The 144,179-nt window shown below is 44.1% G+C and overlaps 1 protein-coding gene across 1 annotated transcript; it reads right to left on the bottom strand.

Annotated features, from left to right (window-relative positions):
- Positions 1–2,001: 2,001 nt before the first annotated feature.
- SPOPL (speckle type BTB/POZ protein like) lies at positions 2,002–78,644 on the bottom strand. Its single transcript, XM_073634244.1, has 10 exons — positions 78,300–78,644; positions 56,190–56,311; positions 55,935–56,086; positions 46,008–46,135; positions 25,602–25,779; positions 25,457–25,512; positions 22,890–23,012; positions 19,221–19,363; positions 13,061–13,114; positions 2,002–7,330 (listed from the first exon to the last, which is right to left on the bottom strand). The coding sequence occupies exons 1-10, from the start codon at positions 78,378–78,380 to the stop codon at positions 7,186–7,188; spliced, it is 1,182 nt and encodes a 393-aa protein (XP_073490345.1). The 5' UTR covers positions 78,381–78,644; the 3' UTR covers positions 2,002–7,185.
- Positions 78,645–144,179: the final 65,535 nt, after the last annotated feature.

Genomic DNA, 144,179 nt, shown 5'->3' on the forward strand with positions numbered 1-144,179 from the left:
GATATACTTTAAACATAATACTTAAATAACTGGAAGAACCAGTTGCAGTAGCTACCTCTCCTACTCTTTTTTCAAAGCATTTCTTTACTACTTTAGTAAAGGTTCACTGTAACCACCAGCAAGAACAGTTTTGCAGTAATACACAAAATAGTGTTCACCTGCTTGCAGCATAAAGTTGTAGCTTGTCACATATGGTCATTCTATCAGACTGAGAACACTTCGTGTCATTTGAAATGCTGCACACAAGCTAAAACATTTCACAAAATGCAGAAATTCAATACCATCCAACAAGCCATATATGTACATATGCCTCGTACAGCACATATTAACATCATATTGCACCAAAGCAAGTATATTTTCAATATCAATAAAAAGCTCCATGTTTTTTTCTATCATTTAAAGTGCTTCAAGTAGAACTTCAGCCAAGCTATGGACATTCAAGTGGTTACACATTCTTCACAAGCAGAAAAACTTTAGAACAAGTCCTTATTGACTTCTGTAGCTACATCCTCAAAGTTTGCAGCCAAAGCTTCTAAGGTTAACTTTCACTTTTTCTCTATAGACCAGATCCCTGCTGCCAGCAGCGAGTTGGTAATTTGTCAACAGAGCACAGCAGAGCAAAGTGATCCAACCTGGACAACTTCATTGCTTCTGTTGTGAATTTTGAGCATGAATTGCTTAACAGTAGCTGTAATTACAGAGGTTAGTGAAAGATTTCTTTAAAAAGACAATTGTACCTTTGTTACAAGATGTAAGGCATGGCACCACTGCCACCTGCTGCACTCCACCTGGTCTGATACCTACCTCTATCTCTGTGCCAGGCGGTATCGCTTTTCTTCACAAAGCATCCTTGCCAGATTCTCTTCATCCTGCTCATGCATGTTGCAGCCCCATTTATTCTTATGGAAAAAGCAAGGCTGTTGACAGCAGGAGGCAAACACAAGAATTGCTTCCCATAGGAATAGATAGGGCAGTGGGATGCATGTAGGGGGGAAGGGCCATTCAGGATAAAGGCTGTGCAGCTCTTAAATCATGGGTGCTCAACCTGGGGCCCTCCAGCTGTGGTGGAACTAAAAGTTCCACAAGGCATTGCAAGGCTGACAGTTACAAGCATGACTCCCAAAGGCAGAGGCACAAGGGGACTTCTTGTTCTGCAACAGCTGGAGGGTCACAGGTTGAGCACCCATGTCTTAAAGGATATGTTAATTTAAAAAAAAAAAAAAAATCACTTTTTGCAGGAAAAAAAAAAAAAAATAAAAAAAAAATGTGCATTTATTTTTTATATTATTATTAGGAGCCTGTAAGGCATTACACCTGTGATCAGTAGATTGCAGGTGCAATTTCAGGCTCCTGCAGACAGTCAGTGTAGCTGTCCAAGATACGGGGAGGCAGCTAATGAATGACAAGAAGGAGCAATGAACTACCTAGGAGCACTCATCAGCGTCCTGGTAGTTCATTGAGAACTAAAAGTCGTCAGCCGCAATGGCTGACGGTAGTTGTAGTCCTCTTATTCACAGAACTTAGTGAATGAATGAATGACACAGCCGGGTGGACAGAGCCCCACACGGCCATGCTTTTTTAGAATTGTGACAGCAGGTGCATGGACTCGGGGGCTGCTCAGTAACAGGTTAAATCCTAAATATAGTTTAACATGTAATACTAAAAGTGAACTGATCCTTAAACAGGGCTGCACCCTGGAAACTGCTGAACAGGGGCAGAAATAAGTACCAGACCAGGTAGGCGGCACTCACGGTGTAGTCATGCCTTTAAAATGACAACCTGCACTAAATCTACAGTTGCCCTGTTAAGCTCATTTACTACTGATTAAGACTATGTAAATACTTGAATGTCCATAGCCTATCCAGAGTTCTACAATAATGTTGCTTGGCCTTGGGGAAAAATGTGACTTGGTAGTTTTGAGACTACAGAAAAGAAGAATGAATAAAATGAAACACTGGCATAAAGCTCAGTTTGTAAACAAAACAAAGAACCAAAAAAAAAAAAAAAAAATAATATGTCTTTATTGTGTGTTTCTTTTAAAGAAGTTTTTAAAAACAACTTGTACACAAACAATCCTGCTATAAATAATAGAACGCTGGCCTACTCATTGCGCTTTGGACCAGGGTCTTGTGCGTTATCACCTTCTAGGCCATCAGCAGCACCTGTGCACAGATTTTCTCTCTACGAAAAAAAGGTTTCAAGTGCTCTCTTACATCTTAGGTCAAGCCTTGAAATGTGAATGTACTTGGGTACCACAGGTCTAACAAAAAAAAAAACTAAATATACAACTGTATGACCCAATAGCAACCATTAAAGCAGAACTAAACTTGGTTTGTTAAAAAGTGCATCATTCGTCAGATGCTTCTACCTGTCAGCACTTTTCTCTGTTACTGTACACTGAGCAGTGCATGTGCAGTTTCAATATTTTGTTCCTGGGATGTTCCAGTTAAGCCATGTGGTCCAGGGCAATCAGGATGGCTGAACCCAGAAAAAAGACCGGGTCAAGATAGAAGCACCAGCCATGGAGGGAAGCGTTGAAGGGGTTAGCGTTGCTAGGCAAGTCTGCTATAATGTGCAAATATGAGGTACATACTTGCACATCATGTCAAAAGGCTGCTGCTGGCCCAAATTTTTTTGATTTGGTCTGGAAGTTTAGTTCAGCTTTAAAAATGGTTCTTATAGGGCACCAAGGCATTATCGATCTTTTTGCTGGCTGTAACATACTTGAGGTCCCAAGTGACTCCACAGATGTTGCCCCGCTATTATCTCAGCGTGCATTGCCTCCCAGGACCTCTGTTCTACTGTGTTGTACACACCAACCATGTTTTAGAAACCATGTTTCTAGTGCAGATTGTAGAATCAAAAGGAGAATCTACTTGCTGGGGTAACACAGAATAAGCTTCTCTTGAGGCCTACTAAGAGGGGGGTTCATTAAAATGAAGCCAAAATCAAGCAGTTATTCATGACAACCAGAACACTACGTATTTTATACAGGAAGTCTTTCACCTTTGGTAGGTCCAAAAGCAGTCCAACTGAAAGGTGCGCAACAATCAGGCCAAAGAAAAAAGCAGAACTGGGGAATGCACATACCACCTGTTAGACTTTAAAGGATGTGTGTACAAAACACCACATGTCAGCCTTTCAATTCTGAGGTATAGTTGCTTGATGCCAAAGAGTCCATGCAGCACCCATAGATCTATTAGGGTGCATCTGCTTGATTGACAAGAATGGGTGGAACCCAATCCTTGGCTATAGCTTAGATGATTGTTCTAAATCATCTAGAGCTGGTGTACCTCTACGGAGACCATCCGCTATAACAAGGGAATTGGTCTTCCTGAAAAAAAGAAGCAGTGGCTGAGAGATACTCTCACAGCCTGAACCAAACCCAAAGAAGTGAAAATTTCCTTTGTCGAACTGGAGCCAGATAGAAGGACAGAGGAAAAATGTCCTGGTTTAGGTGAAAGGCAGAAACTAGATAAGGCAAAAAGGAAGTCCTGGGCCTAAACACCACCTTGACCGTATGCAACCAGAAAGGGTTATTTGCAGGATAAAGCTGGCCATAAAATAGTTTTTTTTTTTGGGTTCCACCAGCAGGTTTAAGGAAAAAAAAAAAAGCTGACCTGATTTGCCCACCCACACATTCAAAGTGATGGGGTATCCTCCCTGCTGTGTCTTTATATTCTCACAGTGGGGAAGAGTTCCCTGCTGTCAGAATACACTAATCAGTGCTTGACACGCTTTAATCCTTAATGTGGGTCTTCTACAAGTATTCCCTGATTTCAGAGATGGATATTTTTGAGCCACCTGGTCAGGGACAATCTGGTCCTCTGTGCCAAATGAATCTGCCTGTCCAGGGACTTGACTGACTTGGCCATGACAGAATAATGGGCTGTGGAGGGGGTCTGAAGAAAAACTGCCCCACAGAAGCAAGAAAATATCTCTGGTGATGGAGGCAATGACAGACCCGGTGGATTCCATGTGGAACTTCTGAGGTTGAATGAAGACCTTTGGGATCAAAAATGGAACCTATGTCCCCCTATAGGTTTGAAAAGTGAACAGGTTGGAGTACAATCCTTGAAACCATCCTGCCACATGAATTAGGGCAATAAACACATTTTCCAGAAAATCCAAAAGGGCTTGAGCAGATCTGCTAGTTTGTGCGGTGACACAGACACAGGAAAGTTGAAGTTGAGAAACAGAGGAGTGGGAGTGAAACTTCAGCTTGTAGCTCTTGGATACCACCTCCTGCATTCGAGTGTCTGATGCAAGCTGCCCAAGTGTCCACAAAGATTAAACACAGCTTCACTCTGGAAAGTGGAGATGATTCTCCATGCCAATGAAGGCTCATCTGAGGATTTGGCAGACTTTGAGATCCAGACTTTGTGGGTGGGCTGGGAGCCAAGCTTGAGGGATCTCTACACAGAGGGCAAAAAAGCAATGAAAATAAAAAGCTATTTAATGGATAAAGGGAGAAGACTTTGCAGTCTGTCCCTAAGCTCTTGCCAACAGTAGCCGGGAAGCCTCCAGCAGCCTGTTTATGTGCACTGCATCTATAAGAACTGAAAACAGTCTCTTCATTTGGGAGTAATAGCAGTGGACTGACTCCTCATGGGCACGCTCATAAGCCAAAGACTAGAATGGCTCATAATCAAACAGTTTCAGTGTCTGATGGCTCAGAAGCCGCCAAGGCCACAAGTAAATGAGAAACGTTTTAAATGGAAGGCACAGGAGAGCGCTTGTGGCTTCTGCTGTCAAGAGTCCACAAATTACTGAGAGATTTAGTCAATAAAGCCTTGCATGATTGTAGTAAACGCCTAAGTTGACAGGGCAGAGGGAACAGCCACACCTGGCAGAGCTAATGAGGATTCTGATGATAGAATAAACTATAGGAGCAGAGGGCAAAAGGATTCCAGGTTGCAAATGTTGGCATTCCTAATAGGCATGCTGCAAGCAGCCCTGGAGCCTTTAGTAGAGTGTGAGCTGAGGCATCTATTACAGCTGCGACTGTGTGGCAATAAGGAAGGCTCAGGGCAAGAGGCAAGACCTTGGGTACCCACAAAACCCAGAGGCTGTTAGCAGGTGGGGGTAAGTTGGCTGAAGGTGACCATAGTCACTCTACATGGGCAACAGGAATGGATCAATGTAGCTTTTTTGCAAGCAAGAGCAGCAGCGGGGGAGACGCTGCTTCCTTGATGCTGTATAGCAGGAAAGAGTACAAAACACATAGGGAAAATAGGGAAGTTCACTGGCTTACTTACAAAGTAAGTCTTCAGAGGTACAGCAAGACCTGAGACTGTGCCTGGGGCTCTGGACCTGAAGTTAATTTTACCAAAATGGAGTCCCTTCACAAAAACAGTGCCCGAAGGTAATTTCCATTTCTATACAATGTCAAGCCAGGTCTTGAAGCAGCATTTCAAAAGCCGGGTTGAGGATGGCCATGCCGGATAAAGTGACTAGCTCTAGCAACATTGTAGAGAATAGTCTTGATTGAACAAAAAAAAAAAAAATCTTGAAGACTAAGAAATAAAAAGGTGCAGTAAAAAATATATTTACACAGCGCAGCTGAAAAAAAAAATTCTATCCTGTTAGGATAATAGGTAAAAAAAATGGAGGCATTCTGGTAGTAAATCGGGTTATCCTGGGCTGGCCCTGCATTATCCAATCCTTCTGTAGGGAGTATAACCCAAAAGGGTAAATTGTTCCTGTATCCCTCGAGAGAGGAGGGAAAAAAAAAAAACGTAGTTAATTTTCTAATTTTTTTTGGCTCCAGTTTTAAAGTAATCCTGTCACTACAACCCAACTCCCAACTCTTAAATGTTTATTGCCCTGCAATTTAAATAAAAAAAAAAAAAAAAAAGAGAAAGGGGAGCTTTAATTGCCGTACTCGACTTCTAACCAGCGTCACCCCCCCCAAAGACTTACTACTCTATGGTCTATCGTTGGATCTCTTCTGGGCTGATTGTTGCCCAGCATCAATCAACCCACTTCCTGTGGGCCACTGGGAAGGAGGGGAGGGAGTTATCCCATCGCCTTGCAGGAAACAGTGCTGATGATTTAGGTCAGTGCTGCCTCATTAATGAGCATGCGTCCCTTGTCAAAAAAAGATAGGCGAAAGAGTACCGCAATGTGTCTTTTGACCAGCCAAAAGACAACCAAAAAAGCAGGTTAAACCATCAAAAAAAAAAAAAAAAATCATATTATATTTTCCTTTATATCTTGACAAAATTGCTTCTGCATCCTTTCAGGATCTACCAAACCTGGGTGTAAGCTATACATAAATCCCAACTTCTGGACTGAGATGCAAACTAGGTTCCCACCCACAGAAGGATGTGTATCGCAGCTCTATGCTTAGGTTGAAATAAAGTTAAGAGATTAACATGCGCGCCAAAAGGTCTCAGGTATACAGATGCACCGTTGTCAAAAAAAGGAAGGTATGTGCAAACAGCCTGAAGTGTGCTAGACCAATGACAAAAAGTATACCAGAGATCGTGAATTCAACCAGTAGCATGTCCAATTAAATAATTGTCTCAGACATTCTGTGCTGACCCACAGCTCTAATCACATTCTTTCAAAGCTCAAGTCACATTTTCAGCCTCCCCTTTTCTTAGTGCAGTATGGGAGTGCAATATAAAGCAACCCACTGATGGCTAAAGGCAATGCAACATGCTGGTTTTTGTAGTCTCACAACATCTGGAGAGCCAAAAGGTTTCCATCTATGACACGGAACATGGACAAAGCCAAACAATTTTTTTCTCCACAGAACAAAAAAAACAAAAAAAACAACAACTATCCTTCTGAAAAAACAGAATTCAGTTATTACCGCATTATAGAGTTAGTGCAATCCTGCATAGCCTGGTCACACGACAAGGCACAGTTTATTTATAAAAACAAAGAAAAAAAAAAAACAAAAAAAAACACGTAAACTGCCATACGCAACAAAACATAGATGGGACCTGCTGAGGGTAATTTAAGGCCATTCAGTGAGTCGGAGATCAACCAGTCCAATTTAAAGCTGTGGATTAGATCACATCATCCATCCACAACGATAGCGATGTCCTCAGTCCCCCGTGGGCACGTAAAGTTGAAGTGGGAGAGAACGGATGCCTCAGCTTGTGTGGTACAACAGTTTGGAACACTGAGTGTCCTATCCTTTATTGGTGGAAATACGCAGTTCGTGAGCATGTTTCAGGACTGTTTTAGTCGCTTTCTGGGAATTCCAAAGGGCGGACATTGTGCGGACGCCAGTGCTCGGAAGGCCTCGGCCACTAAATGTGGGTGGGACTGGATCATAGATTTCCAGCCTGCAGTCTCCATTATGTCGGTTGCTTGACTGAAAAAGGAATACACCAAAAGAGCTTAGTGTGGGCATTGAATAATGATGTCATTTAGTATAAGTCCAGCCCCCCCCCCGCGGGTCAGTGCCTTGAAATTTTCCATATTTTGTCATGTTACAAACAAAAACATGAATGTACCGTATTTTATTGGGATTTTATGTGATAGACCAACACAAAGTGGCACATAATTGTGAAGTGGAAGGAAAAGGATATTCAATTTTTTTTTTACAAATAAATATCTAAAAAACAAATATGTGAAACGTGTGGTGTGCATTTGTATTCCGCCCCCTGAAAGTCAATACTTTGTAGAACCACCTTTCACTGCAATTACAGCTGCAAGTCTTTTTGGGGATGTCTCTACCAGCTTTGCACATCTAAAGAGTGACATTTTTGCCCATTCTTCTCTGCAAAATAGCTCAAGCTCTGTCAGATTGGATGGAGAGCGTCTGTGAACAGCAATTTTCAAGTCTTGCCACAGATTCTCAATTGGATTTAGGTCTGGACTTTGACTGGGCCATTCTAACACATGAATACGCTTTGATCTAAACCATTCCATTGTAGCTCTGCCTGTAGGTTTAGGGTTGTTGTCCTGCTGGAAGGTGAACCTCCGCCCCAGTCTCAAGTCTTTTGCAGACTCTAGCAAGTTTTCTTCTAAGATTGCCCTGTATTTGGCTCCATCCATCTTCCCATCAACTCTGACCAGCTTTCCTGTCCCTGCTGAAGAAAAGCATCCCCACAACATGATGCTGCCACCGCCATGTTACACGGTGGGGATGATGTGTTCAGGGTGATGTGCAGTGTTAGTTTGCCACCACACACGTGTTTTGCTTTTAGGCTAATAAGTTCAAATTTGGTCTCCTGTTAGTTTTCTGCCGCACATAGCGTTTGGCCTTCTTACACAGTGCTCTGTGAGATGTTCAAAGCTTGGGATATTTTTTATAACCTAACCCTGCTTTAAACGTCTCCACAACTTCATCCCTGACCTGTCTGGTTCCTTGGCCTTCATGATGCTGTTTGTTGACCAAGGTTCTCTAACAAACCTCTGAGGGCTTCAAAGAACAGCTGTATTAATACCGAGATTAAATTACACACAGGTGGACCATTTACTAGTTAGGGGACTTCTAAAGGCAATTGGTTTGGCTAGATTTTAGTTAGGGGTATCCGATTAAAGGGGGCTTAATACAAATGCAGGCCACACTTTTCAGATATTTGTAAAAAAAAATTGAAAACCATTTCTCATTTTCCTTCCACTTCACAATTATGTGCCACTTTGTGTTGGTCTATCACACAAAATCCTAATAAAATACATTTACCTTTTTGGTTGTAGCATGACAAAATGTGGAAAATGTCAAGGGGTATGAATACTTTTTAAAAGGCACTGTACAAATTGCCCTCTGAACCCATGAACCATCTTTCCCAACATTTCTCTAGTTGCATTGTTAGCCATAATAGGTCACAAGAGGTGAACAAAATAAGAAAAAAAAAATTGTAAATGTTGAGGCTTGGTGCTTCCTGCTGTAAGCCTGTTGCTCTAGCCCAGTGGTCTCCAAACTGTGGCCCGGGTGCTGGCTGCTAGCCTTTATCCAGCCCTTGGGGCACTATTCCGCCTGTCATGAGCCACTATGCCTGCCACTGACAGCAACAGTGGGGCATAATTCCTGCCACTGACATTAATGATTGGGCGCCGCTCTTACCACTACTATCAATGATGGAACACTATTCCTCCCACTGGCACCAATGATGGGGCATTATTCTTCCCACTGGTGCCAATGATGGGGCATTATTCCTCCCACTGATACCAATGACGGGGCATTATTCCTCCCACTGATACCAATGATGGGGCATTATTCCTCCCACTGATACCAATGACGGGGCATTATTCCTCCCACTAATACCAATGACGTGGCATTATTCTTCCCACTAATACCAATGACGGGGCACTATTCCTCCCACTAATACCAATGACGGGGCACTATTCCTCCCACAGATTCCAATGACGGGGCATTACTCCTCCCACTGATACCAATGACGGGACAATATTCCTCCCACTGATACCAATGACGAGGGAAATAATCCTCCCACTGATACCAATGACAGGACATTATTTCTCCCACTGACACCGATGATGGGGTACTAGTCCTCCTCCTATTGACCACCAACCCGTAGGCCATGTTTAATTTTCACTGATTCTGGGCCTATTTTCGGCTCCCCTAAAGCTGGAAGGGCAGTAAACTGGCCCTTTGTTTTAGTTTGGAGACCCCTGCTCTAGACACTGGCTTTTATTGGCCATTACAGTTAATACAGTTCTGCTTGTTCCCGTCACACTATAAAGACAGCCCTAGGAAATTAAACAAGATGTCACATACTCCAAGAGAACCAGTAGGTGGAATACTGAAGAAGCATCCAAAGCAGCTAAGGCCTTGTACAAATGGACAAAAAAAGGTGTTTGGAACGGCAGATTATGTTTTGGAGCAAAAGGGTACATTGAACAGAATGGCATAGCACACAACCCTAAAGGAAGAAAAGCTTGATCGTACTAAACAGTATCATGCTGAAACAAGGCTTGCAGGATTTGCTGGAACCGTTTCTGTATCCCCTGCTTTCAAATGTCCAAGCCTCAGTGCAGCAGTCTTGCCAATGAAGGAGCCGCATTGTTTTTGCCTACAGAATACTGTGAAGGTAAGCTCTGAGTCCACTAGCCACCTGTGCAGAAGAGAAGGGTTCTGGATTCTGGTGTACAAGATGGCCCATGCCAAAAAATTTAGAGTAAGACATCACTTTTTTTTTTTAACAAGCTGTTTGAGATGATATATGCATGTCCAATGTTGCTTTGGGTCTTTTTTTTTTTCCTCGATTTGTTATTTGAAATGCACACCATTGGAATTAAGCAACTAAGCTATGCTTTTTTTCAAAATAACAATTCAGCATTAGCACCCTCCAGGAAAGATTTACTTTTAGATGGTTAATGATGAACTGTGTATTATGTTGTTGCAGTTTTGTATGTATGCCCGTACAATGAGCAATGTATTTCCATTGCTATATTACTATTTTCTATTACTATACCACATACAGTGCTGTGAAAAAGTATTCACCTCCTTCCAGATTTTTTTTTTTTTTTTTAGATCTTTTAGCATGCTTTACTTTGTCAGAAAGCTTCTATTGAAGGGATTTCTTTATTCAACAGGTCTGGCAGTAATCAGGCCTGGGTGTGCAAGTGAAATTGAATTCAGCTTTCCAAAAAATGTGGTTAAGCATAGTCCTTTCACGATTTAGCACAGTGGGGGCAATTACTTTATTAATTACACACAGGGCCAGGCAGATTTGGACAGCTTTTTGCCCCTTAATATAGTTTAAAAACTGCATTTTGTATTTACTTGGGTTATCTTTGTGCACTGGGTTCACGCTATTGTGAATTGGATGCAGATTTCTCCGCATCCAATCTGGATCAGCTCTCTAAGAAGCTATTTTACACATCTCTGGAGCGACTCCGGTGCAAATTGCACAGGAGTCCTGTGCGTCTTTTGGTCCGTTTTTGGTTCAAATTCAGCCAAAAATTGACCCGGCTCTGTCATAACATAACAGAGTGGCTGTTCCCAGTTGCTGCCACTTTGCTATAATACCACCATGGAATATTTAGTAGCAAGGAAATTTCACGGATTGACTTATTGCACAGGTGGCAACCTATCACGGTACCACGCTTGAATTCACTGAGCTCCTGAGAGCGACCCATTCTTTTCACAAATGTTTGTGGAAGCCGTCTGCATGCCTAGGTGCTCGATTTTATACATCTGAATCCAATGATTTGGGGGTGTACCAATACTTTTGGCAATATACCGTAAGTACCTGTAATAAAAAACTTACTAGCCCTCCCTTGGCTCAAGTACTCCCTGCACCTCTCTGTTCCTACACCACCACTTAAGGAGCATGCCTATTTTTGACACCGTTTACAAGTTAAAATCTTTTTTTTTTTTTTCTAGAAAATTACTTCGAACCCCCAAACATTCAATTTTTTTTCAGTCACACCGTATTTGTGCAGCGGTCTTACAAACACAATTTGTTGAATAAAAAAAAAAATAAATAAAAATAGTAAAGTTGGCCCAATTTTTTTTTTTATATTGTAAAAGATAACATTACACCAAGTAAATTGATGCCCAACATGTCGCGCTTCAAAATTGCGCCTGCTCGTGGAATAGCGACAAACTTCGGCACTTAAAAATCTCCACAGGCGACATTTAAAAATTTCTACCAGGTTATCAGTTTTGAGTTGGAGGTCCTCCTGTGCTAGAAATATTGTTCTTGCTGTAAAGATCGCTGCGATACCTCACGTGTGGATTGAACACCGTTTTCATATGTGGGCGCAACTTACGTATGTGTTCGCTTCTGCGCACGAGCTTAGAGGGGCGCTTTAAAAAAATTTTTACTTTTACTACTCTTTTTTTTTTTTCCACTGTCCTTTTAAAAAAAAATAATAACTTTGGATCACTTTTACTCCTATTACAAGGAATGTAAACATCTCTTGGTATAGAAAAAAAGCATGACAGGACCTCAGATCTCACATTTACACTTAAAAGCAATAAAAAAAATTAGAATAAAAAGGCCGTTGGGCCGAAGTGACGTTTGACGTCGCTGCCATCATCCAATGGCATAGAGTCGAGTGGGGGGGCCATCATTCCCTCACTCGACTTAGTGGCAAGCAGGGTAAAGGATCGGATCGTCTCCGCTGCTACCGACGGATCTGGTAAGCGGTGGAGACGAGCGGGACGCAGCAGGGGGGGGGGACGACACACACACACACCTCTCCCACCGCCGATAAAAGGAATCTCATGGTGAATCCACCGCAGAGACTACTTTTATCTTAAAGCGGACCGCCTGCCTTTGAAGAAAATACCGGGGTAATGGCAGCGATCTGTTGCCATAAGCCAGGTATTTAACGTCAAAGGACAGACGTATAGTGGCGGCGGGCGGTCCGGAAGCGGTTAAACTACTTTAAATTAGTTATTTCCTAATCCCACAGGTCTCTAGCAAGTATTTAGGACCTGACAGAGCCTTGTGGTGCAGACATGCCACAGGGTGCTTTGTCAGGTCCTAAACACTGTGATGCTTTATTCCTGACTAAAAAAAAAATGCCTATCAAGAGGTGGGATCTGAACATCGCAGGTGGGTGGGTGGCTGACACTACACCTCCGTGCTTAATGCACAAAATCTATTTGATGCTGTGTAGGGGGGGGGCGTGCAGATGAGAAGTACTTCAGTTTGTGGGTGAAGGTCCGCTTTGAAGATTACCTTCAGAGAACTTTGCAATTATCTTGAATGAGTACACCATGATTTCCTAATCGAGACGCAAAATGCATCAGCACAGGGTATCTGGAGGAGTCAGGGCTACCCGTAACCTATTCACACAGACATGAAATGTGTTATAGCAACTTATAATCGTGTTTAGTGAGGGGGCAGCTACACTGATTACCAGGGGCTGTTTGTTCAAGCACGACCAGAGTGACGCTAGGCGGAAATATTTCAAGTAAATGCATCACTCTGCCATGTACAGTATGTACATATCCACCCTCCGTGTTTAATGCCAAGTACTCTGCTTCATCTACATGATATATATATATATTTTTTTAAATGAAGCTCTTAGATGCACACAGGCGCAGCTGCTTTGTTTACTTTTCAGAAAGAAGCGGATTTCTGTACCAGAGACACAAGACAATGAAATTATAAGCACTTACCTGCCATTCCAGTTTTTGCCGTCCTTGCAACCTAGTTGCCTGAGAAGACTACATCTGTAAATAAAGAGTGTTTAGAAGCAATGTCAACAGGATAATGCACAATATAGAAGAAGATATATACAATTACTAGATGGATTTTAAAATGAAAGGAAAAACAGAATTTTTTTTTTTTGGTGACAGCCGAGGTGGCGTCCCCGTACACCATTATACAGCACGATGATGCACTTTTAGCCCTTAATTAGGCTTTAAGTCGGCGAGAAGATATCTTGTTTGAACAGAAACACTTTTTATGCAATGTATTGGAATTCCGTCTATCCCATAACTATTTCTGGTACAAAAGCGATTTCTACTTACAAATTAAAGGCGTAGCTATGGGCGCCAAATTTGCACTGAGCATAGCAAATCTTCTTATGGCCGAATGGGAAGACAAAAATATATACGGTAAGGAATATAAAGGGCTTCTATTTTACAAAAGATTTATTGATGACCTGTTTTTAATCTGGGAGGGGTCCTTATCTTTAGAAATATTCATGGAGACATTAATAACAATATCAGATTAGATTGTTTTTGTTTGTGTGCAAAATCGTCATCAAATGCAGCCTGATTAGTGCCCATCAGTGCATTAGTGACCAGCGGCAATAAAACCCTTTGTGCTGCATTTGTGGCACCAGTGTCAGTGTTTATTAACCCTTTCATGCTGCATCATAAAGGGGTTAATTAGCACTGCCACTAATGCAGCACGAAGGGGTTAATTAGTTGCCACTGGTCACTAATGCATCAGTGACCAATGGCAATACATTAACCCCCTCCATGCTGCATATTACAAATAGCACTGTAGATTAATTAAACCCCCCCCCCCTAAAATAAAAAAAAAAAAAGTTAAGCACTGCAGCCTGCCACCATGTCACTTGCCATCGCAGCCTGCCACCATGTCACCTGCAGCCATGTCTCTTGCCACCCACAGTCTGCCACCATGTCACTTGCCATCGCAGCCTGCCACCATGTCACCTGCAACCATGTCACTTTCTACCGCAGCCTGCCATCTGCAGCCATGTCACTTGCCACCGCAGCCTGCCACCCACAGCCTGCCAAATGCAGCCATGTCACTTGCCACCGCAGCCTGCCAGCCACAGCCTGCCACCGCAGCCATGTCACTTACCACCCATGTTCCCCTGTGTAACCTTCCCCTCACTAACTTCACTTGTCACCTTCATCGGTGTCCACCTGTGTGACTGTCACCTTCATCTTCCTTTACCTTCCAAGTTCCAATATCCCCTCTGGTGAGTGGTTTCTGCGAGTCGGGCCATGGGTGGGAGGAGGAGAAGAAGTAGGGCACTAGGGTAGCCGTTGATCTGATCCAGCAGCACACAGAACAGACACCAGACGACCATGTCCCTGTTGCTGTCACTCCCTCTCCATGCCGCCGGGTGGTGGGCCACGGGTGCCAGAGAAGGAGGTGGGTGAAGAGGAGACACTGGAGAGTCAAGATCACATCAGTCCCTGATGCTTGCGCCAGAGAAGGAGATGGTGCCGATGTGGGTGAAGACAACTGCAGCACTAAGCAGGGCCTCGCTCCCAGCTTCACTGAGTGAGTGAGAGTTTGTGATGTCACTGGTTGCTAGACGCCAGGTAGAGGAGGCCCTAGCAACCAGTTCTGGAAGTGTAGGGAAATGGTGACTGTGTCCTAAATTTACCCGGCATCAGAGCAGTGCGCACAGCGGCACAGGCGGTGTAACCCCTGCCCTTGGTGCACGTACCCCCAGGGGGACAGGGTAAGTGCAGGGGCCCTAGATGCACCTGGGGTCCCTGGAGAGTGCCCGGCACCCCCCCAATGTGTGTCACCCAGGGCGGTCCTTTAGTTGATATTACTCATTGTGCACTCAGGTCATTACAAGTGTAGTTCAAGGTAAAGCTGTCACTATTCAAAATGACAAACATGAGTAATCCCCGTGGTTAAGCTACAGGTCTCCGAGTTGTCGGATAATACCAAAGAATGCCTTAGTAATCCATAAAGTTGTGTGTATATAGTACTCATGGGGGGCAGGCTTTAAACCCAAATTCAGATTTTGCCACCATGCAAAGTTTCCATCAGACCAGTGTCATATTTACACCAATCAGCCATAGCATTATGACCACTCTCAGGTAAAGTGAATAACATGGATTGTCTCGTTAGAATTGCATTTGAAGTGGGTGGGATATATTAGGCAGCAAGTGAACGTGTTATCCCTGAAGTCGATGTGTTGAAAGCAGGAAAAAACGGGCAAGCGCAAGGATTTGAGCAACTATGACAAGGGCCAAATTGTAATGGCTAGACGACTAGGCCAAAGGAACTCCAAAACTGCAGCTCTTATGGGACGTTTCCGGTCTGCAGAGGTCAGGACCTGCCCAAAGAGGTGCCCTATGTTGACCCGTGTCCACAGCCAAATGCATATAAAATGGGAATGTGAGTATCAGAAGTGGACCTATATATACACATAGTTGCTCATAAGTTTACATACCCTGGCAGAATTTATGATTTCGTGGCCATTTTTCAGAGGATATGAATGATAACACAAACTTTTCTTTCACTCATGGTTAGTGTTTGGCTGAAGCCATTTATTATCAATCAACTGTGTTTACTTTTTTTAAATCATAATCACAACAGAACCTACCCAAATGACCCTGATCAAAAGTTTACATAACCTGGTGATTTTGGCCTGATAACATGCACACAAGTTGACACAAAGGGGTTTGAATGGCTATTAAAAGGTAACCATCCTCACCTGTGATCTGTTTGCTTGTAATTAGTGTGTGTGTACAAAAGGTCAATTAGTTTCTGGACTCCTGACAGACCCTTGCATTTCTCATCCAGTGCTGCACTGACAATTCTGGATTCTGAGTCATGGGGAAAGTAAAAGAATTGTCAAAGGATCTGTGGGAAAAGGTAGTTGAACTGTATAAAATAGAAAAGGGATATAAAAGGATATCCAAAGAACTGAGAATGCCAATCAGCAGTGTTCAAACTCGAATCAAGAAGTGGAAAATGAGGGGTTCTGTTGAAACCAAACCATGGTCATGTAGACCAACTAAAATTTCAGCCACAGCTGCCAGGAAAATTGTTTGGGATGTAAAGAAAAACCCACAAATAACTTCAGGTGAAATACAGGACTCTCTGAAAACATGTGGTGTGGCGGTTTCAAGATGCACAATAAGGAGGCACTTGAAGAAAGATGGGCTGCGTGGTCGAGTCGTCAGAAGAAAGCCATTACTACGAAAATGCCACAAAGTATCCCGCTTATAATACGCCAAACAGCACAGAGACAAGCCTCAAACCTTCTGGCACAAAGTCATTTGGAGTGATGAGACCAAAATTGAGCTTTTTGGCCACAACCAAAAATGCTTCATTTGGAGAGGAGTCAACAAGGCCTATGATGAAAGGTACACCATTCCTACTGTGAAACACGGGGGTGGATCACTGATGTTTTGGGGATATGTGAGCCACAAAGGCACAGGAAATTTGGTCAAAATTGATGAATGCAGTATGTTATCAAAAAATACTGGAGGAACATTTGCATTCATCAGCCAGAAAGCTGCGCATGGGATGTACTTGGGCATTCCAACATGACAATGATCCAAAACACAAGACCAAGTCGACCTGTCTTTGGCCAGCAGGATAAAGTTAAGGTTCTGGAGTGGTCATCTCAGTCTCCTGACCTCAATATCATTGAGCCACAATAGGGAGATCTCAAACACTGTTCACGCAAGACAGTCCAAGAATTTACAGGGACTGGAGGATTTTTGCCAGGAGGAATGGGCAGCTTTACCATATGAGAAGATAAAGTGCCTCATCCACAAATACCACAAAAGACTTCAAGCTGTCATTGATGTTAAAGGGGGCAATACACGGTACAGGCGGTCCCCAGGTTACAAACAAGAGGTTTGTTCTTAAGTTAAATCCGTTTTAAAGTCGGAACAGGTACATTGTTTAAGTGTACCTCCAGCCAAAAAAAAAATTTTTAAGCTTTTTGGATAGCATAGGGAAGGGTTAACACCCCTGTAATGTTTGTTATCTGTCTGTGCCCCTGTTCAGAAGATTTCACCTCATTTTCTGTCCCGGTGATAACTGGATTTTGAAAATTTTGGGTTGATGTGCAAACAAGCCTTGGTGATAAAGCATGAGTGGAGGTACCTTTTTCCCATAATAACTCTTACAGGAGTGAATTTCCTTCCCTAGATTTCCTCTCACTTCTTGACGTCTCCCCTTATTTGTAAGTAGGAGCCGTTTGTAAGTCGGATGTATGTAACTAGGGGACCGCCTGTATTAACAACTGGGGTATGTAAACTTTTGATCAGGGTCATTTGGGTAGTTTCTGTTGTGATTAGTAAATGGCTTCAGCCAAACACTAACCATGAGTGAAAGAAAAGTTTGTGCTATTCATATTCTCTGGAAAATGGGTAAGAAATCAAATTCTGCCAGGGTATGTAAACTTATGAGCACAACACACACATATATATATATATATATATATATATATATATATATATATATATATATATATATATATATATATATATATATATATATCACACATACATACACAAGCAGATCAGCCACATAACATTAAGACTGACAGGTAGAGTGAAAAACATTGATTATCTCATTACAATGATATCTGAAAGTGGGTGGGAAATATTAGGCAGCGTGTGAACACATAGTCCCTGAAGTTGATGTGTTGAAAGCAATAAAAAAAAAAAAAAAAAAAAAGAAAAATATAAAAAAAAAAAGATAAAGCTTAAAAAAAGTAACTAAACCCAAATCATAAAAAAAAAAAAAAAAAAAAAATGTATTCCATGTGGTTCATACTCAGTTACTATGAGATTTGTTTTCTATATTTTGCGAAAAAACCTGGTTGATCCTGCTGTTCTGTCTCCACATTCTGTCCATATCTCCAATTCAGCTGTGTTTTGCATCTGTGGTGGCAGCTCTGCACATGCTCAGTTTTCAGTGAGTTTCTATGTTGAGCATTTCCTCCTTATCACATCTGAGCAGCCCATGTGACTATAGAGTCACACATGTGGGTGTATACACAGTGGTAAATTACAGCCCTACAGCAAAGGGAACCCACTCAATATTAGGTGGTTGGTCATAAAGTTAAGGCTGATCAATATCTGTGTGTATTAAATACGTCACACACATACGTACACACAAACTCGTACAGGTGACTGGTAATAACTATAAAGGGCATACATTGTGTATTACATTTGAAAAACACCGCTGTAGGGTAACATTCAGAGACTCTAGCAGGCTTAAAATGGTTGTAAAGCCTTAAATATGGCCTCAGGTGATACTCAGATGAAACAAATCCTCCTACATAAGTTGTACCTGTTTATCTGCAGACTTCTCTATATCTGTGTAGAATTATAAAGCTTGTCTGAGAGTGCAGAAAAAAAACAAAGCAATGGAGATCGGAAGTTACACTCTGCAGAGCTCTGAGAGCTAATTATAGGAAAGGAACACACCCCTTCACACAGGAACAGAGCTGAGGCTGTCAATCAGCTGGAGGTCCCTCCTCTGTCACCATTTTTCTCTTGGTGTCAGGAAAACTTGTCAGAAGTGATTCATACTGATAGCAGAGGAACAAAGCAGCAGACAAAAGTAACACTTAGTGCTCTTAATTGAGACAAGTACCCACTATAGAGGGATATGCTGTTTATATTTCATATCTTTACAACCACTCTTGAAGTAAACCCCGCTAAGCAATTCTTCCACTAAAACTGGTAACACAGCACAAAACCAAAGCAATCCTAAGTAAACAGCCACCTTTTCTAATACCATACTGTTTATGGTATTCCCACTGTTACCAGTCAGACATATAATAACATTTCATACAAATGGAGTTGTTAGCTCTTCACCAGCATGGACACAAGGCAACTCTCACCGACTTCCAAAAATTGAATTACTGTAGGGGTCTACTTTAGGCAATTAGCCATCTCCCCAGCTTGAGGAACAAAAATAAAAATGTTTAATAAGTTTACATCTGAAGATCTCTGCTATTAGGTTCCTGGAAGAAAAAGAAAGAAAGCTTTTGTTTTAAACTACCGGTAGGTGTTTGACTTCAGTCGTGCATCAAAAGCCCCAAAGCTGCATCTTGTGGTGAACGCAGCACACAATTGTACTTGCCTGTTAATAAAGTCTATTGCTTGTGCTTTCAGCTGCTCGGCACTGTGCAAATCTGCCAAGATAAGGACATCAGCAACATTTTCCGCTGAAAGGTTACTGCATAAAGCCTCTTCACACAGGACTTTTAATCGCTCTAATGCATACTGTCAAAACAAAGACCATATCAATGACAAAGTGTTAGGGGAAAAAAAAAAAAAGAATTAAAAAAAAAAAAATGCAGCAAAGAAAAAAAGCGTGCAAGCTCCGAACATGGTACATGAGATGGAGAACAGTGATGTGGACAAAACCCACAGCAATCAGGAGTCATTTTTCATCAATTAAGGGTTGGTTCACACCACAAAAACGCACTCCAGATTTTTTTCATCATGCTTGTCTTTAACGCGTTCCGGTGCGTTTGTGATGCGTTTCCGGATGCATTCCAGATGCTTTTTTTCACTCTACAGGCAGTCCCTGGGTTACAAAGAAGATTTATTTGCAAGTCGAAAGAGGTACATTTTTTAAGTGCAACTCCAGCCAAAAAAAAAAATCATTGTGGATAGCACAGGGAAGGGTTATCACCCCTGTATCATTTGTTTTGCTGTCTGTGCCCCATGTTCAGAAGATTTCACTTTCTGTCCCGGTGACAAGTGGATTTAGAAAATTTTGGGTTGTTGTGGAAACAAGGATTGATAAGGCTTCAAGTGGAGACAACTTATTCCCATGACAATTCTTTTAGGAGCGATTTCCCCTTCCTAGGGGTAGATTTCCTCTCACTTCCTGAGGTCTCCCTCTGCAAGTACGAGTCGTTTGTAAGTTGATGTTTGTAACCCGGGGACCATCTGTACTGGGATTGTGCGTTTTTGATGCGTTCCATTACAGTCCAGTGCAGGAAAAATGCAGCATGTTCTACTTTTTTTTTCTCTGGAACTAGAAAGCCCTGGAACTGACTGCACATGTGTTAGCTACACCATTGCAAACCATATAACCTACCTTCCATGCGTTTTTGATGCAGAAAAACAAACAAAAAAACTCTCTGGACTGTATTTGGGTGTGAACTGGCCCTTAGAGCAGTCAGAAGAAAGAAGAGCTTTGACCCATTTTTGTGGATGAAACCACAAAAATGAGTATGGAATACAGCCCCGGGGAAGTATACAAGTAAAATCGTGGACTCGTTCACATAGGTATAATTAAGTATACACCTGCGCAAAGGCAGTGTTTACCTGCACGGGGATGCATGGCTTTCCCATGCATCTGCACACAGGCAGTCCTATTGATGTCAAATGGGACACAAAGGCTGCACAGACACTGTTCTCGATTTGATATTGGTGCAGGCGCGAGTTCAGGAGGGACCCACCTGTACATATGTCAAAGTGGGAGCAGCAGCTGCACAGACACATGAATAGGACTGTCTGCATACAGATGCAAACCTGTACGCCCCCCCTCTAGCAAACACGGTCCTCGCACACGTGTACACTTAAAAGGGGTTGTAAACCCTCATGGTTTACATGGACAAGGTCGAGGATGGGGAGGGGGAGGGACAAGGTCGAGGATGGGGAGGGGGAGGGACAAGGTCGAGGATGGGGAGGGGGAGGGACAAGGTCGAGGATGGGGAGGGGGAGGGACAAGGTCGAGGATGGGGAGGGGGAGGGACAAGGTCGAGGATGGGGAGGGGGAGGGACAAGGTCGAGGATGGGGAGGGGGAGGGACAAGGTCGAGGATGGGGAGGGGGAGGGACAAGGTCGAGGATGGGGAGGGGGAGGGACAAGGTCGAGGATGGGGAGGGGGAGGGACAAGGTCGAGGATGGGGAGGGGGAGGGACAAGGTCGAGGATGGGGAGGGGGAGGGACAAGGTCGAGGATGGGGAGGGGGAGGGACAAGGTCGAGGATGGGGAGGGGGAGGGACAAGGTCGAGGATGGGGAGGGGGAGGGACAAGGTCGAGGATGGGGAGGGGGAGGGACAAGGTCGAGGAGGGGGAGGGACAAGGTCGAGGATGGGGAGGGGGAGGGACAAGGTCGAGGATGGGGAGGGGGAGGGACAAGGTCGAGGATGGGGAGGGGGAGGGACAAGGTCGAGGATGGGGAGGGGGAGGGACAAGGTCGAGGATGGGGAGGGGGAGGGACAAGGGCGAGGATGGGGAGGGGGAGGGACAAGGGCGAGGATGGGGAGGGGGAGGGACAAGGGCGAGGATGGGGAGGGGGAGGGACAAGGGCGAGGATGGGGAGGGGGAGGGACAAGGGCGAGGATGGGGAGGGGGAGGGACAAGGGCGAGGATGGGGAGGGGGAGGGACAAGGGCGAGGATGGGGAGGGGGAGGGACAAGGGCGAGGATGGGGAGGGGGAGGGACAAGGGCGAGGATGGGGAGGGGGAGGGACAAGGGCGAGGATGGGGAGGGGGAGGGACAAGGGCGAGGATGGGGAGGGGGACAAGGGCAGGGAGGGGGATGGGGCGAGGATGGGGATAAGGGCGAGGACAGGGAGTCGGATAAGGGCGAGGATGAGGAGGGGGAAAAGGGCGAGGATGGGGAGCGGGATAAGGGTGAGGATGGGAGGTGATAAGGTGAACCCAGTATAGAAAGGGAAGTGCCATCTAGTGGCAGTTTATTAAAAATAATATAACTCACATTAAAGTACATATCTGGTCAAATCCAACTCTGCATAGTGACCCCGTCCCACCGATGATAGAAAACCACGGCCGCTGGAGGTGCTCATAGGGCTGGAGGAGAAAGGCGCCCCCCCCCACCAAGCTGACATCACTTACGCCCTATGGATCCCTGAACTTATACTCTAGGCCTGTGAGCACCACCGTAGCCGTGGTTTTCTATTATCAGCGGGATGAGACTGTTCCATAGTGGAGCAGAGATTTTTTTTAGAGCTCAACCAATAAATCAAAGAACATATACCCAGCACACTTTCAGGTGTGCATACACTTCCTTGCTGGTCACTGGGTGCTGCTGACTTTAGCTGTGCAATCTGCTGATCAGTTGCTTGATTACACTCAAACCTGCCTCTGTAACAGATTGCACAGCTAAAGTCTGCAACACCCAGTGGCCAGCAGGGAGATACATGCACGGTTAAAGGAATGCCATGAACGGGTTCTTTCAGATAAGGCCGAAGCCAATGAGGAGGGTCATGTGCGGCTGCTTCATGGGGAGAAAAAAAAAAGTACATGGCTTCCTCTCAGAGTAAAACTGGAGCAAGCACCGTGAGTAACAACCTCTAAGATGGAAAATCAGTGGGAGCACACAGAAGGAGAAATCATCACTGCCGGCTATTGTATTTCGACAGCTACAGCACCTTCTGAATATCCACACAGTGACTGCATGTGATGGGATGCATTTATTGTTGAGCCGACAATTTTATCTCCTCCTGCAGCCCAGACAGTGTCAATTATCAGCTCTGCACTCAGACAGGTCAGCTTTTATAGGGGTCTTACCATCCTGACCATTCTGCCCTGATATGGAAATAATACAACAACACACAATTCTAGACCTGAGGCAAGACTAAAATATTAATCAACCACCATGTAACAGTGTAACCTTGCGGCTTCCTCTTTAATATATGAGATTGTGGTGTTGGGAAGACTTGCTTGTAAATGACACTATATAAATGACACTATATGAAGAGGCAGTTCAACCAGTTTAGTAAACGGTGTGAAAAAACACAAACACTTTTAATTGGCGAAGGACTTACTTTATCTGCTGCTGCCAACAAGTTATCAGCCATCGTGTCTAGATTGGGGGCTTTTCCTGTATAGATAAATCTCAGTATTTCTTTAAATACTTCAGGTTCCACATCGTGAATGTCTACTCTATTCTGTACAAGAAAAAAAAAAAGAGCAAATACACAAAGTAGGAAAGCAGTGCAAGCTTAGTGAATAACCAAGACTCTCAAAGAAACCAAGAAAGAAAACAAAAAAAAGACAGTCAAAAAAACATAAAAAAATTATTAGTCCAGCTGAGCATACAGTTTAAATCTACTAAATATATTCCAGGTGCATAAAAACAAAAATATATACAAATTCTTACAGCAGAAAAAAAAAAAAAAAAAAGGCGGAGTAGAAAAACCGGTCCCCCGCCAGCACACTGCGGAAGCAGCAGTCTCCCTTCCGCAATCTGTACACATATATGCAGCCTCACTAAAGTGGGTCTTTTTCCATGAGACCGCATATATGGGTACATGTGTTTCTGCTGGAAGCGCACTTTACAGAGTCCTCCCAGCCTTGGGTCACGTACTCACAATCGGGAACTGGGGGGGGGGGGGTGGGAGCTAGTTCCCAATCACCTGATCACTGTGCTAGCCTCTGACAGTGATCAGTCACTGTACAGCCTCTGTATGTATGCTCCCCCTGAATGAACGATACATTGTATGCTTTTATCCTTGCTAGAGGAGAAAAATGTAAAACAAAGAAAAGTATGTGTAAAAAAGAAATAAAATAAAAAATAGAATAGCTAGATCACAAAAAAAAAAAAAAAAAAGATGTCTTTACTATACCTTACTTTATTATTTGCAAAAATCCCTGTAACCTAGGATTGTGGGCCCCTACTTCATTGCTATGTATTGTTTGCTACTTTGCAAAGTTAAAACCAATAAATTGAGGTTAAAAAAATAATCTAAATCAGGGTTCAAAGTTAGGGTCAAGGTCAATGTATTTTAGGTAGGATAAAAAAAATTATATATATATATATATATATATATATATATATATATATATATATATATATATATATATATCTATCTTAAATTTGTATGAGTGTCAGTGTGTTTTAGGCAAGATAAAGCAAAAAAAATGCACACCATTGTTTCTTGTCCCTACTGCAGGTAAAAACAAACACACACATATGCCATATTCCTACGATCATTAGGTGCTGGGGAATTTATTTTGAGTTGTTCTTTGGCAGAAGGTTATGGTCATAGCAAGAAATATACAGTTACATTTAAAATATATATATTTTTTACTTTTTTTGGGCCAGTTTTTTTGTGAATAATAACGAATGATTGATTTAAAAAAAAAAAAAAAATTACGATAACCCACCTGGATACACCAAGTTATGGGTGCTCAACCAGTGGACCTCCATCTGTTGCGGAACTTCAACTCCCATCATGCCTCTGCCTTTAGGAGTAATGCTTGTAAATGTCAGCCTTGCAATGTCTCATGGGACTTGTAGTTCCGTAACAGCTGGAGGGCCACAGGTTGAGCACCCATGCACCAAGTAGTTGTGATGAAATGTACAGTTTTACTAACACATGTCAAAGTTGCAAAATTGAGCTCAGGCGTTGGGATTTGTTTTACCTTCATCATGGAGTTAAACTGTAAGCCTTTACACATGTTTCTCAGCAAGCCAAATACCATAGGGGAAACCAGGGAAAAAAAAAAAAAAAAATTTCCTTTGCTAAGGAAAGGGACCTATGTACTTCCGCTAGCAGCTGGTCACATGACCAATGTCACAGAGCTGGTCACATGACCAATGCCACAGAGCTGGTCACATGCGTTCTGCCATATTGCCCGATGCTCTCATGGTGTAGGGGACTGCTGAATCTGCCAACTTCTAAGAAGGGCGGGCTGAATGACAAGTTTCATTTCACATGGTTCCTGCTGCTCCTGAACTTAGGAAGATAATGAAGCACTTGCCAATTTATACACACAACCCATGCACCCCCTTAAAAAAAAAAAAAAAAAAAATCAAGTGCATATACCCCAACATAAATTGTACATATAAGCCATATAATAAGCCATTGTTACAACCTTTTGTACCACCTGCCCCACCCCATTAGATTGTAAGCTCTTCTGAGCAGGGCCCTCTTAATCCTCTTGTATTTTATTGTATTATAACTGTATTGTCTCTCTTTTATATTGTAAAGCGCTGTGTAAACTGTTGGCGCTATATAAATCCTGTATAATAATAATAATATTATAATAACATTGCCGTTACTATTTTTCACTGTAAGTGGAGTTAACTCCTTTTAAACTCACACAATCTGACTTTGGTAGATACCAAAAGCCTATAAATATATCACTGCAATGATCCAAAAAGCAGAAGATATTTCACAGCACCAATGAAAACATGTCTGGTGTTATGTAACAGGAGAAGCAATAGAGAAAGTACAACAACAATGAAAGTGGAAGCACAGCTGTAAATAACACAGGATGCTGACTGTAAAAGGTTTTCCAGTGAAATATTAGGAAACAAAACCAAAACAGAACTAGAGATAAAAAGACAGATTTATCACCCTGCTTGGAAACAGTAAAACATTAATACCTTTTTATTTTCCTCCATCTCGTGTTCAAACATTGCACTGAATACGGGGGAGCGAGCTGGAACAAAGCAGGAGAGAGCAGTCAGGACGGCGGCAATGTTTTCAGGGAAAGCAGAAGAGATATGGGAATGATTATGGAGCAATTACCTGCTAGGATAGATTTATGAGCTTTAAATTCCTGACCTCCTACAAAGAGGCTGCAATCTGTGAATCGGGTCGTCTCCCAGAGATACCCCAAGTCTTCCGCTAGACGACATTCTGGAACCTTCAAGTTGTTGTTACAGAACTGGCCTGACATGTTCACAGAATCCTGAACCACACTCACCTAAAAAAGGGGGGAAAAAAAAGAAAGAAAGGTAAATACATTTCTTAGAGCAGAGGTCTCCAAAGGTCTCAGTATGAGAGCCACTTTGTATTTTGTACCACATCAGTCTTGGCTCCCAACACCCCCCCCCAACATTAAATCAGGGTCCACATTAGATTCCATTTTGCATTATAGTCTCCCCCCCCCCATACATCAGCAGGGTCCCCATCAGTCTCCCCCCCATACATCAGCAGGGTCCCCATCAGTCTCCCCCCCATACATCAGCAGGGTCCCCATCATAGTCTTACATTAGGGTCCCCATCATAGTCCCCCCTTATGTCAGGGTACTCATTCTAGTTCCCCCCTTACATCTGGGTCCCCATCACCATCATAGTCCCCCTTTACATCTGGGTCCCCATCAGAGCTCTCCACCCTTAAAGTCTAGGTGTAGGTTGTGGGGATGGTGAAGACGAGGCCATAAGCAGCTTCTGCTGACCTTAATCCTCAATCTGTGCACACTGAGGATACGTCAATGACCGTAGCTATGCCCAGGATAAAATCTTATAGTAAGCCAGATATGGACGGCGGGACATATAGTTTGGAGTGCCCTGCCTTCAAGATAAAAATTTACATGACATAATTGGAACATGTCCTCATGCACAATCAAGATCCAATTCCATCCTCAACAGTGATAAAATGCCCAATACAAATCTATTACAACGGTTATGAAAGATGATGATTCCTTATGGAATAAAGTTTAAAAAAAGGATTGTACCCATTTACATTGACAGTAGCTGACAAGACAGTGCAGTCTACCATACACAATCAATTGCCTGGGAGGAGGGGCAGGGGGTGGATTAGTGTCCGGGTCTCAGGGTTGTCTGTGCCAAGCTCACTGGTTAGAATGTAGTCCCGGGAAGGGAGCATGAACAGAAGGCGTCACTTAGAAGTGCTTTGAAATTCTGCATACCATGACCAACCATAGCGTAAAGATACACTGACGCGTTTTGACACATCTACATCACTTTTAATAAAGTTTTCCAGGCTCCTCCTGGTGTATTTTTCTATTGTATGGATTCTTTTACTATCATCTCGGCTAGTAACACTTGCATCACAAATTATTTGTAAATGACATAGGGGCGTTTAGGAGGCATCTGTGATTAGTTTGCAACATGTTTACTTTGATATGAGGCAAGGCATTTAGAAAGCAGTAAAGCCAGTTGCAATGCACATATTTTTTTAATTTTTTATTACAAAGTACTTACAGTGGATATAAAAAGTCTACACACCTCTGTTAAAATGTCAGGTTTCTTTGATGTTAAAAAAAAAATGACAAAAATAATTTCAGAACTTTTTCCACCTTTAGTCTGCATTCACACCTAAGCATAGCGCCTTTGAGTGTTTTTCTGGCGTTTATTTGCGCATTTCTATGTGCAATTTTGGCACGTTTTTATGCGCTACATGCGCGTATTTATGCAGCGTTTGAGCTTTGGCAATTTTTCATTAGCCAATAGAGAAAACTATCATCTGTTGCATCATTTGTTGCTAGGTATTTCAGCTTTTTTAGCTTTTCCCTTAGCTTTCATTTTTTTTAATGATTATTATTATTAATTTATTTAGTTAGGGTAAGGGGTTATGATTAGGCGTTGGGGTTAAAGTGTCACATATCCTGGTTGCAGGCTGAGTAGACTTCCTTGCGGCTATGGTTCAAGTACCCCTGAATGTGGTGACTGAGGTACAAGGCTGAAAGAAGCACGGGTGCCAGTAGCTTTATGGCAGGTGACTGCCGCAGTTAGAGACGTAGTGAAGGTGAGCCGGGGTCATACACAGTAAGGGACCTTTCACACTGGGGCGGTTTGCAGGCGCTATTGCGCTAATAATAGCGCCTGCAAACCGACCCGAAAGTGCCGCTGCTTTCACACTGCAGCGATGCGCTGGCAGAACGGTAAAAAAAGTCCTGCCAGCCGCATCTTTGGAGCAGTGAAGAAGCGGAGTGTATACCGCTCCTTCACCGCTCCTGTCCATTGAAATCAATAGGACGGCGCTGCTATACCGCCGGCAAAGCGCCTCTGCAGAGGCGCTTTGCGGTGGTTTTAACCCTTTCTCGGCCGCTAGCAGGGGGGTAAAACCGCCCCTGCTAGCGGCCGCATACCGACGGTAAAGCGCCGCTTACAATAGCGGCGCTTTACCGCCGACAACGCCCCCGCCCCAGTGTGAAAGGACTCTAAGACAACAAAGTGGTCAGGAGGTGCCTACGTGTCAGTGCACACTGGATATTAGCCAGAGCTCGTCTGTGTGCTGGTACACATACATACATTACATTACACACAAGCATTAGCTGTATGGGAATGAGCAGTAGTTGCAGAAGAATTTGCATTCGCTGTATGAGAATTTGTATTAGCTAAACTAGCTTCCTGACATTGGGTTATTTAAAAAAAAAAAAAAAAAGGTTTGTTAGGCTCTTAATACTACTATTACTGATAATGATAATAATAAACATAAATAAAAATAATCAAATAAATAAAATGAATACTAAGGAATAGTAAATAATTAACCCCTTACCCTAACCCTTAAATAAAATATTAATATTTTAACTAAACAATCTAACACAAAACAATTATTATTAATATAAAAACAATTTCTTTGTTCAGGTTTTGGAGTTTATTTATAATAATTTCATATATATTTTTTTTAAGGTTAAGGGTTAATCATTTATGTATTACATATTAATTATACCGATTTATGATGATTTTTAGTTGTGTATTTAGTTTACATTTATTTATTCAATTATTATTGCTATTTTATTAACATTTTTTTCATTTGAGCAGGGAAAAAAAAAAAAAAAATTGCACGAATGCGCACATAAACGCGTGAATTGCGTGTTTCCATTCATTTCTATGGAAATAAAAAACGCACAAATCTGCCCAATATGAGCGACAAAAAAAGCTCCAGAACTTGTTTAAGCTTCAGGCGATTTGGAGTGGCGATGGTGAACAATCTCCATAGAGAATAGATTTTTTTTCTCTTCCAGCATTTTTTAGCTTCAAGCAGAAAATCGCTCAGGTGTGAATGGGGCCTTAATGTGACCTATAAACTGTACAACTCAGTTGAACAAACTGAAATATTTTAGGTGGAGGGAAGTAAAAATAAAAAAAAACACTAAAATATGGTTGCATAAATGTGCACACCCTTAGACCCCATTCACACGGAGGCGTTTTTCAGGCACTTTTGGGATAAAAATAGCATCTGAAAAACACCTCACCTGCAGTCCCAGTGTGAAAGCCAGAGTGTTTTCATACTGGGGCGATGCGCTGGCAGGACGGTAAAAAAAAAAAGTCCTGCAGGCAGCATCTCCTGCCCATTGAAATGAATGGGCACCGCTGCCAAAGCACCTGCAAAGCGATTCGGCAGCTGCGCTACACGGGCGCACTTAACCCTTTATTCGGCTGCTAGTGGGGGTTAAAAGCAACCCGCTAGCGGCCGAATAGCTTCGCTAAAACAAGCGTCGTTTTACCGTCAGCGCTCATCCGTCCCAGTGTGAAAGCAGCCTAAAACTAATACTTTGCTGAAGCACCTTTTGGATTTTATTACAGCACTCAGTCTTTTTGGGTATGAGTATCAGCATGGCAAATCTTGACTTGGCAATATTTGCCCACTCTTCTTTGCAAAAACACTTCAAATCCATTTCGGATTGCAAGGGCATCTCCTGTGCACAGCCCTCATCAGATTACCCCACAGATTTTCAATGGGATTCAGGTCTGGGCTCTGGCTAGGCCATTCCAAAACTTTAATCTCCTTCTGGTGAAGCCATTCCTTTGTTGATTTGGATGTATGCTTTGGGTCGTTGTCATGCTGAAAGATGAAGTTCCTCTTCATGTTCGGCTTTCTAACAGAAACCTGAAGGTTATGTGCCAATATTGACTGGTATTTGGAACTGTTCATAATTCCCCCTACCTTGACTAAGGCCCCTAATTCCAGCTAAAGAAAAACAGCCCCAAAGCATGATGCTGCCACCGCCATGCTTCACAGTGGCTTTGGTGTTCTTTTGGTGATGTGCAGTGTTGTTTTTGCACCAAACATATCTTTTGGAATTAAGGCCAATAAGTCCAACCTTGGTTTCATCAGACCATAACACATTGTCCCACATACTTTTGGGAGACTTCAGATGTGTTTCTGCAAAATTTAGCCAGGCTTGGATGTTTTTCTTGGTAAGAAAAGGCTTCCGTCTTGCCAGACATATGAAGAATACGGAAGATTGTTGTCACATGTACCACACAGCCAGTACTTGTCAGATATTCCTGCAGCTCCTTTAATGTTGCTGTAGGCCTCTTGGCAGCCACCCAGATCCAGTTTTCTTCAGGGACATCCAGTTCTTGGTAATGTCACTGTTGTGCCATATTTTCTCCACTTGATGAGGACTGTATTCACCGTGTTCCATGGTATATCTAATGCCTTAGAAATTCTTTTGTACCCCTCTCCTGATGGATACCTTTTAACAATGAGATCCCTCTGATGCTTTGGAAGCTCTCTGCGGACGATGGCTTTCGCTTTAGGATGCAACTTAATACATTTCAGGAAAGACCTACTAAAACAGCTGAACTTTATTTGGGGTTAATCAGAGGCACTTTAAATAATGACAGGTGTGTACTGACTCCTTTTTACACGAGTTTGAATTTGATTGTCTAATTCTGAACACAGCTACATCCCCAGTTATAAGAGGGTGTGCACACTTATGCAACATTATTTTATTTTTTTATTTTTTACTTCGCCTCCTCTAAAAGATTTCAGTTTGCTTTTCAATTGAGTTGTACAGTTTATAGGTGACATTCAAAAAAAAAAAAAAAAAAAAAGGTGGAAAAAGTTCTAAAATTATTTTTGTCTTTTTTTTTACATCACAGAAACCTGACATTTTAAAACAGGGGTATGTAGAGTTTTTATATCCATTGTATATGGCACCATCAATGTGCGCAGTGCTTTACATATATATTGGACATTTACATCAGTCCCTGCCCTCAAGGAGCTTACAAACTAAGGTCCCGAACTTACAGTCATACATATACTAGGGCCAACGTAGAGTCCAACCTACCAGCATGTCTTTGGAGTGTGGGCGTAAACTGGAATACCCTGAAGAAACCCACGCAGGCACAGGGAAAACATGCAAACTCCAGGCAGGTAGTGGCATGGTTGGAATTCGAATGGATGGCCCTAGTGCTGCTAGGCAGAAGTGCCAACCACATAGCCACACAGAGCGCATTGAAAGGTGTTTGTGAGGCTTCAAAAAAACGCAGCTGAAATACCTGCTTGACACTAGTGTAATCGAAGCCTAAGGGCAGCTATTTTTGGGGTTCCAGGGCACCCTTCATTATAGCGTAACAACCCTCTAGTTGGAAATGCGGAAGAGAGAAATTATGAAAGCTGAAGGTAAAGAAATGAAGGGCTGCAATCAAAATGCACTAAGCAATGTAAGAGATGAGGTATGCTGCTATAGGTCTCCTTTTACCAGGAAGGTTTAAGAATACTCTAAAGTTGATGGAGACCCAATCAAATTTAATTTGAGCTTCAGCAATGTTACTGTCATTTCAAAAATCATTTTCAAAAATGTACAAATGCAGTTATTTATTAGAAGAAAACTTGGCAAAACCTGCCATTAAGGTCCTTATTCAGGCACTTCCTGTCATAAAATGACATAGTTGTGACCACCGTCTCCTACTTGTGCTGCTGAATGTCACTCTGTCACATGGACTTCGGTTAGAGAAGACAACATTTCACAGACAACGTTTATTGTTGTCACTATTGGGATAACCAGCCTGGAAAATGGCAAAACACACATCAACTTTTCCTGCTTTTCACCTGAATGGCTCTTTCATGCTGGTAGCCGAGGGAGGCAGTAAAAATATGGGGCTGAGCTGCATTTTTATATCCCCCACCTGACGCCCACCAACATTACAGCTCGTAAGGGCTATACACGAGTTTGACAGGCTGCATAGCTGTCAAACTTACTCATTGAGATCAATGGGGCCGCATCGTAACCGTGACCCAATATCTTGACTCGCAGTTGCAGCTCAGTTTGGCAAAAAAAAAAAAAAAAACACACACACACCAACTGGTTTCGGTAGCGCCACTGAAATGCCTACCAGCCGCTGATATATCGCCCTCTGAAAAGCATTGCCGCCTGTCTGAAAGAGCCCTGAAGGCTGTGCTGGAATCTCTGCCTGCCCGGCCGATGCCTGGGTAAAGCTTTCAGCACACAAATACAGGATTTCCATAAACAAAGCATGCTAGTTTGCCCAGTTTTCCTATTAAACAATAGATGTGGTTTTGTGTATTACAATTTTTCCTAGGCCCGGACACATCAGCACAAGCGACCTGCACCACATACAACAAAAATACCGATGCACAGCGATCATAAACTACCTCTGCTTATTTCAAATCATTTTTTCAGTGTCCTGCGATTGATCTACAGAGGGATGTGTATATGAAGACAGAAACCGGCCCTTACAAATCCCTCTGAAGGTAATGATGGGGAGAATCATATCTACAGCTTGCCTCAAACCATAGAGGACCAATCTGGATGCATAAAAGAAAAATCAGAAGGCAATGATATTTTCACAATGGATACAATCTGAATTCTGCTAGAGAAAAACGCATAACATGAGGGTCAAAGGGATCTTTCTTCTGACTTTTCTAATCTTCACATGTGTTACAAGTCAGTATTTCTGTAAGTATTGAAGCCAGCAATCCCCTGTCATTGCCGGACATTTCCCACCGACACCACCATCGATGGGGCGCTACTCTTCCCACCGACACCACCACCGATGGGGCGCTACTCTTCCCACCGACACCACCACCGATGGGGCGCTACTCTTCCCACCGACACCACCACCGATGGGGTGCTACTCTTCCCACCGACACCACCACCGATGGGGCGCTACTCTTCCCACCGACACCACCACCGATGGGGCACTACTCTTCCCACCGACACCACCACCGATGGGGCGCTACTCTTCCCACCGACACCACCACCGATGGGGCACTACTCTTCCCACCGAAACCATCACCGATGGGGCGCCACTCTTCCCACCGACACCATCACCGATGGGGCGCTACTCTTCCCACCGACACCATCACCGATGGGGCGCTACTCTTCCCATCGACACCATCACCGATGGGGCACTACTCTTCCCACCGAAACCACCACCGATGGGGCACTACTCTTCCCACCGAAACCATCACCGATGGGGCGCTACTCTTCCCACCGACACCATCACCGATGGGGCGCTACTCTTCCCACCGAAACCACCACCGACGGGGCACTACTCTTCCCACCGCACCACCACCGATGGGGCGCTACTCTTCCCACCAACACCATCACCGATTGGGCGCTACTCTTCCCACCAACACCATCACCGATGGGGCGCTACTCTTCCCACCGACACCACCACCGATGGGGCGCTACTCTTCCCACCGACACCATCACCGATGGGGCGCTACTCTTCCCACCGAAACCACCACCGATGGGGCACTACTCCTCCCACCGACACCATCACCGATGGGGCGCTACTCTTCCCACCGAAACCACCACCGATGGGGCACTACTCCTCCCACCGACACCATCACCGATAGGGCACTTACTATTCCTACACCAAATGATGGGGAACCAACTCTTTCCACTGACATCAATGATGGGGCACTATTCCTCCCACTACCAATGATTGGGTACTATTGCTCCCACTGACACCAATAATGGGACACAGCCCACCTCCGGATTGTGGGGAGTGCCATTTGCCAGGGGAGCGGAGGATCAGGCAGCTAAAACGTTTTTTCCTCTACCTTAAACAAAACCAGCTATTAACTCTTGCAGTGGGGCTGTGCCTGCGCTACAAGTGGTACTTTCTAAATTGCCAGAAGTTGAGCTTTAAATGAAAATCTTTCCGCTTGGTTTGAAAGATGCCGCCATCAGATGCTCCACCAAACACCACCATCTTTTCTGTCAGCTGCTATGGACAAAGGCTGTTCAGCAGGGTTCTCACTCATGCGTGAAATGATCCTTCCCATTTCGTGCATGCATGGTACAATCCTGGTTGGTTGCACAACATACCCAGACACACTTTTACAAGGAGGGGGATGGTAGTAGAAAAGCAAAAATGAAGGCTGTAGATAGACCCACTGCTTTGCCATGGAAAAAAAAAAACACCATACACACGACTAGCAAATCGATTGTGCTTTGTTATGTTGTAATTTGTCCAAGAACTGGAAGGTGGACACAGGGTCAAGGTGACAAAATTGTCAAAACGGACAATAGCTGTCAATACACCTATACTTTACATAAAGCCATCAGACACATGCACAGAGAAGCATTTCTAGCGTCTTCCCCTTTGCCATGAATATCCTCAGTCTATATACAATGCCTTGAAAAAGTATTCAAACCCCTTGAAATTCTCCACATTTTGTCATGTTACAATCAAAAACGTAAATATATTTTATTGGGATTTTATGTGATAGACCAGTGTTTCTCAACTGCAGTCCTAAAGGCACCCCAACAGGTCATGTTTTCAGGATCTCCCTCATATGAAACGGTTGTGATAATTACTAAGGCACTGAAACTAATCAAATCAATCGTGCAAAATAATGGAAAGCCTGAAAACATGACCTGTTGGGGCACCTTGAGGACTGGAGTTGAGAAACGCTGATAGACCAACACAAAGTGGCACATAATTGTGAAGTGGAAGGAAAATGATAAATTGGATTCAAACCATTTTACAAATAAATATGTGAAAAGTGTGGCGTGCATTTGTATTCAGCCCCCTGGAGTCAATACTTCATAGAACCTGAAAGTTATTTTGGGGATGTCTCTAGGAGAGTGACATTTTTGCCCATTCTTCTTTGTAAAATAGCTCAGGCACTGTCAGATTGGATGAAGAGCGTCTGAACAGCAATTTTCAAGTCTTGCCACAGATTCTCAATTGGATTTTGGTCTGGACTTTGACTGGGCCATTCTAATACATGAATGGGCTTTGATCTAAAGCATTCCATTGTAGCTCTGGCTGTATGTTTAGGGTCGTTGTCCTGCTGGAAGGTGAACCTCCGCCCCAGTCTCAAGTCTTTTGCAGACTCTAACAGGTTTTCTTATAAGATTGTCCTGTATTTGGCGCCATCCATCTTCCCATCAACTCTGACCAGCTTCCCTGTCCCCTACAACATGCTGCTGCCACCACCACCATGTTTCACGGTGGGGATGGTGTGTTTAGGTTGATGTGCAGTGTTAGTTTTCCGCCACACACAGCATTTTGCTTTTAGGCCAAAAAGTTCAATTTTGGTCTCATCTGATCAGAGCACCTTCTTCCACATGTTTGCTGTGTCCTCCACATGGCTTCTCGCAAACTGCAAACGGACTTCTTATGACTTTCTTTTAGAGGTGCACTGAATGTAAATGGTGCCGAAACTGAAAATGTAGGATGCACTTGGCCGAAAATGATATTTTTTAAAAAACTATTTATACTTTTATTTACAAATTGGATTATCTTTGACTTTTTAATATCAATTTAAAATGAATATGAATTTATTGTCTGCCATTATTGGCACCTTTTAGCACTAGAAAAGTATAAGAAAAATGAATGTCTTAAGGCCCGTACACACAATACGAAAATCAGATGGAAAAATTCGTATGACGAGCTGCCTGCCGATTTTCGGATTGTTAGTACGGTGCTTTTGACAGCCGATTTGATTTCTCGTCTGACAAAAGCTGGATGTGCAGACTATAAAATTGTCCGATGTGAACTCAACGATTTTCGTTTCATTAGTACAGTTTTCGTATGAAAAAAATCTTAAGAGCAAGACTACGCATGCTCGGAAACGAAAGAACACATACAAAACTATTCAGCACATCACTTCTGACATTGTATTCTGTCGTACAAAAATATTCGTATTGTAAGTAACCCCTTCGCTTTTGACATGTGACTAACATGCCACAAAAAAAAAAAAAAAAAAAAAAAAATAAGACGCTCAGATGTCCAAAAATCTAAGCGAGGCTTTACACACTGGTCCGTTGCACTTCCGCTGTGGTGTTAAAAAGCCTGTGTGCTGCATTTTTGGTCAGGAAAAAAAAAAAAAAAACACCAAAAATGCACCTCCCTGTTGAAATGCATTGAAAACGCAGTAAGAACGCACCATTAATGCACCCGTGTTACGTTTTGATGCAGTTTTTGAGTCACATTACCTATGAAAAACCAACCATAAGCACAGTAAAATAGGATTTTAAAACAGCTTACCTGTAAAAAAAAAAAAAATCCTTTTCTTTGAAGTACATCACGGGACACAGAGCCATAGTTGTTACTATGTGGTTTATAGGCCACCTTCAGGTGCTGGGCACTGGCACACCCTAAGACAAGAAGTCCACTCCCTATATAACCCCTCCCACTACTGGGAGTACCTCAGTTTTGTAGCAAAGCAATACACATGTACACCAAAAAGGGAGGGGCCTGTGTGTCCCGTGATGCTTCCCCTTGGAATCCCCTTGGGATTTCTTGCTGGTCCACAGTTATTGTCTCTTTTTCAAGCGCCTGTATTCCTATTGGCAAATGTAAGTGTAATACCTATGATTTTTTCTGGAATAAATATCTTATACAGTATTACGCTATGTGCCCTATCGCTTTCCTTTATCTATGGTTTGGCTGATTTGCATCTGCATGTAAGCTGTGTCTACTCTGCTGAATTCCACGGAACTTCCATCCAGACGCTGTATTCCATACATTGAATTGGTGCCTCATTGGTTACCTTCCAAGCTTGATTGGCTTGTCAGGTGTACACCTGTACAAGTCCAATCTTTCTGGTAAGAGAATAGTACTTTTGGTGGTGGTCTTTTCATGGTTATTCACCATTCACTTTGATGTCCGCTCAAGATTTTAATGATCGTCACATGCTTGTTTTGGATTACTCACCACAGGGATTCACCATTATATGTGGTCCCTTTTCATCAAATATGGACATTTATTTCTATTGATCTTTATACTGGTCATATGTCACTTTGTTTACTGTATATTTATGTCACTGTTCACATATTATTATACTTCTTTTATTGTGATATCATTGTCGACAATTACATTTTTGGTATTTATTTGTTTATAGCGCTGCACCCCCCCTCCTTTTTTTGGCCATTTTATTTACATTGTCATGTTGGCTGCTTTTTCACGTTTTTTTTTGACAGGGCGGTACTCGTGATTTTTTTGGATCCTTTTTGAGATGGTTCTAGGCTTCCTTGTGGCTGTAGAAGTCTTTTTTATAGCCCTTTTTTGAGGTTTTTTTACCCCCCCCCCCCGACCATAGCCCAATGCACAAAGCAGAGGTACTACCAGAAGGAACGCATCCACTGCTTGAGAAGTCCAGTCCAGCCCTGCCGCAGCTATTAATGCTCAGCCTGATGCAATAGTAAATGTGTCAAAAGGAATGCCTGTGTCCCCAAACCTCTTTCATGCCCCTGTTTGCTCTTGTGTCCCTCCATCAGCTTGCAGCAGCAGCAATGGAGCTTTTTAAAAAAGCACATTCCCGCACTGGACGTTGGAGGACGCCAACGCTGCGCTAAGCCCCACCCCCCCTTTTTTAAAAAAGTTTTCCCACGCGACGCGGGCCTCTGATCCTACAGGATCATTCTGTAAGGGGAAAAATGGCAAGGAGGGAACCTGGAAGCCGCTGAGTAGGGCGGCATGCTGATCTTTTTTTTTTGTTCTCTCCTATTGCTCTTCCTCATGAGGAGGGGGAGAGTACAGCCCAGGTGGGGGTGTCTGGGGAAGAGGAAAACCCCCCCAGACTTACCGGAGGTCTGCTGCTAGCTGGAGAAAAAAAAAAAGAAGCCTGCTGTTCCAGACACAGCATGATCTCTTGAAGAAGAATGAGAAGGTATGTGCTCCATACAGCCCACAGTGGTGACACTTAGGCATGACAATATTTACCAACCAAAGGAGACATTTCATAAGAAAATTAAAAAATTTCTTAGAAAACACCACATACCTTTCTCGCCGCAGGGTTTTCTGTGGTAAAAACCAACAGACCCAATCTTCACCCTTCACAGTGGGTTCCGTTAACAAACCTTCAGGAGACGGGGAACCCACAATCCTGGACCTGTAATAGCATCCCGCCAGTAAAACTTTATGGCCTTAATACCAAAAGTACTGGATCTCGGGATCCAGCTCTCTAAAAAGAGAAGAGTTTACAGGCAAAACCTCATTTCTTCGGACACGAGGCCCGGGTACCATTCAATTCGGCCTAAAAGACACTTTGAATGGATCCAGCTGCATAGCTAGCCCCAGCAAGGATTGCTCCAGTGAAGCACCTTAGGCTTGAAGTGCCTTAGACACTGGCGAAAAAACGGAGGTACTCCCAGTGATGGGAGGGGTTATATAGGGAGTGGACTTCTTGTCTTGGGTGTGCCAGTGTCCATCACCTGAAGGTGGCCTATAACCACATAGTAACTACTATGGCTCTGTGTCCCGTGATGAACGATAAGAAATTAGCGGTAAAATCACAGCGAATTCACACTAAAATCGATGTGAATTTGCGTTCATAATCACATGCATCTTCAGCGCCATGATTGGCACCCTTTTCGCCAACAACACCATTTTCGGCCAATATGTTTTGGCAGCCGAAATTTCGGTGCATCTGTCTTTCAACAATGGCTTTCTTCTTGCCACTCTTCCATAAAGGTCAGATTTGTGGAGTGCACGACTAATAGTTGTCCTGTGGACAGATTCTCCCACCTGAGCTGTGGATCTCTGCAGCTCCTCCAGAGTTACCATGGGCCTCTTGGCTCTTCTCTGATTAATGCTCTCCTTGCCCAGCCTGTCAGTTTAGGTGGACAGCCATGTCTTGGTAGGTTTGCAGCAGGGTAGATTTGATTTAAATTACTAGTAAAAAGGCTTGATTTAAATCATAATTTTTAAAAAGCCACTGTCATCCTTGTCCCGCAGCTGCTCCTCCTCTGACCCGCTGTTGACTCACCAACAGTCCCATTCACTTTAATGGGACGGCTGGTGATGCGGCAGTGACACCAAGGTGAGGGATGTGACGGCAGCAGGTGAGTGGATTCCCGCTAACAGGCGCTGCCATGATGGATCTGAAATGACAGGTGCTCTTTAAAAGTAAAGACTTATTCTTGCTGGTAGTTAGAATCTTTAATATTTGCAAACAAAATGAAGGCTTCCCATTTAGAATAATAAGCTGTCAGGTTAGTAAAACAGCGATATCAGAATGGATTCAATCATACAATTTGTAGTGTACATAGATTTGCAAAACAATGGGATAAAGGAATATTCCTGAACTCTGTTTTATCTCATGGTTACTGTGAAATTGGGTTAATGCAGTAATGCAGTGCATGTTATCTCAGCTTGCATTCATTGAATGAGTTTACCAAAAATGCAAATATTGCAGAATATACAGCCTCATGCTACATAACTAAGCTTCAATTCATGCTGAATAAAATTATTAAATATATCATTATTAAATAGATGTTTACTCCAAAAGCATTTTCTTAAAATAAATTTGATAAAAAAAAAAAAAAAGATTTTTGTGATATAAAAAAAAAAATTCTTCATTTATATCCACCCTGGTTTGCAGTTGTGCCATACTCTTTCCATTTTCGGATGATGGATTTAACAGTGCTCTGTGAGATTTTCAAAGTTTGGGATATTTTTTAATAACCTAAACCTGCTTTAAACATCTCCACAACTTTATCCCTGGCCTGTCTGGGTCTTGACCTTCATGATGCGGTTTGTTCACTAATGTTCTCTAAGGGTCGGTTCACACATGGGCAACACGACTTTAGCGCGACTTTGTACCGCGACTTCAACGCGGCTTCAGCGCGACTTTAGCGCGACTTCAGCGCGACTTCGGCAAATTACGAGGCGACTTGAAGTCGCCTCCATGACAGGCGACTTTGCCTGTGGCCAATCACCTCTCTGGGAGGGAGGGGGGGAGGGAGGGGTTTTCTCTGCAAAGTCGCTTGACTTTACAGAGAGATCCGACTTGCAGGCGACTTACATTGAGTTGAATGGGTACAAGTCGCCTACAAGTCGGATAGAAGTAGTACAGGAACCTTTTCTGAAGTCGGAGCGACTTCAGTAGTGTCAATTAAGACGCTCCCATTGCCTACCATGTTAATCTAAATACAAAGCGACTTGGGGCGACTTGGGGCGACTTGAGGGCGTACAAGTCGGATCCCAAGTCGCCCCAGTGTGAACCGACCCTAACAAACCTCTCAGGGCTTCACAGAACAGCTGTATGTATACTGAGATTAAATTATACACAGGTGGACTAATTAAGTGAGTTCTGAAGGCAATTGGTTCCACCAGATTTTAGTTGGGGCTATCAGAGTAAAGGGGGCTGAATACAAATGCACGCCACACTTTTCAGATATTTGTATAAAAAAATGGAACACCATTTATCATTTTCCTTCCACTTCACAAATATGTGCCACTTTGTGTTGGTCTATCACATAAATCCGAATGAAATACATTTTTGGTTTCTAACATGACAAAAATTTGGAAAATTTCAAAGGCACTGTAAGCAGGTAACATTACCAATATTTCAGGCAATATAAATATTGTACCTTTTAAAATACATGTCACGTTTGTCTTCCTATTTTGATACATGCAACAATGGACTGCGTAAAATCCACAAATGCCCAGCTCCCTCTGCATCTGCTAATAACATCCTAAAGATTACCAAAATTACCAAACGGTTAGGCCATTAAGGGGAGAGAGCGGCCGTCAGCTCAGATTGTGCTCATTCCGAGACAGACAGACGCTACATCCTCTTTGTCAGCCCCTTAATTGTATTCATAACAAATTCATTGTACAGCTCATTTCACTTGTCTAAATGGAAATCGGATGTGCTATATTTGCACCATGTGGTCTCAGGGGCTGTATATCAATTATTCCCTTGCACACAATAATATCATATAATTAAGTTGCAATCTTGCCAATTTTACACATTTTCAGGAGGAGACGCAGACCACAAGGAAGTGTATTAACCATTAACACGTTCACAAGCCACGCAAGCTACTAATCAAGCTGAGCTGGAAGATGGGAAGATGGCGGGGGGGGGGATTCAACTTCTGAATCTGCCCCTCCGCTTATGATGGGGTTACAAAACATTCTGCAAGTCACATCCATGGCGGAGTATTGCTGAGCTTGTACTGAACACAGCACAGCATACAACCAAGAAATTACAATCACCGTATACTGTATTCCCTATAAAGCCAAAGCTATCATTTAGCTTTATAGGGAAACTTCAGTATATATATTCAGTATATAGGCCCAAATTATTAAATTATTATAAACCTCTGATGTGAAAAACAAAGCATATCCTTCCACAGTGTGTACTTCAATGCCTCAATCTAAAGCACAGAGTGTGATTTCTGTCTGCTGTCTTGTTCCTCTGCTATCTGCAGGAGTCACTTCTAACAGGTTGTGCTGACTCCAAGGGATCAAGAAGGGATGAATGGGGGGGAGGCATGCGCTCCAGCACACAATCTGCGATTGACAGCCTTAGCTGTGTATGATTCCCAATGAGAGACTGTGGGGTTCATTTACTAAAGGCAAATCGACCATGCACTCTGCAAATGCAGTTGCTCCAGAGCCTAGTAAATAAGGTAAACCTTCACTTTGCAAAGAATACCCAATCAAGTGTAAGGATAATTAAAAAAAAAAAAATTACCCAAAACACACGACCAAGGCAACAAAAGAGTGGCTCAAGAAGAAGCACATTAAAGGTCTTGGAGTGGTCTAGCCAGTCTTCATCCTATAGAAAATATATGGGAGGAGCTGAAGGTTTCAAGTTACCAAAAGTCAGCCTAGATACCTTAATGACTTGGAGAGGATCTTCAAAGAGGAGTGGGACAAAATCCCTCCCGAGATGTGTGCAAACCTGGTGGCCAACTGCAAGAAATGTCTGACCTCTGATTGCCAACAAGGGTTTTGCCACAAAGTACCAAGTCGTGTTTTGTGAAGGGGTCAAACACTTATTTCACTCATTAAAATGCAAATCAATTTATAACTTTTGAAATGTGTTTTTCTGGATATTTTTGTTATTCTGTCTCTCACTGTTAAAATAAACCTACCATTAAAGTTATAGACTGATCATTTCTTTGTCAGTGGGCAAACGTACAAAATCAGCAGGGGATCAAATACTGTATGTATGTATGTATGTATGTATGTATGTATGTATGTATACGTTTACAGATGCACACTCATGAAGGGATAAGAGGAAACTTCGCCACTACCTACAACATGAACAGCACTAAAGTACTATCACCACACTTAAAAAAAAAAAAAAAAAAAAAAGTTTTTATACACATACAATAATAAAATTAAAAAGGTTTCATTCTAAAAGTCCATTCCAATTTGAATGAAAAAAAATGAACATTTTAATAATGTCCGGTGCACAAAATATATCACGTGTCCAAATCTTCTAGAAGATCACACATGTCCTCCATGAGAACCCCTTCAAAGTGCTCATCAAAAATTGATTGACCTCTTAATAAGCAGGTCTAAGCACGCTCAAAGCAGAATGGAATCTTCAGCTCTCCTCCTCCCCCTATTCAACCTTCCGAGATGGTAAAAATATGGAAACAAGCATTCCCTGTTGGTCACCTCATACAGTGCATCTGGAAAGTATTCACAGCACTTCTTTTTCCACATTTTGTTATGTTACAGACTTATTCCAAAATGGATTATGTTCATTATTTTCCTCAAAATTCGACAAACAATACCCCATAATGACAACGTGAATTTGTTTGAAATTTTTTTTTTTTTTTAATAAGCAAGCCCATGTACATAAGTATTTACAGCCTTTGCTCAATATTTTTTGAAGCACCTTTGGCACCAATTATAGCCTCAAGTCTTTTTGAGTATAAAGCTACAAGCTTGGCACACCTATTTTTGGGCAGTTTCTCCCATTCTTCTTTGCAGGACCTCTCAAGCTCCATCAAGTTGGATGGGGAGCGTTGGTGCACAGCCATTTTCTTCTCCAGAGATGTTCAATCGGGTTCAAGTCTCCACCCTGGCTGGGCTACTAAAGTACATTCACAGAGTTGTCCCGTAGCCACTTCTTTGTTATCTTGGTTGTGTGCTTAGGGTCGTTGTCCTGTTGGAAGATAACCCTTCGCCCTAGTCTGAAGCCCAGAGAGCTCTGGAGCATGTTTTCATCAAGGATCTACATTGCTGCATTCATCATCTTTCCCTCAATCCTGGCTAGTCTCCCAGTTCCGGTCACTGAAAAACATCCCCACAGCATGATGCCATCACCACCACGTTTCACTGTAGTGATGTTATTGGCCAGGTGATGAGCGGTGCCTTGTTTCCTCCAGACATGATGCTTGCCATTCAGGCCAAAGATTTCAATCTTTGTTTCATCAGACCAGAGAATTGTGTTTCTCATCGTCAGAGTCCTTCAGGTGCCTTTTACTGAGGAGTGGCTTCCATCTGGCCTCTCTACCATACAGGCCTGATTGGTGGAGTGCTTCAGAGAAGGTTGTTCTTCTGGAAGGTTCTTCCCTCTGCACAGAGAAACGCTGCAGCTCTGTCAGAGTGACCATCGGTTCTTGGTCACCTCCCTGACTAAGGCCCTTCTCCCCCAATTGGGCTGTTTGGCTGGGCAGCCCTCTCTAGGAAGAGTCCTGGTGGTTCCAAACTTCTTACATTTACGGATGATGGAGGCCACTGTACTCATTGGGATCTTCAATGCTGCAGAACTGTTTCTGTATCCTTCCCCAGATCTGTGCCTTGATACAATCCTGTCTCCGAGGTCTACAGACAATTCCTTGGATTTCATGGCATGGTTTGTGCTCTGACATGCACTGTTAAATGTGGGACCTTATATAGACAGGTGTTTGCCTTTCCAAACCATGTCCTATCAACTTAATTTACCACAGGTGGACTCCAATCAAGTTGAGGAAACATCTTAAGGATGATCAGTGGAAACAGGATGCACCTGAGCTTAAATTTTGCGTGTCATGGCAAAGGCTGTGAATACTTGTGTACATGGGATCTTTTTTTTCATTTATTTTTGAAAAATTTGAAAGGTTTAAAATAAAACTTCTTTCACATTGTCATTATGAGATATTGTTTGTAGAATTTTGAGGAAAATTAATTAAATTTAAGCCATCCAGCCTTGGAACAAGGCTGTAACAAATGTGGAAAAAGTGAAGCACTGTGAATACTTTCTGGACGCACTGTATGCTCAAATGATGCAGAGGACACAGACCAGAAATATCATCACATACCTCTTTATTAAAAATAACCCACAAGACAAAAAGAATTGCACTTACAATATATTGTGTTAGTCTGGCACCAGAAGAAACCAGGTAACCAAATGTATTTTCAGTGACCACCGCTGCTCCTCTACATCCTGTATACTTTGCTATAAAACATACAAAATACTTACTCCTCATTAGCTCCAACTAGAGGTCATCTGGGACTTGTAAAGTAGAACTTTCATTTTCAGGGGGTGATCGCCCTTCCCCACCAGAGCTTCCTCTGTGCAGATTTTTCAAGGTTCGATTCCCCTTCTCCACCAGAGTTTCTTTTGTGTGGATGTGATGTCAGAACTGTAAGCTCCACCTCTACGCATTGTCATACACCAGGTGTCTTCCTGTATGACGAAATGCGCAGAGGTGGGACTTCCGGTTCTCACGTCACATCCACACAAAGGAAGCTCTGGTGGAGAAGAGGAATCACACCTTGGAAAAAAAAAAAAAAAAAAACGCAGAGATGAAGCTCTGGTGGAGAAGGGGGAAATCACACCCTAAAAAAAAAGTTCCACTTTACAACAAGTCCCAGATGTCAGCTACAGAGGAGTAATTGAATCTTCTATTTATAGCAGAGAATTCTTTCAGTTCTATCACGTCAGGTCCTCTTACTCCCCCCTCTAATCAGTGACTTGACAGACTTCCAGTCACTAAGCATAAAGTGGAATTCTGACCAGTAATAAATTGATGGATGCCCCGCTTTACATTTATAGCTTAGGGTGGCTCTCAGAGTGCACAGAGTGCCTCATTCTACAGTTCCACATGCTTCCTTTCTGCCGTACAACTGGTCTCCCGTATCTGCTTCTCTTCACTGATCATGTGTCTGCACCACCACCAAGTACGTTTGTGACAATGCTGAGGGCACACCCACATTGATGGCTGGACGAAGAAACAAATCTGCTGACCCAGGATCAAGGTTTTTAAGGTATTTGTCTTTATTGTACCCCCACATTAAATGAGCAATATATTATGTATATGTGGGGTGGGGGCTATCAAACATTTTTAGTGAAAGTCAACTGTTGGCCTTTAAAGAGGAAGCAAAGTCTTCCTGTTTAATTGTACCTACAGATAAGCCTATAATAAGGCTTACCTGTAGGTACTGTAAATATCCCCTAACATTGCACCGTTTAGGAAATATTTAATATTTACACGCCGCCATCAGCACATGCGCACTGAAGGAGCGGTCGATCATGCCGTTTCTTCGGGACCCTGTGCCGTGATCGGTGGCACCCGCACGCAAGTGACGTCATCGCGTCCAATTGCAGCGCCGGAGCCCATGAACCCGGAAGAAACTCCGGGAAAAATGTCAGCCGTCTCATGTTCGTTCTAAGGTATTTCATAAATCAGCTAGTATGCAATGCATACTAGCTAATTATGCCTTTGTCTTGCAGTTTTTTTTTTTTCTTTTTTTTTTAGGGTTCACAACCTCTTTAAACACACAGCAGGTACACAAGACGAGAGAGGGAGAGAGCAGAGTGCACAGCCAGTGAGGGTTTGGTTAAACTTTATGTACTCCATGTTAAGAACCATGTTATGTCCATAGCCTGGCCACAGTTTTACTTTGGGCTGCATTCACACCTGAGCGTATTAAAGTCGCACGTTTTTACCACGTTTATTGCCTCGATTTTTACGCTTTTTTGGCATGATCTTGTACATGTCAAAAGGTCACCAATGTAAAAAGCACAAAAAAACACCTGTAATTCGCCCCCAAGAAGCTCATGTACTTTTTTGAGCTTCAGGTGTTTTGCTTCAGGTGACAAAATGCTCAGATGTGAACCGGTGCCATTGAAATGAATGGGATTTTGCTTGTTGGGCATTTTTCAGACGAGCTGAAAACGCTCAGGTGTGAATGCAGCCTCAAGATCTACTGAATTTCATTAGCCATGGAACCATTTCACATTACATTACAATTGCAAGCAGTGAAAACATTGAGGAAAGAAAGAATTCCACCTACCTCACAGAACAAGGTAAGTTTATCATCCGGTAAGAGACCATTAGCTTCATCAAGTAAAAAATCTCGCCGAATAAATTTCTTAAAGCCCCAGTCTTTGCCTTGAACAAACCGGTAAGCTCTTTGACTTTCTGAATAAAACACCAAAATAAATAGAAGTGAATTTTAAAGCTTTCATAAGTGCAAAGGTACTGCAAGAAAAGCATTCGAGCAAAAAGAAACAGAAAAAAATAAAATAATAATAAATTGGTTCACCTAAGGGGGTCGCTGTGAATTGTGGCTCCATAAATATTAATAAACTCAGGCTTCATGCTATTGAAGTTCGGGAGGAACATTAAAGCGTTTTTTTTTTTTTGGGTGAACAAACACCCTGAATCTGGCACTTCCTGTATCCCCTTCTCTAAACAGAACACGAAAATCAGAGCAGCTCCGCCCTGATCACAGTGGTCTAATTGCGGGCCTCCGTCATGCGCTGCTGTCCCGTCTCCCCTCTCACCCCCTTCCTTCCTGCATGTCAGCTTGTGTCTGGGTCTCAGTCTCTGCCCCTTCTAGTAATATTACAAATCTTTTCTGCTCACTGCCAGATACTCCTTCATATCCTGGCAGAGAACACTGTACCTTTCTTTTAGAAAAACGCGTGCTGTAAATACAGTTTTAGCGCCCTCTTCAGGCCGGTCATGTGAGATTCGGCCAGTTTCCATGGGTACTGCAGGAGAGACTGAGCGACCATGTGATCTCCCCGGCTGCCGTCAGAGGGAGATCATGATCCCTCCTGCAGTATGCTTCCATCGGAGCTGTACAGCGACCGGGAGTCATGTGACTGGCCTGAAGACAGCTCAAAAGCGGTATTTACAACACTTGTTTTTCTATAAGAAAGGTACAGTGTGCTCTGCCAGGCTGTAATAGGAGAGTCTGGCAGAGTTTGAGTTATATGGGTTAACAAACCCTTTAAGGGTTTCTCCTTAACCAGTTACCAACCGGCCCATAGCCAAATGACGGCTGCAGGGCGGTTGGATAACTCTGGGAGGGCGTACAGTGACGTCCTCCCAGAATCCTGCTCTCGCGCGCACCAGAGAACATCCACTGGACCCGGCGCATCACAGATCACGCTCATCGGGGCCGTTTATCATGTGATCGCTCCGTCAAATGATGGAGCGATCACATGTAAACAAACCGGCGTCATGTCATGACGCCGGTTCCTCCCTCCACTCTGTGTACCGATCGGTACAGAGGGGGAGGGATTGGATGGCAACAGCGCTGTGGGCTGGATGTGTAGTGCCCACAGCGTTGCTCTGTGACAATTGCTGTCACATCCATGGATCCATCCATCCATGCTCAGCCATCCCTCCATACTCTGCAATACTCTGCATTACCCTGCCATACCCAACCATACTCTGCCATACCCAACCATACCATACCCAGCCATACTCGGCAATACCCAGCTATACTCTGCCATGCTCAGCCATACTCAGCTGTACTCGGCCTCTGTGGCCAGGCTGTGGAAGTCTCACACATGTGGTAACACCGTACTCAGGAGGAGTAGGAGAATCTATTTTGGGGGGTAATTTTTAGTATGTACATGCTATGTGTTCGAAATATTGTATAAATGGACAACTTTGTGTTTAAAAAAAAAAAATTTTAAAAATCCGTTTTAACCACTTCCCGCCCGCCGGCCGTCATATGACGTCCTTGACTTTGTGCGGGGATATCTGAATGATGGGTGCAGCTACAGGCATCATTCAGATATCAGCTTTTTCAGCTGGCGATTCCCTACACCATAAGAATGATCATAGCGGCTGTTCCACTGCTTGATCATTCTTACAGGAGGCGAGAGGGGATGTCCCCCCCCTCCCGCCGCCCTCAGGTGCTTCTACCGACTCACCACTATGATCGAAGCCGGGATCGTTTTTTTATTTTTTATTTTTTTTTTTAATTCCAGGCTTCCCAGCCTAGAGGTGAGATGTGGGGTCTTATTGACCCCATATCTCACTGTAAAGAGGACCTGTCATGCCATATTCCTATTACAAGGTATGTTTACATTCCTTGTAATAGGAGTAAAAAAGTGATCAAAAAATGTATTCTTTGGAAAAAAAAGCGTCAAATTAAAATAAAGTAAAATGAACAATAAAAAAAAACAAACATTTTTTTTTTCCCCCCGTGTGCTCGCATGCAGAAGCCAATGCCGCCCACACATGAAAATGGTGTTCAAACCACACATGTGAGGTATCGCTGCGATCGGTAGATCGAGAGCAATAATTTTGGCCATAGACCTCCTCTGTACCTCAAAACATGTAACCAGTAAAAAATTTTAAAGCGTCGCCTATGGGGATTTTTAAGTAGCGAAGTTTGGCACCATTCCACGAGCGTGTGCAATTTTGAAGGGTGACATGTTAGGTATCTATTTACTCGGCATAACTTCATCTTTCACATTATGCAAAAACACTGGGCTAACTTTACTTTTTTTTGTTTTTTTTTTTAAAGCAAAAAACTTCCTAAAGAAACGCATTCGAAAAATTGCTGTGCAAATACCGTGCGAGATAAAAAGTTGCAACGACCGCCATTGTATTCTCTAGGGTCTTTGCTAAAAAAAAAAAAAAAAAAAAAACATATATAATGTTTTGGGGTTCTATGTAATTTTCTAGCAAATAAATGATGATTTTTACATGCAGGAGAGAAATGTCAGAATTGGCCTGGGTGCTCCGTGCATGTTGGGCCTCTGTATGTGGCCACGCTGTGTAAAAGTCTTACACATGTGGTATCGCCATACTCGGGAGTAATAGCAGAATGTGTTCTGGGGTGTAATTTGTGGTATGCATATGCTGTGTGTGAGAAATAACCTGCTAATATGACAATTTTGTGAAAAAAAAAAATAAAAAAAAAAATCTTGATTTTGCAAAGGATTGTGGGAAAAAAATGACAACTTCAAAAAACTCATCATGCATCTTTCTAAATACCTTGGAATGTCTTTTTTCCAAAAAGGGGGCATTTGGGGGGGTACTTTTACTTTTGTACTTTTCTGGCATGTTAGGGTCTCAAGAAATTACATAGGCCGTCAGTACTTCAGGTGTGATCAATTTTCAGATATTTGCACGATAGCTTTTGGACTCTAACTTTCACAAAGACCAAATAATATACACCGATTTGGGTTATTTTTTACCAAAGATAGGTAGCGGTATGAATTTTGGCCAAAATATATGAAGAAAAATTACTAATGTGCAAAATTTTATAACAGAAACGAAGAAAAATGCATTTTTTTTTTTTTACAGAATTTTCGGTCTTTTTTCTTTTATAGCGCAAAAAATAAAGAACCCAGCGGTGATTAAATACCACCAAAAGAAAGCTCTATTTGTGTGAAAAAAAGGACAAAAATTTCATATAGGTACAGTGTTGCATGACTGAGTAATTGTCATTCAAAATGTGAGAGCACTGAAAGCTGAAAATTGGTCTGGTTTTAAGGGGGTTTAAGTGCCCAGAGGTCAAGTGGTTAACAGAAGGATGTCACGAGAGAAACCAGGAGGTTGCCTTTGCTCAGCTCCACATCTGAAAATACTAGTTTCCTGGCTGCCATGCAGAACTTCCTCCTTTAAAGCCAAACTCCAGGAAAACAGAAAAAAAAAATACACAGATGAATAAGTCCAGTCACAGCTCTGCCAAACCACACAGATCTTTCTAGCAGGGCAGGAGATCTGATTTCCCCTGCTGCAGTTCAGTAACACTTACAAGGTCTTGTCCTTTCCCCCGGCCTGTGACTGGGCAGAGAAAAGGAAATATAGCAGACTGACAAAATCATGTCTCTCTGCTCTCTGATTATTTCAGCATGCCCTATGCACTGTAGCACGACTGAGTGGTTTCTTGTGGTGCTACCCCCCCCCCATCCCATTTGAGCTCGGCTGCACAGGTATTACAAGAGCCTGGTACCTGGTATATTAGATTCAGGTACTTACAATAGTGGCTTTAAAAAAAATAAATTAAGAATGGATTAATACTTACGTTATCTGATCTTTTATATTTTCCTGGAGTTAAACTTTATTAGGGCACTTGCACACAGTAGTGATGTATTAATATTAGACATTCCTGGCAGAGAAAAAAAAAACCTTAGACTTACCGGTGACAGCATTTCTACGAGCCTTTCAGGACAGCACCTTGGAGAGAGCGTAGCTCCACCACTTAACAGGAAACACTGCGTGACAACACCCCTTTAAAAACAGCTGCTTCCACCATGCCATAAATTGTTCCTGAGAATTCCTCAAACATGCTGGAAGATATAAACAATTACCGAGCCCAACGATTATAAACTATACAGAATAACCTAGGGAGGGAAGTGGGCTGCTGTCCTGAAAGGCTTGTTGAAATACAGTCACTGGTAAGTCTAAGGTTTTCTCCCTCGCCTTTCAGGACAGCACCTTGGAAATAACTGAGAACTTACTTCAGGGTGGGACCACTGCTTGTAAAACCTTCCTGCCGAAGGACTGGTCTGAGGCTGACAGTAGATTCAACCTGTAGTGCCTTATGAAGGTTGAAAAACTGCACCACGTGGCAGCTTTGCATCCCTGCTCTGGTGATGCCCTGGTCCTCTCTGCCCACGAAGCCGCCACTGCCCGTGTAGAGAGAGGCAATATTCCCTCCGGAGGTTCTAACCCCAAGGACAGGTAAGCTTCTTTATTAGCCCGTTTTAACCACCTTCCTAGGGTACTTTTGGAAGCTTTATCCCCTTTGTGACTTCCTTCCATTAGGACAAAAAGAGAAGATGACTTTCTGAGATTCTCTTTTACTTCCAAATACTTTAGGAAGCACCTTCTGATGTCCAGAGTATGGAAGGCTTCTTCTCCTGGAGCAGAGGACATGGGAAAGAATGTAGGGAGTATGATCTCCTGTGTGCGGTGAAAAAACAAAGACATCTTAGGTAGGAAGGCTTGATCTGTCCTCAGCACTATCCTGTCCGGCAGACATCTCATAAAGGGTTCCTTGATTGATAATGCCTGTATTTCTCTGATTCTACGTGCAGGGGCAATTAGGATCAGATCTGTGGACTCTTGTCTGAACTTTGCCAACACTCTTGGTATTAAGTCAAACGGGGGGGAAAGCGTAAGACGGGGGGGGGGGGGGGGGGGGGGGAGTCCCATTTGTGAGCTAATGTGTTCACTCTAAGTGCTTGATCCTGTCTCTGGAGAGAGAAAAGGGCTGTTTTTGCACTTATTTGGTTTGCAACGAGGTCTACCTGAGGAAGGCTCCAACTCTCGGTGATCGTCTCAAACAACTCTTGGTTTAACGGCCATTACGCCTTCCTTACTTCACTTCTACTAAGAAGGTCTGCCAGGGTGTTTTCCGTGCCTTTCAGATGGACTGCGGACAGCGAGGCCAAATTGTCATCTGCCAAAATGAGTATTTGATGAGCTAGGTCCATCAGGGTCTTGCTCCTTGTGCCCCCCTGCTTTGTTGTTAGGTATAATACTGCCGTCGTAATGTTGTCCGACAACACCTGGACACGCTGTTCTTTTAGGGCCTGCTGGAAGAATAGGAGGCCAAGATGGACAGCCTTTAACTCCCTCTAATTTGTGGACCTTCTTGCCTCTTGCTTGGACTAAGCTCCCTGTGTTGTCTGCTCCTCTAGGTGAGCTCCCCATCCCCATGAGCTTGCATCTGTCGTTACTCTCCTCGTTACTGGAGAAGTCCAGGGGAGTCCTTTTGAGATGTTCCTTTGGTCTCTCCACCACCAAAAGTAACCTTTTTGCCCTTGTTCCTATTTTGAACTTCTTTTCCAGAGGTTCCTGGTGTGTTCAATTCAGTAGAATGTCTGCCTGCAGACGCCAAGCATATGGCCTGGCCCACTGCACTGAAAGGATTGCTGCGGTTAACAGACCTAAAACTGACACGGCTTCCTTTACTGAAACCTCCGTGTTGGTTTGAAGTGTTCTTAGAGCCAACTGCATTTTTACTACCTTCTCCTCTGAGAAGAAGATTCTTTGTTCTACTGAATCTATTTCAAATCCCAGAAACCTCACTCGTTGAGATGGTATCAGATTTGATTTCTGGAGATTCAGAAGCCGACCTAGGCTGTTTAGATGTCCCTGGGTTACTTGCAGATTGACCACTACCTGATCTTTTGTTTCTGCAAAACAGAAGTTAATCGTCCAGATAAGGATATGGAGATCCCCCCTTCAGTCTCAGGGACTTCAGAGCCTTTGCCATCACTTTCGTGAACACTCTGGGAGAGGAGGAGAGGAGAAAAGGCCGAAGGGCAGCGCCCTGAACTGAAGGTGCCAAATCCCCCCTCCAATTGACTGCTAGTCGCAGGAATTTCTGCAATGTAGCTGCAATTGGTATATGGAGATAAGCATCCCTTGGGTAGATGGATGCCATGTAACAGTTAGGGGTGAGTAAATTCTTCACAGAGAAAATAGTGTCCATCTGGAATCTTTTGTACTTTAGATCGGTTCAGAATCAGACAAAATTTCCCAGATGGTTTCTTGATCAAGAAAACGTGGGAGTAAAAACCCCTCCCTTCTTGGTCCTTCGGGACTTGTGAACTAACGCCCTGATGCATCAGTTCTCTCAGAAGAGGGCTTTTTCCTGATCCTGAACCCTCGGAATGCTTGTAATGTAAAACCTCCCGCCTACTGGTAGATGATTGTCATTGCTTTTTTGAGGATTCTAGGGTATTTTCTGGGTCTGATCTTTCTTTATGGGCTTGCTGAAAAGGATGAAAAGTCTTCCTTTGCTGCACCCCTTTCTTTTTCTGCGGAAAAGCTTTCTTCTTGTCTGCCATTCTATCAAGGACTCTAATTCTGGCCCAAACATCAGATCTCCTGTAAAAGGGAATTCCGCACAACTTTACCTTTGAAGCGGAGTCCCCTGACCAGGTCTTAAGCCAAAGAGCTCTGCTGGCTGAATTAACTAGGGCTGAAGATCTGGCCGACCTCCTGATGGATTCTGCCGAGGCATCTGCCATGTATTTGACAGCTTTTAAAAGGGTAGGGAAGGACGCTAGCCAATCTTTCCTAGAGGTGCCTGCTACCACATGGCCTTTAAGCTGTTCCAGCCAGCATTCCATGTTTCTGGCTAGTACTGTAGTGGCCATCGCCAGCTTTAGGTTAGGAAAGGATGAGTCTCAGGCTTTCCCAAATAGTGCATCTGCTCTTTTGTCCATGGCGTCTTTAAGTACGCCCATGTCCTCAAATGCCAGATTGGTCTGTCTAGACACTTGGGAAAAAGTGGCATCAATGTTTGGTCTTTTATTTCACACGCTTCATCCTCCTCAAAAAGGAAACATCCTTTTGAGGGCTCTAGGGGAAGAAAAAAAAAAAAAAAAAGTCCTTTTTCTGGATCCTTCCATTCTTTCTTAAAAATTGTATCAGTCAGAACTTTATGGACGGGAAAAGCTCTGTGTTTTGTCTCCTCTAACCCCCAAAAGATTTTGTCATGTAATGACAGCTAGGCTTTCTCTTCTGGAATTTCCAAAGTGGTATAGACCGCTTTTAGTAAGTCATCCACCTCTTCTAGCATTAGTTTATATCTAGACATTTTCGTCTCCTCTTCCCCTCCATCTTCCTTAGAGTCAATTGTTGACTCACTTTCAATTAGTCTTGAAGTGGTAGGAGGAAGACTGGACTGGGAGCTCTGTTCCTGGCTGGAACTCTGGCCTTGTTTCTACATAAGGAAACGCACTGTTCCTAGGGTCTCTGCTAATTCCTTTCTCATTGAAAAAAAGAGCTCCTTACATGCCTGTGTGGACTCTTCCTTTACTAAACCAGTGATGCAGGATCTGCAAAGCGGTTTGGCCCATGAGTCCCTTAATGGGTTTTTGCATGAAGGGCATTTTCTTCCCGCAGTTCTGTCTGTTTTGGCAGGGCTTTCTGTAAGACAGGAAAAACCCCATACCTCTATTAGGGCGAGATACTAGTGCAACAGGGAGACAAAGAAACACAGTGCCCAAAGCATACTCCCCCACCATGCCCCAGAGTCTCCCTCCATGCTGAACTGCTAACAAGACGTGTCATCCAAGCAGGGAGCTGCAGGCTCTAACCATCACACAAACAATCACCCAGTGAAGAAAGCAAAGAGGTGCCCCTGTCCCTCTCCTACCTGGGCCTGACTAGGAACCTGGGTGCCTGCATTCGCCATTGCTGCCGATGACTGTCTCCTTCATCACGAGCACCGCAGCAGCCACCTATGTGTTCCTTAAATGAAGCTCCTCTGGCGTCCATCGCTCAGGAGTGGAAGGAAGTCCCAGCCAGATGACCCTGCGCTCCAGCAGCCAGAACCATGTGCTGCTATGCCCCGCCAGAAGTCTCCACCCCCCCCCCCCCCCGGAAATGACATCGCCTGCCATCTGGGACTCGGCGCAGACATGTAGAGACCTGGAACGGATGCTCCAGCTGAGCACACCTGCGGGCCCCGAGCACCCAGGGTGGATGACCAGCGAACCCTTACTCCTGCGAAGGAACGGGCACTGGAGCAACCCCCCTGTGTGAGAGAGAGCTGGGCTGGTCTGATGACAGAAAAAAAAAAAAAATAGTTACTGCCAAAACCCCCTCCTTGGAGAGCGCGCAGCCCCTCTGATTCCCCAGCAGTGCTTCCACCATGGCTGAGGAAACACTAAAACTGATGACATGGTGGAAACAGCTGATTTTAAAGGGGCGTTGTCACGCAGTGTTTCCTGTTAAGAGGTGGAGCTACGCTCTCTCCAAGGTGCTGTCCTGAAAGGCGAAGGGAGAAACACGAGAATGGGCTGTAAAGCACCTGCGTGTATTTGTGCGTATGCATGCACACGTGTAAAATTTATTCTAGCCTTATTTTAGGCTCCATTCAAATTAGCCCGCCTCCAAAGTTGCATGATTTCCAGTGCGACTTTTGGTGTGACTTTGATCAGACTTTACATTCTCTGGACCAAAGTAGCATCAAAAAGTCTCAAAGTAGTGCAGGCACCTTTTCAAAAATCGCTGTGACTTTAAAGCGGGGGTTCACCCACACCGCCAAAAAAAAAAAAAATATTAAAAGCCAGCAGCTACAAATACTGCAGCTGCTGACTTTTAATACATGGCCACTTACCTGTCCCGGGGTCCAGCGATGTCGGCAGGGGACGCAGAGAACCCGCTCGGTTCTCGGCAGCTGCCGCCGCCATCCTAGGTGAGGGAATCAGGAAGTGAAGCGTTGCGGCTTCACTTCCCGGTTCCCTACTGCGCATGCTCGAGTCGCGCTGCGCGTCCCAAGTGGTCCCCGCTTTCTCCTGGGAGCTGTGTGTTCCCAGCAGACAGTGCGGTGGGGACGGGAAGAGTCATAGACTCCCATGGGAGTCTATGCCGGAAGTGGGTGCAAATACCTGTCTTAGACAGGTATCTGCACCCCCCTCTCCCCTGAAAGGTGCCAAATGTGACACCGGAGGGGGGGAGGGTTCCGAAAAGCGGAAGTTCCATTTTTGTGTGGAACTCCGCTTTAAGTCACACGCAGATTTGTCATGTGTAATTTTGTTATCCAACTTTGGAAATCAAAGTCACAAGTGTTAATGGAGCCTAAAGTAAAACTAAAAAAGGCATTTTTTTCCCTCTCATTTCTGATAGTGTAAGGTTGGAACACTTTCATGAGAAAGCCAGGCGCCGGCTGTTAAAAACCAATACCAGTGTTATGTCCAATATCTTCATATACAGTGGGGAAAATTATTATTTGATCCCCTGCAAATTTTCTAAGGTTGCCCACTTACAAAAGACATGAAGGGTCTATAATTGTTATCATAGGTGTATTGTTAATTATAGAGACAGAATATCAACCAAAGATCCATAAAAAAAAAAAAAAAAAGAAGAAGAAGGTTGGGCTTTACGTGTGCATTGAAAGCAATACTAAAACATGGCAATTTCATTTTATTCCGTTCTTGTGTTTGCAAATGAGACCCCAATGGTACAGCATACAATCTTTCAGACATCAGCAACAACTCACCCATGGCTTTTGTTTCTTCCCTTTTTGCATTTAATAGAGAAAATTTAAACTTTGCTCGAACTTCACTTTTCGAACAGCTAACCAGTAGCAGGTATAAAGACAGATAATCCTTGCTCTCATCATCCAGCCCTTTGGGGTTCACTCGTAAACACCTAGAAAAAGGAGGTACTTTTTTTTAAATGCATTAATACATACGTCTCACAAAGAGGATGAAAACATGCGCTTCCCATAATACAGTGAAAGAAAGCCTCTTACCATTTCATCTTATCATTTGGCCCCGAAGAGAAAGTAGAACTTTTTAAAACTTCTCCCATTTCTTCTCGGCAAAAACTAAAATTATTTATGGTCCACATATAGGAAAACTTCACTACCTTAACCTGATGGGGAAAAAAACAAACACCATTTAACTCATCAATAATCTAACATTAAATAAAAAAGTGATCTGTAAACAATGAGGGACAGAAAACTATAAGGGGATGAGGAGTAGAAATACACATGGAAAAAATAAAAATAAAAATAAAAAAATAAAATAAAACACAACATAAAAGCTGCTTTAGCAAAGACAAAGGGGGATTCCTTTTTGGCAAGAGTGGAAAACACATCCATCTGTGGGCCAAAACAAATGGGTCTCAGAGGTTGGAGGGTGTTGTACAGAAAAATGGTCCAACAAATTAAAGCAGAACTCTAAACATGTGTTCCCCCATCCTAGGGTACCTCCAATAAATACACCTCCAACAACCCCAAGTGCTCTTGGCAGTCCGGTGTAATCACTGCAACTTTTTCTGGACTGAGTGACACTCATATAATGGAATGTAAGTAGGGCTGGGAGATTTTCTTAAAAAAAAAAAAAAACTCGATTCACGATTCGATTCAAGTTTTTTTTTTTCTTTGGAAACCGCGCCGGTCCTGAGGCGCTGCGGGCATGAGCTTTTAGGCGAGGCCGCGGCTTCGGCCTAGTCCGCGGCGTCCAGCCGTAGCCACGGACTAGGCCGAAGCCGTGGCCTCGCATAACTCATGCCCGCAGCGCCTCGGGACCGGCACGGTGAAAAAAAAAAAAAAAAAAAAAAAACTAAAAAAATCGATTTGCTTAAATTTTGAATCGATTTGACCTCTCAACTCGATTCAAGATTTAAACCGATTTTTTTTCCCAGCCCTAAATGTAAGCCCAGCTTGTGTAATGCTGCACCCTCCTAAGGGGGCCATGAAAATCACCCTCTTCACGACCCGGCCATTTTTTTTTGCTATTCAGCACTACGCTACTTTAAGGCCCCTTTTACACTTTTGCAACTTGTCCTGCGACTTGAGACTGCAAAGTCACACAAGTCGCACCTCATAATTTCCAATGAGTACCATTCTTATCTGTGCAACTTCAAGTCGGACCAACTTCAACGTATTCCCTGTAACTACTTTGGTCTGACTCTGAGGCGAGTTGAGGTCCATAGACCGGGCATTCCCTGAAATTGCGGCAAAATTGTGGTAAAAATCAAGCGACTTTTAAGTCGCAGCAGTGTAAAAGGGGCCTAACGGGTAATTGCTCGGTCATGCAACCCTGTACACAGACTACATCTTTTTTTTTTTTTTTCCACACAAATAGCTTTCTTTGGCGGTATTCACCCATTCCAGCCTTGTGTAGGTCTACAATCTTATCCCTGACATCCTTGGACAGCTCTTTGGTATTAGCCATAGTGGAGCGATTGATTTATTGTTTCTGTGGAAAGGGGTCTTTTATACAGGTAACAAGCGGGGATTAGGAGCCAGGGTGGATATAAATCAATGATTTAAAAAAATATATATATATATGATTTTTTTGATTTTTATCTAATTTTTTTTAATAAAGAGCTTTTGGAGTAAAAATCTATCTAAAGATAGTTTTCTATTTAAGATATATCAATAAATTTAGTTTATTCAGCATGAAATGGAGCTTAGTTATGTAGCACAAGGCTGTATATTCTGCAATATTTACATTTTTGGTAATCTCATTCAATGAATCCAAGCTCTGCAAGCTGAGATAACATGCACTGCATTGATGCATTCACACAATTTCACAGAAACCATGAGATAAAACAAAGTTCAGGAATATTCCTTTATCCCATTGTTTTGCAAATCTATGTACACTACAAACTCTATGATTGAATCATTTCTGATATCGCTGTTTTACTAACCTGACAGCTTATTTTATTCTAAATAGAATCTTTAATATTTGCAAACAAAATGAAGGTTTCCTAACTACCAGCAAGAATAAGCCCTTACATTTAAAGAGCACCTGTCATTTCCATCATGGCAGCGCCTGTTAGCGGGCGTCCACTCACCTGCTGCCGCCACGTCCCTCACCTTGTTGTGTCACTGCCGCATCACCAGCCGTCCCATTAAGGTGAATCGGTGAGTCAACAGCGGGTCAGAGGAGAATCTGCTGCGGGACAGAGATGACAGTTGCTCTTTGAAAATTTTGATTTAAATCAAATCCACCCTGTTAGGAGCACTCACTTTAAGATAGTGCTCCTAATCTCAGCACGTTACCTGTATAGAAGACGCCTGGAAGCCAGAAATCTTGCAACACTGTACACAGACTAAATTCATATCTATTTTTGAACACAAATAGAAGCTTTCTTTGGTGGCATTATTATAACCCAAAAAAAAAAAAAAAAAAAGTAAAAATAAAACGTGTGTAAGTGCACATAAACATGCCATTTATTCCCATGGCCAGGACACATTAATATTCGGACTAATAAAATGAGTGAACGCCCAAATGCCTGACATGCCTAAATGTGTTTTTAAGCCACTTTTTTCCTGCCAGGAGCAAAGGTGTTAAGAAGAGCTGGGCAGATGCCTTGTGTGCATGAGGCCTTGAGAACAACCCCAATGCTTTTTTTTTCAGAATCAAAGCGGTTGTAAACCGCTGGACTTTTTTTTTTTCTTCTTGCCCTGCAAGATAACGTCATAATGTGCTAGTATGCATCGCATACTAGCATATTATGTGAAACTTGCATCCATCTTGCTTACGGGTTCACAGACTCCAGCTCTGTGACTGGCGGAAGCCGCAATGACGTCGCTCCTGTGCATGCTCGCAAGAGAGCCGTCGATTACGGCACAGGGCTCTGAAGGAGCATCGCAGGTGGCCGTTCCTTCAGAGCGCATGCATCAATGATGTCACTGGCTGCATGTAATGTAAATATCTCCTAAACGGTACACATTAAGGAGAGATTTACACTACCTGTAGGCGAGCCTATAATAAGGCTTACCTATAGGTAAAAGTTACTGATCGAACTTCACTTCTAATTTAAGACCCCGGCCTCTCTGGTAATAATGTGAAATGGGCACCCCAAAACTGTGTGAAAAGAAACAGGGCAGCCGGTGCACCGAAATAAAAATTTTGGTGCCAAAACCAATATTTTAGGATGCATTTGGCTGAAACCTGAAATTGACGTTTTTAAAAACAATTATTTATAAAAATATAAATATCTGATATATTCAACGTTTCAATTCATATCATGAATTTAAATGAATATGAATTGATTGTCGGGCATTTATCGGCACCTTTCGAAGCGATGTTAAAAATCCTGCTTGCTGCATTTTTTGGTGCATATATAGTCAGTTAAAAAAAAAAAAAGGAAAAAAAAGGCACCTCCCTATAGAAATGCATTGAAAAAGCAGCAAAAACGCATCAAAGATGCACCTGTGTTGCGTTTTTGATTTACATGGCCTATGAAAAACACACCAAAAGCAAGGTAAAAATTGTGGCAAAATCACGGTAAAATCATGGGCGTTTTCAGCAGCACTTTTTTTTTCCTTTCGGCACAACGCTAAAAACACTATTGTCGGCGGATAATTTTCGTCAGCCGAATTTTCAGTGCAATACTAATTCTTTAGAACAGGAGACAGAATTCCTGTGACAGGCCCCCCCCCCTTCAGAATATAGCCTATAATCCCAGGAGTGCATCTCCATAGCCTTTTAACCTGAGTCAGCATTTTTACGAGGCTATGGAAACATCTAAACGCCTGCTATCTCAACTCAGGAATAACCATTCTGCTGTACAATTACTTGGGAAATAACTAATAAACAGGGATTTGCAAAAGCTGTAAATAACTAATTGAATGCTTTAGCAGAGGATCTGGAACAGAACACAGAAGTACGTCCGGCGTTGCATATCTTAGGCCTCATTCACACTAAGTGCAGAGATGTGAGATGCTCTGCAAGGGCACAATGTTCCCTGTTCACACCACGATTTTTTTCTGCGCATTAATCTGCAACATGTACAAAACTCACTGAGTAGTGGAAACCTAAGTGTGAATGGAGCCTTAAAGTGGAGTTCCACCCAAAAGTGGAACTTCCACTCATCGGATTCCTCCCCCCCCTCCGGTGTTACATTTGGCACCTTTCGGGGGGGGCGGGGGGCGGTGCAGATAGCAGATACCTGTATATTACAGGTATCTGTACCCACTTCCGGTATAGATAGCCGCAGAATCTGCGGTTATTTACGCCACTTCCTGTTCCCCCCCCCCGCTGTCTGCAGGGAAACACACGGGTCCCAGAGACAGCAGGGACCAGCCGTATTGCGCTGCGCGACTCGCGCATGCGCAGTAGGGAACCTGGAAGTGAAGCCGCACGGCTTCACTTCCTGATTCCCTTACCGAAGATGGAGGCGGCAGCACCCGAGGACCGAGAGACGGTTCGGCCTCGGGTGCCGACAACGCGGGCGCCCTGGACAGGTAAGTGTCCATGTTTTAAAAGTCAGCAGCTGCAGTATTTGTAGCTGCTCACTTTTAAAAAAAAAAAAAATTGGGGCGGAGCTCCGCTTTAAAGAGGAACTGCAGTCTGATCACGTCGTAATTCGTAATAAAAACATATTTGCCATTCTGAAGCTTCCCTCCAACCACTTTGCATATTAATATATATATATATATATATATATATATATATATATATATATATATATATATATATATATATATATATATATATATATATATATATATATGTGATTCTTTACTTGTCAAATATGCTGCAGAAATCTCACTCCACTGAGTCTGGCTGCATCCATTTTAACTGTGGGCAGTTAACTGAAGCTGCTGCCTGTTCACTTCCTGGATTTACACAGAGGAACACCTCCAGCTCTGCAGCTTTCTTTGGCCTTCTTATGACTCACCCCCCTCTCCCTTCCTGGCAAACTCATGAGAGTGAGAGTGCTGTGCATGATGTCATAAGCCTAGGCTTTTTACCAAACAGGAAGTGGGCTGTATAAGGTATTTACTGGCAGAAAAAAAATATTTTTTACTATCCAAAGTTAAAACAACAAGGGCAGAAGATTTAATAGATGGAAAGATGAAAAAATTACTGAAGTTCCACTTTAATGTCTGTAAATATCTACCAAGCTCATCAGCAATTCCCACTGACAGCAATTCCTACTGAAGCCGGCCATAGACTTTTCCAATATTGGCCGGTTCAGCAGGAACTGGCCAAGATTTGACCGTGTGGGGGCAGGCTGAATGTACCAAGTTGATCGATCAACTTGGGTGCAACCAGCCTCCTGGCTTCACTTTATTGCTAGGAGCTGCTTTCTGTCTTGTCCCAGCAGGAGCAGACAATTGCGTGGCAGGAGGGATTCCCCTGAAGTACTGTCTGTGTTGCTGTGGGAATCGTGGGAATTTCTTTCCTGCCCGTGGTTGCATGGAAAGAAATCTGCACCATGCATGGCCTGCCTGAGGGAATTGGGATTAGCCCATCGTAAAGTGGTAAAAACATTTCAGCTCTGTCACACTCTGGGCCTCAGGGTAATTAAACCCATTAGGAGTACATGGTGTGCAATAAAGTGTCTTATCCCGGGCTAATTGATATTGTAAAAGCCATAAAGGCTGTATCTGTACTGATAGCCATCCTACTTGACCTCCAATTCAGTTTACAACTTCAAAGACCATAATGAATATAATATATATACCCTTGAAAAATTATTCAGAGCACTGTTCAATCCATCATCCGAAAATGGAAAGATTAGGGCACAACTGCAAACCTACCAAGACATGGCCGTCCACCTAAACTGACAGGCTGGGCAAGGAGAGCATTAATCAGAGAAGCAGCCAAGAGGTCCATGGTAACTCTGGAGGAGCTGCAGAGATCCACAGCTCAGGTGGGAGAATCTGTCCACAGGACAACTATTAGTCGTGCCCTCCACAAATCTGTCCTTTATGAGAAAGTGGCAAGAAGAAAGTCATTGTTGAAAGAAAACCATAAGAAGTCCCATTTGCAGTTTCCGAGAAGCCATGTGGAGGACACAGCAAACATGTAGAAGAAGGTGCTCTGGTCAGATGAGACCAAAATTGAACTTTTTGGCTTAAAAGCAAAACGCTATGTGTGGCAGAAAACTAACACCGCACATCACCCTGAACACACCATCCCCACCGTGAAACATGGTGGTGGCAGCATCATGTTGTGGAGATGTTTTTCTTCAGCAGGGACAGGGAAGCTGGTCAGAGTTGATGGGAAGATGGATGGAGCCAAATACAGGGCAATCTTAGAAGAAAACCTGTAATGTCCCGTACACACGGTCAGATTTTCCGACGGAAAATGTGTGATAGGACCTTGTTGTCGGAAATTCCAACCGTGTGTGGGCTCCATCACACATTTTCCATCGGATTTTCCGACACACAAAGTTTGAGAGCAGGCTATAAAATTTTCCGACAACAAAATCCGTTGTCGGAATTTCCGATCGTGTGTACACAAATCCGACGCACACAGTGCCACGCATGCTCAGAATAAATAAAGAGATGAAAGCTATTGGCTACTGCCCCGTTTATAGTCCTGACGTACGTGTTTTACGTCACCGCGTTCAGAATGAACGGATTTTCCGACAACTTTGTGTGACCGTGTGTATCAGGGGATGATGAAGTCACGTGGGTCGTGACGTCACGCGTAGGGACGGGACAGGCACTCTATGTTTGATTTGTATTACGAGCTCGCCGCTCGTCGGATCTCCGCCCAGTAATTTTGCTTTTAATGTGAGTATTTGTGGATTTTAATAAAATTTGAATCTTTGCCAAACAATATTACACCATTGTGGGATCTTCCTTTTGGTTTCTATCCTGGTGACCCCGGAACACTACTTGAAAAGACATCTGTCCGTAGAGGAGACAAGCCATGATAGGATTATACCACTACCGCCCCCACTGCTGGTTGATTCCATGGTCTTACCAACTAAAGGCTGCCATGCCTAAAATTGGCTAAACGCGAGTACCCCATTACCCCCAGGTAAGGGGCCACTGCCCACCATTGTGTGCCGTGCTGCATGAAGAAAAACTATCACTACTATATTTAGTCACGTATATCGGCATCAAGCGGATCACTTTTATACACTATTTTTTGGACTTTATGCTGATTATTATTTGATGGATCACTGTTTTATGCACACTCATCAGTGGACCATATTGGTTTTAATAGTACACGGTCTTATACAAACCGTCACATATATTACGTATGTATGAGCACTATTCACGTTTATTTATACACCCGTTTGCTGCGTGTTTAGTGGTATTAGGTGCATACAAGTTCAGTCAGAGACTGCTATGCTATTTTTGGATTTTACCATTTTTTTTTTTTTTTTTTTTTTGCATAAGGGTGATATTATCAGTTATTATATGTTCTTATGAGCGCTAGTCACTTGTGTATACACTTGTATTATATGCGCCTGGCTATGATCTTCAGCCAACACTGCTATTAGTAATCTGTTTAGAGGCTACTATATCATGTTATATTTATTATTTGTATTCTATAGTCACTAATGGTTATTGTCACAACACACACAGTGAGATCTTTTTACACATATTGAGAGTATTAGCGCAGCACCACACTCTTATTTATTTACCTTTCCAATTAGGGGCAAGCTGTACCCTACTCGGTGCAGGCGGCTTTTCCTGATTTTATATTGTATACTTTTATACTCTATATATATTTTCATTCCCCTTCCTCCATATATGATAGCGCAGGAATACCTCCTATTTTTCTTTTTACCGAGATCGGTGATGCGGTGTGTCGGACTGACATGGCACACCACAGATCGGCGCGAGATTGCGGCTTATCCTGCTGGACGTCACATGACGTGCAGTCAGGATAACTGAACCACCGTCCGGCAGGAAGTGGTTAATGGCTGTGTGTTGAGTGTTCTTGAGGGGACAGCAAATTTACACTGTTATGCCACGTACACACGGTCGGACTTTTCGTCGGACTTTCTGAATGAACGGACTTGCCTACACACAATCCACCAAAGTCCGTCGAATTCGTACGTGATGACGTACGACCGGACTAATACAAGGAAGTTGATAGCCAGTAACCAATACCTGCCCTAGCGTGGCTTTTTGTCCGTCGAACTAGCATACAGACGAGCGGACTTTTCGACCGGACTCGATTTCGACGGATTGATTTAAAACATGTTTCAAATCTAAGTCCGTCCAACTTTTGAGAAAACAAAGTCCGCTGGAGCCCACACACGATCGAATTGTCCGACGAAATCACGTCCGCCGGGCAAAGTCTGCCGTAAAGTCCGCTCGTGTGTACGCGGCATTATACAAGCTGCACACTCACTATTTTATAGTGTAGCAAAGTGTCATTTCTTCAGTGTTGTCACATGAAAAGATAATAAAATATTTACAATGTGAGCGGTGAAAAAAAAAAATTCATACATACATACATATACACACACACACATATAAAACCGTAGGACCGAAACAACTAATCAATTAATCGACAACTAATCGATCATAAAATTAATTGATTACTATTTTCATAATCGATTAATCGGCCAGTAACATATTGGGGTTAAAAAACTAAAATGAGCCCTTTATAGTACAAAAAGAGCAAATAATCGCTACTGTAAGTATTACTTTCACTGTTCCACGGTAAAAAAATTAAGCCCTACAGTAGCAATTTGCTCTTTTTGTACTATAGAGGGTTAATTTTTGTTTTTTTTAACCGCATTATTTTACTAAACGTCTTAGGCCTGGTTCACACCTATGTGCTTTTTGCAGAAACGCACTACAGTTCATTTACATGGTTTCCTATGGGTCACGTTCTATGCTTTTTTCAGCCGCTGCGTATTTGGAAAGGGACTTTTTTCAATGCAAAACGGTGCTTTTTTGGTTCAATATACTTTAAACGGAGAAGCTACAGAAAAGCATATAGTGTGTTTTTGCAACAATGTGTTTTTTTTTATCAGCTCAACAAATTGGCCAAAAAAAAAAAATCATTGAAAAAAAATGCAAAAACGCAAATCGCAGCAAAATCACGTTTGCAAAAATCAAAATGCACAGCAAACATCACTGCAGAAACAGATCAAGAATATTCACATGAAAAATCTTTGTACATTCACTGAATGAAAGAATGTTGTTTGAAAATTTCACTTGCTTTTAACATTCGGGTTTTAAAAAGAATGTAATTTCTGAACGAAAACCACAAACACTGTCTGAAAATTCCTTTGACCAAGCAGTTTTCTATTATTTCTAAATTTTCCCGTCACTGTGGTTGAAAACAAACGTCGATTTGACTCCACTAACGATTAGAAAATCGAACGAACGTTCTTAAAATTAAATATTTTTTTGAAGTAAGACATTGTATATTATATGATGGCCATACAAAAACAATTTCTGTTTGAAAATCTGCAAAACAGTCTTTAACTTTTTTTTTTTTCTTTAAATAAAAAAAAAAATGTATCTCTGAGTCTGATGATATTTACCAGCTTCAACCTCCAATAGTATATACTGTATATCTCTTCTGTCTGTTATTCTCAGAGTGAATTAGAGATTTTGCTCCCTAACCATATAGTTGGTTATTTATATTTACCACTGCATGGTAATTGCCTTTTTTAAACTTTACATATTAACTAAATTATACACCACACTTTTTTTTTTTTTAAGGTTATTAACAATAATCATCCAACTAATCGATTTTGAAAATAATCATTAGTTGCAGCCCTATAAAATTATATTATTTTTTTTTATTATTATTATTTACATTTTTTTTTTTAGGATTGGCTTACACGGGCACCGGAAGTGACGTCAGGCCATGAGCTCGCTGCTGGTTTTTATCTCGTTTTTTACCCGTTTCACTATGCGAGTATTTTTAAACCTGCAAACTCAAACAAATATCTGTGATTACATACTTCACGATTTGAAGTATGTATCCTTTTTACTCTATGTTCATGGACCTGGGAGACTGTCCACTGTCACTGAGGCATATAGAGATAACCTATCATTATATATGAAGACTATACATCAGGCTACCAAGGTATATTAGGGTATCTAGTCCATTGACGCTTTACATGGCCTCTACCACACAAGAGGAACATCAGGTGCAAGGCATTGGAGGATTTACTGACCACCACCATTTGTTGCTGTTACCTTAGTGCCAGTTCACACAGGGGCGACTTGTCAGGCGACCTAGTCGCCTGACAAGTCGCCTCCCGTTCTGTACAATGGAACCGTTCTAATAGGAGCGACGCAAGTCGCTCCGACTAAGAGCCCTTGCACACTGGGGCGGTTTGCAGGCGCTATTGCGCTAATAATAGCGCCTGCAAACCGCCCCGAAAGTGCCGCTGCATGTATTCCTGTGTGAAAGCCCCGAGGGCTTGCACACTGGAGCGATGCGCTGGCAGGACGGTAATAAAAGTCCTGCTAGCAGCATCTTCGGAGCGGTGAAGGAGCGGTGTGTATACCGCTCCTTTACCACTCCTGCCCATTGAAATCAATGGGACGGCGCGGCTATACCGCCGGCAATGCGCCTCTGCAGAGGCGCTTTGCGGTGGTTTTTAACCCTTTCTTGGCCGCTAGCGGGGGGTAAAACCGCCCCGCTAGCGGCCGCATACCGACGGTAAAACGCCGCTATTAATAGCGGCGTTTTACCGCCGACGCCGCCTCCGCCCCAGTGTGCAAGGGCTCTTAGAAAAAGGTTCCTGTACTTCTTTTGGGGCGACTTGAGGCGACTTGCATAGACTTCTATACAGAAGTCGTTTTGCAAGTCGCCGTGGATGTCGTGTGCAGGTCGCCTCGGTGAGGCGACCTGCAAGTCGTGCCGCCCCTAGTGTGAACCGAGCCTTACAGCGGCAAGCTAAGTTAGCCACTGCACACCTGAGTCGTTTATCCACTTCAGCCCCGGACCATTTGGCTGGCCAAAGACCAGAGCACTTTTTGCGATTTGGCATTGCGTCGCTTTAACTGACAATTGTGCAGTCGTGCGACGTGGCCCCCAAACCAAATCAATGTCCTTTTTTCCCCACAAATAAAGCTTTCTTTTGGTGGTATTTGATCACCTTTGCGGTTTTTATTTTTTGTGCTATAAACAAAAATAGAGCGACAATTTTGAAAAAAAAAAAGCAATATTTTTTACTATAATAAATAACCCCCCAAAAATATATTTAAAAAATTTTTTTTTCCTCAGTTTAGGCCGATATGTATTCTTCTACATATTTTTAGTAAAAAAAAAAAAAAAAAAAAATCGCAATAAGCGTTTATCGATTGGTTTGCGCAAAGGTTATAGCGTCTACAAAATAGGGGATAGTTTTATGGCATTTTTATTAATCATTATTTTTTGGCGGCAATCAGCAATTTTGTATCGTGACTGCGACATTATGGCGGACACATCGGACACTTTTGGCGCTGTTTTGGGACCATTCACATTTATACAGCGATCAGTGCTATAAAAATGCATTGATTACTGTGTAAATGACACTGGTAGTGAAGGGGTTAACCAGGAGGGGGCGCTGAAGGGATTAAGTGTGCCCTAGGGATGTGTTTTAACTGTAGGGGGGGCGGGGCTATGTGTGTCACGACACTGATCACCGCTCTCGATCACAGGGAGCGGTGAGGTGATCAGTGTCCTGTCACTAGGAAGAATGCGGAAATGCTTGTTTACATCAGCATCTCCCCGTTCTTCCTCTTCGTGAGACAATTGTGGATATCCCCGCAGACATAGAGTCCGCAGGACCCGCGATCACACTCACGCGCCCACAATGCCGCATCTTAAAGGCGACGTACAGGTACGTTAATATGCCTGTCCGAGCCATTCTGCCGGTTGGCAAGTGGTTATACACTGAAGAGGATTCACATCACCTACGCACTGAAAGACCGTATTTTCACTGACTGTCACTTGGAGCACTTCACCGCACCTCATTTTTAATTTAATTTTTTGATTTAATTTTTTTCTATTCATGTGCACTGTTGGACTCTACCTCATATTTTGTCAGCATTAGCACCTTTTTATTCTATGCAATTTGAAGGTTATGCGATTATGTAGCAATTTTATGCATTTTATGTATTTTTATACATGTATATATAGCACTTTAATTTAGCACTTTATTTATGGTACTACATTTTTTCACTAGAGCACGACACCATATATTGATTTTTATTTACTTATTGTTAGTGTGGTTTGACCAGTTCGGTGTCTGCTGCAGCCAGCGTTCCGTTGTTTATTTTTGTCCTGGTAGTACGGAGATATTCTTTCCTATTTATACATCTATAGGGAATGTAGACCCTGACACTTTCCTCATTAGAGCCCTGCAGGTGCAGCCACTGATTGATAAATTATGAAATAACTCCCATACAGATTCTCTCTGGACATGGACACAAAACACACAAACAGCTACTTCTTCAGAACAACAAAAGGAAAGAATCTGCAACAAAGTTTTTTGTTTTTTTAATCCTTAATTTTTAAATGCACATAGATCACCCAGAGGAGAATGTTTTTTCTTCAACAAAAGCAGAGTTTCTCATTAAGGAACAATATGATGAATTTAAAGTGTTGAATTGGCCTCCAAACTCTCCAGATCTCAATCCAATCGAGCATCAGTGGAATGTGATGGAAAAACAAGTCCAATCCATGGGGGTCCCACCTCCCAACTTACAGGACTTAAAAAAGTTCTCCTACTGACAGCTTAGTGCCAGATAGACCAACATACCATCAGAGGTCTAGTGGAGTAGAGGATTCTGTGTCTCGATTAGTTATGGTGGGTGGTTAATGTTATGGCTGATCGGTGTACAGGTTAGAAAATAAAATAAAGCAGGGGGGGGGGGTCTGAGGGGGCTCCCAGACCGATGACCGCCCCGGCCCACAGTGCCCCCAAACCAACGACCGCCCCGGCCCACAGTGCCCCCAAACCAACGACCGCCCCGGCCCACAGTGCCCCCAAACCAACGACCGCCCCGGCCCACAGTGCCCCCAAACCAACGACCGCCCCGGCCCACAGTGCCCCCAAACCAACAACCGCCCCGGCCCACAGTGCCCCCAAACCAACAACCGCCCCGGCCCACAGTGCCCCCAAACCAACAACCGCCCCGGCCCACAGTGCCCCCAAACCAACAACCGCCCCGGCCCACAGTGCCCCCAAACCAACAACCGCCCCGGCCCACAGTGCCCCCAAACCAACAACCGCCCCGGCCCACAGTGCCCCCAAACCAACAACCGCCCCGGCCCACAGTGCCCCCAAACCAACAACCGCCCCGGCCCACAGTGCCCCCAAACCAACAACCGCCCCGGCCCACAGTGCCCCCAAACCAACAACCGCCCCGGCCCACAGTGCCCCCAAACCAACAACCGCCCCGGCCCACAGTGCCCCCAAACCAACAACCGCCCCGGCCCACAGTGCCCCCAAACCAACAACCGCCCCGGCCCACAGTGCCCCCAAACCAACAACCGCCCCGGCCCACAGTGCCCCCAAACCAACAACCGCCCCGGCCCACAGTGCCCCCAAACCAACAACCGCCCCGGCCCACAGTGCCCCCAAACCAACAACCGCCCCGGCCCACAGTGCCCCCAAACCAACAACCGCCCCGGCCCACAGTGCCCCCAAACCAACAACCGCCCCGGCCCACAGTGCCCCCAAACCAACAACCGCCCCGGCCCACAGTGCCCCCAAACCAACAACCGCCCCGGCCCACAGTGCCCCCAAACCAACAACCGCCCCGGCCCACAGTGCCCCCAAACCAACAACCGCCCCGGCCCACAGTGCCCCCAAACCAACAACCGCCCCGGCCCACAGTGCCCCCAAACCAACAACCGCCCCGGCCCACAGTGCCCCCAAACCAACAACCGCCCCGGCCCACAGTGCCCCCAAACCAACAACCGCCCCGGCCCACAGTGCCCCCAAACCAACAACCGCCCCGGCCCACAGTGCCCCCAAACCAACAACCGCCCCGGCCCACAGTGCCCCCAAACCAACAACCGCCCCGGCCCACAGTGCCCCCAAACCAACAACCGCCCCGGCCCACAGTGCCCCCAAACCAACAACCGCCCCGGCCCACAGTGCCCCCAAACCAACAACCGCCCCGGCCCACAGTGCCCCCAAACCAACAACCGCCCCGGCCCACAGTGCCCCCAAACCAACAACCGCCCCGGCCCACAGTGCCCCCAAACCAACAACCGCCCCGGCCCACAGTGCCCCCAAACCAACAACCGCCCCGGCCCACAGTGCCCCCAAACCAACAACCGCCCCGGCCCACAGTGCCCCCAAACCAACAACCGCCCCGGCCCACAGTGCCCCCAAACCAACAACCGCCCCGGCCCACAGTGCCCCCAAACCAACAACCGCCCCGGCCCACAGTGCCCCCAAACCAACAACCGCCCCGGCCCACAGTGCCCCCAAACCAACAACCGCCCCGGCCCACAGTGCCCCCAAACCAACAACCGCCCCGGCCCACAGTGCCCCCAAACCAACAACCGCCCCGGCCCACAGTGCCCCCAAACCAACAACCGCCCCGGCCCACAGTGCCCCCAAACCAACAACCGCCCCGGCCCACAGTGCCCCCAAACCAACAACCGCCCCGGCCCACAGTGCCCCCAAACCAACAACCGCCCCGGCCCACAGTGCCCCCAAACCAACAACCGCCCCGGCCCACAGTGCCCCCAAACCAACAACCGCCCCGGCCCACAGTGCCCCCAAACCAACAACCGCCCCGGCCCACAGTGCCCCCAAACCAACAACCGCCCCGGCCCACAGTGCCCCCAAACCAACAACCGCCCCGGCCCACAGTGCCCCCAAACCAACAACCGCCCCGGCCCACAGTGCCCCCAAACCAACAACCGCCCCGGCCCACAGTGCCCCCAAACCAACAACCGCCCCGGCCCACAGTGCCCCCAAACCAACAACCGCCCCGGCCCACAGTGCCCCCAAACCAACAACCGCCCCGGCCCACAGTGCCCCCAAACCAACAACCGCCCCGGCCCACAGTGCCCCCAAACCAACAACCGCCCCGGCCCACAGTGCCCCCAAACCAACAACCGCCCCGGCCCACAGTGCCCCCAAACCAACAACCGCCCCGGCCCACAGTGCCCCCAAACCAACAACCGCCCCGGCCCACAGTGCCCCCAAACCAACAACCGCCCCGGCCCACAGTGCCCCCAAACCAACAACCGCCCCGGCCCACAGTGCCCCCAAACCAACAACCGCCCCGGCCCACAGTGCCCCCAAACCAACAACCGCCCCGGCCCACAGTGCCCCCAAACCAACAACCGCCCCGGCCCACAGTGCCCCCAAACCAACAACCGCCCCGGCCCACAGTGCCCCCAAACCAACAACCGCCCCGGCCCACAGTGCCCCCAAACCAACAACCGCCCCGGCCCACAGTGCCCCCAAACCAACAACCGCCCCGGCCCACAGTGCCCCCAAACCAACAACCGCCCCGGCCCACAGTGCCCCCAAACCAACAACCGCCCCGGCCCACAGTGCCCCCAAACCAACAACCGCCCCGGCCCACAGTGCCCCCAAACCAACAACCGCCCCGGCCCACAGTGCCCCCAAACCAACAACCGCCCCGGCCCACAGTGCCCCCAAACCAACAACCGCCCCGGCCCACAGTGCCCCCAAACCAACAACCGCCCCGGCCCACAGTGCCCCCAAACCAACAACCGCCCCGGCCCACAGTGCCCCCAAACCAACAACCGCCCCGGCCCACAGTGCCCCCAAACCAACAACCGCCCCGGCCCACAGTGCCCCCAAACCAACAACCGCCCCGGCCCACAGTGCCCCCAAACCAACAACCGCCCCGGCCCACAGTGCCCCCAAACCAACAACCGCCCCGGCCCACAGTGCCCCCAAACCAACAACCGCCCCGGCCCACAGTGCCCCCAAACCAACAACCGCCCCGGCCCACAGTGCCCCCAAACCAACAACCGCCCCGGCCCACAGTGCCCCCAAACCAACAACCGCCCCGGCCCACAGTGCCCCCAAACCAACAACCGCCCCGGCCCACAGTGCCCCCAAACCAACAACCGCCCCGGCCCACAGTGCCCCCAAACCAACAACCGCCCCGGCCCACAGTGCCCCCAAACCAACAACCGCCCCGGCCCACAGTGCCCCCAAACCAACAACCGCCCCGGCCCACAGTGCCCCCAAACCAACAACCGCCCCGGCCCACAGTGCCCCCAAACCAACAACCGCCCCGGCCCACAGTACCCCCAAACCAACAACCGCCCCGGCCCACAGTACCCCCAAACCAACAACCGCCCCGGCCCACAGTACCCCCAAACCAACAACCGCCCCGGCCCACAGTACCCCCAAACCAACAACCGCCCCGGCCCACAGTACCCCCAAACCAACAACCGCCCCGGCCCACAGTACCCCCAAACCAACAACCGCCCCGGCCCACAGTACCCCCAAACCAACAACCGCCCCGGCCCACAGTACCCCCAAACCAACAACCGCCCCGGCCCACAGTACCCCCAAACCAACAACCGCCCCGGCCCACAGTACCCCCAAACCAACAACCGCCCCGGCCCACAGTACCCCCAAACCAACAACCGCCCCGGCCCACAGTACCCCCAAACCAACAACCGCCCCGGCCCACAGTACCCCCAAACCAACAACCGCCCCGGCCCACAGTACCCCCAAACCAACAACCGCCCCGGCCCACAGTACCCCCAAACCAACAACCGGCCCGGCCCACAGTACCCCCAAACCAACAACCGCCCCGGCCCACAGTGCCCCCAAACCAACAACCGCCCCGGCCCACAGTGCCCCCAAACCAACAACCGCCCCGGCCCACAGTGCCCCCAAACCAACAACCGCCCCGGCCCACAGTACCCCCAAACCAACAACCGCCCCGGCCCACAGTACCCCCAAACCAACAACCGCCCCGGCCCACAGTACCCCCAAACCAACAACCGCCCCGGCCCACAGTACCCCCAAACCAACAACCGCCTCGGCCCACAGTACCCCCAAACCAACAACCGCCTCGGCCCACAGTACCCCCAAACCAACAACCGCCTCGGCCCACAGTACCCCCAAACCAACAACCGCCCCGGCCCACAGTACCCCCAAACCAACCACCGCCCCGGCCCACAGTACCCCCAAACCAACAACTGCCTCGGCCCACAGTACCCCCAAACCAAACGACCGCCTTGGCCCACAGTACCCCCAGACCGATGACCGCCCCATAGTACCCCTGAACCAACAACCACCTTACAGTATTTAAACCTTTACTCCAGTACCCCTTGGTGTAAGGCTTACCCACTGCAGAGCAAGAACGACCCATGAAAAAAATAAAAATGATAAAAAGTCTGAGAGGGCTTCGGGATGCAACAAATGAAATTCAGATGGAACGCCAGTGGAAAGCAGAGGAAATCATTTTCTTTTTCCATCACATATTTTGTTTAATTTCAACCAATAGAGCCAACTACACATACAATCAAAACGTGATAAAACCACACACTCTGCAATTCCCCTGAAAACAAGCCAAAATGTCCTATTATATGGATATAGTAGTAGTACTGGGGGAGGGGGAAATTATATAGTGTCAGTTTGCACAGCGCTTTACAATATAGGCCTCATTCACACGGGTGTACTAAAGCATTCTCCCATGGGAAGGACTGTTTTTGACTACAGAGCATAGACAGGAGTCCCGTGCATCTGTGTGCAGACAGTCCCATTCATGTCTATAGGGACATAGCGGCAGCACAGACACAGCACTGGTCTCAATCTGCCACCTATGCTGCGAGGTGCGTGTCCCCCAACTCACACCGCTTTCAGGTTTAATACCGCTTTAAAAAAAAAAGAGAGACAGGAGGGATCAGTGGGCTCCACCCGTGAGAGCTTACAATCTAAAGGGGATGTGCAAGTGATACAACAAGTGATAACTGTGTGCAGATCAGTTGATGGAGAAAGTAAAAGTCCCCTTGATAGGTGGAGATGGAATTGGCTTCCCTGAAGGGACGAGTTTTCAGGGATCACCTAAGAAGACAGATTAAGAGGTAGTAAACCCGACTGGGGTGGAGTGTATTATTATAGCTCTAGTAGTAGGAGGAGTATTAGTATAAATTATATTATAGAGTTTTTAGGGGGGTGTATTATGTTAGCAGTATTGGGGAGATAGGTGTGATATTACTATAGTATGATAAGCAGGCTCCTAGTAACTGGGTGTAGTATTATTACAGTGAGTAGTAGACGGGGTCTTCCAGTCACCTCGCTGTAGTATTATAGCAAGAGGTTTCTGGGGAATATGATATCTGGTTACCTGGGTTTATTATAATTCTAGTATGAAGTTTTGGGGTGTAGATGGAGGGTCTCCCCGTAACCTGGGTGTAGTAGGGGAGTATGACATACAGGTTTCCTCATTACCTGAGTGCAGTATCAGCAGGGAGTATAAGGGGGTTCTGCTCATTACCAGGGTATAGGATTAGAGTATGGGGGTATCCCTATTACCTGGGTGTGGTATCATAGTATGGGGGTCTACTCATTACTTACATGTGTAGTAGGAAAGTATGATATGGGGGATTCTGCTCATTACCTGGAGTGTTGTATTCGGGAGTATATGGGTCTCCCAATTACCAGGGTGTAATATTATAGTATACAGTATGATATATTGAGGGGGGGGGGGGCAGTATGATATGGAGGACTCAAGCTCATGAGCCATGTGTAGTAGGGGAGAATTATATGGGGGGCTTCCTATTATCTTAGGGGGTTATTTACTAAAGGCAAATCCACTTTGCACTGAAAGTACACTTGGAAGTGCAGTCGTTCTAAATCTAAGGGGTAGATCTGAAATGAGGGGAAGCTCTGCTGATTTTATCATCCAATCATGTGCAAGCTAAAATGCTGTTTATTTTCCTTGCATGTCCCCCTCAGATCTACAGTGACTGCACCTCCAAGTGCACTTGTAGTGCAAAGTGGATTTTCCTTTAGTAAATAACCCCCCTTAGTGTAGTATAATAATACAGTGGGATCTCACTATAACCTGGGGGGAGTAATAGTAGGAGAGTATATTATTGGGGGGGGGTACCATTATCTGGGTGTAGTGGGGGACTTTAATGTTGGGTGGGATGTACGATATGGGGGTCTCCCCATTTCCTAGGGCTAGAAGTAGGGGAGTATACTATGGGGAGTGTATGATATGGATGTGGAAGGGTCTCCCCATTACCTGGGTGTAGTAGGGGAGTATAATACTGTGAGGTTCTTCTATAAAGTGGGGGTAATAGTAGTAGGGGATTTTTGAGGGGGGGGGAGGTCCCTATATACTAGAAGTAGTAGAAGGGGAGTATACTATGAGGAGAGAATGATGTGGAAGGGTCACCCCATTACCTGGGTGTAGTAGTAGGGGTGCAGTATATGTTGGGGGGACGGATTGATATTGAAGTCTCCTTATTTTCTGGACGTAGCAGTAATAAGCGAGTATGGGATTGGGGGGGAGGGGGGCGCGATCTCACTATTACTTGGGTGTGGTAGGGGGGTATAATATTGGGGGGATTGATATTGGAGTCTCCCTATTATCTGTGTGTAGTAGGGGAGTATAATACAGTGGGGTCTTACTGGGAACTTGAAGTACTAGTGGGGAAGTATATTATTGGGGGGTGGGGGTCTCCCCTTTACCTGGGTGTAGTAGTAGAGAAGTATAATATGGGGGGTCTCCCCATTATCTAGGTGTAGTAGTAGAGAAGTATAATATGGGGGGTCTCCCCATTATCTAGGTGTAGTAGTAGAGAAGTATAATATGGGGGTCTCCCCATTATCTAGGTGTAGTAGTAGAGAAGTATAATATGGGGGGGGGGGTCTACCCATTACCTGGGTGTATTAGTAGAGAAGTATAATATGGGGGGAAGGTCTCCTCTTTACCTAGGTGTAGTAGAAGTATAATATTGGGGGGTCTCCCCATTATCTAGGTGTAGTAGTAGAGAAGTATAATATTGGGGGGGGTCTCCCCTTTACCTGGGTGTAGTAGAGAAGCATAATATTGGGGGGTCTCTCCCCTTTACCTGGGTGTAGTAGTAGAGAAGTATAATATTGGGGGGTCTCCCCTTTACCTGGGTGTAGTAGTAGTAGAAGTATAATATGGGGGGTCTCCTCTTTACCTGGGTGTATTAGTAGAGAAGTATAATATGGGGGGGGGCCTCCTCTTTACCTAGGTGTAGTAGAAGTATAATATTGGGGGGTCTCCACTTTATCTAGGTGTAGTAGTAGAGAAGTATAATATGGGGGGGTCTCCTCTTTACCTAGGTGTAGTAGAAGTATAATATTGGGGGGTCTCCCCATTATCTAGGTGTAGTAGTAGAGAAGTATAATATGGGGGGAAGGTCTCCTCTTTACCTAGGTGTAGTAGAAGTATAATATTGGGGGGTCTCCCCATTATCTAGGTGTAGTAGTAGAGAAGTATAATACTGGGGGGATCTCCCCTTTACCTAGGTGTAGTAGAGAAGTATAATATTGGGGGGGGGTCTCCCCTTTACCTGGGTGTAGTAGAGAAGCATAATATTGGGGGGTCTCCCCATTATCTAGGTGTAGTAGAGAAGTATAATATTGGGGGGGGGGGGTCTCCCCTTTACCTGGGTGTAGTAGAGAAGCATAATATTGGGGGGTCTCCCCATTATCTAGGTGTAGTAGAGAAGTATAATATTGGGGGGTCTCCCCATTATCTAGGTGTAGTAGTAGAGAAGTATAATATTGGGGGGTCTCCCCTTTACCTGGGTGTAGTAGTAGAGAAGTATAATATTGGGGGGTCTCCCCTTTACCTGGGTGTAGTAGAGTAGTATATTATTGGGGGAGTCTCCCCTTTATCTAGGTGTAGTAGTAGAGAAGTATAATATTGGGGGGGTCTCCCCTTTATCTAGGTGTAGTAGAAGTATAATATTGGGGGGTCTCCCCTTTATCTAGGTGTAGTAGTAGAGAAGTATAATATTGGGGGGGGGTCTCCCCTTTATCTAGGTGTAGTAGAAGTATAATATTGGGGGGGTCTCCCCTTTATCTAGGTGTAGTAGTAGGGAAGTATAATATTGGGGGGTCTCCCCATTACCTAGGTGTAGTAGAAGTATAATATTGGGGGGTCTCTCCCCTTTACCTGGGTGTAGTAGTAGGGAAGTATAATATTGGGGGGTCTCCCCATTACCTAGGTGTAGTAGAAGTATAATTTGGGGGGTCTCCCCTTTACCTGGGTGTAGTAGAAGTATAATTTGGGGGGTCTCCCCTTTACCTGGGTGTAGTAGAGAAGTATAATATTGGGGGGTCTCCCCTTTATCTAGGTGTAGTAGTAGAGAAGTATAATATTGGGGGGTCTCCCCTTTATCTAGGTGTAGTAGTAGAGAAGTATAATATTGGGGGGGGTCTCCCCTTTATCTAGGTGTAGTAGAAGTATAATATTGGGGGGGTCTCCCCTTTATCTAGGTGTAGTAGAAGTATAATATTGGGGGGGTCTCCCCTTTATCTAGGTGTAGTAGTAGGGAAGTATAATATTGGGGGGTCTCCCCATTACCTAGGTGTAGTAGAAGTATAATATTGGGGGGGTCTCTCCCCTTTACCTGGGTGTAGTAGTAGGGAAGTATAATATTGGGGGGGTCTCCCCATTACCTAGGTGTAGTAGAAGTATAATTTGGGGGGTCTCCCCTTTACCTGGGTGTAGTAGAAGTATAATTTGGGGGGTCTCCCCTTTACCTGGGTGTAGTAGAGAAGTATAATATTGGGGGGTCTCCCCTTTACCTAGGTGTAGTAGAAGTATAATATTGGGGGGTCTCCCCTTTACCTGGGTGTAGTAGAAGTATAATATTGGGGGGGTCTCCCCTTTACCTGGGTGTAGTAGAAGTATAATTTGGGGGGGTCTCCCCGTTACCTAGGTGTAGTAGAAGTATAATATTGGGGGGTCTCCCCATTACCTAGGTGTAGTAGAAGTATAATATTGGGGGGTCTCCCCATTACCTAGGTGTAGTAGAAGTATAATATTGGGGGGTCTCCCCATTACCTAGGTGTAGTAGAAGTATAATTTGGGGGGTCTCCCCTTTACCTGGGTGTAGTAGAAGTATAATATTGGGGGGGTCTCCCCTTTACCTGGGTGTAGTAGAAGTATAATTTGGGGGGGTCTCCCCATTACCTAGGTGTAGTAGAAGTATAATATTGGGGGGGGTCTCCCCTTTACCTGGGTGTAACACCAGTTCTCAGCCACAGGTCCTCCGGCCGCCATGTGAGCGGAAGGGGGCGCTGTGGACCCGACAGACATGGCGCCTCCTATCGGAGATCAGGCGCAGCGCACACAGTCCTGGCTCTCCGTGCCGGGGGGCTGTCAGTCCCGGCACTCCATGGCTCCATGGGCAAGCCTCGGCACACGCGGGCTCCGGGAAGGTCACATAATGCAGCCGGGACGTGTCCGGCCACTTTCCGGCTTTTCCGCCGTTACTCCTACCCAGCTGAGTACCGGCACTTCACAGGATTCTCCGTACACTCCGCGCATGCGCCGCCCAACTCTCATCCCGCCGGGTCTCCCTGTTGACGCGAGATGTCAGAGCGCAGGCGCCCTGGGGGTGCGGAGGGGGTAGGGTCAGGAGGGGAACGGAGCTTGCGCACTGAAACAGAGCTGTCAGAAAGCTGACAGTGTGCGCATGCGCGGAAGCTGCAGTGTATGTTACGGTTGCAGCAGGCTGAGTTTTATGGGCTCATCACGTGCAACATGTTTCTCTCACTGAGGGAAAATAGCCTATTAATACAATATAATGCCTATTAAATGTTTATGTGCTTTTATTTGTATTCAGCATCACCTGTATTGAAAAACTCCAATTATATTTTTTACAACTGCAGGCAGGTGGCTGAGATAAAGTGCTGCATTGTGTGTAATGGGTAGTCCTAGTTGCCAACATTGTAAAAAAAAATGTATAGGGACACTTTTTTGGCTGTAGGCGGAGTCTTATTATAATTAGGGGCAGGGCATGTGTTTGTAGGCATGACATAGCAAAAAAAGAAAAATGCAGGGTGGCATAGTGGTGCAGTGGGTAGCACTTTCGCCTAGCAGTAAGAAGGGTCGCTGGTTCGAATCCCAACCACGACACTACCTGCCTGGAGTTTGCATGTTCTCCCTGTGCCTGCGTGGGTTTCCTCCGGGTACTCCGGTTTCCTCCCACACTCCAAAGACATGCTGGTAGGTTAATTGGATCCTGTCTAAATTGTCCCTAGTATGTATGAATGTGAGTTAGGGACCTTAGATTGTAAGCTCCTTGAGGGTAGGGACTGATGTGAATGTACAATGTATATGTAAAGCGCTGCGTAAATTGACGGCGCTATATAAGTACCGTAAATAAAATAAAAATAAAAAAAAAGAAAAATGCAGGGTGCGCTGTGCCGAAAAACGGGCGTGGTTTACGTAAAATAGTGGGCGTGGTTCAAATGGGGGTGTGGTTAGAGTCTGAGATGAATGAGAGATGGGGAAAAGAGGGAGGGAGAGAGAAAGAAGGAGGGAAAGAGAGAGAGAAGGAAGGAAAGAGGGATGGAGGGACAGCAGGCCCAAATTCTACACCACAATAGAAATGTGTATTCCAGAGTTTAACAAATCAGCAGATAAAGATACTCCAAACTCCTGGTGTTAATGCTTCAATCATCCCAGCACCATGGTTGTTGTGGTGTCAGGATGATTGAAGCGCTTTATTACTATTATTACATTGTAATATAGAATGAAATCATTCAACTCACCATAATCCAGAATCAGTGGGACCCCTGAGCGTGTCACCTGCCACGTCGCCTGCCACCAGATGCCATAAGGTGCCCCCAGCAGAGTCCGTCCTTGCACCAGGTGCCCCCAGCAGAGTCTGTCCTTACATCAGGTGCCCCAGCAGAGTCCGTCCTTACATCAGGTGCCCCCAGCAGAGTCCGTCCTTACATCAGGTGCCCCCAGCAGAGTCCGTCCTTACATCAGGTGCCCCCAACAGAGTCTGTCCTTACATCAGGTGCCCCCAGCAGAGTGAGTCCTTACATCAGGTGCCCCCAACAGAGTCCGTCCTTACATCAGGTGCCCCCAACAGAGTCTGTCCTTACATCAGGTGCCCCCAGCAGAGTGAGTCCTTACATCAGGTGCCCCCAACAGAGTCCGTCCTTACATCAGGTGCCCCCAACAGAGTCCGTCCTTACATCAGGTGCTCCCAACAGAGTCCGTCCTTACATCAGGTGCCCCTAACAGAGTCTGTCCTTACATCAGGTGCCCCCAACAGAGTCCGTCCTTACATCAGGTGCCCCCAACAGAGTCTGTCCTTACATCAGGTGCCCCCAACAGAGTCCGTCCTTACATCAGTTGCCCCCAACAGAGTCCGTCCAGTTACATCAGGTGCTCCCAGAAGCAGAGGCCCTCCTTACAGATCTGTGTCCCTGGCAGCACAACCCCTTCTTACATCTGGTGTCCCCTTTAGCGGAGCCCTCCTTTACATCTGGTGTCCCCAGTACAGTACCTCTTACATCAGGTGTCCCCAGCAGAGTGCCTCTTACATCAGTGCCCCCAGCGGAGTGTTGCCTGCAGACGGAGTGTTGGCTGCAGTCTAGCTACATCTCCTCTCATTCCTCGTGTTTAGTGGAGAGGGGAGGGGCCGATTCGTGCAGCTAACCCCGGCTGGAGAATTGTGAAGAGAGAAGCTGATTCATTGGCTACACGGATCGACCCCTCCCATCTCCACCGAACAGGAGGAACGAGAGGAGATGTAGCTGAACACAAGGGGAAAGCTCTCGCGGCGGCGCCGGTGGCCATTTTGTTGGAGCCAGGAGCTAGAACTGCTGCAGAGCCAAACATTCCCAATTTTCCATGGACAAAAGGCAAAATCTCGAATCGGGTCCCAAAATCGGGATTGTCCCGGGAAAATTGGGACTGTTGGCAACTATGGGTAGTTGGTGGCCTTTGTGATACACTATATTACCAAAAAGTATTGGGACCCCTGCCTTTACACGCACATAAACTTTAATAGCATCCCAGTCTTAGTCCGTAGGGTTCAATATTGAGTTGGCCCACCCTTTGCAGCTATAACAGCTTCAACTCTTCTGGGAAGGCTGTCCACAAGGTTTAGGAGTATGTCTTTGGGAATGTTTGACCATTCTTCCAGAAGTGCATTTGTGAGCTCAGGCACTGATGTTGGATGAGAAGGCCTGGCTCGCAGTCTTCACTCTAATTCATCCCAAAGGTGTTCTATCGGGTTGAGGTCAGGACTCTGTGCAGGCCAGTCATGTTCCTCCACCCCAAACTCACTCATCCATGTCTTAATGGACCTTGCTTTGTGCACTGGTCCAAATTATTTGGTGGAGGGGGGATTATGGTGTGGGGTCGTTTTTCAGGGGTTGGGCTTGGCCCCTTAGTTCCAGTGAAGGGAACTCTTAAAGGGGTTGTAAACCCTCTGCATTCTTTGCATTAAGGTGAAAAACCTCCTTTAGTTTAGCAGCGCCCCCAGTGCCCCCCTTTTATTTACCTGAACCCCGATCTTTCCAGCACCGGGAACGAGCACACCCGCTCTCGCCGGTGTCTCGGTCCTGATTGGATAGGTTGATAGCAGCGCAGCCATTGGCTCCCTCTGCTGTCAATCAAATCCAATGATGCGGGGGTGGGGCTGGGTCCTGCTGTCTGTGTCAATGGACGCAGCAGCAGGACTCGGGAGCGCACCGCACGGGTGTCCCTAGAGAAGAGCTTCTGTGAGAGGGGCACTCGATGCGGGGAGGAGCCAGGAGCGCTGCTGAGGGACCCCAGAAGAGGAGAATCGGGGCTGCTCTGTGCAAAACCCTTGCATAGAGGAGGTAAGTATGACATGTTTATTATTAAAAAAAAAATTAAATAAAACAAACCTTTAGTGTCCCTTTAAGGTGCCAGCATACCAAGAGATTTTGAACACTTTCATGCTTCCAACTTTGTGGGAACAGTTTGGGGATGGCCCCTTCCTGTTCCAACATGACTGCACACCAGTGCACAAAGCAAGGTCCATAAAGACATGGATGAGCGAGTTTGGAGTGGAGGAACTTGACTGGCCTGCACAGGGTCCTGACCTCAACCCGATAGAACACCTTTGGGATGAATTAGAGCGAAGACTGCGAGCCAGGCCTTCTCATCCAACATCAGTGCCTGACCTCACAAATGCACTTCTGAAAGAATGGTCAAACATTCCCATAGACACACTCCTAAACCTTGTGGACAGCCTTCCCAGAAGAGATGAAGCTGTTATAGCTGCAAAGGGTGGGCCAACTCAATATTGAACCCTACGGACTAAGACTGGGATGCCATTAAAGTTCATGTCCGTGTTTTGTGTATAGAGACCACCAATCTAAGGTGTCCTTTATACACTGACACCAATTTTGGGGTATATCACAATTTTACTGTTTGAGAATTGAATACATGATGTCACCTCTCGGTAGTAGGAAGTCAGTTGAGGACTTCCGGGAACTGCATAGTGTGAGTGCAGGCTTGGGACTGAACAGCGTGGCCGCAATTGAAGAAATGAAAAAAAAAAATTTGACATGATCATACTCAGTACAAAGTCACTAAAATTTTTGGAAATTAGTATTTTCATATAATTGTCATATATCGCACCCCTTCAATTTATATAGCTCCTCCTATTTAAGGTTGTTTCATATGGTAGTATATTGAATAAACCTGTCAATGCCTGTAGTTTTTTTTTTCATCACTTGCCATAGTTTGTTTAAGGGCCCATTCACACCACATGTAGTCCAGTGCTTTTCTTTCTGCATCAAAAACGCATGGAAAGTAGATTATATGGTTATCAATGACATAATTCACACCAGTGCTTGCAGTTCCAGTGCGTTCCAGTTCCAGAAAAAAAAAAAGGAGAACATGCTGCATTTTTCCTGCACTGGACTGTACTGGAATGCTGTAAAACGCATAAAAAATGCACTGGAACACATCTAAACGCATCAAAAACGCACTGGAACACACATGTCCTTATTTAAGGTAAGGAAAAAAGAGGGGTAAAAAATTCACTGGACTGCATCAAAAACGCGCCGCAACGCATTAAAAATGCATCAAAAACGCGCATGCAGAAAAGCACCTGGAACACATCTGGACTGCAATTCTATGGTGTGAACTGGCCATAAAAATGGAAAATGTAATACTTACCTTTCTGTAATTTTCCTTTCCTGGTGCCTATCCATGGCAGCATACGCCTTTTGACTTCCTGCCCACTCACGCCTGCCCATGTGTATGCTTCCATGAAGGCACCAAGAAGGGGGGTATTTACCATATTTGGTGAGTATGACTACTTGTATTGGATCTGACCCGTCCGCCCTGTCCCATCCTAGAGAGATGGATGTGGTGTGAGGAACAGGCAGCCCTCCCGCTTCCTTATCTAGCATCAGCGTCGTTAATTACTTTGTGGACACTTTTTCTGCCATGCTAAATCACGGAAAAGTACGTCTTTTTGTACCAGGTGGATGTGATCCAGATAGGGGAGTTGGTTGTAAATTATGTACAGCAATTGTGGAGCCCAGATCATTTTGATGAGATTTTCTCTCCCAATAGCTGTGAACGGTAATTTACATCAGCTTGAGTACTTATCCTTAAAGTGGAACTTTACTCAAAACTACTTGATAAAAAATAATGTTCTTTAGCAAGGAACATCCATTCCACATCAATAATCATGCCACCAAAATTAGTGTGTGCTGTAAATTGCCTCCAGCTTGTTGCTGTTATTTCCTGCCGGAGGCCGCCATTTTGTTGAAGCCCAGCGCCCCTGAACAGTAATAAATCTTTAGTCTGTCAGCATATCGGCCTTTACAAATTCACAGTACCTACAAATAGAGAGCAACTGAGCCTGTGCAGAGCAGGGTGAGACAGTATTACTGGATTTTAAACAGTATAGGCACTTATTTTTAATGTTTTACATCGATATACCTGCAAAAGGGGCCAGCCTGAAGTGATCTAGCAGGATCTCCACTTTAAATTAGTTTAACCACTTCCCGCCCGGCCTATAGCAGAATGACGGCCGGGCGGTGGTTCAGTTATCCTGACTGGGCGTCATATGACGTCCAACAGGATAACATGCTGGCGCGGCCCAAGATCACTAGTGCGGCGTGTCAGTCTGACATGCCGCATCTCCGATCGTGGTAAAGAGCCTCTGTCAGAGGCTTCTTACCACATGATCAGCTGTGACCAATCACAGCTGATCATCACGTGAACCAGGAAGTGCCGGTAAACGGTGTTCCTCGTTTCGCACTGACAGGGAGAGCCGATTGGCAGCTCTCCCTGTCAGAGGGGGGGTCTGATAACAGCACATTGACTATCAGCACATCCCCCATCAGATGTGAGCATCAGCTGCCAATCAGTGCCCCAATAATAAAGTCTGTCAGTGCCCACCACAGTGCCAATCAGTGCCCACCACAGCATACCTCCCAACATTTTGAAATGGGAATGAGGGACACCTACCAGCAAACATAGGTAGGCATCGGACACACCTCCCGCCATACCCACTTAAAGGAGAATTAACCAAAAAAAAAGGTTAATTAAATCCACAAGGGCTTTTTTTTTACCACTACTATTCCTTTATATTGGATCTTAAAATTTACAAAGGCAGCAATTTAGAAATTGGAAACACTTTTTGAAAGATAAAAAGTGCATTTTATATACAACTATATACAGTCAGGTCCATAAATATTGGGACATCGATACAATTCTAATCTTTTTGGCTCTATACACCACCACAATGGATTTGAAATGAAACGAACAAGATGTGCTTTAACTGCAGACTTTCAGCTTTAATTTAAGGGTATTTACATCCAAATCAGGTGAATGGTGTAGGAATTACAACAATTTGTATATGTGCCTCCCACTTTTTAAGGGCCCAAAAGTAATGGGACATTTGGCTGCTCAGCTGTTCCATGGCCAGGTGTGTGTTATTCCCTCATTATCCCATTTACAAAGAGCAGATAAAAGGTCCAGAGTTCATTTCAAGTGTGCTATTTGCATTTGGAATCTGTTGCTGTCAACTCTCAATATGAGATCCAAAGAGCTGTCACTATCAGTGAAGCAAGCCATCATTAGGCTGAAAAAACAAAACAAACCCATCAGAGAGATAGCAAAAACATTAGGTGTGGCCAAATCAACTGTTTGGAACATCCTTAAAAAAAAAGAACGCAACGGTGAGCTCAGCAACACCAAAAGACCGGGAAGACCATGGAAAACAATTGTGGTGGATGACCGAAGAATTCTTTCCCTGGTGAAGAAAACACCCTGGCCAGATCAAGAACACTCTCCAGGAGGTAGGTGTATGTGTGTCAAAGTCAACAATCAAGAGAAGACTTCAACAGAGTGAATACAGAGGGTTCACCACAAGATGTAAACCATTGGTGAGTCTCAAAAACAGGAAGGCAAGATTAGAGTTTGCCAAACAACATCTAAAAAAGCCTTTACAGTTCTGGAACAACATCCAATGGACACATGAGACCAAGATCAACTTGTACCAGAGTGATGGGAAGAGAAGAGTTTGGAGAAGGAAAGGAACTGCTCATGATCCAAGGCATACCACCTCATCAGTGAAGAATGGTGGTGGTAGTGTCATGGCGTGGGCATGTATGGCTGCCAATGGAACTGGTTCTTTTATATTTATTGATGATGTGACTGCTGACAAAAGCAGCAGGATGAATTCTGAAGTGTTTCGGGCAATATTATCTGCTCATATTAGAAAAGCTATAAACAATAAGAAAAGAGCTTTTAAAAAATATAAAAATGAAGGAACACTAGTGTCGTTTAAATGTTACAAAGAATTTAACAGAATATGTAAAAAGGAAATCAAGGATGCAAAAATTCAAAATGAACGACAGATTGCAAAAGATAGTAGGACAAACCCTCAAAAATTCTTCAAATATATTAATAGTAAAAAGGTCAGGTCTGAGCATGTAGGCCCTTTACAAAATAATCTAGAATGAGTGACTCGGGACAAGGAGAAGGCTAATATATTAAATAATTTCTTCAGCTCTGTGTATACAAAAGAGCATGGGGAGCTCATGTCCATAATGGGGGTGGTAGTGACACAGCCCCGAATGATCCACAATGGCTCAAAAGTGATATGGTGCAGAAATATTTAGACAGAATAAAGGTGGATAAAGCACCTGGACCTGATGGCATCCACCCACGGATCCTAAAAGAATTGAGCTCTGTAATTTCAAAGCCATTGTATCTAATTTTTAGGGACTCATTAATGACGGGAATAGTGCCACTGGATTGGCGCCGAGCGAACGTGGTGCCTATATTTAAAAAGGGATCAAAGTCTTTACCAAGTAACTATAGACCTGTTAGTTTAACTTCTATAGTCAGGAAGATACTGGAGCATTTAATAAAAGACCACATAGATGAGTTCTTGCTGGAAAAAGGGGTAAGTAAAACCTTGGACAGAGGGGTGGCTGTGGATGTGGTATATTTGGATTTTGCAAAAGCGTTCGATACAGTTCCCCACACACGGCTCGTGTGTAAGATAAAGTCTACAGGCTTGGAAATATCAGTTTGTAAATGGATAGAAAACTGGCTAAAAGACAGAATTCAGAAAGTAGTGGTTAATGATTCTTACGCTGAATGGTCTAAGGTTATCAAAGGTGTACCCCAAGGTTCAGTGCTGGGGCCCTTACTCTTTAATAGCTTTATAAATGATATTGGGTCTGGGATCAAAAGTAACATTTCTGTCTTTGCAGATGACACCAAGCTATGCAGTGGAATAACGTCCTTACAGGATGTCTCCAATTTACAAGCTGACCTCAATGCTCTGTCTAATTGGGCGTCTATGTGGCAGATAAGGTTTAATGTTGATAAATGTAAAGTTATGCACTTGGGGGCTAAGAATCTGCATGCATCATACATACTAGGGGGAGTACAACTGGGGGAATCCATGGTGGAGAAGGATCTGGGGGTTTTGCTAGATCATAAGCTCAATAATAGCATGCAATGCCAAACTGCGGTTTCCAAAGCGAGCAAAGTCCTTTCTTGTATTAAGAGAGATATGGACTCCAGAGAGAGAGAGATCATTTTGCCCAACGCTGTATCCTGGCCTAGGCTGACAAGGCCCAGGCCTAGGGCAGCACTTTGCAGGGGGGCAGCACAGAAAGAGTCACTACCGGCTTTTGCTACACTGTTAGTGTAGCACCAGTCTTATGGGATAGACTGGGCTGAGAGGCAAATTAATGTAGTGCCCCCATAAAGCAGCATCACTGCTTCCGGTATGCGGGCATTCCGCAACTGTGGGGAGGTGGGGGGCGCCGCTTCTAATTTTGACTGTCCTCTCATCCTGGACCACAAACCTTCCTCATTGTGCTATATGTTTTCTGCTGCACCATTGGCATGGTTATATCTTCTTAGTCCTCTCCATAAAATTATCAGAAATTTGTTGCTATAGGCAACACTTTTTTTTCATTTTGGATAGAGTAAGGCAGGGTTGTAACCCCTGTCAGTTTATTTTTTACTATCCCTGTCCCATTGCAATGATTTCTCTTCATTTCCTGCCCCATAGCCAAACAGGAAGTGAGAGGAAATCTATGCAAATTAAGGGAATCCATCCCCCCCCCTCCAGGCCCTCAGAACCAATGTCCCCACTTGAAAATTTCAGGGCGGGTCTTAAACAGAAAGGGTTGTGGCCCTGACAGGAAGGGGTGGGTCATATTTAAATTAGGGGCTGTACGAGTTTAGTTGGGCCTAGGGCAGCACAAAACCTAAATACACTACTGATTTTGCCCCTGTTCAAATCCTTAGTAAGACCTCATCTGGAATATGCAGTTCAGTTTTGGGTTCCAGTTCTCAAAAAGGATATCGGGGAACTGGAGAAAGTGCAGAGAAGGGCAACCAAGCTGATAAGAGGCATGGAGGAGATCAGCTATGAGGAAAGATTAGAGGAACTGAATCTATTCACTCTTGAGAAGAGGAGAATAAGGGGGGATATGATCAACATGTTCAAATATATAAGGGGTCCATATAGTGAACTTGGTGTTGAGTTATTCACTTTACGGTCAACACAGAGGACAAGGGGGCACTCTTTACGCCTAGAGGAAAAGAGATTTCATCTCCAAATACGGAAAGGTTTCTTCACAGTAAGAGCTGTGAAAATGTGGAATAGACTCCCACCAGAGGTGGTTCTGGCCAGCTCAGTAGATTGCTTTAAGAAAGGCCTGGATAGTTTCCTAAATGTACATAATATAACTAGGTACTAACATTTATAGGTACTAGTATAGGTAGTATAGGTACTAGTATAAGTTGATCCAGGGAAAATCCGATTGCCTCTTGGGGGATCAGGAATGACTTTTTTCCCCTGCTGTAGCAAATTGGATCATGCTCTGCTGGGGTTTTTTGCCTTCCTCTGGATCAACTGTGGGTACAGAATTGGGTATACTGGATTGTACAATATTTTTTTGTTTTTGTTTTTGTTTTTTTTTATGGTTGAACTGGATGGACTTGTGTCTTTTTTCAACCTGACTAATTATGTAACTATATTCAGCAAAATGCTTCAGAACTCATTGGACGGCGCTTCACAGTGCAGATGGACAATGACCCGAAGCATACTGCGAAAGCAAGCAAAGAGTTTTTTAAGGGAAAGAAGTCGAATGTTATGCAATGGCCAAGTCAATCATCTGACCTGAATCCGATTGAGCATGCATTTCACTTGCTGAAGACAAAACTGAAGGGAAAATGCCCCAAGAACAAGAAGGAACTGTAGACACTTGCAGTAGAGGCCTGGCAGAGCATCACCAGGGATGAAACCCAGCGTCTGGTGATGTCTATGCATTCTAGACATGCGACTGCTGTGATTGGCTGTCACGGCGACCACATGATCGGGAGCTTTACATTAGCCACCAGTAACTGTCCGAAAGTGTGCTCTCGGCACAGCTTTGCAGTGAATTGGCCAGATTTTTGTGTACCGTTGGCGCCTAGGGGTTAAATAAAAACCTACTTGGACTGTTTCTGGTTCCCCCTGTCTCATGCATGTGTATCACACCCCATGTAGGAGCTGCAGATGAACAGGGATCCCCCACTCCGGCACAGCCAGGCACAACAAATCTTCACAGGCACACAAAGTCAGAAAACAGTCCGTAACTTTGTTTTTTGTTGTTGTTTATTAGGGCTTAACAACTTGGGTAGGGATAGGGAGTTTTATGAGATGCCCACTTGACTTTTGACAAGAACTTCAGGGACAACTTCCTATATACAGACTCCTCTTCAGTTTTCCTCCTGCTCACACTTTGCTCCTTTCTTGCAGAACTTCTACTGATGGAACCGACTCCTTGTCAGTTTTGTAACAGCCCTTTACAGGCAGGAACTCACAGTCCCTTAAAATAGCACATGTGGAGTGAAACAGTGTGTAACCTTTCCTTCTGCTTCCTGTGTGGCTACTGATCCCAGCACCACTTCTTCAGGCAATGCTAGCCCACCTGCCTTCGGCTGCCTCTTTCACCAGCCCTCCTGGCTGCCTCTACACCAGCCCACCCGGCTGACTTCTTCACCAGCCCACCCAGCTCACTCTGGAGATCTCCCAGGGAAAAGGCAGAAGACTTAAGCCCACCGGCTGTCTTCAAGGGAGACTGGCTATATGTGGAAGTCTCCCCCCTTTGTTAGCTCTCACCAGTGCTGCACTACTCACTCTGTCCTCTCTTTGCTCCTGTGCCTCCAGGAATGTCTAATCTCTTTGTGTCTTTTGTAGGATGCTTCCAGCACCTAAGCCTCTGCCCAAGGCAGGACCCTCCCCCCAAACTAGGGGGTACCCCTTAGGGCCACCAACAGCCTCCTCAACACTCTATCTCCATCTTCCACCCGACTGCCCCTGCTGGCCTGGCCCATGTCTATTTATAGGGCCCCCTACCAGCCCACCTTGGGGGATTGGCTGAGGCCCCACAAATATTCATGTCAGCCCCTCCTAGCCCCCGCCCTCTAGTTTTAGAAGGTTCTCTAACCTTCCAGACACCAGGGGGAGGCACCAGAGAGCTGCCAAGATGAGTCATCCAGTCCTGGCCTCTAATAACTGTAGCGGTACCCTCTTGAGGGCTGCTGAGCCAGGCACACAGTTCTCATTCACCCTTAGGCAGAAAATCAGTCCTTGAACTTTGTTTTTGTGTTTTCATTGAGGGGGGTAAACTTGGATGGGGATGGGATATTCATGAGATGCCCAAACTGATTTTCAGAACAGTATACATGGGACCGACTATATACAGCTCCGGTATATACAACTCCAATCTTCAACTCCAGCACATTACTTGCTTGCAGATGGATACAAATAGTGTAGCGCTTATATAAAAAATGTGAATAGACACACAAGTCAGACACGAGGGTACTGAACCCCAGTGATCATGAATGAAAAATGAAAAACAAAAAATATATAAAAAGCTTTGACTAGTGATGACTAAAAAAGGAGAAGTTCCAGTGAAGAGTGACTCAAACTAGGTAAGATTTGCATAAAAAAGAGTCCAAAAACTTCTTAGGAAAACACAATGGTGAGCAGGGTATATATTTAAAGTGAAGTGTACCACCATCGAACACTAGGAGGCTTACCCCCAGACGATGTCCAAGGAGACGAAACGCATCGGTAAGGACTCCACTGCTGCCATTTGTTTTTAGAAAAAGCGCTGTTTTAACCTGCAAAATGTACGTTTTCATACTTCATTAAATTTTATTGTGTATCCAAACGGAATTATGCTATGTTGCCATTTCTGTTCTCCTCATTCTAATCCATCCACTGTATCCATGTGCATCTGGTTACTACTTCCTATGAGACATATCTACACAGCCATTTCACCATCTTGAGGAAAGCCGTGTGTTCCTGTTGGAGTCATCCCAGGTTTCTGGCATCCAGCCTTCACAGTTGTTTATACAATACCAGCCCGTTTGTCCGGCAGAGCATATGCTCTCGTAGGTTCAAACGCTCCGGTAAGCCTCCTAGTTTTCGGTGGTGGTACACTTCACTTCAAATATACACCCTGCTCACCGTTGTGTTTTCCTAAGAAGTTTTTGGACTCTTTTTTAATGCAAATATTGCCTAGTTTGAGTCACTCTTCACTGGAACTTCTCTTTTTTAGTCATCACTAGTCAAAGCTTTTTATATATTTTTTGTTTTTCATTTTTCATTCATGATCACTGGGGTTCAGTACCCTTGTGTCTGACTTGTGTGTCCATTCACGTTTTTTATATAAGCGCTACACTATTTGTATACATCCTTTTGCATTTATCCAATTTGCTGTGTTAGCTGCTATTGTGCTTAGGTAGCGCAGAATTCCTTGTTACACCATTACTTGCTTGCAGACTATCTCTCCTCAACACCTCCAGCACATAACTTGCTTACACTTCCAGGACCAGCTAGCACTGATTTGAATCCCTGATGCTGGCTCAGCCAGGCCTAAGGTGAATGCCCCTTGCAGGCAGGGACTACAGGCCCCTTTAGTGTAGCAAAAATATGGTAGTCCTTAGTGCTAGCTGTTCACGTGGCTACTGCTCCAAGTACCCCATCTTCAGGCCCTGTCAGCCCTGCTGGCTGCAGCTGCCTCTCTCTCCACTGCCTATAACACCACAGTCCATCCTACTGGCTCTCCACCCTCAGACTGCTATCTCTCAGTCCTCTCAGGCATGCCTCACCAGTCCTCTCCCGACTGTGTGTCACTCACCAGCCCTCTTGGCTGCGACCTGTTGTTCCTGTCCTGAAGACTTTGCCTGGCAGTGCTCTCCTGTTGTCCTCTCCTGCTCCCATGCCACCTGTCCAGGACACCTCCATGTGTCGTGAGAAGGGTCCTGTCTGCACCCGAGCCCAGGCCCAAGGTCACCCTCCCCCCCCAGACTGGGGAGCTCCTTCAGAGGCTGACAGCCTAGCACTCTTTCTCCAGCTTCCACCCGAACAATTTCTCCCTCCACTGGGCTGACCCTGGGTATTTAAGAAGGCCTGCCCCCTGCCAATCCAGGTTGGGCTTTGGTCAGGGCTACCCAGACAGCTCCACCCCCCCTCGCCTCCTTTCTTTCCAGAAAACATTAGAACATTCTGGAAAGAAGTGGGGGGTCTTGGTGATACTGCCTGTGAATCACCCAGCTCTACTCTGAGTCACTCCCAACCCAGATATAAACACACCCAGGCTTAGCTGCCAGCCAAGCCTGGAAATGTACCTACTCTCACAAAAAAACATGCACTATCCTTCTAGCACACTAGAGGGTGCTACATAACCCTGACCCAATTCCATGACTTCAGTTATTCCTGGCCAGAAGTATGCTTCTCCCTACACTGCCACTACTAGTAGCACACACTAGAGGGTGCTACACATGGTTTACCACTCCCAATACCAGTGGAGCAGGGGCCTTTTGTTTGTTACTGGTGTAAATATGGTCCGGGGACAAACTTGGCACCTTAGCTGCCACTGTGCTACTGCTGGGTGTCCAGTGTGCTCCTGTTCCTTTAAGGCGGATTGGGCTGCCTCCAAGCCCACCTGCCCGTTATCTATCCATTGAAAGCATGTGCTCCCACTGTGGAGACGCTCATAAATTCAGTAACGTTTAGGACTGCAAGCATACACAGGGTGCCGTGAAGAGGCCTTGCTGCTTATGCATGCGTTTGCAAATGCGTGCTAACTAAACCCCCGTTTTCAACGCAGACTGTTGGACAGGTTAATTTGGTTGGTCAGCAGACTGGTTGGTGAGTTGAGCTACAGAATGTTCTGTTTTTGTCTTCAATACCAGTAGAGCCTGCCTCACCTACACTGGCCAAAAAAAAAATAGATTGATAGATTATTATCCTAGGTTTGATTAATTTGGAAGTCTCATGAAATTATAAATATTATTCAACACCTAATTTCTCATAAATTTGTCCAAAAGAACTACAATAGCTAGTAGTAGAGAGACACAATAAATTTAACTCTTTTTGTTAAGTAATATTGGAGACCTTTCACACCTTCCTCTATTCAAAACCATAACCCAGAAGATATTCTTATGTAGACAACTCAGTGGCCATAATTCAATCAATATGGTGTCATGAATTGTACCATCAGATAACAGTCCATATTCCCACCACATGGTGCACTCCCAGCACAGAGACTGGGGTCTCACGGAGAGACCTGGGCCCCATACTAACGATCGGGACCCGGAACTCCCGCTTCCGGGTCACCTGATCGCTGTGATAACTTCTGATTGGCTATTACAGTGTTCAGCCTATGTGAAGCCCGTCACACTTATTTTTTCTCTGTGAATGGAGGAGAGAGATGCATCGTATCTCTCTCTCTCCTTGCAGAGTAAAAAAAAAAAAAAGTGTGTGTAAAAAAATAAATAAGTAATACAAAAAATACAAAAAATATGATTTAGGCCAATGTCTGGGTTAGTGTTTGGGTCAAGGTCAGAGTCAAAGGTCAGGGTCAGTATTTTTTTAATTGATATCTGTGTCAGTTATGCCGTGTACACACGGTCGGACTTTACGGCAGACTTTGCCCGGCTGACTTTTCGACGGACTTTACGACGGACTTTCTGAATGAACGGACTTTACACACAATCCACCAAAGTCCGTCGAATTTGTACGTGATGACGTACGACCGGACTAAAACAAGGAAGTTCATAGCCAGTAGCCAATAGCTGCCCTAGCGTGGCTTTTTGTCCGTCGAACTAGCATACAGACGAGCAGACTTTTTGACCGGACTCGAGTTCGACGGATAGATTTAAAACATGTTTCAAATCTAAGTCCGTCCAACTTTTGAGCAAACAAAGTCCGCTGGAGCCCACACACCATCGAATTGTCCGACGAAATCCCGTCCGCCGGGCAAAGTCTGCCGTAAAGTCCGACCGTGTGTACACGGCATTAGTGTCATTGTCAGTGTGTTTTAGGTAGGATAAAAAAAAAAAAAAGAAGTAAAATGTGCACTATTGTTTTTGGGCTGTACTACGGGTACAAACAACAGCTAACATACACATATGTGGTATCACTATGATTGTCAGAGCAGGAGAATTTAACTTTGTTGTTCTTTGGTGGTAGGTTATGGTAATAGCAAGAGATATACGGCTAAATTCAAAAATACATTTTTTTTTTTTACTATTTTGGGCCAGTTTTCTGTAAAAAAAATCTGTAGATGTCCATTACCATTTACCACCAAATAAAAGCCAAATTTGTCCTAAAAAAACAAGGTATAATCCACCTGGATGCACAAAGTAATTGTGATGATATGTACAGTTTTACTAACACATGTCAAAGTTGCAAAATTGTGCTTAGGCATTTAGATTTGTTTTACCCTTAGGTGCAAAGGGGTTGAAAAGGCCAAAAGGCACCAGTATCCTTGTGCGTCCATTGTGCACTCGCGTATGCGCATTCCTGCATTCTTAGTTAGGCTCCAATGCCTAAAAACGTGTATCCTTACGGCTGACATAATCTCTCTGGTGGCTGACGTGATGTTCTTGACACAGATGTTAATTGTCTAAGAACACGACTGGAGGTGTGAAAAGTCAGTCTGGTGGGTTTTACTTCCCCCCCCCCCCTGCAAACTAAAATCATAATGTGTTTGTATGCATCCCATACTAGCACATTATGTGACACTTACCTGCAAATGAAGCCCACGCTGTCCCCACTGCAGGCCGCATCCATCTTCGCCCATCTTCCTTCCAGGGCCGCAGATTCCAGTACTGTGACTGGCCAGAGTTGCGTGACGTCACTCCAGGCACGCAGGAGCCGCCGGTCACGGCACTCCCTATTAAAGAAACAGCACGGGCGGCCGCTTCTTCACAGCATATGCGCTGATGACATCATCGACGCAGTGTACAGCAAATATCTCCTAAACGGCGCACGTTTAGGAGATATCTACAGTACCTATAGGTAAGCCTTATTATAGGCTTACCTATAGGTACAACTTAACAATGAAGGTTTACAACCTCTTTAAGTAGACAAACCCTTTTTTTTTATATTTTAATATTTTTATTGAAGAAGAAACAAAGTCTACTAGGAACAGACATATTATTGGAACAAAGCCAATTCTCAGGTTGTCAACATAATAATACAGAAACATGAAAGGTATGACCATAAAAGATAACTATCATCCAACATTACATCAAAGAAGCATGTTTTATGCAAAAAAAAAAAAAGAAAAAGAAATAAAAGAAAAAGAAAAAAATCATCTCAGGTTAACCTCCGAGGATTGAATGTACTATCCATATCATCATCAAAAAACAAGACAAAACAATCATCGCCCAAAAAAAAAAGAAAAACATAACATAATCAAAAAACAAGAAAAAACAATCATCGTCCAAAAAAAAAAGAAAAAAAAAGAAAAACATAACAATCAAAAAACAAGACAAAACAATCATTGTCCAAAAAAAAAAAAGAAAAACATAACATAATCCTGAGTAGTAATGGAACCGAACAATTATTTCTCATCGCTATCAGGAATATTACTATGCATGATGGATGATGGAGAGCAGGAACAAGAGCATGGTATAGGGAAAAGGGGAAGGGAGGAGGAAGGTAACGGGTAAGGAGCCATGGAGAAATCCCGTCCCTGATCCCTGAGATTATTATGGGAATCACTACTGTGTGAGGCCCCATAAGCAACCAAATGTACCGTACCTGTAGATACCAGAATAGGAGAGAAATAATGAGGAAAATGAAGGAAAGGAAGAAGAAAAAAAGAAGAAAAAGAAGAAAAGGGTCATCCCGGAGTTCATTAGGGAGTCAAGATATAACCGATCCGCGGGTCCCATATCTTATCAAATTTTTAGGATTTATTAAAAGTATATGAGTGAGTTTATCATTAATCATGATCCAAATGAGTTTACTTCTAACATAATCAAGAGGAATAACCGACTGTTTCCAATGCCTAGCAATTGTAATTCTCGCTGCCAGCAATATACTGTATAAGTAATCAATTTCCCTTTTTTTTATGTTTGAAAGAGTAATGAAGGGTAATGTGAAATTTGAGGTCTTTTTAACTCAAAAAAGAGGCCCTGTCATGCTTATTTCTTTTACAAGGGATGTTTACATTCCTTATAATAGGAATAAAAGTGTTAAAACTTTTTTTTTAAAGGGACAGTAAAAAAAAAAAAAAAAAAAAAGAAAAAAGTAAGATAAAGAAGAAAAAAAAAAATTTTTTTTTAAAGAGCCCTGTCTCTCCGAGCTTGCATGCAGAAGCGAACGCATACGTAAGTTGCTCCCACATATGTAAACGGTGTTCAAACCACACATGTGAGCTATTGCCGTGATCGTTAGAGCGAGAGCAGTAATTCTAATGCAAGATCTCCTCTGTAACTCTAAACTGGTAACCTGTAAAGATTTGTAAAATGTCGACTATGGAGATTTTTAAGTACCATAGGCCATTCCACGAATGTGCGCAATTTTAAAGCATGACATGTTAGGTATCTGTTTACACGGCGTAACATCATCTTTCACATTATACAAAAAAATTGGGCTAACTTTACTGTTTTTTCTTCACAATACAGGGCACCTTCACCCCCTTACTGTTTTCAGCTTTCAGCCCTGTCGCATTTTGAATAACTATTGCGCCGTCATGCAACAGTTTTTCTTCATTTCTGTTACAAATCTTTGTAAATAAGTACGTTTTCTCCTTCACTGATGAGCAATGATGAGGCTGCACTGATGGGCACTGATGCGGCAGTACTGATTGGCACTAATGAGGTGGCACTCATAAGGTGGCACTAGAGCTGTACGATTCTGGCTAAAATGAGAATCATGATTTTTTTGCTTAGAAGATAGATCACGATTCTCTCACGATTCTCGCAGTGTAACATCATTTTTCACATTAAAACAAAAAAAAATTGGGCTAACTTTACTGTTTCGTTTTTTGTTTTTTTTTATTCAATGAAGTATATTTTTTCCCCAAAAATTATGTTTGAAAGACCACTGGGCAAATACAGTGTGGCATAAAATATTGCAGCAATTTACATTTTATTCCCTAGGGTCTCTGCTAAAATATATATAATGTTTGGGGGTTCCAAGTAATTTTCTAGCAAAAAATATTGATTTTAACTTAAGAAACAAGTGTCAGAAAAAGATGTCGACTTGAAGTGGTTAAACTTCCTGCATTTACACATTGTTTAAAAACTTAGCAGACTGCCTGGATTTTTTTCTTTACACACAGAAGTTTGCCTTTGATAAAGAAGGGAGTTAGTTACAATGTTTCATTTTAAAAACTTGGCAGACTGCCCGGATGTTTTCTTTTAACAGCTGAGTGAGCAGATAAGTCTCTCCACTTGTTATATGAAAGAATCGGCAAACTCTGCAATAGAGATCATCAGAGGGGTTGAATCGAGATCACGATTTTTTAACGATTAATTGTGCAGCTCTAGGTTGCACTGATGGGCACTGATGATGAGGCACTTATATGCAGCACTGATGGGTACTGATAGGTGGCACTGAAAAGCAGCACTGATGGGCACTGATAGGTGGCACTGATATGCAGAACTAATGGGCACTAATAAGTGGCACTGATGGGCACTCATAGTCGGCACTGATTTGCACTGATAGGTGGCACTGATGGGCACTCATAGGTGGCAGTGATAGGCAGCACTGATGGGTGGCACTGATAGACAGCACTGATCAGGAGACACTGGCAGACATCACTGATGGGCTCAGAGTGCCATCCCTAATGGGCACTGATTGGCATACCTGGTGGGCTCTAGTGGGCATACCCGGTGGTCTCCAGTGGGCATCCCTGGTGGTTTCCAGTGCGCATCCTCGATGGGTCTGCACTGATAATCAATGCGCTGATTATCAGTACAGACCCCCTGTCAGGAGAGCAGCCGATCGGCTCTCCTCTACTCCTCTACTCGCGCCTGTCAGCACGACTAGAGGAAAAGCCGATAAACGGCACTTCCTGGTTACCATGTGATGAGCTGTGATTGGACACAGCTCATCACATGGTAAACAGCCTACGTCTTAAGCTCTTTACCTAGATCGCAGATGCGGTGTGTCAGACTGACACACCACACCACCGATCGCCTCGCTGTGCGCCCCCCCCCACGGGCGCGCACTAGTGGCTTATTCTGCTGGACATCATATGACATCCAGTCAGGATAACTTAACTACTTCGCGGCCATCATTTTGCTATATGGCGGGCAGGAAGTGGTAAACAAAATGTATTTTTTGAAAAAAAATTGACATAAAATATTTCAACGATCACCATTTTATTCTCTAGGGTCCCTGCTAAAAACAATATATATAATGTTTGGGGGTTCTAAGTAATTTTATAGCAAATAATACTAGTTTAAACTTGTAAGCAAAAAGTTCCATCCAAAACTAGATCCACTCCAAAATCTAAAATCCATCCACTCCATCCAAAACTAGAAAAAAAGTTTTGCCTTTAGTTATACTTTAACCTATGTATGTTAATATGGGAATAGATAGTGGTGAATGGTGATGGACATTTGCTTTGACCAATAGAAAGTTCCACATTTATACAGTCTTTGTAGGTGAAGTAGATACATGGAATAATGATCTCACTGTGAATTCTGGAACTTTGATGGAAGATTTCAGAATGACCTTTACTGGAAACCTTTAACTTGCTTCTCCTTCCATCCGCATCCTTTCTAACGTTCAGCGACCTTGTCACAGCTCTGTTTCTGAGACTGGTCCATTGGCCAAAGACAGAGGAGAGGACCTTTCAGATGGCACCATGTATCTCTCCTTCCATGTCATGGCTGTTGCACTGCTAAATTTGATAGATAACATGTAAAAAAAAAAAAAAAAATATATATATATATATATATATATATATATATATATATATATATATATATATATAATGAAAAGAGAAAGCAGGTAGGAAGCGATCGTTTAGACGGCTCACAGATTGCACTGCCCTTTTCTATGAAAAAAAAAAAAAAATATATATATATATATATATATATTTTTTTTTTTTTCATAGAAAAGGGCAGTGCAATCTGTGAGCCGTCTAAACGATCGCTTCCTACCTGCTTTCTCTTTTCATTTATTTTTAGGCAGTCATTGGTTAAATTAGTCAGTGTTCCGAATATTACACTCCATTTTCTATAGTTTTTTTTTTTTTTCATGGAGTCACAATCCAACGTTCTACAGAAACAGAGCCTAAAGCAGTCTAAATGATTCAAATTTCTTATTTCCAACACAGGTGGAAGGAAAGAAAATTGCTCGATTCCCCTATCAACACAATCAGTGTTGATGGGGGAATGCCTCCCACAGAACTATTGTGTTCTGCCGGCACCGGGGGAGCAGGGAGCCTTCTAGGCTGGCAGAACATAATGATTACTGCTAGCGAATATAGCCTCTGGTGGTAATCGTATGTAAAAAATCCGACAGGCAGGTTGCACACAAGACGATCAATGGTTCAACTTGGGTACAACCAGCCTGCCCATAGACGGATCAAATCTCGATTCAAGATTCAATCCATCTATGGTCAGCTTAATTCTGTAAGGGAACTAAGCAGCTTCCATCCCTTTACCAATAGATGAAACTGTGAGACCTGCTGATGTTCTTATTATAAACCCTATATGACTGATCTGCAGGAAACGAGGTGGATTTAAAATAAAGCCGTCCATACATGGATCATTTCTATCCATGTATTGGCACTGTGGTTGTACAGAGGCCGGTCTACTAATCAACTTCTGTACAACCGCCCTGTCGGGTTTTCCCTGATCACTCAGCACTGCAGGCTATAGCCTGCAACACTAATAAATGCATTCTGATGGCGGGATTTCTCTCCTTTATCAGAATACAATAGCTCAGCGGCAGTGCATGAGTGTATGAGCGTTGTGTGTCAGCAAAAATACCCCTTCCAAAAAAATAAAAATCGAGCACTAATCTACATGCTTACCCATTAAAGGTAAATTCCCCCTCCTCCCAGTAAATTCCCCCTATCCTCTCTCCAAGCTCAAATCCACTCTCTCTCTCCAAATCCCCCTCCCCCCCAAAAAAAAAAATCAACCCTCCTAGCATAAATCCTCTACTCCTCAAATTTTCCCCTCCAAGAACAAACTCCCCCTCCACTCTGAATCTCCCCAGCACAAATTCTCCCTCCATACCTCCTCCTAGCACAACCCCCCCCCAATTCCCCTCCTAGCACAATTCCCCCCCCCACCTCTACCATATCACCTCTTCTAGCACAAACCCCTGAATCCCCCTCCTAGCACAAATCCTCTCCCCCATCTCCCCCAACACAAATCACCCCAAATATCCATTCCTAGCACACACTCCTATTTTCCCTTCCTAGAACAATTCTTATCCTCTGCCACCCTCCAAACCCCCCCTACCAGCACAAATGCCTCCCCTATCTCCTTGAGGTGTCCCCCTCCCCACCTCACATGATACCACAGTGCCCAGGGCAGCCGCCCCCTCTGCCCACCCCTTGTCCCGGCCCTGCTTGATTCCCCAATCCACCTTGAGTGTGTGGATGGAGGAATCAAATGAGTTATTTTTCATTGTGTGTGTCAGTATTACTCACTGGTACTGTTTTGAGAGACTTGAACCTTTTCTGAAGCCGCTCTGGTCTGATCCCACGCTGAGCTGTCAGCTGCGGCTTCGCTGTGTAGGTGGGTACAGAGGACACATCCGACAACGGATGCCCCATAGTAACTCTATGGGTGACGTCACTTCCCATTATTTTCCCAGCCGTTGTCAGCTGTCTGCTTTACAAGGCTAGATAGGTTAGAATGTGGCTGCCAGTAGATTTAGAGATTTTGTTTTAGGCTGAACTTCCACTTTAAGGAACCCCTAGCAACCTCTGGGTCAGTATTACATTACATATCCCTGTATATTGCGGTCATTCAGGTGATTATCTAATAGTTTCTTGAAGCTATCGATGCTCCCCGCTGAGACCACCGCCTGTGGAAGGGAATTCCACATCCTTGCCGCTCTTACAGTAAAGAACCCTCTACGTAGTTTAAGGTTAAACCTCTTTTCTTCTAATTGTAATGAGTGGCCACGAGTCTTATTAAACTCTCTTCTGCGAAAAAGTTTTATCCCTATTGTGGGGTCACCAGTACAGTATTTGTAAATTGAAATCATATCCCCTCTCAAGCATCTCTTATCCAGAGAGAATAAGTTCAGTGCTCGCAACCTTTCCTCATAACTAAGATCCTCCAGACCCTTTATTAGCTTTGTTGCCCTTCTTTGTACTCACTCCATTTCCAGTACGTCCCTCCTGAGGACTGGTGCCCAGAACTGGACAGCATACTCCAGGTGCGGCCGGACCAGAGTCTTGTAGAGCGGGAGAATTATCGTTTTATCTCTGCAGTTGATCCCCCTTTTAATGCATGCCAATATTCTGTTTGCTTTATTAGCAGCAGCTTGGCATTGCATGCCATTGCTGAGCCTATCATCTACTAGGACCCCCAGGTCCTTTTCCATCCTAGATTCCCCCAGAGGTTCTCCCCCCAGTGTATAGATTGCATTCATATTTTTGCCACCCAAATGCATTATTTTACATTTTTCTACATTGAACCTCATTTGCCATGTAGTCGCCCACCCCATTAATTTGTTCAGGTCTTTTTGCAAGATTTCCACATCCTGCGGAGAAGTTATTGCCCTGCTTAGCTTAGTATCGTCTGCAAATACAGAGATTGAACTGTTTATCCCATCCTCCAGGTCGTTTATGAACAAATTAAATAGGATTGGTCCCAGCACAGAACCCTGGGGAACCCCACTACCCACCCCTGACCATTCTGAGTACTCCCCATTTATCACCACCCTCTGAACACGCCCTTGTAGCCAGTTTTCAATCCATGTACTCACCCTATGGTCCATGCCAACGCACCTTATTTTGTACAGTAAAAGTTTATGGGGAACTGTGTCAAATGCCTTTGCAAAATCCAGATACACCACGTCTACTGGCCTTCCTTTATCTAGATGGCAACTCACCTCCTCATAGAAGGTTAATAGATTGGTTTGGCAAGAACGATTCTTCATGAATCCATGCTGATTACTGCTAATGATATCATTCTTATTACTAAAATCTTGTATATAGTCCCTTATCATCCCCTCCAAGAGTTTACATACTATTGATGTTAGGCTAACTGGTCTGTAATTCCCAGGGATGTTTTTTGGGCCCTTTTTAAATATTGGTGCTACATTGGCTTTTCTCCAATCAGCTGGTACCATTCCAGTCAATAGACTGTCTGTAAAAATTAGGAACAACGGTCTGGCAATCACCTGTTTAGCAACTTCGTCTGTATTGGTGGGGTTGAATGTGGGGAGGAAAGGATTGTACCTGTGGGCATGAAGTGTAAAGCGTGAAGGGTATCTGAACAGTAGAGATCTCCTTGCGAATTGTATCAATCTTCTGTTTGAAGTGATTGGTGATCTCCTGGGCAGCGAGTGAGTTGGTGGGTGGAGGTGGTGGAGGACAAAGTAGAGAGTTGAAGGTCGAGAAGAGTTGACGGAGACGGGATGATAAGTTGCTAATGAGAGTGATAAAATAGGTCTGCTTGGCAGTGAGGAGGCTGGAATTATATTTTTGGAGGGCAGATTTATATTGGTTGAAATATTTCTGAGACTTATGCCCCGTACACACGATAGGCATTTCCGACAGAAAATGTTCTATGGGAGCTTGTTGTCGGAAATTCCGACCATGTGTAGGCTCCATCGGACATTTTCCATCGGAATTTCCGACACACAAAATTTGAGATCTGGATCTCAAATTTTCCGACAACAAAATCCGTTGTCGTAAATTCCGATCGTGTGTACACAATTCCGATGCACAAAGTTCCACGCATGCTCGGATTCAAGCAGAAGAGCCGCACTGGCTATTGAACTTCGTTTTTCTCGGCTCGTCGTACGTGTTGTACGTCACCGCGTTCTTCACGTTCGGAATTTCCCACAAGATTTGTGTGACTGTGTGTATGCAAGACAAGTTTGAGCCAACATCAGTCTGAAAAAAAATATGGATTTTGTTGTCGGAAAATCCTATCGTGTGTACAGGGCATTAGTCTTATGCCACAGGCGCTCATGAGCACGGCTATGTTTTTTCAGACTTCTAGTATCATCTAGTATCATTTGCCAAGGTTGAAGGGGTCGGTGTCTGATTCTGTGTGTAGTAATTGCTTGTTTACATCCTGGCAAAGCCGGAAGTGGCAAGATTCTCATCGCTTCTGGTTTCTTGTACCATAGAGATGAAGCCAGCTTCAGTCCTGGGCTCCCTGGTGGGATTGGAAAGGCACTGAAAGGTGGTGGGAAATCCCTACCACCACATGTAAAAGCCATCCAGCAGCTATTTAGCCACTGGATGGCTTTTACATGTGCTTTCTATCCCCTTTATTACATACACCTTGCTAGTACTGTGTTGGACCCCCTTTTGCCTTCAAAACTGCCTTAATTCTTCGTTGCATAGATTCAACAAGGTGTTGGAAAAGTTCCTCAGTGATTTTGGCCCATAGTGACATGATAGCATCATACAGTTGCTGCAGATTTGTCAGCTGTATATTCATGAATCGAATCTCCCATTCCACCACATCCCAAAGGTGCTCTATTGGATTGAGATGTGGTGACTGTGGAGGCCATTGGAGTACAGTGGCCTCATTGTTATGTTCAAGAAACCAGTGGTGAGATGATTTGAGCTTTATGAAATGATGCATTATCTTGCTGGAAGGAGTCATCAGAAGATGGGGATTGGGGACACTGTAGTCATAAAGGGATGGACATGGTCAGAAACAATACTCAGGTAGGCCGTGGAGTTTAAACGATGCTCAATTGGTACTAAGGGGCCCAAAGTGTGCCAAGAAAATATCCCCCACACCATTACATCACCAGCCTGAACCGGTGATACAAGGCAGGATGGATCCATGCTTTCATGTTGTTTACACCAAATTCTGACCCTACCATCTGAATGTCGCACCTGAAATCAAGAATTATCAGACCAGGCAACGTTTTGTCAATCTTCTATTGCAGTGGTGGCTGGTGAAGTTTGAGGATGGGGGGGCGCCAGACCCCGTCCTTCATTGTTGACCCCTCCCACTTCTCATAAGCCCCACCCCTTATAGAATCCACCCACTCCGTCTCCTGTATTCCACTTGCTTTCACCCATAGTGTCAGGAGTATACAGCTCAGCATCACAGGACAGAGTATACAGCCCCAGAATCACAGAACAGCTGTATACAGCACCAGCATCACAGGACAGAGTATATAGCCCATTCTCACAAATCAGGGTATATAGCTCAGCCTCACAGATCAGGGTATATAGCTCAGCATTACAGATCAGGGTATATAGCTCAGCATTACAGATCAGGGTATACAGCTCAGCATTACAGATCAGGGTATACAGCTCAGCATTACAGATCAGGGTATACAGCTCAGCATTACAGATCAGGGTATATAACGCAATGTGATTGGCTGATTAGCAATTTGTGCTACCAAGCAATTGAACAGGTGTACCTAATAAAGTGAGTGTAAATGTGCATTGCCAGCTGAGAAAAAGATACATGGATGATGCTTGTATAACCATAGTATAACCACGTCATATCACATTCTATGGATGGGAAGTGGTTAAAAGCAGCAAAATATTGATTAGTATTTAAAGAGGAATGCACACTGGCTGTTTAATTTTTAAGGTTAACAGACACTAACAGGTGTATTCATAAAAGATTTACAGAGCTATTTATCCTACAGAACTGCATGTACATTCGTTCTGTGCGAATGCTGGCAAAATAGAATATTACTAGGCTATGTTCTTTCCAGGTTGGATGTTCTTTGTTCATAAGAATAACGTGAATTAGGAAAAAAAATACTGCATTATGACCAACAGATGGAGCTGATGATCATTGGAAATAAAAATGATTGCTCCATCTAGTGCCCATAATGCAGTATTTTCCTGATTCATACTATTCTTATAAATAAACAACATCTGACCTGGAGATAAAATAGCCTACTAACATTTGATTTTTTGCTGGCATTCACACCGAATAAATGTACATGCAATTTCTGAGGATAAAAAACTATGCAAATGTTTTCTAAATCCTGCACCCCATTGCTCCACAGGTTGTCAAAAACCATGAAATCAGACCGAAACAGAAGTACAGGTAAATCACACTTGTTTAATAATAAAAGTAAAAAGAACAAACGTAGTCAAAACATAGCCAAAGTTCAGTAACCGGAACGGATAGTCAGCCAAGCCAGAAGTCAGGGATCAATGTAGTGGAACAGCAAGCAGGATCTGGAACGGATAGTCAGCCAAACCAGAAGTCAGGGATCAATGTAGTGGAACAGCAAGCAGGATCTGGAGCCAGAAGGGATGTCAGCAAAGCAAGTCTTGAAGAGGATCGCACGAGATAGTTTCTGTGATGTTGACCAAGGCGAAGGCAGAGATCCTCTGGACTGGACGGCTTAAGTAGGCAGGACTGATGAGCAGGATATCATCAACAGCTGAGTAACTGTGGAGAGATAGGAGCTGGCAATTAGCCGACAGCTGAGCGGCCAGCTCTGAGATGGAAGGGCTGAGCCCAGCCCTGACACAGGTCTAGGATTCTGACTTCATCAAGACCAGAGAAGGGTCCATTGACAAGGGAACGAAGGATTAGCTGAGTACCGTGTCGGGACAAGGTCATCCAGCGCCCAGGGCAAAGATGCCAAACTGCGCCCCCCCCTCCCTACCCTTAGGATTAGGGCGCCCCCTATCCCTGCAATAAACCATTGCACCCAGGGCAGCCGCCCCTCCTGCCCGCCCCTTCTCCTGGCCCTGGGTAAGTATAATGGTTTCTCCTCTCCCCTGCACAAAATAAGTAATTTACCCTTGCAGATGGGCTGTCTGGAGTTGGCCTTTAAGCAAGGAAAGGAAAAACAGGACTTTGACTGGTGGTTATGGGAGATTGTGAGACTTTTCTTTCCTCTGCTCGCTTTTTAATGTGTACCATTAATATTAATTAGCGAGAACTCCGTGGATTCTTTGAATCTGAATAAATTATACTCACTTTTCCTTAAAATACAGCAATCGTTTACATTCCTTGCGTTTAAAACACATTCCATTAAGTTATTGACCTTTCCATTATTGATTTCCTGGTGAAAAAGTAAGGAGCGGCTTGTTTACAGCAATTAGGGCTAATGAAATGTATTGTGTAAGTGCATACGTGATGTATTATAATGAGAGGGAGCAGCCAATGGCAGCCATGTGCTGATGTATTGTGATGGTGATACACCAACTCAGCTTTTTAATGTACCGTAACCCGCTTTATTTTGTTATCTAATTAATACCCTATTATCCTCATCATCATGATCCAGATTTTCTGTTCAATAGCTAGTTAATAGTTTGAAAAAAAAGCAATTTATTGCAAAAACGTAATTTTTTATGTGTGCAGAAATAAAATTCACAACTTGAAAAAGAGGCATCGTTATACAGTTTGTAGGAATTCATCCTCAGAGACCTCCAAATGTATATACAGTATCTCACAAAAGTAAGTGCACCCCTCACATTTTTGTAAATATTTTATTATATCTTTTCATGTGACAACACAAGAAATTTGTTATTTTGAGGGGACACCAAATTTACACTGTTATACAAGCTGTACACTCACTACTTTACATTGTAGCAAAGTGTCATTTCTTCAGTGTTGTCACATGAAAAGATAAAAATATTTACAGAAATGTGAGGGGTGTACTTACTTTTGTGAGATACTGTATATATTTAACCACTTGCCTACCGGCACTTTCACCCCCTTTCCTGCCCAGGCCAATTTTCAGCTTTCATCGCTTTCACACTTTGAATGACAATTGCGCGGTCATGCAACACTGTAACGCTATAACACTTTTATAATTTTTTTTCCCACAAATAGAGCTTTCTTTTGGTGCCATTTACGGTAATCACCACTGGGTTTTTTTTTTTTTTCGCTAAACAAACGAAAAAAGAATGAAACTTCTGAAAAAACATGTTTTTCTTCGTTTCTGCTATTTTGCAAAACAGGTTTTTTTTCTCCTTCACTGATTTCCGCTGATGAAGCTGCACTGATGGGCACTGATGAGGCAGCACTGGTGGGCACTGATAGGCTGCACTGATGAGGCTGTATTGATGAGGCAGCACTGATGAGACAGCACTGGTGGGCACTGATAGGCTGCACTGATGAGGCTGTATTGATGAGGCGGCACTGATGGGCACTGATAGGCTGCACTGATGAGGCTGCACTGATGTACGCTGATGAGTAACAAACTGATGAGGCGGCACTGATGGGCACTAATAGGCTGCATTGATGGGCACTGATGAGGCAGCACTGATGGGCACTGATGAGGAGGCACTGATAGGCAGCACTGATGAGGAGGCACTGATGAGGCGGCACTAATGAGCATTGATAAGGCTGCACTTATAGGCTGGACTGATGAGGCGGCACTGATGGGCACTGATGAGGAGGCACTGATGAGGTGGCACTGATAGGCTGCAGTGATGGGCACTGATAAGTGGCACTGATCAGCAGCACTGATTGGCACTGTTAATCAGGACACTGGTGATCGGTACCCTGATTATCAGTGTAGATATGTCCTTTCATACTGGCCGGCTACTGGCTCTCTTATCTTCACACTGTGACAGCGTGAGGAGAGGAATGCCAATAACCAGCAAGTGTGTTTACATTGTGACCAGCTGTGATTGGACACAGCTGATCTCATGGTAAAGTGGCACTGTGTTTGGCCCTTTAGGCGGGGTCACACTGGTCCGACAAACGCTCCGACATTGGGAGCTCATGTCGTATGACGTGTGAAATTCAATGTTTCCCTATGGGAGCCGCCCTAACTGGTCCGATACAAGTCATTCCGACTTTAGAAATGCTCCCTGTACTACTTTGGTCCGACTTTGATCCTACTTCAGCCCATTGACTATCATTAAAGTCGGATCAAAGTCGGATCGCCGTCTCGCATGATCCGACTTTGGCATGCGACTTGTGCTCAGATGATCTTGAGGGGGAACTCCGCGCCAAATTTTAAATAAAAAAACAGCATGGGTTCCCCTTCCAAGAGCATACCAGGCCCTTGGGTCTGGTATGGATCTTAAGGGGAACCCCATACCCTGAAAAAACGGCGTGGGGGACCCCCCAAATCCATACCAGACCCTTATCCGAGCATGCAGCCCAGTCGGTCAGGAATGGGGGTGGGGACGAGCAAGCGCCCCCCCCCCCCCCGAACCGTACCGGGCCGCATGCTCTCAACATGGGGGGTGGGTGCTTTGGGGCAGGGGGGGCACCCTGCGTGATAGGCACTCGTTTCCCCGTTCATTGAAAGTCGGACATATGTCAGCTTCAAGTCGCAGGGCAAAGTCGGATCTGAAGTAGGATGGCTGTCGTGTCGCACCAGTGTGAACCCGGCCTTACTCCAATCTGTGACCAGGTGTGTCTTAAGGACACAGCGATTACAGAGTGCACCGAATGTGCACTGCAGCGGGTGCACGGAGAGGCATGCTTCTAAAAGGATGTCAATAGACACCCTCCCAGAACTGGAAGACCGCGCTATAGCCGTCATTCGGCTATAGCGCGGTCAGCAAGTGGTTAAAGAAGAATTCCTGGTATGGATATTTTATACATAATTACTAGAGATGTGCACGATGAAAAAATTTCACTAACCGGCCCCCCCAGCCCCCCCATTCTACTCACCTGAGCCCCGTAATTCCCACCCCGGAGACGCGCTCACCCTCTCTGCCCATTGTCTGGGCTCTTGATTGGCTAGGTTGATAGCAGCGCAGCCATTTGCTCCCGCTGCTGTCACTCAAATCCAATGATGCAGGAGCCGGGGGGGCGGGGCCGAGTCTGGCATTCTGCGTCTATGGACGCAAATGCTGGACTCGGGAGCGCGCCCGCACGGGGACCCCCAAGGAGATAGCTCCTCCTAGGTGGTTTCCTGATGCAGGGAGGAGTCGTGAGCGCCGTTGGGGGACCCCAGAAGACAAGAATCGGGGCCACTCTGTACAAAACGAACTGCACAGTGGAGGTAAGTATGATATGTTTGTTATTTTAAAAAAAGGAGGGTTTACAACCCCTTTGAGTTAATAATTTTGTTTCATCCTGTTTGTTTTGTTAGAATGATTTGTTTCCGTAATTCGTTTAGTATATTCGTATTTGTTTCCTATATTCGACGTTCCCAATTGATTCACAAAATGTTTTTTTGTTCTACATCAGCCATAAACCATGGAGCCCCTCTATATGTGTATATGAGAAACCTAAGTGACACTGTCCACAATCCTGTAGGCCAATGACTTTCACTACATATTTGTCAGTTATACCCTGTACACACAATAGGATTTTCCGACAACAAAATCCATGGGATTTTTTCCGACGGATGTTGGCTCAAACTTGTCTTGCATACACACGGTCACACAAAGTTGGTCGGAAATTCTGAACGTCAAGAACGCGGTGATGTACAAAGTGGATTTGCCTTTCGTAAATAACCCCCCATGTTTGCTGTTTTAAAAAAGAATCCCTTTACAACCTTACATTCACTTTAATCCTCAATAAGTGCACATTGAAGATATATCACTGACCCTAGCTGTGGGCCAGATAAATCCTCGTAGTGGGCCAGAGGTGGTCCACGGGCCGTAGTTTGGAGACTCCTGATTTAGACAATTAAATCATTTACAGAATATGTCATTAGCACTTCACAGAGGAGGCAAATTAGACCGCATGGCAGCAAAAAGGCATCAGAGCTTTTCATTATAATATCAGTTTGATCATTTTGACCCTTCATTAATAAAAAACCCAGTCAATGAGAATATTTAATTAATGAAGTATTGAAAAAAGAAAAGAAAAAATTAGCTAAAGTAGAGGCAGACTCCATCATCCTGCGTGGATGAAATATTACAGCTCTTACCTATAGACCGCATGTATAATAGTACGGAGCATGAACTTTGTGAAATGTACAGGTCGATAACTCAAATTGAATTTTTTTTTCTCCCCTTAGTGCAGCACAATCAATAAATGGGCTGCTGAAGTATGGTGGGGAGAGGTACCAGGGAAAGTCACTAGGATCCTGAGCTTGTGATGAGGAGAGATAGAAAGATGAAATCAAGAGCCACAAGAGAAATGAAGAAAGGGAAGAACCCATCCTTCTAGAAGAGAACTATAGACAACATCTAGTTAATCAAGAGCCTTACGAGATGTCAGTGCTTTTTCCAATGAGAAAGACAGCACTGAAACCCTTAAAGGGAATGCATAGTTGTATATATTTTCTTTATTTATTATGTTCAGATCTGAAATAATATTTTTTTCTCCAGTAAATCTGGAGTATTGCATATAAATATTCCTTATTCTTTTTTTCTTCAGCCAGAAACTGTAGCTCTAGGCTCTTTTTTCATATAATTATTAGGTAAGTCTTACCTGTTTTTCTAAGAGGAATGTCCATTGTTTACAGAGCTCAGTAGCTGAATGTAATGATCAGCCTTAAAGTGATTGTAAATGGCTACCTTGTAAAACAGTGGTTCTCAACTCCTGTCCTCAGGACCCACTAACAGGCCAGATTTTAAGTATTGCCTTGGTGAGATGCAGACCAGAATACTGCAATCACTGAGCAGCAAATGATATCACCTGTGATGTATTTTGGTTATCTTGCAAACCAGGCCTATTGGTGGGTCCTGAGGACAGGAGTTGAGAACCACTGTTGTAAAACAACCCATTCTGTTTAAAATAAAAATGAAAGGCAAAATATTTTTGTATTAATATAAAAAAAATTATAAATACCTTTTTCCCTTTTTTTTATAAGTGATCACATTCCCTCAGTTCTCAGCTGCATAAGAGCTGGGGGGAGGAGAAGCAACACTACTGAACAGAACAGTACACTGAGCTTCCCAGTGAATGGTTGTGCAGTGGGGGCGTATCAGGACAAGTCTGATCATTGGAAAAGAGTACACTGAGTTACTGGTAAAACGGAGGGGACCCATCTTGGGTGTGGCTTCCTCTAGTTGGTAAAGTTCAATGCATAATGACCTTGTAGTGGTAAGACCAATGGGTGTCTGAGGTCAGCTGGGTTTGTCCTTGAGGCGGTGTTTGGCAGCTGGGGTCATAACTTAGCTAACTGGTCCCACAGACACAAAGTTTTAGTTATATGGTACCATCAAGGGTCTGCTACCATTGCTATCTGGATTAATATGCGTATTGCTATGTTTTAATAAGCTTATTTATAAGCTTATGTTTAATGAAAGGCCAATTCGGACATTTACCTCCAATTGCGAGTAGCATGGTTATTCCTTGGGGTTATAGGGAGGTGTAGTTGTGGGAAGTTTTGAGAGGTTAACAATGGACATGAGCTCTGATCTACCCTGGTCAAGAGCTAAAAAAATTCTCTTCTCAATCACCTTCTCAGTGCCGCTAAGGCCAGCATACCAGCTATGTGGAAGAATCCCTCTCCACCTATTACTGAGCAATGGCCGAGTATCTAACACAAAGTTGATGGAACAGTTAACAGCCGATCTGAGAGATCAAACGAAAAAACACTTCTCAATCTGGACCCCTTGCTTCATCCACAAGGACTCTGAGACCACGTGAGTTAACTGCTTAGAAGGATCCTCTGGGTGATGGGTCATGGGAACTGTCTCCCTTTACCACCCCCCCTTTTTTTTCCCTATCTCATGTCCCAGGCACCTTCTTAAAGGTGTAGATGCTGGGACATGTTACATGTTCCACCCTAAAAGCAGGTGGAACATGTAACATGTTCCAAATGTGAACTTATCTATGTGATCCTTTAATTTTGTTGTTAATCTCTTCTACCCCTTGTGCATGTTTCATTCCCTATCCCAGATAATGGAAAATAGGAGATAGAGCACTGGTTACATAAGTGCCATTTGGATTATTTCTTATTACCCATGACTTAGCTCCCATGGTATGTGCATTTGTATCTGTCTTTGACATTTCATTGTAGACCCTTGTTGGAAGATATTTAATTTGTATGCCACCATGCTACTGTATTCTATAACCTCTAGCTCTGCCCCAAAGGTTTTGAAAATTTTAAATTTTATAAAAAAAAAGAAAAAAAAGAAAAAGAAAACAAACGAAAAAAAGACATATATACCGTGCCTTGAAAAAGTATTCGTACCCCTTGACATTTTCCACATTTTGTCATGTTCCAGCAAAATACGTAAACATATTTTATTTGGATTTTATGTGATAGACCAACACATAATTGTGAAGTAATTTTTTTTCAAATAAATATGTAAAAAGTGTGGTGTGCATTTCTATTCAGCCCCCTTTACTCTAAAATCTTGCCTTCAGAAATCACCTAATTAGTAAATAGAGTCCAACCTGTGTGCAATTTAATCTCAGTATGAATGCAGCTATTCTGTGAAGCCCTCAGAGGTTTCTTAGAGAACCATAGTTAACAAACAGCATCATGAAGGCCAAGGAACACACCAGACAGGTCAGGGATAAAGTTGTGGAGAAGTTTAAAGCAGGGTTAGGTTATAAAAAAATATCCCAAGCTTTGAACATCTCATGGAGCGCTGTTCAATCCATCATCCGAAAATGGAAAAAGTATGGCACAACTGCAAACCTACCAAGACATGGTCGTCCACCTAAACTGACAGGCCGGGCAAAGAGAGCATTAATCGGAGAAGCAGCCAAGAGGTCCATGGTAACTCTAAAGGAGCTGCAGAGATCCACAGCTCAGGTGGGGGAATATGTCCACAGGACAACTATTAGTCGTGCACTCCACAAATCTGGCCTTTATGGAGGAGTGGCAAGAAGAAAGCCATTGTTGAAAAAAAGCCATAAGAAAACCCATTTGCAGTTTACGAGAATCCATGTGGAGGACACAACAAACATGTGGAAGAAGGTGCTCTAGTCAGATGAGACCAAAATTGAACTTTTTGGCCTAAAAGCAAAACGCTATGTGCGGCAGAAAACTAACATTGCACATCACCCTGAACACACCATCCCCACCGTGAAACATGGTGGTGGCAGCATCATGTGGTGGGGATGCTTTTCTTCAGCAGGGACAGGGAAGCTGGTCAGAGTTGATGGGAAGATGGATGGAGTGAATGTGAACCGCACATTCATTTAAGGCTCGCCAGTTCCTTAATGTCTTGCAGGACAATTTTATGAGTCAGATGGTAGACGCACCAACTAGAAATAAAACATTACTGGATCTACTGATTACCAACAATACAGACCTGATCACGGATGTGGAAATGCGGGGCAATTTAGGTAACAGTGATCACAGGTCAATTAGTTTCAGTATAAATCACACAAATAGGAAACATAAAGGGAATACAAAGACACTGAATTTCAAAAGAGCCAACTTCCCTAAACTACAAACCTTGCTAAAAGGCATAAACTGGGATAAAATATTAGAAACAAAGAATACGGAGGAGAGATGGGTTTGCTTTAAGAGCATATTAAATAAGGGCATTAGCCAATGTATCCCATTGGGTAATAAATTTAAAAGAGCGAACAAAAGTCCTGGATGGCTTAACTCCAATGTAAAAATGCATATAAAAGCAAAGGAGAAGGCCTTCAAAAAATACAAGGTTGAGGGATCATCCTCAGCATTCAGACTTTATAAAGAATGCAATAAGAAATGTAAGCGTGTAATTAGGACAGCTAAGATAGAACATGAAAGACACATAGCGGAGGAGAGCAAAAAAAATCCCAAGAAATTCTTTAAGTATGTAAACAGTAAAAAAGGGAGGACAGACCATATTGGCCCCATAAAGAATGAGGAAGGACATCTGGTTACAAAGGATGGGGAGATGGCGAAGGTATTGAATTTATTCTTCTCCTCAGTCTTCACGAGTGAATCGGGGGGCTTCAGTAACCAAAACTGCAGTGTTTATCCTCATGACACAACACAGGAAGCACCTACATGGTTAACAGAGGACGGAATTAAAATTAGACTTGAGAAACTTAACATTAATAAATCACCGGGACCAGATGGCTTGCATCCGAGGGTACTTAGGGAACTCAGTCAAGTGATTGCCAGACCGTTGTTCCTAATTTTTACAGATAGTCTACTGACTGGAATGGTACCAGCTGATTGGAGAAAAGCCAATGTAGCACCTATATTTAAAAAGGGCCCAAAATACATCCCTGGGAATTACAGACCAGTTAGCCTAACATCGATAGTATGTAAACTCTTGGAGGGGATGATAAGGGACTATATACAGGATTTTAGTAATACGTACGATATCATTAGCAGTAATCAGCATGGATTCATGAAGAATCGTTCTTGCCAAACCAATCTATTAACCTTCTATGAGGAGGTGAGTTGCCATCTAGATAAAGGAAGGCCTGTAGACGTGGTGTATCTGGATTTTGCAAAAGCATTTGACACAGTTCCCCATAAACGTTTACTGTACAAAATAAGGTCTGTTGGCATGGACCATAGGGTGAGTACATGGATTGAAAACTGGCTACAAGGGCGAGTTCAGAGGGTGGTGATAAATGGGGAGTACTCAGAATGGTCAGGGGTGGGTAGTGGGGTGCCCCAGGGTTCTGTGCTGGGACCAATCCTATTTAATTTGTTCATAAACGATCTGGAGGATGGGATAAACAGTTCAATCTCTGTATTTGCAGACGATACTAAGCTAAGCAGGGCAATAACTTCTCCGCAGGATGTGGAAACCTTGCAAAAAGACCTGAACAAATTAATGGGGTGGGCGACTACATGGCAAATGAGGTTCAATGTAGAAAAATGTAAAATAATGCATTTGGGTGGCAAAAATATGAATGCATTCTATACGCTGGGGGGAGAACCTCTGGGGGAATCTAGGATGGAAAAGGACCTGGGGGTCCTAGTGGATGATAGGCTCAGCAATGGCAGGCAATGCCAAGCTGCTGCTAACAAAGCAAACAGAATATTGGCATGCATTAAAAGGGGGATCAACTCCAGAGATAAAACGATAATTCTCCCGCTCTACAAGACTCTGGTCCGGCCGCACCTAGAGTATGCGGTCCAGTTCTGGGCACCAGTCCTCAGGAAGGATGTACTGGAAATGGAGCGAGTTCAAAGAAGGGCAACAAAGCTAATAAAGGGTCTGGAGGATCTTAGTTATGAGGAAAGGTTGCGAGCACTGAACTTATTCTCTCTGGAGAGGAGACGCTTGAGAGGGGATATGATTTCAATTTACAAATACCGGACTGGTGACCCCTCAATAGGGATAAAACTTTTTCGCAGAAGAGAGTTTACCAAGACTCGTGGCCACTCATTACAATTAGAAGAAAAGAGGTTTAATCTTAAACTACGTAGAGGGTTCTTTACTGTAAGAGCGGCAAGGATGTGGAATTCCCTTCCACAGGCGGTGGTCTCAGCGGGGAGCATTGATAGCTTCAAGAAACTATTAGATAAGCACCTGAATGACCACAACATACAGGGATATACAATGCAATACTGACACATAATCACACACATAGGTTGGACTTGATGGACTTGTGTCTTTTTTCAACCTCACCTACTATGTAACTATGTAACTATGTAACTATGGAGTCAAATACAGGGAAATCTTAGAAGAAAACCTGTTAAATTCTACAAAAGACTTGAGACTGGGGCGGAGGTTCACCTTCCAGCAGAACAACGACCCCAAACATACAGCCAGAGCTACAATGGAATGGTTTAGATCAAAGCATATTCATGTGATAGAATGGCCCAGTCAAGGTCCAGACCTAAATCCAATTGAGAATCTGTGGCAAGACTTGGAAATTGCTGTTCACAGACACTCTCCATCCAATCTGACAGAGCTTGAGCTATTTTGCAAAGAAGAATGGGCAAAAATGTCACTCTCTAGATGTGCAAAGCTGGTAGAGACATCCCCAAAAAGACTTGCAGCTGTAATTGCAGAGTAAGGTGGTTCTACAAAGTATTGACTTAGGGGGGCTGAATACTAATGCACGCCACACTTTTCACATATTTATTTGTAATAAAAATATTGAAAACCATTTATCATTTTCTTTCCAGTTCACAATTATGTGCCACTTTGTGTTGGTCTATCACATAAAATCCCAATAAAATACATTGATGTTTTTGGTTGTGACAAAATGTGGAAAATTTAAAGGGGTACGAATACTTTTTCAGGGCACTGTGTGTGTGTATATATATATATATATATATATATATATATATATATATATATCATTTTTTTTGTCTCAGGATAGATCTGTATTTGTACCAGGCATGTTTGAATCCAAGCCTCGTACACACAATACGATTGTTGGCCAACCGAGCGTCTGATTTTTGGTACACAATTGTCGTGCAATAAACACAAAAGTAGTAACGTACTATGAGGAATTTCAGCTCTTGATCACCACCCTTTGGGCCCCTTCTGCTAATTTCGTGTTTGGTGAGCATTGATCCCGAACATGTGTGTTTGTACTTTCAACTTTTGTGTGATGGACTTGTGTACGGACGATACAAAAATCTGACGCTAAACTGCTGTCTGCCAAAAATTTACTAGCCGAAAGTTGGACAACAATTGTCAAAAGGAGCGTACTTTCGTTAAGGTTTTAGGACAACAGTCTGTAAACAGACAATCCCCTGCCAACAATCGTACCGTGTATACTCACTACCTCTGCTGGAAGTCTATTCCAATCATCAACTACTCTTTTGACAGAAAAATAGAAAAGTTAAAAGCTAGTAACAAATTGATCGGAACGGTTGCTATTTTTGTGTTGATTTTTTCCTTTTTTTTTTTTTTTTTTTTGGCACACGCATCTCTTTATTACATGACAAAATATCTGTTCCCATTGCCTGGAGGGCTAAATAGGAAGGGCTGCCTTTTGCTAGTATTTACAGCTGGATGTCTTTTTTTTACATTTTTTTTACAGGGATTGAAAAATGCTCATATTTAAAATAGAGGCACAGAATCTGTTCATGCATTGATCCATGTAATGGAATCATTCAGTTCTCTGACAGTCTATTACTATCGCAGTAATTATGCAGCTCCTGTATCTGCCCATTAAAAGAAAACAAATCATTAGCACAAATTTTCCAATAGGAAGAGCAGTCATTTTCTTGACACATCCAATTAAAGGATGGCGCAAGGTGAGTAAAACTGTTCAGTAAATAAGGATTTGCATAAAAGAATATTTGTATTAGAAAGCGGTTATTTATTGCATGGTATTGTTTTTTTCCTTCAAGGAAAACCTGTGCTTCGAGAAACATGGAGGCTGCAATTGTTGACCGTTCCTGAAATTGTAAATCAGGAGTTATGACTTCAGTCTGATCTTACTGACAATATACCTAATATAATAGGACTCCATTCACTCCATGCAAATTCGATGGAGCGTTTGTGCGTTTCCCCTCATTTTCTTGTGTGTTGTGTGTAGGGAAGTCCATTCATTTCAGGCTTTATTCACACCATGCAGGTGGTACATAGTGCTCAGACATTTCTGCACATTCCCACGCATTGTGTGTAGGGCAGCCCATTCATTTATGCGCAAGAAACACGCAAAAGAAGTCCTCGAGTCTCCCGTTGCACAATGCATTTTGGCACATGCGTGGGAGTGCCATCAACAATCAATGGCACTGCCGCATGTCTGCTAAAGTGCAGAGCATTTATATGCGTGCCAAAAAACTGCATGATTTTGCACACGTTCCCGATACAAGTGTGAACGTTGCCTTAATCAGCTGCCCTACACGTGGGAAATGCACAGAAGAAGTCTCCCACTCTTTTGCAAAATAGTATTGTGTCGAAATGCCTTTTGGCGCACGCGAAAATACCTGTGTGAGCAACCCTTGCATGTTTACTATTTACCAAAGGGCAGTATATTTCTGTGTGTGTTGAGAACAGTGCAATTTTGTACGTGTTCCCGTCATGCACAAGTGTGAAGTTATTGTAAGAAGATATTGAATTCAGAGGATCAGTATGACTGCTGGACACATATGGGATTCTTCTGCTATGCAATCACAATATAGAACAGCCGCTCTCAAACTTTTCAACACAGAGGGACCCCTGAAATTAATTTAATGGTCTCAGAGAACTCCTGCTAAAAATGTCTATATCAGTGTAGCACGCTCTAGTGTGTGCTAGAGGTAGAGTAGGCAAACTATACCCTGACTCACTCTGTAGATTTGTGTCTTATAGGGTCAGGGTTTATTAGAGTTCAGGGCTGGGTGACTCAACCTGGTAGCCCTCTGGTGCCTCCCCCTGGTCTGGAAGGTTGGAGAACCTTCTAGAATTAGAGGGCGGGGGTTAGGAGGAGCTGCCATTCGTATTCACGAGGCCTCGGCCAATCCCCTGTAATGGGCTGGCAGGGGGCAGAGAATACCTCATAAATAGATGTGGGCCATGCCAGCAGGAGCAGTTGTGTTGAAGATGGAGATGCAGTATTGAGGAGGCTGCCGGTGGCCCTGAGGGGTACCCCCTAGTCTGGGGGGGGTGGGGGTGTCTTGTCTTGGTGCTGGAGGAATCCTGTCAAAACACAAGGGAGGAGGTCTTCCTGGAGGCACGGGAGCAAGGAAGGACAAAATGAGTAGTTCAACACTGTTCGGAACTAACAAAGAAGGGAGGTTGCCACGCGTTGTCAGTCTCCCTTGAAGACAACAGTGTGCTTAAGTCTTCAGTACTTTCCCTGAGAGACCTCCTAAGAGTCAGCTGGGTGGGCTAGGGAAGAGTCAGTCAGGTGGACCAGTGTAAACAGGCAGCTGCAGCAAGGTGGGCTGGCAGGGCCTGCAGAGGTGGTGCTGTGATCAGTGACCACAAAGGAAACAGGAGAGAAAGTTACATTCTGTGTCACTCCATGTGTGCTACTGTAAAGGGACTGCCCGTAATGGGCCGTTACCGAACTGACAAGGAGTCTGTCAAGTTCCCCCAGAAGTGCACCAGCAGAGGCTGTGCAAGAGTGTGCAGGAGGAAAGTGAGAAGGAGACTGTATATAGCTGTATATAGGAAGTTGTCCCTGAAGTTTGCTGAAGTCAAGTGGGCATCCCATAAGTTTCCATCCCCATTCAAATTATTAACCACTTATTAAACAACAAAAACAAAGTTATGGACTGTGTGCCTGAGAAGATTCGGTGTGCCTGGCTGTGCAGGGTTGGGAGATCCCTTTCATCTGCAGCTCCTACATGGTGCTACATCTACAACACATGAGCGGGAAGAGGTTATGGGGTTGATTTACCAAAGGCAAAAAGACTGTGGTGCGCTTTGCAAATTACAGTTGTTCTCTACAAGTGCAGTTGCTCCAGAGCTTAGTAAAGGAGCAGAAGCTCTCCTGACTTTCATCATCCAGTCATGTGCAAGCAAAAATGCAGTTTTTTTATTTTCCTTGCACGTGTTGCACTGTCCCCGTAGGGCTTGCTGAGTGTTGACTTCATAGGCCTCTCTCTGTTTACCTGCAGCTGGTTGCTAATAGTTTCCAGTTGATTGCTGAGTGTTCCCGCTTGGCTGCTAGGGGTTCCTGCTTGTTTGTTAGGAGCTCCCTCTTGTCACACTCTAACTCCCGCTTGCGCGTTACTAAAAGACCAGTCCAGGGTATTTGTGTTTTTGTATTTTATTTTGGAACTTGGATGGGAGAAGGGATGAGTGGGATACTCCAACTGGAACTGTTTACAAAGGAAAAGGACAACTCTCACTTGACCTCTCCGAATTATTTGCAGAAGCAATCACACTGCTTTAACTATACAGCCACATGTATAGAGTAGTTAAAGTGGTGTTCCGGCCAATATTATACTTTTTAAATAAAAATACCCCTATAATACACAAGCTTAATGTAATTTAGTAAAGTTAGTCTGTAAACTAAGGTCTGTTTTGTTAGTTTATAGCAGTAGTTTGTTATTTTATAAACTTACAGCAGGCCGTGGCCATCTTAAGTGTGGGCATCTGAAGCCAGACTGTATTTCTTCCTGGATCTCATCCTTGCAGATCTCGCACATGTTCAGTGCAGCACAAGCAGTGTAATAGGTTTCAGATCCGGTTTCCATAGCAACGGCAGTGTCAGAGGAAGTTGCCGCCCCTTCCCAGAAGGCATTGCAAACAGGAAATGATGCGATGGGCCATGGCCAGGGAGGAGGAAGGGAAAAATGAATACAGCAGATATACAGTAGGTGCTGAGCAAAAAAAACAAAAAAATATCCAATTCGTTTACAGTGCACAGTTTAGTGAGGGATGCTGAAGAGTTGTAAACGTGGGTGGAACTCCACTTTAAGTCTTCTTGCTCTCACTAGCAGCAGACTTGATGCACTCTTCAGGACACTCTCTTGCATCCCCTTTACTGGCACCCGTCCACTGACTCTTCTAGCTGAAGGGGCCGTCTGTCCCTCACTTGACAGGCCCCAAAGACACAGATCAGTACTTACAGTAGGCAGAATCAGATCCTTCCTGCTGTCTCCCTTCCAGTCAGCTCTGCAGGACCTCTGGGATCAGCTTCTCTCTTTAGGCCATTGGGTCGACCACCCAGGCCACACGGCCTCCTCCACGGAGGAGAGGGCAGCCGCCCCCCATCCTCCTGAACTCTGTTCCCCCGGCTCAACTAACTCTGAGCACATGTACTCTGGCTTTATATAAAGTATCTCAACATGCAATGCAGCACTTTTCCTTCTGCCAATTGCGAGGGCTGTAACAAAGCCTGTGCACTCACTTGTCAGGTCCCCTCCCACTAGGGGTGCAACGGATCGTCACCGATCCGTGATCCGAACAGGTCAACCTGTACGGATCAGCACACCGCGCTAACAGCGGAGCGCTCTGCTGCCTCGGCCATAGGTAAGGCCGCGGCTTCGGCCTAGCTCTGGAGCGGTGGCCATCTTGGTACACACCGCGGCGGCCACTGTGTCGCCAGGAAGTGACGTTACGTCACCGCCATCTTGCTACACCTGTAGAACTGTAATCAACACAGAGCCTGATATAATTCAGGAAAGGGCTTAGAACCAAAATATTATAAAGCAGAATGGTTAAAATCATAGAAAGTAGCACAAGATCAGAGTCAACCAGATATAATGTAACAGGGTTATGTACCAATATAAAATATACCAGAGTGACAGAATTCGATGAAAGCATGTAGAATGCACCAAGGAGGATCATCTATATACAATCATGTAGAATTCATATACTGATGTGCACCCAGGGAGGATCATCTATATACAATCATGTAGAATTCATATACTGATGAGCACCCAGGAGGGTCATCTATATACAATCATGTAGAATTTATATACTGATGTGCACCCAGGAGGTGCACATCAGTATTTTTAACACATTTAGTACATTTAACACATTTAGTTAAATGTGAAAATCAGAGATGTTCTGTTACATTAACAACCATGTAAGGTCAGCAGGTTTGCTGCTGCTTTTAAAATTTAACATCTAAACAGTCCGTCGGATTTACAAATAGTGTATTTAAGCATATAAGCTCCATTTTGTGTTGAAAATAACTGTGAAATCTAAAACTCTGGTGGGTGTAACAAGATTTGTCTTGTCTATTTTTTTTTTTTGCTGATCCAAAAAATGATCCGATCCGTGACTCTGATCCAAGGAACGATCCGATCTGTGAGTTTTTTGATCCGTTACACCTCTACCTGCCACTGTCCAATATACCTCCCTATTGGACCAGCGAGGGACAGTCAGAACAAGCTGAACTGCACCTGAGTACACTGAGCAGACCAAACCAATAGATCCTGCTCCCTGGTAGGCAGAGAGCACGCAAAGTTTTACCTGACCATCTTCCTGGTAAGCAGAAAGACCAAAAACTATACTCTCTTCTAGCACCTACCTAGGAGGGTGCTACACAAGTGATTGGGTACACTTTGGAAAGGGAAGATTCACTTAATTTACTAAGCTGTGGAGCAACTGCACTTACAAAGTGCACTTGCACTTTGCAAAGTGCACAGTCTATTTGCATTTAGTAAATCAACCCCAGTATCTCATTCTTGTATACCAGGTAGGGGGAGTAGGATGGCAGGGGTGTGTCCTTTGCCTACATACTTTTGGTTCTCAAGGTGAGTAAAGGTCTAAAGAGTATGGGACTTTGTGTGTACCTCCTTAGGAGCAATACAGACAGACAAAATATTGATATATTATTATTATTATTATACAGTATTTATATAGCGGCAACAGTTTACGTAGCGCTTTACAACTTGAGGGTAGACAGTACAAATACAATACACATACACTTTGATACAGTAGGAATTAGAAAGCCTGCTCCTTATAGCTTACAATCTAAGATATATATAAAATCTTGTCATTTTATTAAACATATAGTAAGTCTTAAAATTAGTTAAAATCATATACATAGATTAGCCATCCAAAATTGTTCATGCTATGGCCTTGAGATCCGTCTATCATGCCGACGTGTTTCGTGGGCAGACCCATTTCCTCAGAGCCTCTGATCTTATTACAGGATACTGCAAGTATACTCATAGATAATTTGGTGGTAAAAGCCTGCCAGGCCTGTGGGGAGAAATCAAACCCCTTATAATCGCTCCACATCTGAAAGTGGGAATTATATGTCTTTCCAGAACGTCATGAATAAGGGATTCTGTTCTCTTGTGTCCACAGTAAACTTGTGATCGAAAAAAATTATTAAAGATATATGAACCTGGATTTCTAATACTACTTCTGCTGTCTCATGCATCCCACTAGGAATCTGACATGTGCTCAAGATCGTGTACCATGACACCATCTTGGTGTCAGGAAAACTTGTCTGAAGTGACTCATGCAGAAAGCAGAGGAACGGGGCAGCAAAGAGAAATCACACTTAGTGCTCTGGATTGAGTCAAGTCCACACTATAGAGGGATATGCTTTGTTCATATTTCATGTGTGAGGTTTACAACCACTTTAACCACTTCAGCCCCGGAAGATGTGGCTGCTCAATGACCAGGCCAATTTTTGCGATACGGCACTGCGTCGCTTTAACTGAAAATTGCGCAGTTGTGCGACGCTGTACTCAAACAGTCCTTTTTTTCCCACAAATAGAGCTTTCTTTTGGTGGTATTTTATCATCTCTGTGTTTTTTATTTTTTGCGCTATAAACAAAAAAATTGCGACAATTTTGAAAAAAACACAATATTTTGTACTTTTTGCTATAATAAATATCTCCAATTTTTTTTTAAAAAAAGCAAATTTTTTCCTCAGTTTAGGCCGATATGTATTCTTCTACTCATTTTTGGTAATAAAAATCGCAATAAGCGTATATTGATTGGTTTGCCCAAAATTTATAGCGTTTACAAAATAGGGGAAAGATTTATTGCATTTTTATTATTATTATTATTTTTTTTACTAGTAATGGCGGCAATCTGCAATTTTTATCAGGACTGCGACATTATAGCAGACAGATCGGACACTTTTGACACATTTTTGGGACCATTGACAATTATACAGCGATCAGTGCTATAAAAATGCACTGATTACTGTGTAAATGTCACTGGCAGGGAAGGGGTTAACACTAAGGGGCGATCAAGGGGTTAACTATGTTCTCTAGGGAGGTGTTCTAACTGTGGGGGGTGGGACTGACTAGTAGACATGTGCGCCGTCAATAAATTTGTTTCGTTTCGTTCCGTTGCGTATTAGAATTCATTCATATTTCGTAATTCGTGTCCGAAATTCAATTTGGATTCGTACGAAATACGATATTTCGTTAGGTTCGTTAACTTTTCGTAACAATTACGAATGTTCGTTATGATGAATTTATCATTATGAGGGGCTCCCACCATCCCTGTGCTGTGCTGACTTCCTGGGTTTTTAACTTTTAGGTTCGTTAACTTTTCGTAACAATTACAAATGTTCATTAGGAATTTGGATCCGAAATTCGTAAACGAAATTTCATATTTCGTACAAAATTCGGAAGCATAGCAATTCGTATTTTGGATCCTCCCGAATGTACGAATTTACGGAAATTCGTACGAATTTTCGATTCGTACGAAACTAATAGCACATGTCTATTGACTAGAGGAGATGACAGATCGTTGTTCCTAGCTAGTAGGAACTCACAATCTGCCTCTCCTCTCTTCACAGAACAGGGATTTGTGTGTTTACATACACATGTCCCTGTTCTGGCTCTCGCACCTGCGATCGCGCGTGGCCAGTGGTCATCGCGTCCACCGGGCAGATACATCGGGCACCCCCTGCAGTGCGGGGGCGCGTGCATGCCTGCAATCCTGCTTAAAAGAGCCGATGTACAGCTACGATAGTTCGCGGGATCGTGCCCACCTGCCGCTGTGTAATGGCGGCGGCTGGTCGGCAAGCGGTTAAAGTGGACGTAAGCCCTCACATATACCCAGTGAAGTGAACAGCCTCAGAGTATACACAGGGATGAAACAAATCTCCCTACATACTTACATGTATATCTGCTGTCTTCAGCTTTATATATTCTTTAGAAAGTTCAGATAGTGTTAGAATTTTCTCTTCCTGTTCCATACACTGGGAGACAGCTGATTGGAGGAAAGGCACACACCCCCACTCCTCATAGGCAGAGACTTGCAGAGCTGTGCTGTGAATTGACCAGCTCTTTGCTAAGATATTTATAGTACCAGCCCTGACATAAATTTCAGGCTGGTTTTATCATATGTGTCAGAGAACTTGTCAGAAGTTATCATGCCGATAACAGAAGAATGGAGCAGGAGACAGCCACTGGACTTAGAGCTTTGGAGAGAGGTAAGAAAGCACTGCAGATATATGAATCGGGTTTACATCCACTTTAATTTATTTCAATGCACCTGAATTTATTTCAATGGTCAGAATAAATTATTATTCTGGCCAATTAAATGAATTAGCGCCCAAGTGCTTAATGAGCCCAAATGTGTTTAGACTCATTTACCCGCTTCAAACATCTTTTCTGCCAAAATGCTGTTGCCAGGGGGAAAGGCATTTAAGAGAGATGGGCAAACGCCATGTGTGCATGGGGCCTGATAAGGCATAGGCAGCATATTCATTGCAGAACCGTCATATAGTTCCATCTCATCTGACTTGGAGCCTTTAAATTCCAGCCTCCTGAACACCGTGCAAATGCTCGACAAAATAAAAACATTGTAATTTCCAAAAGTGTCACATGCAAACTGAGAGGCCATTACTGGAATCTAATGTACTCCGTATGAACTAAAGAATGCTGTTATTTTTAATTAAATTTTCTAGTCTTAGGGTGCAGTAGATTAAGTTTTGTTCTGCCTGGGGGTAAGACATATTGCTATAACACTCCACAAAGTTATTTACTGACATTTCTATTAAATGTCCCGATCACGGTTATTTCTAGCATTGATAGTTGCTACGCCTCTAGAAAAGACGCACACGAGTGCAGAGTCACGGCTTCTGCGGCTGCGGCTGCTGCCAACGAAGTCACATATTTTTACAGCCTTGCCGAGCAGCAGGGGAGCCGGACTCTGCTGGCATTGATTCACTAAACCTGCTGCAATGTGTGCTGCACACAATAAAGTGTTAGTCCACACATAACTGCTATTTCCGTTTTAAAGCTGAACCCCAGGCATGAAAACTTTAATTCAAATATTCTTAAAGCGATATTAAATCCAAAACCAAAAATGTAATATAGTGCAGCTTACTAATTATTAGATGTGATGGCTGCATTCGTTTTAAAGTATTAGTAAAAATTATGAGTATAGCCTCAGGTAGTCAAAGATAACAAATCTTAAAAACGTACCATCATCCAAATTAATATACAGAAATGAAGGAGAGTGGGAACGAGGGGACAGTGGCTGATGTTGGCCCCATAACATTCCCACCCTAAAGATGGCTGGACTATATCGGTACAGATAGACAACAATAAACAAATTATATAAAAAGGTTTATTGCAAAAAAGAAAATACATAGTATACTTATTAAAATGCAAAACAGAGGCTCAGGATTCCCCAAGGAATATCTGTTATTACAAGATATAGAATGGTCTGGTTCTCGACTAGTTTTGCGATATTATCGCTTCCTCAGGAGGACCAATCTATAAGACAAATAATACAATGCAATACAAGCAGAAAGAATACATTGCACTTCAAGTAATGATCATAAAACAGCATGTAAAAAGAAAAGTAACCAAAAACATAAGTAAGGGTTTGGCTTACCCTATAATTGGGTGATCATGTGCTGCACCGGGCCGCCCAGTTAACTCTCCCCCGCAGCAGACAAGGGGGATAATGCAGAGTTCTCTAAATAAAAAGCATAAAACAGGTAAGGGGCCTAATAAGTAGCTGGTTGAAAGGTATGATAGATTTAGCCAATGACATAGTAAGGGGGGTAGGGAAGGGAGGGGGACAAAAGGAGGAAGAAACAAGGGGGAGGAAGGAGAAACTAGAAATGGGGGAGGGAGAGGGGAAAGAAAAAGGAAAGAAAAGTAGAGGGGAAGAGGGAAGGAGAAGAGGGAAGGGGAAGAGAAGGGAAGGAGGGGAAAGGGAAAAATGGACATAGGTGGGGAGGGACGGGAGCAGGGGGGGGGGGGGGGGGAGGAAAACCAGTGGAGGTGGTAGGGGGGTGAGAAATAGGTGGGGGGGAAAGAGAAGGGAAAAAAAGAGCAAGCTGGGACAGACAGCACACAGGAGAAGGGAAAAAAAGGGGGGGGGGGGAGGATTCAACAGGACCTTAACTAGTGAAAGATTGGGGCGTATAGTATAGCTCACCAAAGTTGTTAAACCAAAGGTAACAGAAATGCCAAGCCACATGGAGACTTCTGGTGGCGCGGGGGTCGGATGGCCCATAGGGAGCAGGAACACCAACCGTGTCCACCCACTGGGGCATCATGGAGGGTACAAGGTGTGGGAGCCCAACAAGGTGGGTGGATACCCACGGGGTTACATGGGAGTCTGTCAATGAAACAGTATCAAATATAACATAAGATACAGTATAGTATCCATATGACGGTATCGGTTATAGATAACGTAGGGTAAAAGATAGTATCCAAAGGTAAGAATGCAGAAAAACATACCCATAGATGTCCCCAGTGAGACATTGAAGGCGTCCCTTCCATCCAAGCCCCACGCACGCAGCCTTCAGTGGAGAGAACTGCAATGCTCACTCACAGGCCCGAGGGCCCATTAAGTGAGCTTCCCAACCCGGAGACGCCCACGACGCCGCCGTCCGGCCACGTCTGACGTCACCGGGTCAGTTTGTCCGCACTGCGCAGGTGCGCGGCCCACGCTACTGCGCAAGCGCGTTCAAGATGAGCCCGTGGGCGGGGAGCCCTGGGCTCGAAGAGAACAAGCAGGAGATGAACAGAGAAGAGTCATCTCTGCCAGGAGAAACACAAGTCCGCCGTTGTGGGAAGGCACAGGCAGCCATGGACCGCACAGGACACCCAGGGATCGCCAAAACAATACAAACAAGACATTGAGCATCATTGAAAATTAGAAATACAAAATATATATAAAGGTATATGTAAAAAGGATATGAGTGGCAATGTAAATGCCACAATTACCATTACTGTGTTGGTAAACACAAACGGGAATTGGTCCCCATAGATGGCTCAGGAAACAGGAGGGACAGTATTAGCTAAAGAGAGCCCATATTTCAGGGTGGGAACAAGCGATAAAGTAGGGCTTCCTATTGGTAAGTGGTGGGAGTGAAGGGTAAGGGAGTGAGAAATAGGGACGGGGGGGGGGGGGAGACGGAATGTACCAATGCAAGGGGTGATGACTATACTCCAGACACATTCTGGGTAATGAGGTGAAAAGTGATAAAGGGAATTGAATAATAAAATATAATAAGTGAAAATATAAGGAGTGTGGAACAGCGAACTTGAAACAGGTGCACTGTTGGTGGAAATTATGTGTATTTATGGTAAAAGAGTGATGGTGACAACCAACAGCAAGGAAACCATATCAATTAAATAAGTTGAAATAAAGCTGTCCCTAACATAGCTGAATTAGGGATCTGATGACATGAAGGGCAGGTATCTCCATACAGTGTCATGCTCCATACAGTGTCATACTCTATAGGTATACAAGGTAATCGCAGTTTTGCGATAATATGACAAATGTAGTGGGGTTCAAAATGGGAGACGGATGACCATCGTGGGTAAATATCAGCTACGGATTATAAATGTGGGTAACATAGATAATCACAGTTGGGCCGGAAGTTTACCGATCCATAACAACACATACTCTTGGGTAGAAGGTAGTGAATTTAAACTGACTAAACCCAGCTAATGACACATAGTGAGTTGCATTGATACTTGAAGACTATATTGAAACATTGATATATTGAGATGGCTAAAAAGGAACAGCTAGCTGTATGGAAATAAGCCTGCATGATCAATAGTAAAACTGTCCACATGTATGAACCATGTAGAGGGGGGGCCAACTTCCGACGTAATCGATAATTGATATAAATGAATAGTAATATAAGTTAAGAGTTAGAGGCACTCAGGGGGAGGAGAAAACCACCTCCACTGGTTTTCCTTCCCCCCCCTGCTCCCGTCCCTCCCCACCTATGTCCATTTTTCCCTTTCCCCTCCTTCCCTTCTCTTCCCCTTCCCTCTTCTCCTTCCCTCTTCCCCTCTACTTTTCTTTCCTTTTTCTTTCCCCTCTCCCTCCCCCATTTCTAGTTTCTCCTTCCTCCCCCTTGTTTCTTCCTCCTTTTGTCCCCCTCCCTTCCCTACCCCCCTTACTATGTCATTGGCTAAATCTATCGTACCTTTCAACCAGCTACTTATTAGGCCCCTTACCTGTTTTATGCTTTTTATTTAGAGAACTCTGCATTATCCCCCTTGTCCGCCGCGGGGGAGAGTTAACTGGGCGGCCCAGGGCCGCACATGATCACCCAATTATAGGGTAAGCCAAACCCTTACTTATGTTTTTGGTTACTTTTCTTTTTACATGCTGTTTTATGATCATTACTTGTAGTGCAGTGTATTCTTTCTGCTTGTATTGCATTGTATTATTTGTCTTATAGATTGGTCCTCCTGAGGAAGCGATAATATCGCGAAACTAGTCGAGAACCAGACCATTCTATACCTTGTAATAACAGATATTCCTTGGGGAATCCTGAGCCTCTGTTTTGCATTTTAATAAGTATACTATGTATTTTCTTTTTTGCAATAAACTTTTTTATATAATTTGTTTATTGTTGTCTATCTGTACCGATATAGTCCAGCCATGTTTAGGGTGGGAATGTTATGGGGCCAACATCAGCCACTGTCCCCTTGTTCCCACTCTCCTTCCTTTCTGTATATTAAAGTATTAGTAGATTTAAATACACTAACAATTGAAGCCAAACTCCAGCTCACACTTTATAATCAGTTACGGCAAACTGTTTTTTTTTCCGTTTTTTGTTTTGGTCTTTATTCGTTTGTTTAGGAAAAAGTAAAAAAAAAAAACAGTGGTGATTAAATACCACCAAAAGAAAGCTATATCTGTCTTAAAAAAGATGATAAAAATTTCCTATGGGTACAGTGTTGCATGACCGCGCAATTGTCATTCAAAGTGCAACAGCACTGAAAGCTGAAAATTGGCCTGGGCAGGAAGGGGGTGAAAGTGTCCAGTACTGAAGTGGTTAATGTTTCACTTTTATTTTATTTATTTTTTTATTACATGTCATGGTCAGTGCCCAGCTCCCTTGCCATTTGATTGACAATCCCTAGCCTAATAGCCTAGAAAATAGCTATTGATAATTTATTAACCACTTGAAGACCAGGCATTTTCTGGCACTTTTTTTTTTTCCATGTGAACATTTTTTTTTTTTTGCTAGAAAAATAGTATCTTTTTTTTTTTTTTTAAAGCAGAGGCCCTATAGAATAAATTGGTGGGTCTTACTGTACATTTTTTTATGTCACATGGTATTTGCGTAGCAGCTTTTCAAACTTTGAAGAAAATTCACTTTTTTAACATTTTAATGCAAAAAAAAAAACACACCCAAATTTTTCATAAAATATAAAAGAGGATGTCATGCTGAGTAAATAGATACCAAACATGTCATGCTTTAAAACTACACACGACCACACAACGGCGACAAACGGCGTAAATATTCTACTATCTATATATAGGCGACGCTTTAAAAGCCTTTACAGGTTATCACTTTAGATGTACAGAGGAGGTCTAGTGCTAGAATTACTGCTCATGATCTGACATTCGTGGCGATACCTCACATGTGTGGAATGAACGCGGTTTGCGTTCGTGCGGGACCGACGTATGCGTTCGCCTTTGCGCGCTAGCAAGGGGGAACGGGGGACCTTTAAAACATTTTTTTTTTTAATTATTCTTTTTTTTTACACTGTTGCTTTCATTTTTTTTTTTTTTGCTGCCGCAAGGAATGTAAACATCCTTGTGACAGCAATATGGAGGAGACAGGTACTCTTTAAGAAGGGATCAGGGGTCTAAAAGCATTCAAAACGCCAAGTTCCGTGTTTTTGAATACTTTTGATTTTCAAAAAAATGGTGCCGTTAACATGCCGGTAAACGGGAAGTGACGTCATGTCATCGCTTCCGGGGTTACCATACCGGCGACCTAAACAAAGCAGATTTCGTCTTTCTTCGGGTCTCCGACTAGCTGGCGAAGGTGCTGGCTACTAGCTCGAGTCTCCCGGTGAATAGGCTGCCCCTATGCTAGAGGAGCAGAAATGCGTGAAAAATGTGAATGTGAATGAGGCCTAACTTCGCTGCCTCAGAACACATGGCACATGAGTCAGGAGATGCTTCCGTCAGAACCCAATCACACAGGTGCTCGGTGAGTCCCTTTAAGCTTCCATTTCTTTAGCAGAGTAAAAATTTGGTAGGAAAAAATAATTCCAGCTACAGGGTATGCATCAAAGAATATCTGACACTCTATCACCAGAGAACTGCCAAGCCCCGGACTGATCTTAGCCTTGATTTAAAGTTACGAGCGAGTTAAGGAGGAAGAAAGTGATTTAATAACGTGTGCTATGCTTTAAGCAGTTTTATTTATAGTTTTGCTGCTCTAAACATATTTCACTGTTAAAAAAGTTGCAGTCAGATCTTCTGCGGAGATACGCGGGTCCTTCTGCTGACCAGGAGCATACCGCGGCCTGCGGTGCAGATGTCCGCCATCCCGACAGATGGAACCAACGCTGACTAAGCCAAGAGTCCTTGACATGTTTTACTGATGAACTGTGACATTTAATGAGGTGACTGTAAACTCTGTCTTTGATTATTTAAAGTATTTAAAGTCAGAGTTTATAGACCGGGGGTCTCCAAACTGCAGCCCTTTGTTTACCTTTATCCGGCCCTTGGGGTACTATTCCTCCCACTGACCCCAACTATGGGGCACTGTCCTTACCACCCACACCAACAATGGGGTACTATTCCTCCCACTGACACCAACTATGGGGCACTGTCCTTACCACCCACACCAACAATGGGGTACTATTCCTCCCACTGACACCAACTATGGGGCACTGTCCTTACCACCCACACCAACAATGGGGTACTATTCCTCCCACTGACACCAACTATGGGGCACTGTCCTTACCACCCACACCAACAATGGGGTACAATTCCTCCCACTGACACCAACAATGGGGCACTGTCCTTACCACCCACACCAACAATGGAGTACTATTCCTCCCACTGACACCAACTATGGGGCACTGTCCTTACCACCCACACCAACAATGGGGTACTATTCCTCCGACTGACACCAATGATGGGGCACTATTCCTCCTATGGACACCAATGATGGGGCACTATTCCTCTAACTGACACCAACAATGGGGCACTGTCCTTACCACCCACACCAACAATGGGGTACTATTCCTTCCACTGACACAAACAATGGGGCACTGTCCTTACCACCCACACCAACAATGGGGTACTATTCCTTCCACTGACACAAACAATGGGGCACTGTCCTTACCACCCACGCCAACAATGGGGTACTATTCCTCCGACTGACACCAATAATGGGGCACTATTCCTCCTATGGACACCAATGATGGGGTACTATTCCTCTAACTGACACTAATGATGGGGTACTATTCCTCTCACTGACACCAACAATGGGGCACTATTCCTCCCACTGACATCAACAAAAGGGGGTACTATTCCTTACACTGACACCAACAATGGGGCACTAATCCTCCTACTGACAACAATGGGGCACTTTTGCTCCCACTGACACCAACAATGTGGCACTATTCCTCCCACTGACCTCAATGATGGGGCACTATTCCTCTCATTGACACCAATAATGGGGCATTGTTACCGACGCCAGGACATTTTTTACTCCCACTGGACATTAGTCCGGCTCCTCTAAAGTCTGAGGGATAGTAAACTGGCCCTTTGATTAGAAAGTTTGGAGACCCCTGGTTATAGTCTAAAGCTGGCCATACATTATGCCTCGGTTCACATATATACAATGTGGGAGATGCATGAATCCTGTGCTTTTCCCACACCACATTAAAATCACAGGGCATTCATGCATTCTGCTGCTGATGGTGTTAAATTAATGACACCCCAAAACAGCTCACAAAACGCAGTGCGAGTGCCTGAATTGGATGTGACCTGATTCTGGTGTGGCAAAAAAAAAGGGTCTTGCACCTTTTTGGTGCGGATGCCACATGATTTGAGCCATTTAAAATGAGTGGCTCAAATCGCAAACCGCACAGACATTGCATGTGATTTGCAGAGGAATGCGGTCACATGCAATGAGCTACATCACGGCAGTGTGAACCTAGGCTAAACTATTTTCTTTCCTTCAACCACGGGTAGGTTAACATGCAGGGACGTTAAAAAAAAGCCAGACGCCCCTAAGAGCATTATTAACCCCTACATGCCGAACGTACGCAATTATGCGGCCCCATTGGACTTGGCTTTTTTCTGCGGGGCCGCATATTTGCGCATTTCCCTTTGTGCTGGGAGCGCAGAGAGCCCCGGGCCCCGTACTAACGTTTGGGAACCAGATCTCCCGATTCTGATTGGGTATCACAGTGATCAGTTACTAAGAAGGCGGTGTTTTCTTTGTCTGTGAAGGGAGGAGAGAGATACTTAGTATCTCTCTCCCTTTGCAGAGAAAAAAAAAGTGTGTGTAAAAAAAATAATAATAATAATAATAAAAAAAATTAAAAAATTAAATACAAAAAAAAAAAAACCTAGATCAAGGTTTGATCTATGTCAGTGCCAGCGTTAGTGTTTGTGTCAAGGTCAGGGTCAAAGGTCAAGGTCAAGTTGAGTTCCGACTGCCTTTGTGATCGCAGCAGAAGTTCTGTTCCTCCTCTCTCCTGTCTTCCGGGACACATCGCAGGTCCCAGAAGACTGCGGGACTATGTACAATGTGCAGCGGGTACCCGGCTGTGAAGCCACAAGCTGTCAATTAAGATGCCGGTGCGGGGGACAGACAACAGAGGGAGAAAATGGCTGGGGTGCGCACAGCGCTGGATCCTTGGACAGGTCAGTGTGTGTTTATTAAAAGTCAGCAGCTACAGTTTTTGTAGCTGCTGATTTTTAATTTTTACACAGGAGATTGGAGCTCCTCTTTAATTAACTTTCTGCAGTCATTTATGTTATCCAAATCTAAAACTTCCTGGAGAGTTAAGCCTCGTACACACGATCGGATTTTCGGCAGGGAATTATGTGATGACAGACTGTTGGCCTAAAATCCGACCGTTCGTACGCTCCACCAGACAATTGTTGTCCAACTTTCTGCCAGCAAATGTTGGATGGCAGGCTAGTAAATTTTCGGTGGACAACAGTCTGTTGTCAGATTTTTATATCGTCTGTACACAAGTCCGTCACACAAAAGTCCAAAGTACAAACGCGCATGCTCGGAATCAGTGCTCACCAAACACGACATTAGCAGAAGGTGCCCAAAGGGTGGTGCCCAAGAGCTGAAATTCCATGTAGTATGTCACTACATTCCTGTTTGTTGGCCAACAATTGTGTACCGTTTGTATGCAAGACAAGTTCCCAACACACACCTTTCGGACAAAAGTCTGACGCTCTGTTGGCCAACAATTGGATCGTGTGTACAAGGCTTTAATTTCCTTGTCCCCTGCTGCATTCAGTGCTTTAATCTACCATTTCCCATGTCACTACTGTGTCCCAAGGGTCAGTGGGAGAAACCACAGAGTGCAGAGGTAGACCAGAAAATCGACACTCCCAGAAGTGTCAAATTTGCAGAGTGATTTCTCTTAATTATGGCCGAGATCTGGGCAGCAGGAGAGAGCATGAAATGTCTTCATTGCAGGGAACATTTCATTTTATACATTTATTTCAGCAACAGTGTCACTTTAACTCCCAATACAGTCTATGGAAGACACTGGCTGCCTCAATGAATGAAAGAGCATATTATCGTGTTTTAGAATAATAGGGGACGGTTCACATAGCAGACAATCTTCTGCAAAGTGTATAGGAGAAAATGATTGCAGTCTATGGATTTCCATTTCATCCAGCATCAGCAGGAGGTAGGGATGGACGTAAGGGAATTCAATATATGGTAGCTAAAAATGAAGAAAAAGCCTGTGTATTGGATCATATACATTCGGGGGGATTGCTTTAAATAACAATGAACACATAACGTGATAGCTAAAGAAGAACTTCACCTAAAGATGACATTTCAGATTCTGTTAGCTGCAGCTTCTTATATGTCATAAGGACTCTGGTGGTGTGCTGTTTGCTCCCAAGATCCCAGGTCTGTACACCTGATGCAGGAAATACAAGGGATGTCCATTAATTTATACAAAGCAGAATTAAACTCTGCAAAAACAGACTTACCTGTCAAAGGATGCTGTTCGGCACTGTATCAGTGCTCGGGCACTCCATCTCCTCCTGGTCTTCCATCAGGGTTTTCTCTGTTTGACCACTTGAATGGCCAGGCTGCAATGACCTCACTCCCATGCATTCGTAAGCGGGTCCTTCATCAAAGCATAGAGTAGTGTCGTAAATGTACTCTGAGCTGCACATGTATGGCTCAGTGTACCCTGTTTCCCCCAAAATAAGACCTAGCATGATTGTCAGTGATGGCTGCAATATAAGCCCTACCCCCCAAATAAGCCCTAGTTAAAGTCCTTGTAGGTCTTATTTTCAGGGTAGGGCTTATTTTCGGGGAAACAGGGTAGGGCTTATTTGGGGGGTAGGGCTTATATTGCAGCCATCACTGACAATAACGCTAGGTCTTATTTTCAGGGAAACAGGGTATATTACTGCTGACAGGCAGGGGAAAGCAGTTGCAGCGCTGCCTGTGTAGGAGCCCGCTGGTTAAGATGGGTTCTCTGTCTTTGCCTCCACTTCCATATAAACTTACACCCCTTTGACACACCAAGTTGAGAGTACAAAGCATGCAATATCACAAAAAAACACTAAAAGTAATATCTAGTAACCATTAATACAACCAACATTGATACTACCATGTCCAAGAAAACAGGCACTGAACCATTTAGTAAAGGCAACATGAATATATTGTCACCCAAAATGGTGGGTAAAGAGGCAAGCTTGCAAATGGATTAGCAAAGGCAATCACACAATTTAGCGTACAGAGTGATTACTAGGCATAAGATGACACTCTGTGTCCAGATTCACATAAACAGTAGCAAGGTCATCCAAAGTGCAGCTGTGGGCAGTAATAAAGCTTATTCTACTGAGTGCTGGAACTATTCTGCCAGAGCCCAATTTATGGCGACAATTCTAGTCCTAGACTGACTGTGTATGTATTGTCCAAAAGAAAAGGGGACTGGTAGTGGAGGAGGGAGGGGGGATAAAAGGAGCTTTGCAAGATAAGTATTATAGGAGGGACAGTCCTTTGAGTTGTTTTTATCTGCTGGCTATTGTTGGGGCCTTTTAAGAGTGTCAGTGCACTTAATGACACTCCCAGTTTACCTGCATGCAGTATAGGTATATTTAGGTACTGTATATTAGGTGTATAGTCTTGGCACGGGTGTAAGGTAGATGTGGTTCAGATTCGGTATAATGTACTATAGAGTTGGTGTGGGTGCAGTATATGGAATGGATGTGGTATAGATGCTGAATAGGTATGGCAAAGGTGTAGTATGGCTGTGATAGACATAATACCATATCTTCAGTGACTCAGTTCCTGCTTACAGTGTGAATTGTGGGCGATAAGCCCTCTTACCAGTCCCTGTGGTGCAGCTGCAAACTCCCACTGTGGAAGGGCCCCCCCTCTCTCAGATGCCTCCAATGATTAGCATTGGGAAGAAGAGGGCGCAAGTACATTTCAGCCTCCCTGCTGCAGCTGTGGTCTATGCTGTGCAGCCCCGGGCATCTCTACTTAGGTTTCAGGCTCAGTCCCCACTGGTCTGGCCCCTCACCAGTCTGTCAGCCTGCAGCAGATGTGCTCCCCTTGCTTTCTTTAGCACCAACAGCCCACTGTGGAGGGGGTGGGGGAGACCGGCTCAGGCTCTCAGCGGCTTGCTAAAAGCCTGAGCTGGGTGCCGTTCCAGGCATGTGGGCGGATCCCAACCATACAGTGGCGATCTTGCCCGAGCCTGGACCAGCTTTGTGACGTCAGGCAACAGCAGGCTTCAGCACGCTGTCTGCTGAAAAAGGGTCACAGGAGTGCAGAAAGAACTACACTCTTGTATTCCACAGAAGTACAGCCAAACGAGCTGTACTTCTCCTTTAAGTTCTAAAACTACTATACAGGCTTTAAAGGAGTTGTAAAGTCTCAAGGTTTTTTACCTTAATGCATTCTATGCTTGCTTTTTCTATGTTACCCCCGATACCAGAAACTATCAGGCGACCAGAGGGATTTTTTAAATTTTTGTGAACTTTCAGAAGAGCATAAAAAGTTGGTATAATTGGCCATTTAACTTCCAGGTATTCAAAAAGGTCCTTATCAATAAGGGCCTGTTGATATGCCTCAGTTATTATGGCTAGATATTGTACTCTCAAATCGGCCAAGTTGTCCCGAGGGATCTGTTGATATCATTCATTGTTATTCAGGATAGTGTCGCACATCTTTACATATTGGTCTCTATCCATTATAACCACATTACCGCCTTTGTCAGCCGGTTTTACAATGATCTGGTCATTTTTAATAATATTTTTGAGGGTAGATTGCTCGTAGACATGTGCACACTGAAATATTTCGTTTCGGAATTTCGTTTTTGTCCGAAAAATAAATTTATTTAGTTACTCCCGAAAATTTTTTTTATTTATTTAGTTTTTCGTTAAAAATTGCATTCGTCCAAAAATGCAAATTAAGGTTGAATCTGTCATTGAAGGCTTATGGTGTCTGTCGAATGTTCAAAGAGGATTCGACGGAGCAGCTAAACTGTACGACGCCGTATAGTTTACCTGCTCCGTCTAATCCTCTTAGAACTTTCAACAGACACCATAAGCCAAAATATGTGTGTACTTAGTTCTAGCTATTTTACTGCTCCTCCTCTTTGGTTACAATCAGCCAATAACATTCATCATCATCATCATTTTTGTTTACCCTTTCTCCCCTACGTCAAATCTTTTCTCCCCTCCGTTGAATCTTTTCTCTCTATGTCGAATCTTTTCTCTCTATGTAGAATAATCTTGGACTAATAGAGCTAAGGTTAGGCACATTCGACCACAGGTTTGATGGACACAGATTGTTATTGTTATCATCATGTCGAATCTCCTATCTATATCGAACTGTTGTAGCAATGAAAACGAAAATAAAGCATTTGTTTATGTCGGATCTTTTGTTATTCGGATTCTGCACTTTCATTATCGTTTGTTAAAAAATACCTGAAATTCGGACGAAAATGCATTCAGACGAAAACGAATGCACATGTCTAGATTGCTGTCCTTTGGTAAGGTTACTCATAAGGCACAGTGGGAAGGAAATCCTCTCAATATGCTTCATGGTCTGCTTGAGAAATGCCCATACAGCCAGGCAAGTCTGTAACTGGGGAAATTTAGTAGATTTAGCCTTAAATTTAAGTGGTTCAGGTTCTATCTCCCAAATTACTATCGTCCTCATCAGAGGAGGAGAGGGCCATTTGCTCATCCCCATCGAATCTCTCATTCTCATCAAGTAACTGGATAAGAGTTTTTAGCGTACGAAAATCTTGGACTTTAAATCCTTTATACATATCCTCACATATCCTCATCCCTTGTCTCTGTTTGTCCCTTGACCTTATCAAAAATATACTTATATGTTAAGTTTCTTGCAAACAAGTGCAAATCTTTTGTTAATTCGAATTTATCGATCTTCTGAAGAGGACAGAAGCTAAGGCCCAACTTAAGTACCTCAGTCTCAATCAGAGACAAGGGATAAGAGAACAAGTTGACTATGTCTAGTGCTGATTGCTCTGTGTTTGCTTGACCACAAATGGATCTATCTTGCCCATGCGTGTATGTGCTATAGGGGTGTGGGAGACATGACCTGGACTTAAAGGGGCCGAACCTGGGTTAATATTGGGTTTGGTCGAGTTGGCTTTGGGAGTGGCTCCAAGTTCTTTTTGTGTGGTTTGGTTACTACTCTGTTAGTCGCCAAACATTGACACCTGTGTTATACCCATTGCCAATTCACCACATGCATAAGGGATCCCGTATTATCCCCTTGGTTAGATCCCAAATGGGATCTCTGTGGGAAGACAATACGCTTCTTATTAATACCACCATGTGTATTTGAACCACCACCTTTACCACGTTTTTGTGTGCGTCCTTTTCCTGAGGTACCTTTTTGTGCCATGTTCTGTGATCTCTGAGAAGAAACAGAGGAAGAGACAGATATGTCAGAATCTGATTTATACATTGAAGTATCCTGATGAAAATGTTGTTTAAACGTTTTCCCTCTTCTATTGGAGAACCCTTTCTGCCATCTGTATGCGTAACCACCTGAGAATGCTAATTTATCCCTGTAAAATTTCTGATCCTTCTTAAGTATTACATTTTTATTATACTTTTCCAGATGTTGTATTAGGTCTTGTTCTTTCTTTTTGAACTCGGAGTTTCGAGACAACTGATTGCCGCTAGTGCGTAGTGTCTCAATCTCCTTGTCCAAATCTGCCAAGTCTAACCTGTAGCATCTCCATCATAGTGGCAGAGCACTGTATCCAGTTTCTTTCCCATTTCTCACAGAATACAACATCCGTTACCTCAAATGATGGAAAGATTTGTATCCTTAAGCCTTGAGGATTTACTTCCTCTCTTAGATAGCGATCAAAAAACCATACATGCCATCCAAGATTGGATTTTTTCTCCATCACAAGTTTAAAAAAGAAAACATCAGTCTGTACCTGAGAGGTACAAGTCTTCTGGATAGAATCAAGAAAGCTTTCCCAACCAGATCCGAAAGCTGCAACGTCATATGCAACCAATTAGCTCAACATAAGAAGTATCAATCTTTTCTAAAAGAGATTGATAACCTAGAAAGGAATAGCTAGTCCCTAATAAAGTTAAAATACAATTGATGGATATATATATGAAATCTCATGTAAAGAGGGTCCTCATACTAGAATGTGTTCAACTAGAAAATGGGTTTTACACCCTGAATAATAGAATATATGTGAATAATTTTGTTGGACAGATTCTAGGGACAGAATATTGCATCCACATCCCTGTTGTATAGATAAAACCAAGAGCGAATGAGAGAGAGAAAGAATCTGTCCCTCAAAGAGTGATGGGATTTTCATGGATGCATAAACAGACCCACAAAGGGATACATCATAAAATATAATTTATTACAAATGTATACATGTTTTAAAATGGTAACAGTATTCAGTCATGTATGTTTATGACCAAAATTGATACTCATTTCCAAAAACTCGAACAGATGCTTGTGTGTATGGATAGCCGACGCGTTTCACAGACTAGTTTGCTGCTTCTTTGGGGCTGTTCACCATGCATCTATATCATTGTCCAAGTTGTAAAGAAATATAACATTAGTATCAAAAATACACAAAAGTTTTAATAATCATATTAACAATGTTTAACAACATCTCATTAAAGTGCTCACCAAAATGTCCTGGCTTTTATCGAAAAAGTAACTGCAGCATCAGAGAAAGGAGAGATGAGTCACATCCAGTGACAATAAGGTGATGTCAGAATCACCAATATGGTCTTGTGGATGTCGGACCATATATAGGGTTTTGATGGTTGGATCAATGAAAATCTACAAATTCAAAATATATAATGTTAAGATGCAAAGGCATCATATATTAACACATATATACCTAGTGGGTGCAAGACTGGTTCAAAATGTGTATTGTAGGGTGGCATATTTTAGTATAACTGTAGATGAGGGTAAAGTACCTCACCATATTAATAGGTCACATATGCGTAGCAAAGAAAGACTCCTCCCATACCTTTATATAAAACAACACAAGCAGGATATGGGGATCGTCACCCAGACAGTCATCCCACATCCCCCTATTGTCAATGTTAATATATAAAACTGAAGATAGGGGGAAGGAGTAAATACTACACTGACCATCATAGTACATAGCCACCGGACAATATTACATAAAGCCAAACCGCGTTCACATAGGAACGACAAAAAAAAAATACAAAGAGGGAGGGCTGGAAATGTAGTAAGCTACCTGATCAATCTCCACCAGTGGGAACAAGGAATCAACCACAGAGTACTGTGGTCGAAGTGCGTTAACACCGCAGTCCATGGCCGGTCCTAGCTCATCACAAATCTGTGTGTCCTGGCTGGAGGCTGAGTAGGGCTCCTCTTCTACCTATGGTAAGACTGATCCGGTCCTTCCTAGCTGCCGTGATGTGCGTCTCAGCGGACTGCTCATCCGGACTGCCCTTAAATTTATGGTCCCCCCAGAAGTAAATGAGCAAAGGTCAGCTCACTGACATTACCTCCGGTGCGCGTGCCCCCTGTATTGCGCATTGCGTAATGACCCGCCAGCCGTCGTAATGGACGGCGGACGAAGGGCCAGAGGCAGAGGCGCCACTCAGCTGCCAGGATGGATAAAGACAAATGGTTATCGAGGAGAAAAATACCTAGATAAACTTGACTTATGCTTTTCTGCTCCTGCTGCACCTCCGTAGTTGTTTGCCTATTAACCGGAGCTCTGTCTATCTATCTATCTATCCTGAATGGTCTTCAGTCTTGTTCCTTCTATCAAGTTCCTGATACACATCTTGATCCTGTTACTGACTCAGCTTCCCCTCTGACCTTGCTTTTCGGATCCTCCTTGTCTGCTCATATTTGCTGACTGCTTCTGCTACTGACCTTGGCTTGGAATTCTGACCACAATTCCCACCTTGTATATGGAAAAAAGCTAAAAACAAAACAAAAAACTGTGCTTGTGTGTCAAAATAAATAGCAATAAGAAGATGCAACTCCACAATGAGATATGTATCATAGTAACTAGACCTATTTTTGGACATTAAGGTGTGCTAGCAGAGTGTGAAAAAAAAATACCCAAATATATGTGCTATAATGGTTACTCAAACATATGAATCACAAAAAAATCCATGTGATAAAGAATAAAGTCCTCCGTTATGTGCTCAAATATAAATTACAACCAAAGATGAATAGATCCATTTTCCAACATCATAATATATTGGAATCCATGCTTCAAAAGCACAATCTCAGTAGTACAGATGCAAGCTTACCAGCAATAAATGACCCTCTAACTAAAGAGAAGTCATAAAGAGCTCATTGCTCAAAGGATGCATCACTTCAGCTGATACTCTTCTATAACATTAGGGATTGTCAGGGAAGACGGAATGTGCTCAGACGCCTAAGGCGAGAACATACACTAAAGCGCCTTAGTTGACAGGGATGGAGGCACATGGTTCTACCCAGCCATAATGGCCTCATTTAAAGTCCCAATTTCCCAATTCCCCCCTTTCCATTTATATGCTCAGATGCCTAGTTCTGAGCAAACGTAGAATTCCTATTAGCCAGACTCATGCTCATGCGCATGTGTGCAAGTTGGAGCGCATGCGTGCCACTAAAACACGCGCCAAGCAGGCTATTTAAACAGCATTTATGCACTAGGACCTTGCCTTATTGTCTACAGCATTTCTTGCATATCTGCCAGTGGCGGCTGGGGTTTTTTTTGGAGGGGGGGCAGAAAACAACCACCCCCGCTGTCTGCCGGTCCACTGGCACTTACCCCATCGGAGGTGGGGATCGGCGGGCACATCAGGGATCAGCGGGCACATTGGGCAGGGGGATAGTCTGCGACATCTGGCAGTGTCTCTTGTGTCCTCTTTCCTTCTAAAATCACGGCGGCTTCTGCTGTGTGTCTCCTCTTCTACTCCTAGGCATCCAATAGAATCGCCTGACCTTTCAGCCAATTGGGAAATGGGTAACAGACCCGTGCTTCCTGATTGGCGATGAGGCGATTCAGTGTTAGAAAAGCGAATATTCATTTGCTTTTCTAACACATCTGGGTGGGCTCCGAGCGCAATGCTCTGCGCTCCGAGTCCACCCTATTTTGAAGCCTATTAGAGCCTAAGGCTCTAATCAGGTGCTTCAAAAAACACCCCTGCCGCTATGTAATTCACACGCCCGTCGTCCTGAAAGGGGCCGGATGCATGAATGGGGGGGCTGCAGCGACCATGGATAGATTCATGCTATGCATGAATCTATCCATTAACCATATGGGGGGTGTGATAGAGGGGGTGGCGCCTATGCGCCCTTAATGGACGGGTCACTGCTGATATCTGCTACCTGTTTCTGTATCTGATCTCCTGTTGCCGACCTGATCTGCCTTGACCACACTTGAACTCTGCCTGTACTGATCCCTGGCTTGCCTCTGGACCACATTTCTTCCTGCTTCCTCTGCCTACCTGCATCACCGTTGCTGACTCTAGCCTGGACTCTGACCATCTTTCTGTCTGTTGTTTTGCTTCTGACCTGCCCGCTAGTTACTGACCCGGCTTGCCTGACTCTGCTATGTGCCCTGTACCTGTGGCTATCATATGTTCTCCTGCAGCCTGCCTAGTACCTGTTGTCTGTCTGCCAGTGAACTGCCAGCCTGCCATCACTGCTGCCCTGTGTCCATGGTCCAGCCTGCATCTGGGTGCAGACAGACAGCTCGTCCACATCTGTCAGGCACTCATGCCACTCAGGGCTCTTGTGGATCCTCATACAGGCATACTGAGCTGGAGTTGTAAGAGGCGTCTACCTCTCCACGTCAAGTTCCATCACCAGGTATGCAGCGCACATGAAGGGTTATAAAAGCAAACATCCCACATAGTGTCAAATCCTCAAAACAATGTTTATTATGCTACAAATTACACTTGTATACAAATGAAACTGATTGTACAGTGAAAAACCTTATCCAAACAGCAAGTACAACAAGCACGTAGCTCCGTCCTACGTGTTTTGTCATAAATGACTTCATCTGGGGTAAGAAAATAAATACGGAAAAAATGTAGGTCATTGATTTTCTTGATTCTCACAGACAGAGATCAAAACAGTTTGTAAAAAAAAAAGTCTAATTATTATTATAAAGAACTCCCCTTCAGTTGTGCTGTAGTTCCCATACTTGTTGGTTTATACCCAACTCTCATTGAGATACGCTCCAAGATACAAATATAGGGGACCTGGTGAATCGGTACCTCGCTGTTCGATTGTTACTGACTTCTGCCTGTTCCTTACTCTGATTATGTTTATGTCCTGGTGTCCTTCCAATCAAGGTTTTACTAGACCAGGTTTGGGACCGGACTCCACCTTTAACTAGACTTGGCATCTCCACGGTGTATCACCAGCTGTATTTCTGCTCATCATATACCAGTGCTCCCAAATTCCTGCTCACAGTATCTACACCTTGGCACTTGTGCCTTTCCTTTGCCCCTGCAAACCCTGTCTCAACTTCCAGGGGTGCTAAGACAGGAACTGTACAAGAGGCCACCCTCGTAATTTCAGTCTCATTGAGACACGCTCCAAGATACAAATCTAGGAGACCTGGTGAATTGGTACCTCGCTGCCTGATTGTTGCTGACTTCTGCCTGTTCCTTACTCTGATTCTCTTTATGTCCTGGTGTCCTTCCACTCAGGTATTACTAGGCCAGGTTTGGGACCTGACTCCACCTTTAACTAGACTTGGCATCTCCACGGTGCATCACCAGCTGTATTTCTGCTCATCATATACCAGTGCTCCCAAATTCCTTCTCACAGTATCTACACCTTGGCACTTGTGTCTTTCCTTTGTCCCTGCGGACCCTGTCTCAACTTCCAGGGGTGCTAAGACAGGAACTGTGCAAGAGGCCACCCTCATAATCTCAGTCTCATGGAGAAACGCTCCAAGATACAAATCTAGGGGACTTGGTGAATTGGTGCCTCGCTGCCTGATTGTTGCTGACTTCTGCCTGTTCCTTTCTCTGATTCTCTTTATGTCCTGGTGTCCTTCCACTCAGGTATTACTAGGCCAGGTTTGGGACCTGACTCCACCTTTAACTAGACTTGGCATCTCCACGGTGCATCACCAGCCTTATTTCT

This window comes from Aquarana catesbeiana, linkage group LG06, assembly GCF_042186555.1.
Source record: "Aquarana catesbeiana isolate 2022-GZ linkage group LG06, ASM4218655v1, whole genome shotgun sequence".
In the NCBI taxonomy this organism is placed as follows: Eukaryota; Metazoa; Chordata; class Amphibia; order Anura; family Ranidae; genus Aquarana; species Aquarana catesbeiana.

Coding starts and splice junctions, on each gene's coding strand:
- SPOPL (XM_073634244.1), bottom strand. CDS start 78,380: ATGTCTGTCGGGTCCACAGCGCCCCCTTCCGCTCACATGGCGGCCGGA. Junction 56,312..78,299: donor AGAACTGGTGTTACACCCAG/GTAAAGGGGAGA, acceptor TTTCCCCATCAG/GTTAAGGTAGTGAAGTTTTC. Junction 23,013..25,456: donor AGATGGAGGAAAATAAAAAG/GTATTAATGTTT, acceptor TTTCTTGTACAG/AATAGAGTAGACATTCACGA.